Below are 143,860 nucleotides of genomic sequence, written 5' to 3'. Positions count from 1 at the left end.
CTCTCCCCCAAAAGGCTGTGGATGCTGAGGGTTCATTGAAGATTTCAAGACTGAGATCAATAGATTTTTGTTGGCTAAGGGTATCGAGGGATATGGAGCAAAGGTGGGTAAATGGAGTTAAGGTACAGATCAGCCATGATCTAACTGAATGGTGGAACAGGCTCGAGGGGCTGAATGGCCTCCTCCTGTTCCTATATTCCCACACATGCAGGTTATCACTGCAATGTGATGTTTGGGAGTTAGGTGATTACTTTTGGCTGAAATTTAAATTCAATAAACACTATATATTTCAAAAATCAAATGACTTAGCACAACAAAAATAATTATTCTTTCCTTCTCCCTCCAGCCATTGACTCTGTTGAGGGTATCCGCACCCCTCCTGCACTGGATAGTAATCGGGAGTGGGAGCCTGAGCTGATTTCATTTCTTGCTCGAACCCTGAGGCCTCGACATAACAATAATATTCTGGAATTCAGATCACGTTGGAGGGGGGTCTTCATTATCTCTGTTTCCTTTTTTTTACTCCAGCCAAGTAGAGCTGAGCGGTCCCATCAGCGGAACAGCGAGGGGCATCCAACGAGAGCAACTTAAAAATAATCATTTCCACCGGAGGAAATAGTTTCTACCCCATCAAATCCCTTTTATCATTTCAAACACCTTGTTTAGATCACACCTCAATCTTCTAAACTCAAAGGAATTACATAGAATTACCTGGAATGTACGGCACAGAAACAGGCCATTCAGCCCAACAGGTCTATGCCAGTGTTTATGCTCCACACGAGCCTCCTCCCTCCCTACTTCATCTCACCCTAACAGTATATCCTTCTATTCCTTTCTCCCTCATGTGTTTATCTAGCTTCCTCTTAAATGCATCCATACTATTCACCTCAACTATTCCTTGTGGTAGCGAGTTCCACATTCCAACCACTCTCTGGGTAAAGAAGTTTCTCCTGAATTCCTTGTTGGATTTATGACCACTAGGTTTGGATTCCCCTACAAGTGGAAACACCTTCTCTACGTCTACCCTATCAAACCCCTTTCATAATTTTAAAGACCTCTATCAGGTCACCCCTCAGCCTTCTCTTTTAGAAACATAGAGGAATAGCAGGAGTAGGCCATTCGGCCCTTCGAGCCTGCTCCGCCCTTCAATATGATCATGGCTGATCCTCTATCTCAATACCATATTTTTGCTCTCTCCCCATACCCCTTGATGCCTTTTGTGTCTAGAAATCTATCCAGCTCCTTCTTAAATATATTCAGTGACTTGACCTCCACTGCCTTCTGTGGTAGAGAATTCCACAGGTTCACCACCCTCTGAGTGAAGAAATTTCTCCTCATCTCAGTCCTAAATGTCCTACCCTGTATCCTGAGACTGTGACCCCCTCGTTCTGGACCCTCCCCCCCACCCAGCCAGGGGAAACATCCTCCCTGCATCCAGTCTGTCTAGCCCTGTCAGAATTTTATATGTTTCAATCAGATCCCCTCTCATTCTTCTAAACTCGAGTGAATACAGGCCGAGTCCACCCAATCTCTCCTCATACGACAGTCCTGCCATCCCAGGAATCAGTCTGGTGAACCTTCGCTGCACTCCCTCTATGGCAAGTATATCCTTTCTTAGGTAAGGAGACCAAAACTGCACACAATACTCCAGGTGTGGTCTCACTGAGGCCCTGTATAACTGCAGTAAGACATCCCTGCTCCTGTACTCAAATCCTCTTGCAATGAAGGCCAACATACCATTTGCCTTCCTAACTGCTTACTGCACCTACATGTTTGCTCTCAGTGACTGGTGTACAAGGACACCCAGGTCCCTTTGTACATCAACATTTCCCAATCTATCACCATTTAAATAATACTCTGCCTTTCTGTTTTTCCTTCCTTCACATTTATCCACATTATACTGCACCTGCCAGGTATTTGCCCACTCACTCAACTTGTCTAAATCGCCTTGAAGCTTCTTTGCATCCTCCTCATAACTCACAATCCCACCTAGTTTGGTGACGTCAACACACTTGGAAATATTACATTTGGTTCCCTCATCAAAATCATTGATATATATTGTGACTAGCTGGAGCCCAAGCACTGATCCCTGCGGTACCCCACTAGTCACTGCCTGCCACCCCAAAAAAGACCCATTTATTCCTACTCTCTGTTTCCTGTCTGTTAACCAATTTTCAATCCATGCCAGTATATTCCCCCCAATCCCATGTGCTTTAATTTTGCACACTAACCTCTCATGTGGGACTTTATCAAAGGCCTTCTGAAAATCCAAATAAACCACATCCACTGGTTCTCCCTTATCTATTCTACCAGTTACATCCTCAAAAAACTCCAGTAGGTTTGTCAAACATGATTTCCCTTTCATAAATCCATGTTGACTTTGTCTAATTCCGTTGATATTGTCTAAGTGTCCTGTTATCACATCCTTTATAATAGACTCCAGCATTTTCCCTACTACTGATGTTAGGCTAACCAGTCTGCAGTTCCCCTGTTTTCTCTCTCCCTCCTTTTTTAAATAATGGGGTTACATTTGCTACCCTCCAATCTGTTCCATAATCAAGAGAATTTTGGAAGATGACAACGAATGCATCCACTATTTCCATGGCTACCTCTTTTAGTACTCTGGGATGCAGATTATCAGGTCCTGGGGATTTATCGGCTTTCAGTCCCATTAATTTCTCCAGCACTATTTTTTTACTAATACTAATTTCCTTGAATTCCTCCTTCTCACTAGTCCCTTGGTTCCCTAGCATTTCTGGGAAGTTATTTGTGTCCTCTTCCGTGAAGACAGAAGCAAAGTATTTGTTTAATTGCTCTGCCATTTCCCTGTTCCGCTTTATAAATTCTTCCATTTCTGACTGTAAGGGACCTACATTTGTCTTCACTAATCTTTTTCTTTTTACATACTTGTAGAAGCTTTTACTGTCCACTTTTATGTTCCTTGCAAGTTTACACTCATACTCTATTTTTCTCCTTTTAATCAATCTCTTGGTCCTTTTTTGCTGAATTCTAAACTGCTCCCAATCCTCAGGCTTGCTACTTTTTCTGGCAACTTTATATGACTCCTCTTTGGATCTAATACTATCCTTAATTTCTTTTGTTTGCCATGGTTGGGCCGCTTTTCCTTTTGTGTTTTTGCGCCAGAAAGGAATGTATAAATGTTGCAATTCATGCATTCGTTCTTTAAATGTTAGCCATTGCCTATCCATGCCTTTTAATGAAGCTTCCCAATCTATCATAGCCAACTCACTCCTTATACCTTCGTAGTTTCCTTTGGGAACCTAGTTTCGGATTGGACTACTTCACTTTCCATCTTAATGAAGAATTCTATCATGTTATGGTCACTCTTCCCTAAAGGACCCCGCACAACAAGATTATTAATTAACCCCTTCTCATTGCACTATACCCAATCTAGTACACACTCCAGGAATTCATCCTCCACAGTATTATTGCTAATTTGGTTTGGCCAGTCTATATGCAGATTAAAGTAACCCATGATTACTGTAGTACCCTTGTTACATGCATCTCTAATTTCCTGTTTGATCCCATCCCCTACATTACCACGATTGTTTGGTCTGGAGAAAACAGCCCCAGCCTGTTCAATCTTTCCTGATATGTATAACACCTCAATTCTGGTATCATCCTCTTAAATCTTTTTTCCACCTTCTCCAGTGCCTCTATATCCTTTTCAAAATATGGAGACCAGAACTGTTCACAGTATTCCAAGTGTGGAATAAAAACTTATGCAGGCTGTCCTCATAAATTACAGCTTCAGTGTTTAAAAAAATACTATTTTTGGAATTCTTTAAAAAAAGTATTAAAATAATGATATTGGGATGAAGATGGAACCTCAAAAATGGAGCAATACACCCACCTCCTCCTCTCCCCTCTCTTCCCCCACCCCACCGAGGTCACGCAGAGCTCCAGGGTTAATTCAAAGGCAGCCATGAGATTCCCAGCAACACTGAGTAAACTGGCTTTGGATAATCACACTCCTCTTTCTGCTGGAATGAGGGACCCTGCCCAAATTTAGATGAGGTTTTGTCATATGTGCTTGTTCTGTGGCTCACTGGGCCAGCATAGGAACATAGGGAACCAGAGGAGGCCATTCAGCCCCTCCAGCCTGTTCCACCATTCAATTACATCATGGCTGATCTGATCTTAACTCCATCTACCCGTTTTGGTTCCATATCCCTTAATATCACTACCTACAAAAATCTGTCGATCTCAATCTTGAAATTTTCAATTTACCCCCAGCCTCAACAGCTTTTTTGGGGGAGAGAGTTCCAGATTTCCACTCCCCTTTGTTTGAAGGGAGCAGGTTACCAACAGATTTCAAGAGTGCTTATTTGTATGAAATTCCTTTCTCCCCTATTTTGACAGAAGCGTAAACCAGATTGAAATAAATTTGATAAGATGTCGGACGCGTTGAGTTTTCGAGCAATGGCATCTGCACGGTGAAATTTCACGGCCGACGACTGCTCCCGCCAGCAAAGGTCAATGGGGTCAACTTTGACCTTTGACCGGTCGCCCGTTCCGGAGGCAAGGAGGTTACCGCCAGCATTAGGCCCCTATGAAAGTCCCAACGGGACGATTGTCTGGGGTTAACGGGACGGTAAGGCTGCCAACCCCATTTTTCAGGCTCTTACCCCCCTCCGTTAACCCCCAATTTTTCCCCAAGTGAAAATTGACCCCAACTAGTCAAAATTAGCTTTTAAAAAACTGCTAACAATTACATCTTATTGGGCAGAATCAATTTTTAAAATTTATTCAACTAAATTTAATCATGAAAGAAACATCACCAATCCATGTCTATAGGGCCAGTGACAAAGAGTTTCCATGGAGTTTGTTGGGTCTAAACAAATTATAAGAACACTCTGAATGATGTTTTTCTCTAACGCGAAACACACAACACATTCCCCATCAATATAACTTGATAAATGTCTGCATTCATGGGCTGGGTCAAACAGTCTATGACCATCGCTTGTGCATTATCTGCTCAGTCTCCCTCATCACTGCTGACCATGAACCAGAGGCATCTCTGTCTCCTGGACAGGTATCCTTCATAACCAAATGGGAATGGAAGCTTCCAGATGCTTCATAACTTCTGCAAGGCAACAACATTTGTATTGAAGGGGAAGCTAGATAAGTACATGAGGGAGAAAGGAATAGAAGGATATGCTGATAGGGTGAGATGAAGTAGGGAGGGAGGAGGCTCGTTTTGAGCTTATACACCGGCATAGACCCGTTGGGCTGAATGGCCTGTTTCTCTGTTGCCAATTCTATGCAATTCTATGTAACACAACCCCAAATCACCCTATGAGCCTTGCACAGTGGTGAAAGAACAGAACTAGTAACTAGTCTGATACCCACTAGGTGTTATCCTCCTCACACTGAGATTTAAAGCAAACAAAGCATAGTCTTACCGCAGGTCCAATCTTCCCTGGTCCCTGTGAATCAAGGAAGAAAAACACAACAATGAGCAGCATTGCGATGATCCAGCGATCGGAATTATTCCCAACTCTCGGCAAATATTCCAGACCCAGCCAGTTCCAAGTCGGTGAAAATGGGCGGTAGCAGATTGGCCCTCTGTTTTACACCCTATTGGCCCTCTGTTTTACACCCTTTCCTCGAAAGCCACATCTGGCGGGGTGTATAACGGAGGGCCAATCTGCTATCACCAGCTTTCTGCTCAAATCTGAAAGCTTTGCACCGGGTGCAGTTCTGCTTATTCCCCACAATGTTCTCCCCACCTTTCCAGGAGGCACTGGCTCCTTCTGGGGGACAGTCCCACGGGACAGCAGCCTTCTGTGCCTCACCTTATCCTTCGTGCGCGAGCCTAGACGGTGAGTGTTGGCAATACGGTCAGCTGTGATGGGCTTCACAGCCAAGTCACATTTCCACATGTGACTTTCCAGCAAGGATCAGCAGAGAGAGATCGGGAGCAGGAGCCCTGGCTAAATTTTCTCCTCCGTAGGCCAGGGATCCTAAGGCCGGTTGTATCTCCCTTATTATCAACCAGATCATCACACACCAGGAATCGAATCTAGGACCCTTTCGATCTGATTGGCTCAGCATCACCCCACATTTAGTACCTGTGCCATCAAGAAGCTCTTCCAACGGTGTCAACCCTGGCTCAGTGGGTATTACGCTTACCTACTAAGTCAGGAGGTCATGGGTTCAAATCCCACTCCAGAGACTTGAGCACAAAATCTAGGCTGGCATTCCCAGTGTCGTACCGAGGGAGTGTTGTGCTGTCAGAGGTGCTGTTGTTTGGACAAGATGTTAAACTGAGGCTCCATCTGCCCTCTCGGGTAGATGGAAAAGATTCTGTGACACTGTTTTGAAAAAGAGCAGGGGAGATCTCCCCGGTTTCCTGGCCAATATTTATCCCTCAACCAACATCGCAAAAATAGATTAACTGGTCATTGCTGTTTGTGGGATCTTGCTGTGCATAAATTGGCTGCCGCATTTCCTACGTTACAACAGTGACTACACTTCAAAAGTACTTCATTGGCTGTGAAGTGTTTTGGGACGTCCTGAGGTTGTGAAAGGCGATGTATAAATAGAACTTTTTCTTTCCTGTAACCATATCGTTTTCAGCATTAGTTCTCAGACTTAGAGCCCCAGGCTGGTTATTCGGCCTAGTTTTTATGGTACAGGCAGATACTGGAGATGTTATACAGCCCGTGCACACCACTGCCGAGAGGGGAAAGATACAGCTTCATGCGGACGTAACTAGAGTATGTGTATGACCGATCGCCAGCCTCCGACAGCTGTGACCTTCCTAATGACAGACATGAGGAGACGAGATAGTGGGGTATTGTTAGAAGTTGAAAGGTCATGCACGAGGTTGTTTCGATTAAACTTCAAGTTTCAAAATCCAACTGCAGTGTTGTTCGTTCAGATGGGCTCAACACTGATACCCAACTCCCAACTTAGGCAAACGCAAGTCATTTTAAACTCTCTGACATGGAGTTTACACGCTGCAACAATGTCACAACACACTGGTACCAAATACGCAGTATAACTTGCTTCTTAATAATATGTGTACTCACAGTTAGGCTGGACACCCCGGGTGGACCAGGTAGTCCTGGTGGCCCTGGGTCTCCCTGCGAAGAAAATGAAATATCTTTACCATCTTATAGTCAACAACACTACATTACAACGTGACTGCACTTCAAGAAGTACGTAATTGGCTGTAAAACGCTTTGGGTCACGAAAGGCGATATATAAATGCAAGTGTTTTAACACAACTCAGTTGTCTGACAGAGAGTCTGTTGCTCCATCAAGCGTCACCTTGCTCAGGTGGTCGCACTCTCACCTGAGTCAGAGATCATTGGGTTAAGCCTCACACCAGAGACTTGAGCACATAATCTAGGCGGATACTCCCAGTGCAATAAATACTGAGGGAAGTTCTTTCTTTCTGATGAGACGTTAAACTGAGGCCCCAGGTGGATATAAAAGATCCATTAGTACTATTCGAAGAGCAAGGGAGCTATCCTAGTGTCTCACCCAACATTTAACCCTAACTCAAAAACCTCCAGAAACAGATTAGCTGCTCATTATCACATTGCTGTTTGTGGGATCTTGCTGTGCGCAAATCGGCTGCCGTGTTTCTTACATTACAACAGTGACTACACTTCAAAAAGTGCTTATTTGGCTGTGAAGCACTTTGGGACATCCTGGGGATGTGAAAAGTGCTACATAAATGCAAGTCCTTGCTTTCAAATATACTCATCCCAGTAAATCAGCATCATTTTACACCGAGCAGCAAAGTAATGAAGAGATGATTGCTATAAGACCCCCAACTTGTGAAGTTGGAAGTAGGAAAGGCCATTTAGCCCATCAAACAAACTCCTTCCACAGGCCATGTACATTCATGGACATCTTAACCATTTAATCATTCGTGGCGTCAGCCTTGGCTCAGTGGGCGGCATTCTTGACTCTGAGTCAGAAGGTTGTGAGTTCATAATCCCACTCCAGAGACTTGAGCACATAATCCAAACTGACACTTCAGTGCCAGTACAGAGGGAGTGCTGCACTGTTGGAAGTTACCGTCTTTCAGATGAGATATTAAGCCAAGGCCCAATCTGCCCTCTCAGGTAGATGTAAAAGATCCAATGGCACTATTTGAAGGAGAGCTGGGGAGTTCTTCCCTGACTGTTATTTATCCCTCAACCAACATCACTAAAACAAATTATCCAGTCATTATCTCGTTGCTGTTTGTGGGACCTTGCTCTGTGCAAATTGGCTGCCATGTTGCCTACATTACAATGATGACTGCACTTCACAATTAGCTGTAAAGCATTTTGGGACGTCCTGAGGTTGTGAATGGCTCTGTAGAAACGCAAGTATTTTCTTTTCTTTTTTAATCACCCGAGTGAAAGTTCTGTATAGAATCTCCCTGATCCTCAAAGGATTATCATGTGGGACTCCAGAATATTTGTCCATTCTGATATTCACCATTGGTCAACCCCCGGCCAGTTGCTTTCTGTAAGTAATGTTTCCATAGCTCCTTCAGCACAGGAACCGATTGGATTTCCAGAATCTTCCAACTTCATTTAAAGGCTTGCCTGAAGATTGAAGCAGCAATAATGTGTCCACCAGATTGTCCTCCGGCCATTGTCCGATTTTCAAGTGAGAAACAGCCAGCTGACAGTTAAAAATCCTCCACGTTTCTTTCCATTTCATCCTTAGTTATTTCAGCATCATTCATGGAAAACGTGAGTTCCCCATTGTTCCTTCCAATGGGCAGCACTTTACATTTCATTGTTCTATCCACTTCCATACTTTGTCAAACTCATTCTGTAATCTCTAAACTTTCTCCTCTGACTTCAAAGCCTCTCTTAGTTTGGCATCATCTGCAAATGTGTTGAACCCCAATAGTGCAGTAATAGTGCTGTGTATCAAACCCCAATAGTGCAGTAATAGTGCTGTGTATCAAACCCCAATAGTGCAGCAATAGGGCTGTGTATCAAACCCCAATAGTGCAGTAATAGGGCTGTGCATCAAACCCCAATAGTGCAGCAATAGGGCTGTGCATCAAACCCCAATAGTGCAGCAATAGGGCTGTGCATCAAACCCCAATAGTGCAGCAATAGGGCTGTGCATCAAACCCCAATAGTGCAGCAATAGGGCTGTGCATCAAACCCCAATAGTGCAGCAATAGGGCTGTGCATCAAACCCCAATAGTGCAGCAATAGGGCTGTGCATCAAACCCCAATAGTGCAGCAATAGGGCTGTGCATCAAACCCCAATAGTGCAGCAATAGGGCTGTGTATCAAACCCCAATAGTGCAGCAATAGGGCTGTGTATCAAACCCCAATAGTGCAGCAATAGGGCTGTGCATCAAACCCCAATAGTGCAATATTACTGCCATGTTTTGAACCCCATCAGGAGAAGTAGGCGGAATTGGTGATAGAGCGGATATGGGGTCGGAAGGTCACCTCAGGGTAAAATAGAACGCCAAGATTGTGAACGGTCGGGTTCAGCCTCAGACAGTGATTGTGAACGGTCTGGTTCAGCGTCAGACAGTGATTGTGAACAGTCTGGTTCAGTGTCAGACAGTGATTGTGAACGGTCTGGTTCAGTGTCAGACAGTGATTGTGAACGGTCGGGTTCAGCGTCAGACAGTGATTGTGAACGGTCTGGTTCAGCGTCAGACAGTGATTGTGAATGGTCGGGTTCAGCCTCAGACAGTGATTGTGAACGGTCTGGTTCAGCCTCAGACAGTGATTGTGAACGGTCGGGTTCAGCATCAGACAGTGATTGTGAACGGTCTGGTTCAGCCTCAGACAGTGATTGTGAACGGTCTGGTTCAGCCTCAGACAGTGATTGTGAACGGTCGGGTTCAGCCTCAGACAGTGATTGTGAACGGTCGGGTTCAGCGTCAGACAGTGATTGTGAACGGTCTGGTTCAGCCTCAGACAGTGATTGTGAACGGTCTGGTTCAGCCTCAGACAGTGATTGTGAACGGTCTGGTTCAGTGTCAGACAGTGATTGTGAACGGTCGGGTTCAGCATCAGACAGTGATTGTGAACGGTCTGGTTCAGTGTCAGACAGTGATTGTGAACGGTCTGGTTCAGCGTCATACAGTGATTGTGAACGGTCTGGTTCAGCCTCAGACAGTGATTGTGAACGGTCTGGTTCAGTGTCAGACAGTGATTGTGAACGGTCTGGTTCAGTGTCAGACAGTGATTGTGAACGGTCTGGTTCAGCCTCAGACAGTGATTGTGAACAGTCGGGTTCAGCCTCAGACAGTGATTGTGAACGGTCTGGTTCAGTGTCAGACAGTGATTGTGAACGGTCTGGTTCAGTGTCAGACAGTGATTGTGAACGGTCTGGTTCAGTGTCAGACAGTGATTGTGAACGGTCGGGTTCAGCCTCAGACAGTGATTGTGAACGGTCTGGTTCAGTGTCAGACAGTGATTGTGAACGGTCTGGTTCAGTGTCAGACAGTGATTGTGAACGGTCTGGTTCAGCCTCAGACAGTGATTGTGAACGGTCTGGTTCAGCCTCAGACAGTGATTGTGAACGGTCTGGTTCAGTGTCAGACAGTGATTGTGAACGGTCGGGTTCAGCATCAGACAGTGATTGTGAACGGTCTGGTTCAGTGTCAGACAGTGATTGTGAACGGTCTGGTTCAGCGTCATACAGTGATTGTGAACGGTGTGGTTCAGCCTCAGACAGTGATTGTGAACGGTCTGGTTCAGTGTCAGACAGTGATTGTGAACGGTCTGGTTCAGTGTCAGACAGTGATTGTGAACGGTCTGGTTCAGCCTCAGACAGTGATTGTGAACAGTCGGGTTCAGCCTCAGACAGTGATTGTGAACGGTCTGGTTCAGTGTCAGACAGTGATTGTGAACGGTCTGGTTCAGTGTCAGACAGTGATTGTGAACGGTCTGGTTCAGCCTCAGACAGTGATTGTGAATGGTCGGGTTCAGTGTCAGACAGTGATTGTGAACGGTCTGGTTCAGTGTCAGACAGTGATTGTGAACGGTCTGGTTCAGCCTCAGACACTGGCCAGCGGGAGGGATGGAGTCAGTGGCTAGGGAATTAAGTTTGTTGCGGGGACCAAAGACAATGGCTTCCTAATATTTAGTTGGAGGAACTATCTGCCCATCCAGTACTGGACGTCGGACAAGCAGCGTGACAAATCAGAGACAGTGGAGGGGTCGAGAGAGGTGGTGGTAAGGTAGAGCTGGATGTCGTCAGCGTACATGTGAACCCCAATAATGCAGTAATAAGGCTGAGTATCGAACCCCAATAATACAGTAATAGGGCCGTGCATCGGACCCCAATAATGCAGTAATAGGGCGGAATATCAAACCGCAATAATGCAGTAATAGGGTGGAATATCAAACCCCAATAATGCAGTAATAGGGTGGAATATCAAACCCCAATAATGCAGTAATAGGGCGGAATATCGAACCCCAATAATGCAGTAATAGGGTGGAATATCAAACCCCAATAATGCAGTAATAGGGCTGAATATCAAACCCCAATAATGCAGTAATAGGGCTGAATATCAAACCCCAATAATGCAGTAATAGGGCTGAATATCGAACCCCAATAATGCAGTAATAGGGCCATGTGTTGAACCCCAATAATGCAGTAATAGGGCAGAGTATCGAACCCCAATAATGCAGTAATAACGCCATGCATCGAACTCCAATAATGCAGTAATAGGGCATTGCATCGAACCCCAATAATGCAGTAATAGGGCTGAATATCAAACCCCAATAATGCAGTAATAGGGCTGAATATCGAACCCCAATAATGCAGTAATAGGGCCATGTGTTGAACCCCAATAATGCAGTAATAGGGCAGAGTATCGAACCCCAATAATGCAGTAATAACGCCATGCATCGAACTCCAATAATGCAGTAATAGGGCATTGCATCGAACCCCAATAATGCAGTAATAGGGCCGTGCATCAAATCCTAATAATGCAGTAATCGGGCCATGAGTTGAACCCCAATAATGCAGTAATAGAGCCGTGTGTTGAACCCCAATAATGCAGTAATAGGGCCATGCATCGAACCCCAATAATGTAGTAATAGGGCCATGTGTTGAACCCCAATAATGCAGTAATAGGGCGGAATATCAAACCCCAATAATGCAGTAATTGGGCGGAATATCGATCCCCAATAATGCAGTAATAGGGCTGAATATCGATCCCCAATAATGCAGTAATAGGGCTGAATATCGATCCCCAATAATGCAGTAATAGGGCGGAATATCAAACCCCAATAATGCAGTAATAGGGCTGAATATCAAACCCCAATAATGCAGTAATAGGGCTGAATATCGATCCCCAATAATGCAGTAATAGGGCTGAATATCGATCCCCAATAATGCAGTAATAGGGCTGAATATCGATCCCCAATAATGCAGTAATAGGGCTGAATATCGATCCCCAATAATGCAGTAATAGGGCGGAATATCGATCCCCAATAATGCAGTAATAGGGCTGAATATCGATCCCCAATAATGCAGTAATAGGGCGGAATATCGATCCCCAATAATGCAGTAATAGGGCTGAATATCGATCCCCAATAATGCAGTAATAGGGCTGAATATCGATCCCCAATAATGCAGTAATAGGGCCATGTGCTGAACCCCAATAATGCAGTAATAGGGAAAAGTATCGAACCCCAATAATGCAGTAATAACGCCATGCATCGAACTCCAATAATGCAGTAATAGGGCAAAGTATCGAACCCCAATAATGCAGTAATAGGGCTGAATATCGATCCCCAATAATGCAGTAATAGGGCGGAATATCGATCCCCAATAATGCAGTAATAGGGCGGAATATCGATCCCCAATAATGCAGTAATAGGGCTGAATATCGATCCCCAATAATGCAGTAATAGGGCGGAATATCGATCCCCAATAATGCAGTAATAGGGCTGAATATCGATCCCCAATAATGCAGTAATAGGGCTGAATATCGATCCCCAATAATGCAGTAATAGGGCTGAATATCGATCCCCAATAATGCAGTAATAGGGCTGAATATCGATCCCCAATAATGCAGTAATAGGGCTGAATATCGATCCCCAATAATGCAGTAATAGGGCGGAATATCGATCCCCAATAATGCAGTAATAGGGCTGAATATCGATCCCCAATAATGCAGTAATAGGGCTGAATATCGATCCCCAATAATGCAGTAATAGGGCTGAATATCGATCCCCAATAATGCAGTAATAGGGCGGAATATCGATCCCCAATAATGCAGTAAAAGGGTGGAATATCGAACCCCAATAATGCAGTAATAGGGCCATGTGCTGAACCCCAATAATGCAGTAATAGGGCAAAGTATCGAACCCCAATAATGCAGTAATAACTCCATGCATCGAACTCCAATAATGCCATAATAGGGCATTGCATCGAACCCCAATAATGCAGTAATAGGGCATTGCATCGAACCCCAATAATGCAGTAATAGGGCCGTGCATCAAACCCTAATAATGCAGTAATCGGGCCATGAGTTGAACCCCAATAATGCAGTAATAGAGCCGTGTGTTGAACCCCAATAATGCAGTAATAGGGCTGAGTATCGAACCCCAATAGTGCAGTAATAGGGCCATGCATTGAACCCCAATAATGCAGTAATAGGGCCATGTGTTGAACCCCAATAATGCAGCATTGGGCTGAGTATCGAACCCCAATAGTGCAGTAATGGGGCCATATGTTGAACCCCAATAATGCAGTAATAGAGCAGTGTGTTGAACCCCAATAATGCAGTAATAGAGCCGTGTGTTGAACCCCAATAATGCAGCATTGGGCTGAGTATCGAACCCCAATAGTGCAGTAATGGGGCCATATGTTGAACCCCAATAATGCAGTAATAGAGCAGTGTGTTGAACCCCAATAATGCAGTAATAGAGCCGTGTGTTGAACCCCAATAATGCAGCATTGGGCTGAGTATCGAACCCCAATAGTGCAGTAATAGGGTCGTGCATCAAACCACAATAATGCATTAAAAAGGCCATGTGTTGAACCCCAATAATGCAGTATTAGGGCCATGTGTTGAATCCTGGTAGCGCAGTGCAACGGATGGGATGCTTAGTTACATTTCGAATTGTAAGGAAGTCTCTATAGACTTTTAATATCTATATTTGAGACGTGGCTGGTTACTCCCAGTGTGTTTCCCTGCAGGCTGAGCCACTATAGGGAACCAACTATTTAATAAACAGTGCTGAACTAGGCTGAAAGAAGTGCGGGAGTAATAAGATTCTGCAAATGTCCAGTCATAGCAGAGCAGCAATTAACAATGCAAGCAGAATGCTGAGCTAGATTGCCAAATTAGTAGAGTTTAAGGTTGAGGCTGCAGTGCTGCAGCCATACAGGCCTCCGGTCAGGATTGGCGTTTCGTTCTGGTCTCCCAGACATCGGAGAAACAATCAAACTCTGGGAGTGACTCACTGTGAGTAGTGAGAACTGACAGTGAGGAAAGAACACTGTGGGCAATTTACTTTTGACGAGAGCTGAGTGAGACTTTAGTGAAAATCACCATCTCATATTCTGCAGGGACACTAAATGAAAAAAAAATTCTCATCCGTGTGTTCAAATCCCTCCATGGCCTCGCCCCTCCCTTTCTCTGTAACCTCCTCTACCCTACAATCCTCCGAGAGCTCTGCACTCCTCCAATTCTGGCCTCTTGCATAGCCCCGATTTTAATCACTACACCATTGGCGGCCGTGCCTTTAGCAGTCTAGGCCCTAAGCCCTGGAATTCCCTCCCTAGACCTCTCCTCCTCTCTCTCCTCCTTTAAGACGCTCCTTAAAATCTACCACTTTGACCAAACTTTTGGTCACCTGTCCTAATATCTCCTTATGTGGCTCGGTGTCAAATTTTGTTTGCTGACGCTCCCGTGAAGCGCCTTGGGACATTTTACCACATTGAAGGCGCTGTATAAATGCAAGTTGGTGTTGTCGCATCAGATAATTAGAGTTGGTTAATTTCCATGTAAAAGCTAAAACAAGAAAACGTGGAGGGCAGAAATTGCTTTAGGGCCATTTTCAGGCCTGAAATGGACGCCGGCCACAGAGTGCGAGGCCCGAGGCCTAAAACTGTTTTTTGCAATTTGGGGAATGGAATCTTTCTCTTGGTAACAATTACCCCACCCCCTCCCTCCCACTTACACCCCCTCCCACTTACCCCCCCACTTCCTCCTCCCTCCCACTTACCCCCTCCCACTTCCCCCTCCCTCCCACTTACCCCCCCACTTCCCCCCCTCCCATTTACCCCCTCCCACTTCCCCCTCCCTCCCATTTACCCCCCCACTTCCTCCCCTCCCTCCCACTTACCCCCCCACTTCCTCCCCTCCCATTTACTCCCCTCCCACTTCCCCCTCCCCCCACTTCCCCCTCCCCTCGCACTTACCCCCCTCCCACTTACCCCCTCCCACATACCCCCTCCCTCCCACTTACCCCCCCTTTCCCCTCCCTCCCACTTACCCCCCCCCACTTACCCCCCCTCCCTCCCACTTACCCCCCCCACTTCCCCCTCCCTCCCAATTCCCCCTCCCCTCCCACTTAACCCCCACTTCCCCCCTCCCACTTACCCCCCTTTCCCCTCCCTCCCACTTACCCCCTCCCTCCCACTTACCCCCCCAATTCCCCCTCCCCTCCCACTTACCCCCCCACATCCCCCCCTCCCATTTACCCCCCCACTTCCTCCCCTCCCATTTACCCCCTCCCACTTACCCCTCCCCCCACTTCCCCCTCCCCCCTCACTTACCCCCCTCCCTCCCACTTCCCCCTCCCCTCCCCTCCCCTCCCACTTACCCTCCCCCCACTTACCCCCCTCCCACATCCCCCCCTCACTTACCCCCCTCCCACATCCCCCCTCCCACTTACCCCCCCCCCACTTACCCCCCTCCCACATCCCCCCTCTCCCACTTACCCCCCCCCACTTACCCCCCCCCACCACTTGCCCCCCCCCTCCCACTTACCCCCCCCCCATATCTCCTGCTGGTAATGAGACGGAGTTTAAAGTCCGATGAGGATTACACAAGTCATTCTCATTGAGCCTCTCACTGTAAACATTAGATTAAAACAAAACTCCATCTCGTTCATTAAAATCCCTCCTGCTAAGTCACATCTCAGCGACAAATGGCTCTTGACACAAATAATCAAAGGAGGATTTGCCTTGGAAATTCCACAAACAACCCAGACAGAAGGAAGAGGAGGGGGTGGAATATAGTTCAAACAATCTCACAAAACGAATTATCCCAGCAGCGGTTTGTGTTAACATTTTAATCAGAGCGGGGGGTGAGCACTTCCCAAATAAAACTAAGACAATCTCAAACTCTCCCTCACCCCACTCTCACTCAGTGTGGTGAACTTGGTTCAAGAACAGTAAGTGATTTCATCAAATATAGAACACGCTGATAGACTCGGTAATCTCGAGTTGAACTCACCCTTTCACCTGGTGATCCATCAGCACCAGCAGCACCATCGGGTCCTGGTAAACCCTGTCGAGATAAAGCAAGCCATTAACTGAGCTCAACTTGGCATCCTCTACCTAGCTACATAGGAACAGGAGGAGGCCATTCAGCCCCTCGAGCTTGTTCTGCCATTCAATTATATCATGGCTGATCTGTATCTTAACTCCATCTACCCGCCATGATTCCGTAACCTTTAATAACCTGACCTAACAAAAATCTACCAATCTCTGCTTTGAAATTTTCAATTGACCCCCCAGCCTCAACAACTTTTTCTGGGGGGGAGAGTTCCAGATTTCCACTCCCCTTTGTGTGTAGAAGTGCTTCCCGACATCACTCCTGAACGGTCCAGCTCTCATTTTAAGGTCATGCCTCCTTGTTCTGGAATCCCTCCACCAGGATAATATATAATAGTACATCTGATCATACATCTGGATTTATCTCATGGTCTCTCCTGCTCTTCTCACCCTTGGGTGGTGTCCTGCACTATGGGCCTTGGCACTTCACCTTGGTTTCTCAATTTAATAAAAAGTGAGTTAGAAATTTTACAAACGTTTGGATCAACGGCTTCAGAACCAACACTGGAACTCGTGCAAAAGAAGAAAGAAAGATTCAAAGTTGGACAATGATCAGACTGGACTCTAATTCATTCCATTATTGCCAGCAGCCCCCCCACCCCACCACACATTCCCAGTACTTTGACCAAAGAATCATCTCTCATTTGTCAGAATGGAGAGTGATTATTAGGCTATTTGACTGTGTATGGCTTCACAGCCAACCCAGTCCTCATTTGGTGCGTGTCGATGTCCTTGGATTGTAAAATAGCCTCAAACAGGGGTCCTTGGATTGTAAAACCTCCTGACACTCACTCCCTGGACTTAATGGCCTCAGGTGAAGTATCCCAGGGCTGTCAGTGCCTGGGGAATCTCAGCCCTGCAAGCAGTCAGTGCTTTGAAAGTGTGAAATCTCCTTTCACAACTGGTTTGAATGCACTCTGTGCTTCATGTAGCCAAACCAGGAGAATTTACCATCAAACTTTATAGATTTGCTGGGCAGGGATTCAAAACTGTTTATTAACAGGATACTATACTGGGGAAACAGTAAAGGAGGACAGAAAGAGGCTGCTGAAATAACAGAGTAAAGAAATCCTCTGTGTGCCCCGTCCTTGATCTTGCTGATGGAGTTTGCCAGATCGATGCTCTGTAAACTCTTCACTGCAATTTAAGATTTACCACTAGGCCGCGAAACCCATTAGCTGCTGCACTATAAAAGTTAGAAAGTGCTAGAAACAAACGGGCCAGTCTGCATCTGTGGAGCGAACAGACAAGTTAACAATTCCAGGGAGGAACCTTCCTCAGTTTTGTCCGTTCTCTCTCTGCAGATGTTGGCTGATCTGCTGAGTGATTCCAGAGGTTCCTGTTTTTGTTTCAGGTTTGCTGTATTTTACTTTTTACTCTTTGTAAAAGTCATGGGATCAAGCCCCCACTCCAGAGACTTGAGTACATAACCTAGGCTGACACTTCCAGTGCAGTACTGAGGGAGTGCTACGCTGTCGGAGATGCCGACTCTCGAATGAGACATTAAACCGAGGCCCCGTCTGTCTTCTCAGGTGGACGTAAAAGATCCCATGGCACTATTTGAAGAAGAGCAGGGGAGTTCTCCTCAGTGTCCTGGCCAATATTTAACCTTCAACCAATCTCCAAAAAAACAGATTATCTGGTCATTTATCACATTGTTGTTTGTGGGATCTTGCTGTGTGGAAATTGGCTGCCTCGTTTCCTACATTACAACAGTGACTACACTTCAAAAGTAGTTAACTGACTGTAAAGCGTTTTGGGACATCCTGAGGTTGTGAATGGCGCTTTATAAATGAAAGTCCTTTCTTTCTTTCTTGATATCGGTACATATCTTTACTTCTAGCTGCTGTCCTCCCCTCTGCCCATCGTATCACCATTTGATGCAGGACTTCCACCTAAAATGTTAACTTTTCTTTCCCGGAGATGCTGTTCATTTCCAGTATTTTCTGTTTTCACACTTTCCCTGCCAAGTAAAGTTGAAATTAGAGTTTGTTGCTTTGGACCAATTTCCACTGTAAGCTGGATAAGAAATGTCTGCACTCATTTCATTAATGACCCTTCACGGTCACCAACAGTCAGCGGTATCAGTCATTAATTAACACACAGTCACTGAACAGTGTACGCACAGACCTGGAGTAACAAGTTCCTTAATCGCACTGTCTGATCATATGATCTGAAAGTTTGAAAAGGCTTTCCCATTATATTTAATGAACTCTGTTTCCAACAATTATTTTCATTTTAATGTTTTCGGTAACTTTGCAAATTTCTTGTCAGGGTGCAACGTGGAGATACTGTTTGCAGTAACCTGCCACATCCAACTAAAGGTTTTAATTCATGGTGTGCATTAACTCCAGATAAAGAAAGAAAGGACTTGCATTTATATTGCGCCTTTTATGACCTCAGGATGTCCTAAAACGCTTCACAGCCAATGAGGTACTTTTGAAGTGCAGTCACAGTTGTAATGTAGGAAACGTGGCAGCAAATTTGCGCACAGCGAGATCCCACAAACAGCAATGTGATAAATGACCAGATAATCTGTTTTAGTGATGTTGGTTGAGGGATAAATATTGGCCAGGACACCGGGGAGAACTCCCCTGCTCTTGGGATCTTTTAGGTCCATCTGAGAGGGCAGACGGGGGCCTGGGTTTAATGTCTCATCCGAAAAATGGCACCTCTGACAGTGCAGCACCCTCTCAGTACTGCACTGGGAGTGTCGGCATGGATTTTGTGCTCAAGTTTCTGGAGCGAGAACATAGTCCTCCACCTGCTCCCAGCTCTTCATTAATTAATCTTAATTAAGACACTCCAGGGTCCGAGTTTAGTTTCCGCCAAAGATTTCTACGTTGGGACTGGATTTAAATTCTGCTTTCAGGCAGAACTTTTTTCTTTCTTGTACCTTTCCTGACAGCCTTGGACCTTTCCCTAGGTTTCTCAATTTACAAAAAGGGCAGAGATGTCTTTGCAACTGCAGAGAATGTGCTGTTAGCCTCGATATAGTGGGGAGAAGTCCTCAGTCTTCACTTACGATTAGGTTCGCCCCAATTATTCGCTCTAATTTGAAGGAATGTGCATCTAACTTCTTGCAAATTTGTGCACAAGTTGTTCTTCCAATATCACCCGACTTCTTTTCGTTCCGTCCATATATTTGCATTCTGTTCACTCAATCTTGCTGTACGTATTTTACACTGCACGCTAGAGCCTTACAGCACAGAAGGAGGCCATTCGGCCCATCGTGCCTGTCACAGCTCTTTGAAAGAGCTATCCAATTAGTCCCATTCCCTTGCTCTTTCCCCATAGCCCTGCAAATGATTCCCCTTTAACTATATATTTAATTCCCTTTTGAAAATTACTATTGAACCTGCTTCCACCGCCCTTTCAATCAGTGCGCTCCAGATCATAACAACGCGCAGCGTCAAAATAAAATTCTCCTCATCTCCCCACTGGTGCTTTTGCTAATTATCTTAAGTAGCCAAATTAACAAACAGGGGGGCAAAGTAAAGTTAGAGAACTCTACGATTGCTTTAATTCCTACATGTCAGGTGGGGCACCATTTAAATTAGTAACCGCATTGACTACCTGATCAAAATCTGAATGTAGACCACTTTACTTCCTCTACAAGTGATCAAAAAGAATTTTTTTATTGGAATCTTGGCCAAGATCCATGAGGCTTATAAAGGGAGAAATTGGAGGTTTCAGATTTGGACTCCTGTACAACCATCACTCGCTGACACTGGCGTTGTGAATGGCCCTTTACATAAATGTGTTATTACCAGGAGTGTTTGTACACAGTCAGCAGTTCAGTTTAATGCCAACTCGGTCACTGGAGATACTTCCTAACAGTGCATGGCTAGAGACAACACACGGTGCACATTGAGAAGCTTGGAAATGTACTTTTAACAGGATTCGCAACCAGAACATTTACGTGTAATAATGTAAAGCCGTGTCCCAGTGGGTAGCACTCTTACCTCTGAGTCAGAAGATCATGGGTTCAAATCCCACTCCAGACATTTGAGCACATAATCTAGGCTGACACTGCAGTGCTGCACTGTTGGAGGTGCCGTCTTACTGATGAGACGTTAAACCGAGGCCTTATCTGCCCTCTCGGGTGGATGTAAAAGATCCCATGGCACTATTCGAAGAAGAGCAGGGGAGTTCTCCCCGGTGTCCTGGCCAATATTTATGCCTCAACCAACTTCACTAAAACAGATTATCTGGCGATTTATCTCATTGCTGTTTGTGGGATCTTGCTGTGTGCAAATTGGCTGCTACATTTCCCCACACTTCAAAAGTACTTCATTGGCTGTAAAGTGCTTTGGGACATCCTGAGGTTGTGAAAGATGCTATATAAATGCAAGTTCTTGCTTTCTTTCTTTAATGGCCTCCCTAGGAGTGAGCCTTGGCTCAGTGGTAGCATTCCCACCTCTAAGTGGGAAAGTTATGGGTTTGAGACCATTCGCATCACAGCCCTGGCCAGTGGAGACAAGTGCTGCGGCCTCTGAATACTGGGTTGACATCCAGCGAGATACTCATGCCCGATGGGAGTGGTGTGGAGATCTCCGCCCCTCCAATGGCATCTAGCCGGTCTTCCTGATAGCAGGGGTTGTGAGTAAGGCTAATGATCTGTCCACATAAAAATCGTCTTCGTTACAGAAAGACCCAGAGCGTGATGTGCTGGATGTAAAGCAGTGGAAGAAATGGGTTGTTTTGTGCTGCTATAAGAACATAAGAAATAGGAGCAGGAGTAGGCAATCCGGCCCCTCGAGCCTGCTCCACCATTCAACAAGATCATGGCTGATCTTCTACCTCAACGCCATTTTCCTGCACTATCCCCATATCCTTTGATGCCTTTAATATCTAGAAATCTATCGATCTCTGTTTTGAATGTACTCAATGACTGAGCCTCCACAGCCCTCTGGGGTAGAGAATTCCAAAGGTTCACCACTCTCTGAGTGAAGAAATTTCTCCTCATCTCAGTCCTAAATGGCCTACCCCTTATTCTGAGACTGTGACCCCTGGTTCTAAACCCCCCAGCCAGGGGAAACATCCTCCTTGCATCGACCCTGTCGAGCCCTTTAAGAATTTAGTATGTTTCAATGAGATCAACTCTCATTCTTCTAAACACTAGGGAATACAGGCCTAGTCTACTCAATCTCTCCTCATACGACAATCCCGTCATCCCAGGAATCAGTCTGGTGAACCTTCGTTGCACTCCCTCTATGGCAATTATATCCTTTCTTAGGAGACCAGGATTGTACACAATACTCCAGGTGCGGTCTCACCAAAGCCCTATACAATTGCAGTAAGACATCTTTACTCCAGTACTCGAATCCTCTTGTAATAAAGGCCAACATACCATTTGACTTCCTAGTTGATTGCTGCACCTGCATGTTAGCTTTCAGTGACTCATGTACAAGGACACCCAGGTCCCTTTGAACATCAACATTTCCCAATCTTACAATTTAAAAAATACTCTGCATTTCTGTTTTTCCTACCAAAGTGGATAACTTCACATTTTTCCACATTATATTCCATCTACCATGTTCTTGCCCACTCACTTAGCCTGTTTATATCCCCTTGAAGCCTCTTTGCATCCTCCTCACTACTCACATTCCCACCTAATTTTGTGTCATCAGCAAACTTGGAAATATTACATTTGGTCCCCTCATCCAAATCATTGATATATATTGTGAATAGCTGGGGCCCAAGCACTGATCCCTGTGGTACCCCACTAGTCACTGCCTGCCACCCTGAAAAAGACCCTTTTATTCCTACTCTCTGTTTTCTGTCTGTTAACCAATTCTCAATCCATTCCAGTATATTCCCCCCAATTCCATGTGCTCTAACTTTGTTCAGCAATCTCCTGTGTGGGACCTTATCGAAAGCCTTCTGAAAATCCAAATACACCACATCCACTGGTTCCCCCTTATTTATTCTACCAGTTACATCCTCAAAGAACTCCAATAGGTTTGTCAAACATGATTTCCCTTTCATAAATCCACGTTCACTCTGCCAAATCCTGTTATTATTTTCTAAGTGTCCTGTTATCACATCCTTTATAATAGACTCTAGCATTTTCCCTACAACTGATGTCAGGCTAACAGGTCTGTAGTTCTCTGTTTTCTCTCTCCCTCCTTTTTTAAATAGTGGGGTTACATTTGCTACCCTCCAATCTGCAGGAATCATTCCAGAATTTATAGAATTTTGGAAGATGACAACCAATGCATCCACTATCTCTATAGCCACCTCTTTCAAAACCCTGGGATGTAGATCATCAGGTCCTTGGGATTTATCGGCTTTCAGTCCCATTAATTTCTTTAGTACTATTTTTTAACTAATACTAATTTCTTTCAGTTCCTCATTCTCGCCAGACCCTTGGTTCTCTGTTATGCATGGAAGAATCACAGAATCATGGAATGAAACAGCACAGAAAGAGACCATTCGGCCCATCGTGCCTGTGCCGGCTCTTTGAAAGAGCTATCCAATTAGTCCCATTCCCCTGCTCTTTCCCCTTAGCCCTGCAAATGTTTCCACTTCAAGTATTTATCCAATTCCCTTTTGAAAGTTATTATTGAATCTGCTTCCACCGCCCTTTCAGGCAGCGCATTCCAGATCATAACAACTCGCTGTGTAAAAATATTTCTCCTGATCTCCCCTCTGGTTCTTTTGCCAATGACCTTAAACCTGTGTCCTCTGGTTACCGACCCTTCTGCCAGTGGAAACAGTTTCTCCTTATATATTCTATCAAAACCCTTCATGATTTTGAACACCTCTATCAAATCTCCCCTTAACCTTCTCTGCTGTAAGGAGAACAACCCCAGCTTCTCCAGTCTCTCCACATAACTGAAGTCCCTCATCCCTGATACCATTCTAGTAAATCTCCTCTGCATCCTTTCCAAGGCCTTGACATCCTTCCTCAGAGAGAAGACGACTGTCCTCTTCTTTACCAAGTTCACCTTTCATTTTATTGTCTTGCATTAACATTTGAGACAAGTACAACTGTTAGTGGATATGCCCAATGTCACAATATGGATTCCAGACATCTGTAAAATGCCTTTTATTCTCATTTTAATTTCAGACACTCAAATTAAAGAAGTCCCACCTTCACCAGAAAATGCTTTGGGCAGCAAGAGGCTTGTATTTTTGTTTTGTCACCATGACATCAAACCAAGTGACGTGATACAGAATCAGAGAAATTAGAATAATAGAGGCCATTTGGCCCATCGCTCTGCGCCATTGCCGGCCCTACAACTGGAGCTGTCTACACTTCTCCCAATTCCCTGCCCTTTCCCCGCATCCTTTTATATTCTTCCTTTTCAAATACTTACTTAATTCCTTTTAAATGATGTCAATGGCCACTTGTGTTAAGGCAGTTCCGGTAACTGTGTGAAAAATATTTTTTCTAATTTCTCCTCCAATCTTCCAGCGATGATCCTCAATCTACGGCTACTTGCTTCTGATTCATCAATGAGTGGAAATAACCTTTCACTATTTGCCCTTTCAAAATCTTTCAGAATTTCAGAAACTTCTTATTCTCTGTTCCAGGAAAAAAAAAGCTGGAATTTTTCAAGCCTTTCTCTGTGACGATAATTAATTCCTGGTATCACCCCGGTGACTCTTTATTGCATCCTTTCTCTAATAGCCTTCCAATAATTTGGATTCTCAGAACTGCACACGATATACCAACTGTGGTCTTCCCAAAGCTTTGTACCAACTCAGCCTTGTTTTATATTCAATGCCCCATATAGAAAACTCAGAATCCCATTTGGGGTTCATAGCCTTTTTTACCTCCACTCCCACTAAAGATTTGTGCATTACCACCCCATGATCTCTCTGTTTCTCCACTCTGATTCTCATCCTTTCACTGTTATGTTACCCAAAATGTACTTCCCATTTCTTTTCATTGAACTGCATTTGCCACCTGTCTGCCCACTCTACTGACTTGTCCAACAATCTCCTGCACATTTCCTCACAGACTGCTCTTCCCTAGTTGCCCTGAGAAGGTGTCGGTGGGCCTTCTTGTTGCAGTGTAGCGATTAGATGCAACTGAGGGGTTTGCTAGCCCACTTCAGAGGGCAGCTAAGAGTCAACCACGTTGGTGTGGGACTGGAGTCACATATAGGCCCAGACCGGGTAAGGACGGCAGGTTTCCTTCCCTAAAGGACATGAGTGAACCAGTCGGCTTTTTACGACAATCCGACACAAGGTCATGGGACCAAGCCCTGCTCCAGAGACTTGAGCACGTAATCTAGGCTGACACTTCAGTGCAGTACTGAGGGAGTGTTCATTCGTAATTTGAAATGGGTTTTAGAAATCAAGAAAATGGTGGAAGTTGAGTCTTGTAAACTTCACTCACATCTACTCCTGGAAGTCCTGCGAGTCCTGGGGCTCCGGGAACGCCCGGGTCTCCTGATTCACCTGGAATACCCTGAATAAAAGAAAAAATCACACCAGACGCTGCCGTGAAACGGTGAACATCAGCAGTGTGTGCATCTCAATAGAACATTTCTCCGAATTTTAGTAATGAATGTGGTGAACTTACTGCTGATCCTGGCAAACCAGGTGGACCGAGATCACCCTGTTAATAATAAAGGAGACAGTTAGAAGTTGAAATATTTAATTACATCCTACAATGAGGGTGCACAGATAATGAATACCAAGGGCAATTTAAGAACATAAGAACATAAGAAATAGGAGCAGGAGTAGGCCATACGGCCCCTCGAGCCTGCTCCGCCATTCAAAATGATCATAGCTGATCTTCAACCTCAACTCTACTTTCCCGCCCGGTCCCCATATCCCTTGATTTCCTTAGAGTTTAAAAATCTATTGATCTCAGTCTTGAATATACTCAACGACTGAGCATCAACAGCCCTCTGGGGTAGGGAATTCCAAAGATTCACAACCCTCTGAGTGAAGAAATTCCTCCTCATCTCAGTCCTACATGTCCAACCCCTTATTTTATTTTATTTTTTTTATTCGTTCACGGGATGTGGGCGTCGCTGGCAAGGCCGGCATTTATTGCCCATCCCTAGCGAGATTTTTACAACTGAGTGGCTTGCTAGGCCATTTCAGAGGGCAATTAAGAATCAACCACATTGCTGTGGGTCTGGAGACTATGCCTCCCCGCCTTAGTTCTAGACTCTCCAGCCAGGGGAAACATCCTCTCAGCATCTACCCTATCAAGCCCTCTTAGAATCTTATAAGTTTTCATGAGATCACCTTTCATTCTTCTAAACTCCAGAGAGAAGAGGCCCATTTTACTCAATCTTTCCTCATAGGATAAACCTCTCATCCCAGGAATCAATCTAGTGAACCTTTGTTGTACCGCCTTCAAGGCAAGTATATCCTTCCTTAGGTAAGGAGACCAAAACTGTACATAATACTCCAGGTGAGGTCTCACCAAAGTCCTGTACAATTGCAGCAAGACTTCCTCACTCTTGTACTCCAAACCCCTTGCAATAAAGGCCAACATACCATTTACCTTCCTAATTGCTTGCTGTACCTGCATGTTAACTTTCTGTGTTTCGTGTACAAGGACACCCAAATCCCTCTGAATACCAACGTTTAATAGTTTCTCACCATTTAAGAAATATTCTGTTTTTCTATTCTTCCTACCAAAGTGAATAACCTCACATTTCCCCACATTATACTCCATCTGCCACCTTCTTGCCCACTCACTTAACCTGTCTATATCCCTTTCCAGATTCTTTGCAGCCTCCTCACTGCTTACTTTCCCACCTAGCTTTGCATCGTCAGCAAACTTGGATACATTACACTCGGTCCCTTCATCCAAGTCATTTATATAGATTGTAAATAGCTGAGGCCCAATTTGGTGAAATAGATTTTTGTTGTCTAAGGGTGTCAAGGGATATGGAGTTGAGGTGCAGATCAACCATGACCCATTTGAATGGCGAAACAGGCTCGAGGGGCTGAATGGCCTCCTCCTGTTCCTATGTTTCTAGGCCACACTGATTAGCTCATGTAGCTCAAACATTGCTTAAATATAATGCAACAACAGCCTAGGTTTTTTGTTGAGGGAGGGGAGGGGCTCTCGGCTCGGGCAGGACCTCCATCCTCCACGGAGCTCCCTCTGACCCAAGCCGACTTCTCGCTCTTGGGATCATTTTGCATGCTGGAGGCAGGCTTCCTGCCCTCCACTGGGGGAGTCATGCCGAGCGGGCACTGGCCTCATCTTGCAGCGGACCTCAGGGGGAAAGGCAGCCTCTTTTACCTCCTTCGTGCTGTCTTTCGGATGACACGTTAAACCGAGGCCCCGTCTGCCCTCTCAGGTGGACGTAAAAGATCCCACGCCTCTTTTTCGAAGAAGATCAGGGGAGTTTTCCCTGGTGTCCTGGGGCCAATATTTATCCCTCAACCAACATCACTAAAAAAACAGATTATCTGGTCATTATCACTTTGCTGTTTGTGGGATCTTGCTGTGCGCAAATTGGCTGCCGTGTTTCCTACTTTACAACAGTGACTACACTTCATTGGTTGTAAAGAGTTTTGGGATGTCCTGGGGTCGTGAAAGACGCTATATAAATGCAAGTCCTTCCTTTTCTTTCTTTTATCATTGGAGGGGAACGTCAGGATGTCACATCAAAAGGAGCTTCAAACAACATCTCAGGCCTTCTCTAACCAGCAAATCCAAAGCACAAAGCATGGGAATGAAGGGCAACTGAGACCCCCCCCCCCCCAGGAATGTCTGTACCTATATATGTGTCACTGTATTGTCTCTATACTACTGTAAACCACAGAAAGAAGGTCATTCGGCCCATCATGCCTGTGCTAGCTCTTTGACAGTGTAATCCAATACTAATCCCACTGCCCTGCGCTCTCTCCATATCCGTCATCATCAGTCATTCTGCAGGACCAAGAAATGACCTTTCTGGGCCAAATGGTCTTTCCCTATTCTTGAAAATTCTTCCATTTCCCGCCGTTTCCTTCCCTGAATTTGTGGGAAATCAGCTGGCGGAAATTGAGTGAGGCCCAGGAGTTAAAGTACCCCGGTGAGGTACTGGAAAGTGACTGGAGGCATGAGTTAGCGCCTTCGGAGAGGAGAGGAGGACAATATAATTTGACGTGGAAGATGAACATATCCAGGGTGGAGCAGCATGTTGGAGCTCTCCTAGACAGTAGGGTACGGTAGCATAGTGGTTATGTTACTGGGCTAGTAATCCAGAATCATGAATTCAAATCCCACCACGTGTAGCTAGGGAATTTAAAATTCAATTAATTAAATAAAGTCTGGAATTTAAAAAAAACTAGTATCAGTAATGGTGAATGAATCTACTGGATTGTTATAAAAACCCATCTGGTTCACTAATGCCCTCTTAGGGAAGGAAACCTGCCGTCCTTACCTGGTCTAGCTTCTATGTGACTCCAGACCTATGGCAATGTGGTTGATTCTTAATTGCCCTCTGAAATAGCCTAGCAAGAAGGCAGCTCACCACCACCTTCTCAAGGGCAATTAGGGATGGGCAATAAATGCCGGCCTTGCCAGCAACACCCACATCCCATGAACAAATATAAAAAAATACCCTGCTGGGGATGGTTGGACCCAGACTTTAGTCCTCAACTCCTTACGCAGTTCCTCAAGTTCACGGCATTGGGGGAAGCTCAAAGCAGACCAGACACACCCTCAAATAAAGCAAAGTTGTGGGGGTGGAGGGAGAGATAAATCCTACTGGCCATTATGCAGCATGGCAATTTACAGCCAATGGAGTACTTTTTGAAGTGTAGCCACTGTTGTAACGTAGGAAACGCAGCAGCCTGTTTGCACATAGCAAGATCCCACAAACAGCAATTAAGGGGAACGGATAGGGTGGATAGAGAGAAACTATTTCCGCTGGTTGGGGATTCTAGGACTAGGAGGCACAGTCTGAAAAATAGAGCCAGACCTTTCAGGAGTGAGATTAGAAAACACTTCTACATACAAAGGGTGGTAGAAGTTTGGAACTCTCTTCTGCAAATGGCAATTGATACTAGCTCAATTGCTAATTTTAAATCTGAGATAGATAGCTTTTTGCCAACCAAAGGTATTAAGGGATATGGGCCAAAGGCAGGTATATGGAGTTAGATCACAGATCAGCCATGATCTTATCAAATGGCGGAGCGGGCACGAGGGGCTGAATGGCCTACTCCTGTTCCTATGTTCCTATGCTCTTCTTCGAATAGTGGAAGTGGGATCTTCAACGTCCACCTGAGAGGGCAGACAGGGCCTCGGTTTAACATCTCATTCAAAAGACACAACCTCCAACAGTGCAGCACTCCAGCAATATGCCACCAGAGTGTCATGCTAGATTTTGCGCTCAAGTCTCTAGAGTGGGACTACGAGCCCACATCCTTCTGACTCAGTAGGTAAGAGCGCTGCCCACTGAGCCATACTGACACCAGGCAGCTGGCATTTAGTATGCGTTCATTTCACTGTGACTGTAAGTAGACTGCGCTCCCAAGTAGATGTGTGCCACAGGGCGACAGAATACTGTGCCAGGCGTTACTCTGAACTGGTAGGGTGTGAGCTAGGCCCCGGTTGCGCTGCTGTAGCAAAGCAATGAGCAGAAACCTTTATCCAATCGCAAGCTGCGCTCTCGGCTGCCAATTACAGCCCCTGCAGTGGCGGGTTCTGGGAATAAGAACGTTTTCCCCCGGGACTACACGGAGATGCAAACAAGAGAGAAAATAACTCAATTCTGAAAGTCGGCATCTTAAGCTCAGCAAAAAAATAAACAAACTGAAGAGAGGGATGGATATCAGGAATCATTAGATTTCCCCACAAGGTGGCACGGTGTTATTTCTCATTAATTGGGCATTCTCTGCAGCAGAAACCAATATTTGCAAATTTAACTGCTGCCATCAGCAATGCTGCTAACGGTTATATTAACGGTTTCATATTTCAGTACTAAGTGTCAGCCTTGGCTCAGTGGGTAGCACTCTCGCCTCTGAGTCAGAATAGTTGTGGGTTCAAGTCCCACTCCAGAGACTTAAGCACATAACCCAAGCTGATACTCCATGAGATGTTAAACAGAGGCCCTATCTGCCCTCTCAGGCTGGATGCAAAAAATCCTATGGCACTATTTGAAGAAGAGCAGGGGAGTTCTCCCTGGGGTCCTGGCCAATATTTATTTCTCAACCGACATCACTAAATGTAAGGAATCTTACAACACCAGGTTATAGTCCAACTGTTTTATTTGAAAATCATAAGCTTTCGGAGGCTTTCTCCTTCGTCAGGTGAGTGTGAGATGCAAACAAGAGAGAAAATAACTCAATTCTGAAAGTCGGCATCTTAAGCTCAGCAAAAAAATAAACAAACTGAAGAGAGGGATGGACATCAGTAATCATTAGATCTTGTCCCACACTCACCTGACGAAAGAGAAAGCCTCCGAAAGCTTGTGATTTTCAAATAAAACAGTTGGACTATAACCTGGTGTTGTAAGATTCCTTACATTTGTCAACCCCAGTCCATCACCGGCATCTCCACATCACAACATCACTAAAAACAGATTATCTGGTTATGATCTCATTGTGGGAGCTTGCTATGCACAAATTGGCAGCTATGTTTTCCTGCATCACAACAGTACTTCATTGGCTGTAAAGCGCTGTGGGACGTCCTGAGGTTGTGAAAGGTGCTAAAGAAATGCAAGTCTTTCTTTCTTCTTCTGGAGTTGGGAGCCAGATACGTGAGACGGATGAGAGACCGAAAAATACAACCCCACTCCCATACACAAAAACTCCAAACCTCCAATACACAAAGAGTCAAACCCCCTCTACAAATATAGTCTAAATTTGCCTAGAGCACAATTTTGCTTTTTGCCATTCACTTCCTGGCCTGGCCTGTTCTGTCACTGTCCTCTTCCAGTGCCTGGTCTGGTCTGGTTCACTCTTCTTCCCCCAGGTCTGGTTCACTGCCCCACTCCATTGCTCGCTCCCCATTGTGATCTCCAATGCTGCCCCCCACCTATCTCTCTTTAAACTTCCGGGGCCTGGAGCAGTTTAAAGGGATGAGGCTGAACAGAAGCAAAGCGTCAGCATTGCACACAAACACACAAAGGGAAAGAAAAGAGTCGGCAGAGACTGGGTAGAAGGAGCTTGTGGGCCAGATTCAGCTGGGCACCCCTGCTCTACCTTCCAAAAGTCAATCTCCGCCAAGCAGAGGAAAACAGTGCTATCACTGAAGAGTACGGTTTTTATTAGCAATTGGCAACAGAGAAAAAACATGCTACAGAGTCAACAAACACGGTAAAGTACAGAAAAAAATATAGAATACAGAATTAGCAACAGTCTGTGCGTGCAGGATGTGGTATACCCAGTCCCAGACAAACAGAAATCTGTTCACCTCAGGGACTGCCTGGGCTCCGTTCATGGACTCCCCCTCACCCCAAATTCCAGGCCCGTGGACCCCCTGTTTGTAAATCTATGTTCTATAGGGCATTAAGAGTACAGCCATTATCCACTGGTACAAAATGGGACCAGCCAGCTGGAAGGGGCGAGTGTTCTCTCAGAGCTATAGCTACACTAAAGGGGTCTGCAAGTACCAGTGGAATCAGCACACCTTCTTTCTGAAACTGGGAACGTGATCTCAGAGCTCGACCCTCAGAAAAAAAAGAATCCCCCGCGGTCACTTAACAACAATGACAACGTGCATTTATATAGCGCCTTTAACGCAGTAAAACGTCCCAAGGTGCTTCAGCGACTATCAAACGAAATTTGACACTGAGCCACATAAGGAGATATTAGGACAGGTGACCAAAAGCTTGGTCAAAGAGATAGGTTTTAAAGAGCGTCTTAAAGGAGGAAAGGTAGAGAGGCGGAGAGGTTTAGGGAGGGAATTCCAGAGCTTAGGGCCTAGACAGCTGAAGGCTTAAGCTTGAGGTTTATGGAGTGATTAAACATAAACTTAGTTGCTGACAACTGCAGGGCTAAATGTTTGTGAAGTCAACCCTTAATGTAAACCATCATGGGCTGAAACATACCCTAGTGAAAAAATAGGAGCATGTCTAGTTAACGACCGGCTAACTAACCTCTGGGAACATGGTTTTGTTATCAGACCAAAGGTTGCTCCTTTTTTCCCTGGAAGCGGAATTATAGTGCGTTAGAGCTAAATTATCAAAATTATTAAAGGTAATTTCATTTAAAGGAATAGCTCACTGTATTTAAAGTGCTTTGTGACATGCAAACGATGTGCTGAGGCATTATATAAATGCCAAATCTTTCCTGCATCACATACACAAATCACTAAAAGTAGAGACACAAGTTAACAAGGCCATAAAAATGCAAGCCAAGCACTGGGGTTCATTTCTAGAGGAATAGAATTAAAAAGCAGAGGAGTTATATTAAACTTGTATAGAACCTTGGTTAGACCACACTTGGAGTATTGTGAACAGTTCTGGTCTCCATATTACAAAAAGGATATAGAGGCACTGGAGAAGATGCAAAAAAGATTTACAAGGATAAAACCAGAAGTGAGTGGTTATAACTATCTGGAAAGACTGAACAGACTGGGCTTCTTTTCTCTAGAAAAGAGAAGGCTGAGGGGTGACCTGATAGAGGTCTTTAAAATTAGGAAGGGATTTGTTAGATTAGATGTAGAGAAGATGTTTCCACTTGTGGGGGAGTCCAAATCTAGGGGCCATAAATATAAGATAGTCACTAATAAATCCAATAGGGAAGTCAGAAGAAACTTCTTTACCCAGAGAGTGGTTGGAATGTGGAACTCGCTCCCACAAGGAGTAGTTGAGGTGAATAGTATAGATGCATTTAAGGAGAATCTAGATGAGTACATGAGGGAGAAAGGAATAGAAGGATATGCTGATAGGGTGAGATGAATAAGAGGGGGGAGGGTTCAGTTAAGGGTAATTTTATGAATCTAAACAGAAAAGTCAAGGTTGTAGAGCAGAGTAGCGATTTGGGTAAAAACAAGCAGAGTGTGTCAGGAAGGGACAAAGAGTTTCACAAAGATAATAGGGCATTGGTGACTACGGTCACATCAGGGAAAAATAGCAAAAAGTTAAAATTATAGGCGCTTTATCTGAATGCACGAAGTATTCATAACAAGACAGATGAATTAATGGCACAAATAGAGATAAATGGGTTTGATCTAGTCGCCATTACTGAGATGTGGTTGCAGGGTGACCAAGGTTGGAGCTAAATATTCCAGGGTTCTTGACTTTTAGAAAAGATAGGCAAAATGGAAAAGGAGGGGTGGGGGGAGGGGTAGCCCTGATAATAAAGGATGAGATAAAGGCAGTGGTGAGAAAGGGTCTTAGCTCAGAGAATCAGGATGTAGAATCAGTCTGGGTGGAGCTAAGAAATAACCAGGGGCAGAAAACACTGGTGGGAGTAGTTTACAGGCCCCCTAACAGTAGTTAATGTGGACAGAGTATAAATCAGGAAATTAGAGGAGCATGTAACAAGGGTAATGCAATAATCATGGGGGACTTTAATCTTCATATAGACTGGGCAAATCAAATTGGCAAAAGTAGTTTGGAGGACAAGTTCATGGAATGCATCCGAGACAGTTTTATAGAACAATATGTCCTGGAACCAACTAGGGAACAGGCTATTTTAGATCTAGTAATGTGTAATGAGACAGGATTAATTATTGATCTTATAACAAAGGATCCTCTGGGGAAGAGTGGTCATAATATGATAGAATTTCATATTGAGTTTGAGAGTGATGTAGTTAAGTCCGAAACTAGGGTCTTAAATTTAAACAAGGCCAATTATGTAGGTACGAGGGGCGAGTTGGCTAAGTTAGATTGGGAAATTAGATTAAAAGATATGATGGTAGATAAGCAATGGTGAACATTTAAAGAAATCATTCATAATTCCTAATGAACTTATATACCCTGAGGAATAAAATCTCCACGGGAAAGGTGATCTTACCGTGGCTAACTAGAGAAGTTAAGGATAGTATTAGATTAAAAGAAGAGGCTTACAATGTTGCCAAAAAAAGTACTAAGCCTGAGGATTGGGAGGGTTTTAGAAATCAGCAAAGGATGACCAAGAAATTGATAAATCAGGACAAAATTTAACATGAGATTAAATTAGTAAGAAATATAAAAACAGATGGTAATAGCTTCTACAAGTATATAAAAAGAGATTAGCGAAAGTAAACGTGGGTCCCTTAGAGGCAGAGACAGGAGAAATTATAATGGGGGATAAGGAAATGGCAGAGATGTTAAGCAAATATTTTGTATCTGTCTTCACAGCAGAAGACACAAAAAAATATTGGAAACCGTGGGGAACGAAGGGTCTAATGAGAGGGAGGATCATAAAGTAATTAAGATTAGTAAAGAAAAAGTATTAGAAAGTTTAAAGGGACTAACAGCCGACAAATCCCCTAGGCCTGATGGCCTACATCCTAGGGTTTTAAAAGAGGTGGCTGCAGAGATAGTGGATGCATTGGTTTTGATCTTCCAGAGTTCCCTAGATTCTAGAACGGTCCCTGCAGATAGGAAGGTAGCAAATGTAACCCCACTATTCAAGAAAGGAGAGAGAGAGAGAGAAAGCAGGAAACTACAGGCCAGTTAGCCTGACATCAGTCGTCAGGAAAATGCTAGAATCTATTATTAAGGAAGTGGTAACAGGGCACTTAGAAAATCATAATATGATTAGGCAGAGTCAACATGGTTTTATGAAAGGGAAATCATGTTTGCCAAATCTATTAGAATTTCTTGAGGATGTGACTAGCAGGGTAGACAAAGGGGAACCAGTGGATGTAGTATATTTGGATTTTCAAAAGGCATTCGATAAGGTGCCACATAAAAGGTTGTTACACAAGATTAGGGCTCATGGGGTTGGGGGTAATATATTAGCATGGATTGAGGATTGATTAACGGACAGAAAGCAGAGAGTAGGGATAAACGGGTCATTCTCAGGTTGGCAGGCTGTAACTAGTGGAGTGCCGTGAAGGTGGAGAATGTGAGGTTATTCACTTTGGTAGGAAAAATAGAAAAACAGAATATTTTTTAAATAGTGAGAAACTATTAAATGTTGGTGGTCGGAAGGATTTGGGTGTCCTTGTACACGGAACACAGAAAGTTAACATGCAGGTACAGCAAGTAATTAGGAAGGCAAATGGTATATTGGCCTTTATTGCAAGGGGGTTGGAGTACAAGAGTAAGGAAGTCTTGCTGCAATTGTGCAGGGCTTTGGTGAGACCACACCTGGAGTAGTGTGTACAGTTTTGGTCTCCTTACCTAAGGAAGGATATGCTTGCCTTAGAGGCAGTGCAATGAAGGTTCACTAGATTGATTCCTGGGATGAGAGGGTTGTCCTATGAGGAGACACTGAGTAGAATGGGCCTATACTCTCTGGAGTTTAGAAGAATAAGAGGTGATCTCATTGAAACATATAAGGTTCTAAGGTGGCTTGACACGTTAGCTGCTGAGAGGATGATTCCCCTGGCTGGAAAGTCTAGATGTAGGGGGCATAATTTCCGGATAAGCAGTCGGACATTTAGGACTGAGATGAGAAGAAATTTCTTCCTTCAGAGGGTGGTGAACCTTTGGAATTCTCAACCCCAGAGTGCTGTGGATGCTCAGTCGTTGAGTATATTCAAGACTGAGATCGAAAGATTTTTGGACTCAAGGGACATGGGGATCGGACGGGAAAGTAGAGTCGAGGTCGAAGATCAGCCATGAAGTTACTGAATGGCGGAGCAGGCTCGAGGGGCCGGATGTCCTACTCCTGCTCCTATTTCTTATGTTCTTATGAAGCAAGGTGGGAGGAGTCTCATGTGGAGCATAAACACAGGCATTGACCAGTTGGGCCGAATGGCCTCTTTCTGTGCTGTAATTTCTGTGTAATTCAATGTAAAGCTGCATAATGAATTACATAAGATTATTCTAACTAAATTATATGAAAAGTCCTGAAATATTCTAGTGAGAAATACTGTGAACAGAAATAATTCTGGTGTTTTTTCAAGTGTGTGCAAGTGATAGTCATGGTTTTCTAGTGTGTGATAGGTGTGAGTTCCTAATATGTAATAATATTCAGAATCCATAATGCAGCCTGGGTGTTGCTGTTTTCAAAATTTGCTGATATTGAATTATTATGGGTTCAAGTCCCACCCCAGAGATTTGACCACATAATCCAGGCTGACAATGATGAGACGTTAAACTGAGGCCCCGTCTGCCTTCTCAGGTGGATGTAAAAGATCCCATGGCACTATTCAAGGAAGAGCAGGGGAGTTCGCCCCTGTGTCCTGGGGCCAATATTAATCCCTCCGCCAACATCACTAAAACAGATTATCTGGTCATTATCACATTGCTGTTTGTGGGATCTTGCTGTGCTCAAATTGGCTGCCCCGTTTCCGACATTACAACAGTGACCACACTTCAAAAGTACTTAATTGGCTGAAAAGCGGTTTGGGACGTCCTGAGGTCGTGGAAGGCACTATATAAATGCAAGTCTTTCTTTTCTTTCTTATAGGTACTAATGGCAGTTTTACTGGGAATCATGGAGAGGATGAAATGGGGAAGGGACAGTTTTACGAGGAATCCTCATCACAGTGAACATGAAAAGGAATAAGGAGAATCTCACAGCTCCATGCAGTTAACAAAGACAGGCTTCAATCCTACCTTCCTAACAAGACATTTAGATCAAACTTAACTACATTATATTAAAGGCATAGAATTACATAGAACTACATAGAATTTTACAGCACAGAATCATGAACGGTTTTGATAAAGTAAATAAGGAGAAACTGTTTCCAGTGGCAGAAGGGTCGGTAACCAGAGGACACAGAGTTAAGGTAATTGGCAAAAGAACCAGAGGCAACATGAGGAAACATTTTTATATGCAGCGAATTGTTATGATCTGGAATGCGCTGCCTGAAAGGGCGGTGGAAGCAGATTCAATAGTAACTTTCAAAAGGGAATTGGATAAATACTTGAAGGGAAAAAAATTATTGGGCTATGGGGAAAGAGTTGGGGAATGGGACTAATTGGATAGCTCTTTCAAGGAGCCGGCACAGGCACGATGGGCCAAATGGCCTCCTCCTGTGCTATGATACTATGATAGAAACTGGCCATTCGTCCCACCAGGTCTATGGCGGCGTTTATGCTCCAATGAGTCTCCTCCCACCTTACTTCATCTAACCCTATCTGCACAACCTTCAATTCCTATCTCCCTCATGTAGTTATCTAGTTTCCCCTTAAATGCATCTATGCTATTCGCCTCAACAACTCCAAGTTCCACATTCTAACCACTCTCTGGGTAAAGAAGCTTCTCCTGAATTCCCCATTGGATTTATTGGTGACTATCTTATATTTATGGCCACTAGATTTGAACTCCCCAACACGAGGAAACATTTTCTCTACGTCTACCCTATCGAAACCCGTCATAATTTTAAAAACCCCTATCAGGTCACCTCTCAGCCTTAGAGAAAAGAGCCCCAGCCTGTTCAATCTTTCCTGAACCTCTCAGTTCTGGTATCATCCTTGTAAAAGGCAGATCATTCATAACTCTCCCCTGGGCATAGCTGTGGAGTAGGTAAATTCCCAGCTTCTTACTGCATGGTCAGTTGCATTTTGCATTCTTGTTTGACTGCAGACTTCACTTTGCCTCGGTTTCACATATTAAAGCACACTCCTCCTACCGATGGTACAGGCAGTATTTCTTTCGGTGGGGTGGGGTGGGAGGTACAGGGGGTGGATGTGGGGCGTTTTGATATACGCTTGAAAGAACAAACAAAACTACTTCAAAAAGGTCTGTTTTACAAATCGGAATTTCACAGTAAGATTCAAATAGAAACTTTATCACTTCCATTACTCTAACAATACAAATAAAGCAAAATGAAAAGGGAAAACAAAGTCTCATTGGATAAAAACACTAAAGCATGAAGTCAAGTGCTGGTTATGTGTCACCAGTCTATCAATAACTTGGCCGTTATTCGCTGCAATAACCGGGTGAACATTTAGAAGCAAGCCTAACTAATCGGCTTTCACTGGTTGAATTGCAGAACTGACCAGCTCTGCGTTCTATCAGGTGATCTGAGGCACATTATTCTGAAAGAAGCAATGGTCCAATAAAAAAAATTATAGAAATTTCGGAGGGTGTCTGAACACCCTGAACAACACCCTCTCCCCCCATCCCCCTCCCTATGGCCCTGGCTCCTGTGTAACATTCTATTCATAATGTGGAGATGCCGGTGATGGACTGGGGTTGACAATTGTAAACAATTTTACAACACCAAGTTATAGTCCAGCAATTTTATTTTAAATTCACAAGCTTTCGGAGACTTCCTCCTTCCTCAGGTAAATGTTTCAGGAGCTCCTGAAACATTTACCTGAGGAAGGAGGAAGTCTCCGAAAGCTTGTGAATTTAAAATAAAATTGCTGGACTATAACTTGGTGTTGTAAAATTGTTTACAATTCTATTCATACACAGGGTCGTAGGTTAACGAACGTTAAGAGCCTCATTTTCTGTTGATGTCTGTACTTTTGAGCACGGGAGCAAGTTGGGCTGATGCCAGTGTGACACCAGCCTGCAGAGTGGGCAACCCTTAGAGTTCAGACATGTTAAAGTTTGAACTGGGAGCATTGCTTGTTTACCTCAAAACTGCAGGCAAGGTTTAACCCTTGCACTGCCGCCAGGTCGAGGGGAAACTTCCAACTTCTTGGCCCCACCAATGTTGTTTGCTTCCAGCTCAGGCGCTGAAACAAACGCCAATAAAACGACCCAGGCACCAAGAGCAGATTTATTAGCAGAGTGTTAACCAGGAACTATGACAAGCACTAAAATATAATTAGAAAATTAAATACTTTTATCGCACTCTACCTTTTCCCCGATTCTCTCCATTCTCTTTTTATTTGAACTTTAATTTCACTCTTTTACTAATTGATATATTCTATTATAACTATTTTTTCACTTTAAAAATCCTCCCTGCTCCCTTTGTTGAAATGGGATGCAAGTTCTTTCTAGAACAGGGTTTTCAGTGGGTGCAGCCACCCCTTAACATCCAATGCAAGACCCAAGATCGATACCCAGAATCACACGTGGAATCAGATCAATCTAATATAAAACTCATAATTCAAACTCCTCGACAGTGGTCTCCGCAATCCATAAGCCCAGGTAAATCGACCTGGTGGTAGTGCTCTAAGGATTTAAAGTCTTTTGGATCAGATGTTAAACCCAGGCCCAGTCTGCCCTCTCATGTGAACATAAAAGATCCCATGGCACTGTTTTAAAGAAGAGCAGGGGAATCCTCTCTGGTGACCTGGGCCAATATTTATTCCTCAAGCTAAAAAAACAGATTATCCGGTCATTATCACATTGCTGTTTGTGGGATCTTGCTGTGCTCAAATTGGCTGCCGCGTTTCCTACATTACAACAGTGACTACATTTCAAAAGTACATCATTGGTCGTAAAGCGCTTTGGGACGTCCTGAGGTTGTGAAAGGCGCTATATAAATGCAAGTCTTTTTCTTTTTACTTGCAGGAGAGGGATCTCATTATAAGTAACAGGATTAGTGTTGTGAAGGGGATTTAGTGTTTATTTGGATTATATGCAATCAAGTCTGAAGGTGCAACCTATCTTGGGGTTTGAAGACTCGTAGGGCCTGAAGATGATGATTGGATTTTGACCATGGGACCCTTTAGATATTCTGTCTTGTTCATATTGGGGGAAGGGTCACCAATAGGTTAGAGATTCTGAATTAGGATTAAGGCGTTTAAATATGAAAGACGTCAGCTTCACTGGAATCAGGAAAACTTTTAGCAAGGAGGGGCCAAATTTGGTTCAGTTCCCTTCCAGTCCACTTTACTAATTTCAGTTGTCAGTTTTATTAATTTTATTTTTTAAACTAGGGAAGGACATTCACGCGTTTGCACTATCTTGTAATATTCCCAAGGTTAACCTCTGCTCGGTTGCTGGGATCACCCCTGATGACTGGTCAGTGGGACAGTTCCTCAGGTCTTGGGGCAACTTTCGAGGTGGTTTCTGCTCGCCCCCTGTGACGTCATCGGGGGTAACATCTGGCCAGTGGGCGGGCCAGCGCCTCCTGCAGGTGTCCCGCTGTAATAACACCCTCCATTCAATTAAACTTTAAAATATCCTCCCAGAAAAAGGGTGAACTGACCTCCGCCCGGGGCTCGCAGGATAGAGTGTGAAATTAAATCAATGTTCCTTTTCTCATGGACAGTGATGGGGTTCTCAGAGGTCGGTTCTATTTTAATTGTTTTTTTAAATTTTAATTTAAGGAGATTAAATGCTGATCATGTGAGACAGGTCTGGTCGGCTGTTGCTAAGTTCTGTGTCTCTCTTAATGTACTCACATCGACCCCGTCCTTGCCCGGGGGTCCCGGAGGTCCACTTGGACCGAGAGGCCCTGAAGGGACCTGCACCTGGAAAGATGAGAAGGGAAAAGAAAGTAAAGGAGACAATAAATAAATCATTAAAAAGCTCAGATCTAAACCCAGCCATCACATTAAATGCAGAGAAAGATCCCACGGCCCCGGGGACAAGGGCAGAGACCCTCACCCCGAATCAACGATCTCAGCCCCGGGGGGAAGGGATACGGTTTATCCGGGAAATAGGGGGAGCAGCCGGTCGGGGGGTCCGGGCTGGGTATCGGGGGGTCCGGGCTGGGTATCGGGGGGGTTCCCGAGCTGGGTATCGGGGGGTCCGGGCTGGGTATCGGGGCGTCCGGACTGGGTATCGGGGGTCCGGGTTCGGTATCGGGGGGGTTCCCGAGCTGGGTATCGGGGGTCCGGACTACGTATCGGGGGGTCCGGGCTGGTTATTGGGGGGTCCAGATTGGGTATGGTGGGGGGGGGGGGGGGTTCTGGGTTGGGTATCGGGGGGTCCCGGGCTGGGTATCGGAGGAGGGGGGTCCCGGACGGGGTATCGGGGGGTCCGGGCTGGTTACTGAGGGTGTATCGGGGCTGGTTATCGGGGGGTCCCGGGCCGGGTATCGGGGGGTCCCGGGCCGGGTATCGGGGGTTCCCGGCCCGGGTATCGGGGGGTCCCGGACGGGGTATCGGGGGGTCCGGGCTGGTTACTGAGGGTGTATCGGGGCTGGTTATCGGGGGGTCCCGGGCCGGGTATCGGGGGGTCCCGGCCCGGGTATCGGGGGGTCCCGGACGGGGTATCGGGGGGTCCCGGACGGGGTATCGGGGGGTGTATCGGGGCTGGTTATCGGGGGGTCCCGGGCCGGGTATCGGGGGGTCCCGGGCCGGGTATCGGGGGTTCCCGGCCCGGGTATCGGGGGGTCCCGGACGGGGTATCGGGGGGTCCGGGCTGGTTACTGAGGGTGTATCGGGGCTGGTTATCGGGGGGTCCCGGGCCGGGTATCGGGGGGTCCCGGCCCGGGTATCGGGGGGTCCCGGACGGGGTATCGGGGGGTCCCGGACGGGGTATCGGGGGGTGTATCGGGGCTGGTTATCGGGGGGTCCCGGGCCGGGTATCGGGGGGTCCCGGGCCGGGTAGCGGGGGGTCCCGGGCTGGTTACTGAGGGTGTATCGGGGCTGAGTATCGGGGGGGTTGAGGCTGGTTTGGCACCGCGCGGGTGGTGGGATTTGGGGTCTGTGAAGATCCGTATTCAACATTAAATGAGAAAACACCTGGAATTAAATAAAGTCCGACTCCAATTGTTACTGAAGGTTTAGAGCCGTCGATCGGTCGCCAAACGCGGTGACAAATCACAAATATAAGAAGCAGCGCTCCCGGAGGTGGGCACGGGTCCCGGTCCCGGGCATTCATTGATTATCGGTGGGACCCAGACCTGCCGCGGTCTCTCCCTTTTCCCCATTCCACGAGAACCTGCTGTAGATGGAGAGTAATTCCCTGTATCCGGCCCTCCTCGGTCACACAAGGCTTCTATTGTAAATAATCAGGGGTTTGAAGAAAAGAACTTGCATTGAAACCAGTCCCCCGGACTCCCCAAAGCCTGGCCGCCAATGCAATAGTTCAGGAATACAGCCACTTAAACACAATAGCGATTGGATGGAAGAGTTTTTACATTGAGATGCCTGACAGGGCGGTGGAAGCAGATTCGATAGTAACTTTCAAAAGGGGGATTGGATAAATACTTGAAAGGGAAAAATTTGCACGGCTATGGGGAAAGAGCAGTGGGACTAAACCAAGAGTTCTTTCAAAGAGCCAACATAGGCACGATGGGCCGAATGGCCTCCTCCTGTACTGTACGATTCCATCCCCTGATGTTAGTGAGGACCGGTTCAGGACTTACTCTGAGAGCATGGACAGTCCACCCAGGCCAAGCCTGGATGGGATCTCATCTATGAAATAACCCGGGTCTGGTCCTAGTCCCGGGATTGCAGACCCCTCTAGGCTGAGCCTGGGCTAGCGCTCTCTCTCTCTCTCTCTCTGGTTTGCCCAGGTTGGCTGTTCCAGTGATGTGCGGTGAGACTGAATTATTCACATTCCGACATTCAGAGGGAGAGGGACGGATTTGAGGCCCCGGGAACAAAGGTGTCATTGTGGGAGGTGGGAGCGAAGCGGCACTGGCAGCCGAAAGAACATTCCTAAAACTGGGAGAAACTGGAGATTCCGCCACCGGCGCAGGATAAAACTACCCCCCTCCCCCCTCCCCGGCTAAAAAATAAACCTTTTTAAAAATCCCTACAGAAAGGAAATCAGAACGATGGCGAAACTCTTCAAAACAAACCCAACAAGAGAGAAACAGCGCAGACCTCCCAATATAATGGGTCCTGGGCTAGTTCAGGGATTAGATCTGAATCCCTCAGTCACTGAGACTTTCACACCGACACATCCCGGATTAATATTTAATCCCAAAAGAAAACCCCAACTGTCTGGTTTGTCCACTCCTTCGCCGCAATACAGCCCGTGAACCAACTCATCCTCTTAACACAAAGAAACACCAACTGGATACCTTCATAGTTTCAGATGCAAGCGGTCAGATACCGGTCCCTTAGTGATGGAGGTTTCTTTTTGTATCGGCTGAAACGGTCATTGCGCCAGCCAGGAGTCCACAGGTACCAAAGACTATTCAATGCATCGCCTAAAGAGTGAGTTCGCAGCTCAAATCCTCTCCCGTGGAATTGAGAGCCTTCTGTCTGCTCCCACTTATCCCTTTCCAGCCGCCGCTCACTGGGTCCGCTCCCCAAACCAACATTTGGTACAAGGTTAATCTCCAGCGAATGCAGGAGCTGCTCTCCCTTACCTGGGCTCTGGAGTTTGCGAGTAGATGGGACACTATGAGCAGCCCCAGTGCCGAAATCGCGGCCATGGTCCCCTCCTCGTCCTTTCTCTCAGCTCCTGGTTAATGGGTTGCAGTCTGGATCCAGATAAACCCGAGGCTCCAGGAGCAGAGAGCAGCCTGTCTCACTCTGATTGACAGCTCCTTAGGAGAGTGCAACGGCTGTCGGCAGACGAGGGGCGGAGTGTTTGGCTAAAAGGACAAGTCAATAGCGGCTGGTTTATACAATCATCCAATCTTAAAGCACAGAAGGAGGCCATTCGGCCTATCGTGCCTGTGCCTGCTCTTTGTAAAGAGCTGTCCACTTATTCCCTCACCCTTGCTCTTTCCTCATAGCCCTTTGAAAGTTACTATTGAATCTGCTTCCACCACCTTTTCAGGCAGAGTTTCAGATCATAACAACTTGCTGTGTAAATAAAATCTCCTCATCTCCCCCCACCTCTGGATCTTTTAAGGAAGTTAGCGGTGACTGAAGGGAGGAGGAGGGGCTGGACAAACACAGTCTGTAAAGATAGACAGGTCAGAGAGCCCAGGAGTTTGACAAAGACTTGCATTTATATAATGCCTTTCCCAACCTCAAGACCGCCCAAAGCGTTTTACAGTCAATGAAGTACTTTTGAAGTGTAGTCACTGTTGTAATGTAGGAAATGCAGCAGCCAATTTGCGCACAGCAAGATCCCACAAACAGCACTGATATAAATGGCCAGACTATCTGTTGTACTGATGTTGGTTGAGGGCTAAATATTGACCAGGAGACTGGGGTAGAACTCCCCTGCTCTTCTTCAAAATAGTGACCAAGGGATCTTTTACATCCACCTGAGAGGGCAGACAGGCCCTTGATTTAATGTCTCATCCAAAAAACGGCATGGATTTTGTGCTCAAGTTTCTGGAGTGGGGACTTGAACCCCCAAACGTCTGAGCCAGAGGTGAGAGCGTAACCATGGATTTAGGATTTTGGTAAAATGACAGACTGTCCCTGAGAAGGAAGAACATTTTAAAGGGGTGGATACAGATGGAAGAGCAGATCTGGACTGTGCTTCAATCGATGGACACCACCACTGACCTAACTCGATCACAGTAAGAGGGGGCGAAGCTGCTTGAAGTCGGGGAGTAGGAGGGGAGGGGGAGAGGGAAGAACAGAATGCCATCAGTTTAATAAGGCAAGAGCTTTCCAAACTTGTCAAAGACCAGTCTGGACAGTGAAAGTCAGTAAGAAGGGAGCTTTGGTGGGGCAGGGGGAAGCTCTGGGCAGAGGCTTGGCTGGTTAACACAAAGTGATGTGATGTGTAGCCATTCACACATAAAACATTCACCCCCAAAGATATACGGCAGTAAATCTTTACTCCCGTTCACAGGTGGCCTTCAAAAGGGATCATCTGTTGGTTTTATGAGACAAAGATCATTTAAGAAACAGTGAAAAGGCTCCTCCGCCAAAGAGTGAGAACAGGGTCTCTGACCATTCATTCTCTTTTTATTCTATTTGGTTATTTTCAGGGCTACAGGGAATGAGCCGGGAAGTGGGGGGGGGGGGGGGTGGCGTGGGGCTAATTGGATTGCTCTTTCAGAGAGCCAGCATAGAAACAATGGGCTGAATAGCCTCCTTCTGTGGACTATGACGTTATGACACCAGTCTGCCAGTCCTGTACCAGATGATGACTGAAGTTGTACTTCAAGAGTCAGCAGACACGATTATGTCAGATAGACTGGAGCTGGCCAATCTCGTTCAGGCAGAGTCACCACCTGGACACATCCTGTTGTCTATATAATACACTCGGACCAAAAATAAAAAAGATAAGCACCAATTCCTCCTCATTAGGTGAGAGAATTTTTCGACTCCCATTTGACATGAGGGCGTGCGAGAAATGCATCATCAAGCCGAGGGGGTTAATGTGTGTAACTGCAGCCCTTAGAGACAGAGGGGTGGATAGTATCATTGCCAGTCTGTCTTTCTTAAAGTTATTGAGCAAGGGACAAATCTTACTAGAGTGGGGCCTCTCGCGATGAACGCGTTAGATAGGCTTTTCCCCGCACTCTTCAGCTCAATGTTTTTGCACCGTAACTTGCTGGAAGTGTGAGCTGATAACAGGGCAGCGAGGGGCAATGGGGCAGCTGGGACCAGAGTGATTGGCGGGAGCAACACTATCTCCTTAACCAATGAGATTTAAGGATTGGGAAAAACAGGAACAATGGAGAAGGAAATAGAGTGAATCAGAATCAAACCAGGTACAGGAGAGAGAAATAAAGAGAGGGAAAGAAAGAGTGAACTAAGAGAGAGAGAGAAAAGAGACAGAAAGGAAAAATTTTAAATCTCTAAGAAGAATTCACTACATGCAGGAATGAACTGAATGGTTTATAGTTTTCCCTTTCTGGGCCAAAGACATTGATTGGCATTACATAAACAATTATCATGTTGTTAAAGGGTACTTATGCTATTCGTTATGGGCCCTATCTTTCTGTGGTGAGTTTAAGGGACAAACGGGGAGGTTGAGGCGCGATGCCGTTTGTGCGAAACAAGTTGTGCAGCGGCGTAAATCGACAAGTTCTGGACAGTCCCAACTCAGGGCGTATCTCTTCATCCCCTGAACTTGCCGGCCGATTTGTGCATTAATAACAGAGGGCATCATTAACACACTGTTATCTTTCCGGAAAGATATGGCCCAATGACTTGTCCTTCTCAGCACTGAGGGTAACGGCAGGGGGCGGGTAACGATGAAGTGGATCAGGCTCTCTATTATCAGGCAAGGAGGCCTCAGGTCCACAATGCAGGCACGGCCTCCAGCGAGCGTAACGGGGGCTGTGTGCCTACACAGTAACTGTGGGCAAGGTTTTCATTCTAATTAGACGGCTAATGCAGCTGGAGCACCAGTGCAGCACCGCAACAATAGACTCTATTCCAAACACATTTATATATGGAACAGGCAGCCCAGCCCTGTATCAGCCAGGGTTCCTGCTCCCCGACTGCTATCCAGAAAGACTTCTGCTGGAAGTGCGTGGATTTAGGGGTAGAGGGCTTAGTCTGCAGTTGGATGGCCTCCTGACACTCAGTGTTAAGGCTCGCTCGTGGATAATGGCTGCTTGAACAAAGGTCGTGGAGATTGCCTGGTATCCGGCTCCCCTGACTACACCCCACTCCTACCCCCAGAACTGGACCTCAGCACGGAGTCAATGCCTTCAGGAGAGATGGGAGAGAAGGAAAGGGAAATAACAAGGTTGCTATCAGTCCACCATCTTACATACACTCCCATTACACAGGTCGTTGAAGATGGCAGGTCAAGTTGAGAAAGTGGTTAAAAAGCATATGGGATTCTGGGCTTTATAAATAAGAGGCATAGAGTACAAACGCAAGGAAGTTATGTTGAACCTTTATAAAAACACTGGTTCGGCCACAACTGGATATTGTACCCAATTCTGGGCACCGCACTTTAGGAAGGATGTGAAGGCCTTGGAGACGGGGCACAAAAGATTTACTAGAATGGTTCCAGGGAGGAAGGACTTCAGTTATGTGGATAGACTGGAGAAGACTCCATTCGCAACCCCTCAGATAATGAAACAGTCCATGCCCGCATGCAGCAAGACCTGGACAACATCCAGGCTTTAGCTGATAAGTGGCAAGTAACATTCGCGCCAGACAAGTGCCAGGCAATGACCACCTCCCCTTGACATTCAACGACATTACCATCCCCAAATCCCCCACCATCAACATCCTGGGGGTCACCATTGACCAGAAATTTAACTGGACCAGCCATATAAATACTGTGGCTACAAGAGCAGGTCAGAGGCTGGGTATTCTGCAGCGAGTGACTCACCTCCTGACTCCCCAAAGCCTTTCCACCATCTACAAGGCAAAAGTCAGGAGTGTGATGGAATACTCTCCACTTGCCTGGATGAGTGCAGCTCCAACAACACTCAAGAAGCTAGACACCATTCAGGACAAAGCAGCCTGCTTGATTGGCACCCCATCCACCACCCTAAACATTCACTCCCTTCACCACGGGCGCACTGTGGCTGCAGTGTGTACCATCCACAAGATGCACTGCAGCAACTCGCCAAGGCTTCTTCGACAGCACCTCCCAAACCCGCGACCTCTACTACCTAGAAGGACAAGGGCAGCAGGCACATGGGAACATCACCACTTGCACGTTCCCCTCCAAGTCACATACCATCCCGACTTGGAAATATATCGCCATTCCTTCATCGTCGCTAGGTCAAAATCCTGGAACTCCCCACTTATCAGCTCTGTGAGAGAACCTTCACCACACGGACTGCAGCGGTTCAAGAAGGCGGCTCACCACCACCTTCTCAAGGGCAATTAGGGATGAGCAATAAATGCTGGCCTTGCCAGTGACACCCACATCCCATGAATGAATAAAAAAAAGCTGGGGTTCTTCTCCTTAGAGGAGAGAAGGTTGAGAGGAGATTTGATAGAAGTGTACAAAATCATGAGGGATCTAGACAGAGTAGATAGAGAGAAACTGTTCCCATTGGTGGGAAGGGTCGAGAACCAGAGGACATAGATTTAAGGTGATTGGCAAAAGAACCAAAAGCAACATGAGGAAAAACTTTTTTTTTAAAAACGGAGCGAGTAGTTATGATCTGGAATGCGCTGCCTGAAAGGATGGTGGAAGCAGATTCAATCGTGGCTTTCAAAAGGAAATTGGATAAATACTTGAAGGGAAAATATTTGCAGGGATACGGGGAAATGGGACTAACTGGATTGTTCTTGCAGACAGCCGGCACAGCCGAAAGGCCTCCTTCAGTGCTTAAGAACATAAGAACATAAGAAATAGGAGCAGGAGTAGGCCAATCGGCCCCTCGAGCCTGCTCCGCCATTCAATAAGATCATGGCTGATCTGATCCTAACCTCAAATCTAAAGAACACAAGTAGGAGCAGGACCTGACCAATCAGCCCCTGGGCCCACTCCGCCACCCACAGGGCCTTGACCAATCCGAACTCAGTTTCATGTACAATTTCCTGCCCGCTCCCCGTAACCCCTAATTCCCTTTACTTCTAGGAAACTGTCTATTTCTGTTTTAAATTTATTTAATGATGTAGCTTCCACAGCTTCCTGGGGCAGCAAATTCCACAGACCTACTACCCTCTGAGTGAAGAAGTTTCTCCTCATCTCAGTTTTGAAAGAGCAGCCCCTTATTCTAAGATAATGCCCCCTAGTTCTAGTTTCACCCATCCTTGGGAACATCCTTACCGCATCCACCCGATCAAGCCCCTTCACAATCTTACATGTTTCAATAAGATCGCCTCTCATTCTTCTGAACTCCAATGAGCAGAGTCCCAATCTACTCAACCTCTCCTCATATGTCCACCCCCTCATCCCCAGGATTTACCGAGTGAACCTTCTTTGTACTGCCTCGAGAGCAAGTATGTCTTTTCTTAAGTATGGACACCAAAACTGTATGCAGTATTCCAGGTGCGGTCTCACCAATACCTTATATAACTGCAGCAATACCTCCCTGTTTTTATATTCTATCCCCCGAGCAATAAAAGCCAACATTCCGTTGGCCTTCTTGATCACCTGCTGCACCTGCATACTAACTTTTTGATTTTCTTGCACTAGGACCCCCAGATCCCTTTGTACTGCAGTACTTTCCAGTTTCTCGCCATTAAGATAATAACTTGCTCTCCGATTTTTCCTGCCAAAGTGCATAACCTCACATTTTCCAATATTGTATTGCATCTGCCAAATCTCCGCCCACTCACCCAGCCTGTCTATATCCCCTTGTAGGTTTTTTATGTCCTCCTCACTCTCTACTTTCCCTCCCATCTTTGTATCATCTGCAAACTTTGATATGTTACACTCGGTCCCCTCCTCCAAATCGTTAATATAGATTGTAAAGAGTTGGGGACCCAGCACCGACCCCTGAGGAACACCACTGGCTACTGGTTGCCAGTCCGAAAATGAACCATTTATCCCAACTCTCTGCTTCCTGTTAGATAACCAATCCTCCACCCATGCCAGAATATTACCCCCAATCCAGTGATTCTTTATCTTGAGCAATAATCTTTTATGTGGCACCTTGTCAAATGCCTTCTGGAAGTCCAAATACACTACGTCCACTGGTTCCCCTTTATCCACCCTGTACGTTATGTCCTCAAAGAACTCAAGCAAATTTGTCAGACATGACTTCCCCTTCATAAAGCCATGCTGACTTTGTCCTATTAAATTATGTTTATCCAAATGTTCCGTTACTGTCTCCTTAATAATAGACTCCAAAATTTTACCCACCACAGATGTTAGGCTAACTGGTCTATAATTTCCAGCCTTCTGCCTACTACCCTTTTTAAATAAGGGTGTTACATTAGCAGTTTTCCAATCTGCCGGGACCTTTGCTGAGTCCAGAGAATTTTGGAAAATTATTACCAAAGCATCCACAATCCCTACTGCCATTTCCCTCAAGACCCTGGGATGTAAGCCATCAGGTCCAGGGGATTTATCCGCCTTGAGTCCCATTATTTTACTGAGTACCAATTCCTTAGTGATTTTAATCGTATTTAGCTCCTCCCCCCCAGCGGGCCCCTGTTTGTCCAGTGTTGGGATATTCTTAGTGTCCTCTACCGTAAAGACTGAAACAAAATATTTATTCAGCATTTTTGCCATCTCCATGTTTCCCACCATTAATTTCCCGGTCTCATCCTCTAAAGGACCTACGTTTGCCTTAGCCACCCTTTTTCTTTTTATATAACTATAGAAACTCTTGCTCTCTGTTTTTATATTTTTTGCTAATTTATTTTCATAATCTATCTTCCCTTTCTTAATCAATCCTTTAGTTACTTTTTGCTGTCTTTTGAAGACTTCCCAATCTTCTATCCTCCCACTAAGTTTGGCTACCTTATATGTCCTTGTTTTTAGTCGGATACTATCCTTAATTTCTTTACTTAGCCACGGATGGCTGTCAGTTCTATAATTCTAGGATTACAACAGAGAGGAAAACTGGGGTTACAATGTGGTACAAAATACATTTATTATTATTTAAACTTACTCTACTATCAGAATTATATATAAAAAATCATGGATTATATCTATACATGTATATATATCAACCTCTAAATGCCATTCAGTATCTGGCATTAGAAAGTCCATGGGAGTCACGAGGTAATTCACCCTCCCAACCCTATGGAGTAGCAAAGCATATTTGTTTAGTGCCCTGCATTTGATGACATGAGGACACACTCCTAACACTCTACGGCACAGGAAAATAGTGACCCAATGTGCTGCCACACTACCAACATTTAGATGTTTACTGAGCATCTTGCATTTCCACATCATCTTCCTCTGTTCCCGTGCCTTTCTCACCAGGACATTTAACATCTTCTATCTCCATTTCCACATTTTTCTCACCAGGACATTTAGCATCTTCCACAGCAGATGCCAGACTTGCTTCTTGCGTTTCCATTTCTTCCACGCACTCACTTTCATCTGCAGTGGAACTCTGAATCTTCCTTTCAGAAACAGATTTATTTTGTCCTTCATGAATTTCTAATTCAGTTAACACATTCTTCCGTCCCCCTATTACTGTATTCCTGATTTTATCTTCTTCTGTTGCGTCATCTTCAATGGTCACTAGTTCTGGCTTAGCTATCTCATCTGGCTCTCTTGTTGCTTCATCCCCAATTTTACTGCCTACTGTTACAGGCTTATCCTCTTCAATGGTTACTGGTTCTGGCTTAGCTATTTCATCTGGCTCTCTTGTTGCTTCATCCCCAATTTTACTGCCTACTGTTACAGGCTTATCCTCTTCAATGGTTACTGGTTCTGGCTTAGCTATCTCATCTGGCTCTCTTGTTGCTTCATCCCCAATTTTACTTCCTACTGTTGCAGGCTTATCCTCTTCACTGGTCACTAGTTCTGGTTCTCCTGAAGGCAGAAACTTCTCCTTTGATTCCTTTTCTTTTCGATAGGTAGCTTCACTAGTCACTACTCCTGGTTGAATTTCAAACATTTCTGGGTTGTCTTCAGTTTTCTCCTTGTGCTTGGTTTCGCAGTTCTTCAGTACTTCATTGCCTTGCACCAATTCCTTGGTGTTAGTTTTACGGCCTTCCTCGACAGCGTCTTCATCACATTCGGTTTGTTTTTTAACATTTCCATTTTGGTGAGACTTATTTTCTGAGACTGGAGATTTCCCATCACCGTTACTCTTTTCTTCACCACTACAATCTTCCTGACTTGTGGCTGCATCAAGAGTTCTAGTCTCTTTACAATATTCAGATCTTTCCTCAGCGTCCTTCGCATGGTTTGTACTCTTTTCCCTTGAATCTGAAGACTTTCTCTTCATTAGACGTCCCTGTTTCTGATTTCGTCTTTTGACTGCCTCCGATGACACACAACTCAATTCTTCATCTTCATCTGACACTTCCTCGCTAACCATTTCCTGTTCTTGAACCTCTTCCTTCCTCAGTTCTTCGAGGATATGGCTGAACCGGTGTTCTGTTCCCTTGGGAGGCCCCCAGACAAAGTCCTCAAGAGGCCGATAGTGCTGCTGCGCATAAAGTATCAGTTTCCTTCTCTCAGATTTACTTCGGACGGTGTAAATAAAGTAGTCCAGGACACTCTCTTTAACCCTGGGTAACTGCTCATTGATCAGTGTTTCAGTCAGGAAGAACTTCACCAGTGGCGACTGATAGTGTCCGAAGCCCATCTCTCCGAGGCACTTCAGTATCCGAGTGATTCGGAGATTATTGTGTGTGCGTCTGAAATGGGAAAGAAAGAAAAAAAATAATCAGCATCAAAATCTGCAAAACAACAATAACTGGTAGCAGCAGAGTCCTGTAACACCAGTATTTCCCCCATGAGTAGCACTGTGTCATAGTCCACTGGTGCTCCAAGAAGTGAGGGGACAACTCCCCCCACCAAAGCACAAGGTAGAGGACATTTTTAAAAAGTTCAGCTTTGATGTCGGCCATGGCTCAGATTCAGAAGACTGTGGGGTTCGAGCCCCACTCCAGAGACTTGAGTAAATAATCCATGCTGACACTCAGTGCAGTACTGAGGGAATGCTGCACTGTTGGAGGTACTGTCTTTTGGATGAGATGCTAAACCCAAACCTCGTCTGCCCTCTCAGGTGGACGTAAAAGATCCCATGGCAATATTCCAAAAGAAGAGCAGAGGAGTTCTCCCCAATATTTATCCCTCAACCACTGTCTGGTCATTATCTCATTGTTGTCTGTGGGATCTTGCTGTGTGCAAATTGGTTGGAATGTTTCCTACATTACAACAGTGACTAACTATACTTCAAAAAGTACTTCACTGGCTGGGATTGTGAAAGGTGCTGTATAAATGCATGTCTTTCTTTGATTACACTCACAGGTTCAGGTTGTTGAATCTCTGTCTCCAGTGATGGGTACGCCTCACCTCTCCAGTTTCCCGATTCACCAGTTGAATGCCATAAAAATCCAGCATGATCTCGTATGCTTTAATGAGCCTCTTCTTCGCAATCTCAGATTCTTTGAATAACTGTAGATAGTGAAATAGTTAATGCAAGTGCATAAAAACGTAGTCAATTAATAAAAGAAATTCCAGGATTGCGGCATTTAATTCAACACCGGAAATAACAGGTGAGACACATCAAACATATCTGCCTTGTCTTAACTCCTCACATTCTTTTCATTGGCTGTAAATGGCCATCATCATAACTCTAGGCAATGACCAATGGCTCAGTGGGTAAATGCATGGCCCACTGTAGAAATGAGCCAAACAAACCAGTAATATCGGTGCAGAGTTAGCAATCTCATCCAGGGTGCTGGTAGGGATGTTAAAACTGACCAGGGTTCAATTCCCTGAAGGGGAGAATGAAACATCTTAGATGTCGGCCGTGGCTCAGCGGGTAGCACTCTCGCCTCTGAGGCAGAAGGTCGTGGGTTCAAGTCCCACTCCAGACACTTGAGCCCATAATCCAGGCGGATACTCCAGTGCAGTACTGAGGGAGTGCTGCACTGTCGGAGGTGCCGTCCTTCGGATGAGACGTTAAACTGAGGTCTCGTCTACCTTCTCAGGTGGATGCAAGAGATCCCATGGCACTATTTCGAAGAAGAGCAGGGGGGTTCTCCCGTGTGTCCTGGCCAATATTTATCACTAAAAACAGATTATCTGGTCATTATCGCATTGCCGTTTGTGGGATCTTGCTGTGCACAAATTGGCTGCTGCATTTTCCTACATTAGAACAGAGACACTTCAAAAAGTACCTTAATTGACTGTAAAGCACTTTGGGATATCCTGAGGTCATGAAAGGCAAAACATGTAAAAAAAACACACCATTTTAAAAACCTGCCTCAAATTTGACCCCATGAAACAAGAGGTCTTCGAAATTGAGAAAGCTGAAAACTTTTAAGCCAGAGAGAATGGCTTCTTTACAAAAAGAATTCTGTTCAGATCCTATATCCATCCAATCTACCATGGCCAGTGAATTTTAATTTTTTGTTCCAAATATGCCTCCTTGTACCTCCTCCTCGGTTCATCCTCACTGCTCTTGAAATCAAAATTCACAGCAGTGTCACCTACCTCATTCCTTTAGAAACTCAAAATTGTGAAACCCCTCACCTCCCTCGGTCCTCCCTTCCTCTTACAATTGATAGAGTTTCAAAACCAAAAGGTTGTCATCTACTCATTGATTTATACCATCTCTGCTGTTATTTTCAACCTTGGTGGGCTCTTGCAATAGAGGCCTTGGTCTTTCAGCTTGGTTTCACAATAATTTTTTTAAAAAATGCCATAATCTCCGACAGACAACGTTACTCTACACTGATTTGGCGACATTCTGCCACTCTGCTTGGTACCTCACTCTGGACAGTGTGACAAAGATGGGAAATGCTGATGGAAACCCAATTTGGTCCATCGTAACATAGGACACCACAACAAAGCAACGTGACTCCACTCATTGTCTTGGGAAGCTAAGAAACATTGGCAAGAGTTTGAGTGTGTACGGTCATGATCCACATGCAGTTACTCTGGAGATGCAGAGCAGCTCGAGGTAAGCCTCACACTAACATTACCTTCCTTCTCACTGAGAAACATCTGCTTTTTAATTTCCGTAGTACAAATTTTTACACTCAATTCAAAATTTCCAGAGAACATATCAGCAAAGGATTCCATCACTTCAAATTCTACCTAACTTTAGGAACCTGTAACCTTTTCAGTTTTGTACACGCAAGCACGTTACAGAGTAAACAAAGGATTCACAAAAGAACCAGGGGGGAGATGAGGAGAATTTTTTTATGCAACCAGTTATGATCTAGAATGCGCTGCCTGAAAGGGCGGTGGAAGCAGATTCAATAATAACTTTCAAAAGGGAACTGGATAAATACTTGAAGGGGAAAAAATTTGCAGGACTATGGGAAACGAGTGGGGCGGGGTGGAGGGGGTGGGGAGTGGGAGTAATTGGATTGCTCTTTCAAAGAGTTGGCACAGGCACGATGGGCCGAGTAGCCTCCTTCTGTGCTGCAAGATTCTATGATCAAACACGTCTTTTGGATTAACAGGAATATTTAGTGCTTGAAGGGTCAAGTGGGGAGCAACACATTGAACAATTCTGCTCCTTGTTACACACCTTGATTTCTTGTCTTGTGAGTTCCTTGGCATGCCAATTCATTCCAGGTTCTCGCAATGGAAACAGCCTAAAAACGCAACCCAAACCGTTAGAAACGAGGACAGTTTCAGAAGGTGCAGGCAAACGTACAGAAACGCCTTCCAACCCAGAAGTGAAGACCGTAGTTATTTAAATATTCATGATAATTAATTAGCACACTCGCACAACACATTGAAGCATCAATGCCCAACATCGAGGCAATGGTCCCCTGCAGGTTCGATGGCCCGCTCCGTTGGCTATCCGATAGTCCTGGTTGGAGTGGGGGACGCGGACTATAGTCATGAGATTCATCCCAGGCCACCCTAGCGCAACCTTCCCACAATATGGGGTTGAGAGGCATCTGTGGGTGTCAAGGCAGATCACCTGCCCCATCAACTGTACTGCGTGTTCCTCAAAAAGAAATTTTTAAAAATACGGAGTTTACCATCTAATTGAAAAAATAAATCCCTGCAATTAAACACCACACCCAACATGGAGAAGAAAAAGACAGTATTACCACTGGATGTATGAATGGTTCCTCTCCAATAGTTCATATTCCCCCTTCCAATTAGTAATCGCCTCTTCTATTGTCCACTCTAGAAGACAAAAGAAATTAAGAGAGTCAATCCTCCACTGGTGTTTGGGAGTTAAAAAGAAACCAAAGTAGCAACAAAGTGTCTGAAATGTTTAACTTGTTGAACGTGGGCTCAGGCGGAGAACCAAACTCTGTTGGACTGGGTGTGGCAGTGAGGGGGAGTGGGGAAATGCAGTCCCTTCCACACCGCACACCGCTGGGATGCAAATAAAAATTTGGCCCATGCTGATGGGTTGGGAACTTCCTACATCCCCAGCTGCAAAGCTCTAAACGAGATTAGTTCGACCACTTACATCCACTGGGAACAAAGTTCAAAGTCTACAGATGGCCAACAGTTTGGTTCGAGATGGAAAGGGCCTCTTTGAGGAGTCAGCCGTGGCTCAGTGGGTAGCACTCTCGCCTCTGAATTAGAAGGTCATGTGCTCAAGGCCCACTCTAGAGACTTGAGCACAAAATCTAAGTTGACGTAGTTCAGTGCAGTGCTGAGGGAGCGCTGCGCTATTGGAGGTGTTGTCTTTTGAATGAGACGTTAAACCAAGGCCCTGTCTGCCCTCTCAGGTGGACGTAGAAGATCCCATGGCACTATTTCAAAGAAGAGTAGGGGAGTTCTGCCCGGTGTCCTGGCCAATATTTATCCCTCAACCAACATCACTAAAACAGATTATCTGGTCATTATCACATTGCTGTTTGTGGGAGCTTGCTGTGCACGAATTGGCTGCCGTGTTTACTACATTACAACAGTAACGACACTTCAAAAGTACTTCATTGGCTGTAAAGTGCTTTGGGACGTCCTGAGGTTGTGAAAACATAATATATAGATGCAAGTCTTTCTTTCTTTTCTATAGGAGGCTGGTGTGGAAATTGGAAAAAAGTTTATCTGGAGGTAGTAATGTGTATTTTTCTTAAGTTGGAACTGAGACACCTTGTTGGAGAAGCATAGGGGAAGCTTTACTCTGATTTTCCACGTTGTTGCTTGCGATAACTCCCGGGATATGCTCTCGCTTACGTGTATCTTGACATCTTCATGTTGCTGTTTCTTTCCCCCCTACCAGGTGGCCACCGTCGCTCTCCTCTTCTCAGCTTCTCCCTCTAATTAAACGTCCTTGAAGTCAAGTGCACACAGTGTGCTTTGTAACAACTTAACCCAGCAGGAAGTGCCTGGATAACTTGTCCTCTCAGCCAGGTTTAGATCCACTGGTAAAAAAAACCCCCAAAATTACAACGACTGATTGAAGCCACAGCCTGCTTCATCCTGTGGACTGATGAGGTCAAGGCTTCGCACTTGAATTTGCACGGGTAGGTTCGGGGGAGCTGACCCATTTACTCTGGTCAGAGGCCGCACTGGACATATACTGTGAGGTTCCTTCATCGTCGCTGGGTCAAAATCCTGGAACTCCCTTCCTAACAGCACTGTGGGAGAACCTTCACCACACGGACTGCAGCGGTTCAAGAAGGCGGCTCACCACCACCTTCTCAAGAGCAATTAGGGATGGCAATAAATGCCGGCCTCGCCAGTGACGCCCACATCCCGAGAGTTATATTTTTAAAAACAAAAATTTAGCTGGCAAGCACTTACCATCTGGCTGAGAGGGCATTTTGTTCATGTAGAATTTAAAGTTGATGTTGCTATTATCCTTTACTTTATCATCTAGATCCTGTTGGGAACAAAAGCAGGATCAATATGGGAAAACTGATGGCATTTAATTCCAGTAGGGAATGCAGGAAAAACTCTTTACCCATGGTTAGAATGTGGAACTCACTACCACAAGGAGTAGCTGAGGCAAATAGCATAGATGCATTTAAGGGGAAGCTAGATAAACACATGAGGGAGAAAGGAATAGAAGGGTTTCTGATAGCGTTAGATGAAGTAAAGAGGGAGGAGGCTCGTGTGGAGCATAAACACCGGCATAGACTAGATGGGCCGAATGGCCTGTTTCTGTGCTGTACATTCTATGTAAAAACATTTAAAATTTTTGCAAAAGAGAACCAGCTTTTAAATTAGTTTTGTTTTAGTAAATACATGTGTAAAGGACTTTAACATCCATCTGAACTATCAGAGTAGGCAGATGGGACTGCATCTCTGACCATGTAGTGCACCCTCAGCACTGCACCCTCAGCACTGCACCCTCAGCACTGCACCCTCAGCACTGCACCCTCAGCACTGCACCCTCAGCACTGCACCCTCAGCACTGCACCCTCAGCACTGCACCCTCAGCACTGCACCCTCAGCACTGCACCCTCAGCACTGCACCCTCAGCACTGCACCCTCAGCACTGCACCCTCAGCACTGCACCCTCAGCACTGCACCCTCAGCACTGCACCCTCAGCACTGCACCCTCAGCACTGCACCCTCAGCACTGCACCCTCAGCACTGCACCCTCAGCACTGCACCCTCAGCACTGCACCCTCAGCACTGCACCCTCAGCACTGCACCCTCAGCACTGCACCCTCAGCACTGCACCCTCAGCACTGCACCCTCAGCACTGCACCCTCAGCACTGCACCCTCAGCACTGCACCCTCAGCACTGCACCCTCAGCACTGCACCCTCAGCACTGCACCCTCAGCACTGCACCCTCAGCACTGCACGGAGATGTCAACCAGGATATCTGCTCTAGTCCTGGAGTGGGGCTCGAACCCACAACCTGCTGACTCAGAGACAAGAGTGATGTCTCAATAGAGACCAGGGGATGGCATCCTGAAATCAACCTGGTTGGAACCATTCACTCCATTGAATTTCAGGGAAAAGTCACTAAACCATCTTGCTACACGTCACAGAAAGCAACAAAAGCTAGATCAGTTCTAGAAATGCCCTTTAAGGTGCATTTTCTTGAGAGGTTCCATTCCTTTGACCTTTAGTCTAGTAGTTCCATGTTAAACACACCGCAAACATCACAATCATAGGGATGTGGGTGTCGTTGGTAAGGCCGGCATTTATTGCCCATCCCTAGTTGCCCTGAAAGTGGTGGTGGGCCTTCTTGATACAACTAGGTGGCTTCCTAGGTCACTTCAGAGGTCAGTTAAGAGTCAATCACCGGGACTGGAGTCACGTATAAGCCCAGACCGGGTAAAGTCGGCAGGTTTCCTTCCCTAAAGGGACATTAGTGAACCAGTTGGGATTTTACAAAAATCCGACAGCTTCACGGTGACTTTTACTGGTACTAACCTTTTATTTCAAATTCTCAAACTGCCATAGTGGGATTTGAACTCGTGATCTCTGGGTTATTCGTCTAGCACTCTGGATTACTAGCCCAGTAACATAACCACTACACTACTGTAAAACAGAAAAACAAAAGAGAGTAACAGAGGTACCCCGCTTAATTTTGGGGGTTTGTCTGCACTGGCCCAGAAAATGTGGGTTGGGGGGTGGGGGTGATAATGGGAGTTTGAAATTGCAGAAAAGGCCTTAAAAATCATCACTAAGAACTGAAAAATGGATTGGGAAAGATGGCCATTGGTTGGCACAGAGCTTTGAATCTCAATTTTCATTTTCAGATTTCCCACATATAAATGGATATTTGGTGACTGGGAATGGCTTTTCCCACTCTGCCAAAACCATCTCCTAGTTTGGTTCTGCTTCTGATGTTCCCTCTCTCCTTCTCCTTCGGGTTGTTCAACACGACACACCCTCTTGCACCCACGAGGTTTCAGATATCGAGCTATGGAATCTGCCAGGACTACGCCAGTGCTCCACCATTTGGGCCTACACCATTGCAGGGACTGCCTCGGAGGAAAGGTCATTCATACTGGACAAGTTGCCAAAAGGACAACTTATTTTTACAACCCTCCCAGAAATGGGAGCAACTCCCAAAACCCAAACACCTGCCCTTAGAGTGACAGTAGCTAAACACAAAGGAGCTAAAGAAGAGAAGAAACTCATCAAACCAGGGGCAGGCTTGAGAAGGGACAGAGAGCTCTGGGACTAATTTAGGGGGTAATTTTAACCTAACTCACCGGGCAGGAAACCCATGGGATCGAGTGGTTTTACACCGGGCCCAGTATTGCTCTTCACTGACTTCAATGGAGAGTAAAATCAGGCAGAGTGTAAAACCAGCGTTGCACCCAATCCCGTCAGTTTCCCGATGGGCGGGTTAGGTTAAAATTGTACCCCTAAGTCTTGCCATTTCTGGTTAGGAGTCAAGTGCTCAACTACCCAAGGGACCAGACCAATCCAGGATGTTTTTAACCTACTTTTTCTAAATAAATGGAAATGTTTTTCCTCTTCTTCCCTCCCCCCCTTCTCCTTCCCTCCCCCCCCTTCTCCTCTCCGGAAGGGATTAACACTCGGCTGAGGGCTTGTTCCAAAAGCGGACAACCATGGCTCAGTGGATCGCACTCTCGTCTCGGAGTCACAAGGTCATGGGTTCAAGCCACACTCCAGAGACTCGAGCACAAAATCTAGGCTGACACTCCCACTGGAGTGCTGCACTGTCGGAGGTGCCGTCTTTTGGATGAGATGTTAAATCAAGGCCCTGTCTACCCTCCCAGGTGGACGTAAAAGATCCCTCGGCACTATTCAAAGTAGAGCAAGGAAGTGCTCCCTGGTATCCTGGTCAACATTTATCCCTCAACCAAAGCATTTATTTAATTGCTGTTTGTGGGATCTTGCTGTGCGCATATTGGCTGCCACATTTCCTGTATTACAACAGTGACTATACTTCAAAAGTACTTCATCAACTGAGAAGCACTTTGGGACGTCCTGAGGTCTTGAAGGGTGCTATATAAATGCAAGTTCTTTCTTTATCAGTGCAGGGCGACCTTTCATTGATCATCCAGGAAGACATTGTCTTTGCCTGAGTGTAGACAGTGAGTGTCAGTGGGCTGTTCGACCATGGTTGTAATCACAGCCAAGCCCAATCCTGACCTCAGCTGATGTCCACATACAAGAGAAGTCATTGGATGGCGATGGGAACAGGAACTCTACCCTGGATAATTTTCTTCTCTCCAACCAATTGCAGAGCTCACACTGCTGCCCTGCTGATGTATGGAAATGAATGATGAACTGTTTTTTTGTAAGTCTTATTTTTTTTTCTCTTTTTCTTCAGAAAGGTCTCAAGGTATTTTACCCACAATGAATTACTTTGAAGTACAGAGAAACCATCTCTTCTTTTGAAGAGCACTATGGGATCTTTAACATCTACTTGAAGCATCAGACTAAGCCTTTGGCCTGTCGCGTGTGTAGGACGGAGTCTCAGACAGCGCAGCACTCCCTCAACAATGCACTGGAGAGTCGGCCAAGCTAATCAGCTCAAACTTAGAATCACAGAATGGTTACAGCACAGAAGGAGGCCATTCGGCCCGTGTCAGCTCTTTGTAAGAACATTCCAGTTGGTCCCATTCCCCTGCTCTTTCCCCGTAGCCCTGCAAATTTTTTCCCTTCAAGTATTTATCCAATTCCTTTTTGAAAGCCACGATTGAATCTGCCTCCACCGCCCTTTCAGGCAGCACATTCCACATGATAACCACTCAATGCGTAAAAAGGTTTTTCCTCGAGGCCTTTGGTTCTTTTGCCAATCACCTTAAATCCGTGTCCTCTGGTTCTCGACCCTTCCACCAATGGGAACAGTTTCTCTTTATTTACTGTATCTAAACCCTTCATGATTTTGAACACTTCTATCAAATCTCCTCACAACCGTCTCCGCTCTAAACAGAAAAATCCCAGCTTCTCCACTCTATCCACGTAACTGAAGTCCCTCATCCCTGGAACATTTCTGGTAAATCTTTTCTGCACCCTCTCTAAGGTCTTCACATCCTTCCTAAAGTGCGGTGCCCAGAATTGGACACAATATCCAGTTGTGGTTGAACCAGTGTTTTATAAAGGTTCAACATAACTTCCTTGCTTTTGTACTCTATGTCTCTATTTATAAAGCCCAGGATCCCATATGCTTTTTTAACCGCTTTCTCAACCTGTCCTGCTACCTTCAATGATTTGTGCACATAAACCCCCAGATATCTCTGTTCCTGTACCCCTTTAGAATTGTACCATTTAGTTTATATTGCCTCTCCTTGTTCTTCCTGCCAAAATGTATCACTATGCACTTCTCTGTTAAATTTCATCTGCCATGTGTCCGCCCATTCCAACAGCCTGTCTATGTCCTCTTGAAGTCTATCACTATCCTCCTCACTGTTTACTACACTTCCAAGTTTTGTGTCATCTGCAAATTTTGAAATTGTGCCCTGTACACCCAAGCCCAAGTCATTAATATATATCAAGAAAAGCAGTGGTCCCAGCACTGACCCCTGGGGAACACCACTGTACACCTCCCTCCAGTCCGAAAAACAACCGTTCACCACTGCTCTCTGTTTCCTGTCACTGAGCCAATTTCATATCCGTGCTGCCACTGCCCCTTGAACCCATAAATCTCTGACTCAGAGATGTTTAACATTACACCACGAGGTGCATATACAATCGATAAGAGAAACTCCCTGATACAATTCTCTGCTGCTGTAGCTCTCGCACACACGACTCACAGGGTAACCATGCCGATATCGCTGAAGGTCCTTTGCTGCTCTCCTGTTACGCCATCGATATGGCTCACTCTGAAAAACAAACATTCAATATTTACAATCGAGGCCACGCTTTTGATGCTGAGGTAGGAGGTTTAGTGATAGGAGTTCTGGGGTTTAACAGCAGCCAAGGGACAGGCGACCTTCATTTTGAAACTAGGCATCAAGGAAGTACCCTGAATAAAATTTTCTGCATCTAAATTTCTCTTCCCTTTTATATTTTTCTGTTTCCTTGAAACCCAAATATCTAACACAGACACACGTGCACACAGACGCACCTGATAATATTTCCTCTTCTCAGTAGGTCTTTGCAAAGTCTCCTGATGGTCCTCCTGAAAAATAATGCACACACCTTTCAGTCCAGCGTCGTCCAACGGAAATCCCTCAGTAGCCTCAGGTGAAGCTACGAAGACAATGTTTTAGCCACATACGGGTAAACGTACCTCACTGTACATCTACTTAATGAACATCTCCCACCATTCAGTGCAAAACTTTCCAGTATTTCTCTTTCACCAAAGTTTGGAATTCTGCCGTGAGTTTATCAGATGCGGCACATCTTAGTGCAGCAGTTGTGAGCGGTACTTGGGCTTCATCAGTGATTGCTGAGAACGTTGATGCTTACAACAAGACTCATCAGTCCCACCCCCGCTCTCCACCCAGACCCACCCCCCGCTCTCCACCCAGGCCCCCCCCCCGCTTTCCACCCAGACCCCCCCCAGCTCTCCACCCAGACCCCCCCCCCCCCCGCTCTCCACCCAGACCCCCACCCCAGCTCTCCACCCAGACCCCCCCCCCGCTCTCCACCCAGACCCCCACCCAGACCCCCCCCCCCCCGCTCTCCACCCAGACCCCCACCCCAGCTCTCCACCCAGACGCCCCCCCCGCTCTCCACCCAGACGCCCCCCCCCCGCCCCCGCCGCTCTCCACCCAGAGATTAAAAATGTAATTAGCCACATCGAACCTATACCTGCCCTGGGAGTGTTTGATGGGACAGTTTAGAGGGAGCTTTACTCTGTATCTAACCCGTGCTGTACCTGCCCTGGGAGTGTTTGATGGGACAGTGTAGAGGGAGCTTTACTCTGTATCTAACCCGTGCTGTACCTGCCCTGGGAGTGTTTGATGGGACAGTGTAGAGGGAGCTTTACTCTGTATCTAACCCGTGCTGTACCTGCCCTGGGAGTGTTTGATGGGACAGTGTAGAGGGAGCTTTACTCTGTATCTAACCCGTGCTGTACCTGCCCTGGGAGTGTTTGATGGGACAGTGTAGAGGGAGCTTTACTCTGTATCTAACCCGTGCTGTACCTGCCCTGGGAGTGTTTGATGGGACAGTGTAGAGGGAGCTTTACTCTGTATCTAACCCGTGCTGTACCTGCCCTGGGAGTGTTTGATACTGACATGATGCAGAATAAATGTTCCACTCCTTAGCACAGAAATCCCTCATCTGGATTCATTCAAAAATTCACTGAGTGAAAGCATGAGATTTGAAAACAAATATTTGAAATCCAATAATCTTGCCAGAGATCTTTCTGAAATTAATAAACCTGTGTTACTATAACTAGAAGAATAAAACAGAGGTGAACTTGAAAACTCTCGAATGCGGATAGATTTAATAATTAATGTACCGTTACCAGTGCTTCTGTGAATTTTCTTCTAAACTAAGGACCAACATCAAACCACCTTTAAGTAAATTGGCAGTGGTCTGCAGAATGGTCATTGGCAGATCAGGGCAGAGCCATTATCTCTCGTTCTATGTCACCTTGTATTACCTACATGCCATTGGTTACCTGAGAGAACTCTTTTCCACATTATTATAATGCGCTGCCTCCATCTCTCTCTTTGCCTCAAGCAGGAATCGAGGGAGACACTAGGGTCATGCCCAATACAGGTGAAGCAGTGACATGTTGGAGCAACACTGAATCATTGGTCTGCCCCTCCCCCCGTCTCTCCTGAAGGTGCCAACTCTTGTTGGGTTAGATTACATGGCACTAGCAGATCTCTGGTACCTCGTTCAACTAGCTGAGCCTAGACAGCGAGGCCCGTCAAGTGATTCTATTCAGGTGTCAGCTGTGGCTTATTGAAACATACAAGATTCTGAGGGGACTCGATAGGGTAGATGCTGAGAGGATGTTACCCCTCATGGGGGAATCTAAAACTAGGGGGCATGGTCTCAGAATAAGAGGTCGCCCGTTTAAGATGGAAATGAGGAAGAATTTCTTCTCCCAGAGGGTCATGAATCTTTGGAATTCTTTTCCCCAAAAAGCTGTGGAGGCTGAGTCATTGAATACATTCAAGGCTGAGTTAGACAAATTTTTGATCAACAAGGGAGTCAAAGGATACGGGGAAAGGGCAGGAAAGTGGAGTTGAGGTAAAAATCAGATCAGCCACGATCTCATTAAATGGCGGAGCAGGCTCGAGGGGCCGAATGGCCTACTCCTGCTCCTATCTCTTATGGCTCAGTGGGTAGCACTCTCGCCTCTGAGTCAGAAGGTCGTGGGTTCAAGTCCCACTCCAGAGACTTGAACACAAAATCTAGGCAGACATTCCAGTGCAATACTGAGGGAGTGCTGCACTGTCTTTCGGATGAGACGTTAAACCGAGGCCCCGTCTGCCCTCTCAGGTGGAGGTAAAAAAAAAAATCCCACGGCCACTATTTCAAAGAGCAGGAGAGTTCTCCCCGGTGTCCTGGTCAAGATTTATCCCTCAACCAACATCGTTAAAATAGATGATCTGGTCATTATCTCATTGCTGTTTGTGGGAGCTTGCTGTGTGCAAATTGGCTGCTGCATTTTCTAAATTACAACAGTGACTATACTTGAAAAAGGTACTAAATTGATTGAAGCACTATGGAACATCCTGAGGTTGTGAAAGGCGCTATATAAATGCAAGTCTTTCTTTATTCAACTCATACTTGATATCCACAGTTGCAGAGAGCGACCAAGTGTTGTGCACTTTAAATGGCTGCTTTCAAGTATGGAGTTTGTCGTTCAGAGACGGTGAAAGAAAAAAAATCTCACCTGGGTCCGATTCGAAAAAATGGAGAGGATTAGAGCCCACAGCCACTGAAGAAAATAAATCTGAGGGACAGTAAATGGAGAGACGGTAAGAGGGGAGCCTTCTCACCCATTAGCATTGAACAGAAGTACAAGTTTAGTGCCAAAGATTTTTGTCCGTGTTTCGTCCATGTTCACACGGAGAAAACCGCTGCGAGGAAGTGCAAGCAGCAAAGACAAGTAACAGCACAATGACATTTGGGCTTCTTCAGAGCTGTCTCCAGGAAGTTCCCTTACACCACTTCCTGCTGTGGGACTAAGTTGGACAAATGGTGGATGCAATAGAAACTTTATACTTTCTTTTAAAAAAAATGTTGATTGTCAAACATGTACTTAAATAAATATCTAGGGAAAAATCAAATACAACACAGCTCGCGATGCCTAGGACGCTCCTGGAAATCAGGGTGAATTTCCTCAAGGCTTCTCCTGCTCCACCATCGTAACTTCGATGGAAACTTGGTTAAACCCCAAGGAAATTCACCTCCATTGTTTTGAAGCAGGTTTGACTAAAAAAAAAACATTACTACAGGGTACTTTATTCCTATTCTCTTCTATTCGGTATTCCCCACTCCACTCCTGAACTGTAACTCAGTGGGCAGCACTCGCCTCCGAGTCAGAAGGTTGTGGGTTCAAGCCCCACTCTCGAGACTCGAGCACAAAAATCTAGGCTGACACTCCCAATGCCAACACTGGGGGAGTGCTGCACTGTCAGAGGTGTCGTCTTTAGGATGAGATGTTAAAGTGAGGGCCCCATCTACCCTCTCGGGTGGATGTAAAAGATTCCATGGCACTGTTTCAGAGAGCAAGGGAGTTCTCCCCGGTGTCCTGGGCCAATATTTATCCCTCAACCAACATCACAAAGAAACAGATTATCTGGTCATTATCACGTTGCTGTTTGTGGGATCTTGCTGTGCGCAAATTGGCTGCCGCGGTTCCTACATTACAACAGCGACTACACTTCAAAAAGTACTTCATTGGCTGTAAAGCGCTTTGGGACGTCCTGAGGTTGTGAAAGGCTCTGTATAAATGCAAGTTCCATCTTTCTTTCTTTTTCTTTGACGGTGCTGACTCTGACCGAGACAGTTCAACAAGTGCCAATTTCCCTCTGGTGCCTCAAATCGAGTGGCCATTCTTCATGTGGAAGCCTGACCAGCGAATGCCTGCAGACTATTTGCCCAGGAGTCAAATCGTATCCCCGTGTGTGTGTATTTTCCAGCAAAACTCACTGGAATAGCAACTGGCTCATTTTGGCCTTCCCTAAGTGAGGGGCACCAAGACCAACTGCAATGCTCCTGCCACCATCCCGGCTGACACCGAGTAGCTCAGTACCCATTGCAGAATATAAGCAGCACAAGGGCTTCCTGTAAGGCTCTGTATAGATCGGGCAGTGCACTCATCAGCGGAGCTATCAGGGCAGTTTGTACGCAGTGGCTACAACGCGAGAAATGGTGGGCAATTGGATACAATGTAAATGCCGAGCAATGCTTGCCTTACGTAACAAGCCCGAGGGGCTGAACGGCCTCCTCCTGCCCCCGTGCGACAGGCCCGAGGGGCTGAACGGCCTCCTCCTGCCCCCGTGCGACAGGCCCGAGGGGCTGAACGGCCTCCTCCTGCCCCCGTGCGACAGGCCCGAGGGGCTGAACGGCCTCCTCCTGCCCCCGTGCGACAGGCCCGAGGGGCTGAACGGCCTCCTCCTGCCCCCGTGCGACAGGCCCGAGGGGCTGAACGGCCTCCTCCTGCCCCCGTGCGACAGGCCCGAGGGGCTGAACGGCCTCCTCCTGCCCCCGTGCGACAGGCCCGAGGGGCTGAACGGCCTCCTCCTGCCCCCGTGCGACAGGCCCGAGGGGCTGAACGGCCTCCTCCTGCCCCCGTGCGACAGGCCCGAGGGGCTGAACGGCCTCCTCCTGCCCCCGTGCGACAGGCCCGAGGGGCTGAACGGCCTCCTCCTGCCCCCGTGCGACAGGCCCGAGGGGCTGAACGGCCTCCTCCTGCCCCCGTGCGACAGGCCCGAGGGGCTGAACGGCCTCCTCCTGCCCCCGTGCGACAGGCCCGAGGGGCTGAATATGCCCAAATGTAAAATGGGAGGAAATCAGCAGAAAGAATCGGGGCCCAAGGAAAGCACTGAATTCACACCTTATATTCCTTCTTTAAGTATGAAATTTAAAGGTTCAACTATTTAACCATCATTCATGTACAACAGGCAAACGTGTTTAGGCCTTTTTGTTGGCTCAATCTGTAGGGGTGACACAGAGGTGCCCTGGTGTCCCCTGGCAGAGACATAACAAATTATGACAAGTGCCCTCGGGCACCACCTATATAATAAATAAATAACAACAGCTTGCATTTATATAGCGCCTTTAACGCAGTAAAACAGCCCAAGGCGCTTCACAGGAGCGATAATCAAACAAAATGTGATACCGAGCCATATAAGGAGATATTCTACAGGTGACCAAAAGCTTGGTCAAAGATTTCTCCCCCAGTTTTCCACTGTTTAAGTCCCCCCGGCTCTAACAGTGCCTGTATTTTAGCTCCAACTACAAGTTCAAACAATAATAACCAATCTTAATACCGCAAAAGCACACAAATGACAATTAGATGACAATGTTGTTGTGACTATCAATAAGACACTCTATACCCTGCGGTGCCCACCGGTTGCAGAAGGAAACCCCTACAGCACCTGGTATTCCGGTGCGGTCTCCCAGCCAAGCCTAACTCTGCACAGCTTCCGAGGTCAGACAGGAGCGATCGCTGGAGGTCGGCACAACATACTTAAGAACCAGCAATCGGGGAGCGGGGAGGTGGGGGGGGGCGGAAGCAGCTTTTAAATGATGTGACTTATACTGATGCCATAAAAATCCATTTAAAGGAACTGAAAAAATCCAGAGCAGGCCTCAGCGAGGATCAAATAAAATAAAAACGCTCAGACGTTTTTCAAACAAACACCAGAAAATGAATTTGCTGCGCCTGAAAAATCTGGTCACAATTTGAAGAGAGTCTCCGAGCAAGTGCAATTGCAGGAAAGTCGCCCGTGAGGCTCTGTAACTTGGTGGGGAGGGGCATTATTCTGGCGGAGATGCATTCTGGCAGAGGGATCAATAAGACAGTTGAGGAGAAATTCTACAGGTGACCAAAAGCTTGGTCAAAGAGGTTGGTTTTTCAGGAGCGTCTTAAAAGGAGGAGAGAGAGAGAGAGAGAGAGAGGTAACGAGGTTCAGGGAGGGAATTCCAGAGCTTAGGACCCAGGCAGCTGAAGGCACGGCCGCCAACGGTGGAGTGATGAAAATCGGGGATGCGCAAGAGGCCAGAATTGGAGGAGCGCAGAGATCTCGTGTGAGGCTCTGTAACTTGGGTGGGGCAGTATTCTGGGAGAAGATGCGTTTCAGCAGAGGTCAATAAGACAATAGAGGAGATTTGGGCGTATTATACTTATGAACGTAACTCACTTATCATACTATAAATGGTATGGTACAGCACAGGAGCAGGCCATTCGGCCCATCGTGCCTGTGCTGGCTCTTTGAAAGAGCTAACCAACTAGTCCCACTCCCCCCTGCTCTTTCCCTATAGCCCTGTAAAAAAATTTTCACAAGTATTTATCCAATTCCCTTTTGAAAGTTATTATTGAATCTGCTTCCACCGCCCTTTCAGGCAGCGCATTCCAGATCAGAACAACTCGTTTGCACACCCCCCAAAAAAAACTCTGCGATCTTTTAAGCCGCGTCCCGGCACAAACACACAGGGAATTCCGCTCCTTCGATTTTAAGACACATGTGTTGCAGTGGAACAGGCGGGGAGCTCCCTCTCCTGGGTGCAAGGAATGAGATTCAGCTGGGCAGGAATCAACAGCAATGGCTCCTACTGCCTGAAATCCTCAAACTGCAGCCAAAGACACAAGACAAGGCCTCGAAGGATTTAGTTACTAAACTTAAAAGAGATCATTTGGCGAGAGTCGGTGTTTTTGCATTTGCACCAATATCGTGGTACCAAGGCATTCCTGGTCAAACTCAAAGAAAAAAAAAAGAAGAGTCTGAATTTCGCCCTGGGTGTGCCTGTTTTTGGCCAAAAGTGCAGGCAGCTGTCAGTCAGGCTTTGAGTGCAACCAATTCCGACAGAAACCTGCTCTCTTTCTGTGTCCCCCCCCGGTCCTCTTACCGCACTCCACCGCTGCGATCGCCTCTTGTCCATGGGTTTGGGGGATTCTGCTGGCGGTTCCGCTTCTCCCTCGCTCTCCGCCCAAGTCGAATCGTATCCCGCCTCTTCCAACATCGCGACCAGTTTGCGGATGAGCAGCAGGGCAAAAAAACCACACACACACACAGGCTGATCGGGATGCTGCTTTCAGGGGTGGGGAGAGGAAATTGGAATAATGGAAACTTAGCAGCCAAGGAAGCGAGAGGAGGAGTCTCGGTGTAAAGAAGCAGGAAGCGAAATACAAAGCTAACTTCTTTCTCTTTCGCTTTTGCTTTAGTTCAAAGTCTCCTTTTAAAATGTCCTCCGGTTGGGGGGAGAGAATTGGTCCTGTTGTAAATATTAAAGCTTAGGGAGTTGTTTGAATTGCAGTTAGATTTTGGAGCGAAATTCTACCCAAGCGAGAAATTGCATTTATAAAGCACCCGTTCACCTCTTGCACGCCTCCCCCAAAAAACGTTTCACAGCCAAATGAATTATTTTTTTTTAAAGTGTAGTCACTTGTTGCTGGAGGGGAATATGGCAGCCAGTCTCTGCACAAACAGGTTCCACAAACAACCAGATAAATAACCAGCTGGCCTATTTTAATTAAAGGGGGAGGGAAGTGTTGGCCAGGATATCAGAATTTCCTGGTCCTCTTCTTTGAATTAAAAAAAAATTATGCATTCATGGGATGTGGGCGTCGCTGGCAAGACCGGCATTTATTGCCCATCCCTAATTGCCCCTTGAGAAGGTGGTGGTGAGCCGCCTTCTTGAACCGCTGCAGTCCGTGTGGTGAAGGTTCTCCCACAGTGCTGTTAGGAAGGGAGTTCCAGGATTTTGACCCAGCGACGATGAAGGAACAGCGATATATTTCCAAGTCGGGATGGTGTGTGACTTGGAGGGAATAGTGCAGTGGGATCTTTAACAGTACCGCCCCTCCGGCAGTGCGTCTCCCCCCTCGGTACCGCCCCTCCGGGAGTGCGTCTCCCCCCTCGGTACCGCCCCTCCGGCAGTGCGTCTCCCCCCTCGGTACCGCCCCTCCGGCAGTGCGTCTCCCCCCTCGGTACCGCCCCTCCGGCAGTGCGTCTCCCCCCTCGGTACCGCCCCTCCGGCAGTGCGTCTCCCCCCTCGGTACCGCCCCTCCGGCAGTGCGTCTCCCCCCTCGGTACCGCCCCTCCGGCAGTGCGTCTCCCCCCTCGGTACCGCCCCTCCGGCAGTGCGTCTCCCCCCTCGGTACCGCCCCTCCCTGTATTGACCCACTCTCGGTACCGCCCCTCCCTGTATTGACCCACTCTCGGTACCGCTCCTCCCTCTGTATTGCACTGAAGAGGCCGCCTAGATTCCTTACAACAACAACAACTTGCATTTATATAGCGCTTTTAACGTAGTAAAACGTCCCAAGGCTCTTCACAGGAGCGATTATCAAACGAAATTTGACATCGAGTCACGTAAGGAGATATTAGGACAGGTGACCAAAAGCTTGGTCAAAGAGGTAGGTTTTAAGGAGCGTCTTAAAGGAGGAGAGAAAGGTAGAGGGGTTTAGGGAGGGAATTCCAGAGCTTAGGGCCCAGGCAGCTGAAGGCACGGCCGCCAATGGTGGAGCGATGGAAATCAGAGTTCCGCAAGAGGCCAGAATTGGAGGAGTGCAGAGACCTCGGAGGGTTGTAGGGCTGGAGGAGGTTACAGAGATAGGGAGGGGCGAGGCCATGGAGGGATTTGAAAACAAGGATGAGAATTTTAAAATCGAGGCGTTCCCAGACCGGGAGTTAGTATAGATCAGCGAGCACAGGGGGGTGATGGGTGAACGGGACTTGGTGCGAGTTAGGATATGGGCAGCAGAGTTTTGGATGAGCTCAAGTTTATGGAAGGTGGAAGATGGGAGGCCGGCCAGGAGAGCACTGGAATAGCCCAAGGGACACACTGGGCTTCTTCTCACTCCAGTGCATTTACCTCACCACATGTGAAAGTTTCACATCTTGTAAACTGCCTTTTAAACCCAGTTTACAAAACTTTACTTTCAAATGTATATTGTGATTAATCCAGGTGAGGGATGTCAGTGCCTAAAAAAACAAATTCTTTCAAATCAAACACTCCCGGGCCAGGTTAGATGCGGAGTAAAGCTGCCTCTAATCTACCTTAACAAAATGCTTTAACTCCCAATCTCAGAAGAGAACATCCTACAGCAGGGTTTTGACAGAGTAAATAAGGAGAAACTGTTTCCACTGGCAGGAAGGTTGGTAACCAGAGGACACAGATTTGAGGTAATTGGCAAAAGAACCAGAGGGGAGATGAGGAGAATTTTTATTACGCAGTGAGTTGTTCTGATCTGGAATGCGCTGCCTGAAAGGGCGGTGGAAGCAGATTCAATAATAACTTTCAAAAGGGAATTGGATAAATACTTGAAAAGGAAAAATGTGCTATGGGGAAAGAGCAGGGGAGTGGGACTAATTGGATAGCTCTTTCAAAGGGCATTGGTGAGGCCACACTTGGAGTACTGTGTACAGTTCTGGTCACCCTATTATAGAAAGGATATTATTAAACTAGAAAGAGTGCAGAAAAGATTTACTAGGATGCTACCGGGACTTGATGGTTTGACTTACAGGGAGAGGTTAGACAGACTGGGACTTTATTCCCTGGAGAGTAGGAGGTTAAGGGGTGATCTTATAGAAGTCTATAAAATAATGAGGGGCATAGATAAGGTCGATAGTCAAAATCTTTTCCCAAAGGTAGGGGAGTCTATAACGAGGGGGCACAGATTTAAGGTGAGAGGGGAGAGATACAAAAGGATCCAGAGGGGCAATTTTTTCACTCAAAGGGTGGTGAGTGTCTGGAACGAGCTGCCAGAGGCAGTAGTAGAGGCGGGTACAATTTTGTCTTTTAAAAAGCATTTGGACAGTTACATGGGGAAGATGGGTATCGAGGGATATGGGCCAAGTGCAGGCAATTGGGACTAGCTTAGTGGTATAAACTGGGCGACATGGACATGTTGGGCCGAAGGGCCTGTTTCCATGTTGTAACTTCTATGATTCTATGATTCTATGATCTATGACACAGGCAAGATGGGCCGAATGGCCTCCTCCTGTGCTCTATGATTTTACCTCAATTTCCCACAACAGATCTCTTTATCTCTGAGTGAGACCGCGATGTTAGGGCCAAATTAAGGGTAGATTTGCGCTAACCATTTGAAAATGATAAACTCAAGACCCACTGGCACATCAGTGAGTTGCTTTGTGCACCCACCTTACTCATGATTTTACTTGATTTTCACATCGTTCACCTGACGAAGGAGGTAGCCTCCGAAAGCTTGTGAATTTAAAATAAAATTGCTGGACTATAACTTGGTGTTGTAAAATTGTTTACAATGATTTTACTTCTAATTTGTAACAAGTAACTTGTTTTAATCGACTGGGGATTTATTATCTTGTACTTCATCCTTAGATTCTATACCTCTGTTTTATTGAAAAGGTGTATGGCTCCTGAAAGTGTTAATGACTTTACCCCAGAACTTACAGGAAACTGAAACTGAACCTGTCTCCGTTTCACGAATATGTTTGTTTCAAAAGTAAAGAGTTAGGTTTCAGTTTCCGAATGAGGGATTTTGCAAGTTACACTTTTTTTATACACATAGTTTGTGGGAATGAAGAAGCAGCACTTCTGTCTGCTTGCACCAACTCAGTGACACTGCAGATATGTTAGGACAATAAGATCCAGGATAATGAGAGATTTACAACACCAAAGCAACAACAACATGCATTTATATAATGCCCTAACGAAAACAACCCAAAGTGTTTCACAGGACCGTAGTCAGACAAAAACTCACACCGAGCCAAGGAAGTAGATAATAGGAGGGGCAACTAAAAGCTTGGTCAAAGTGCTAAGTTTTAAGGAGGGTCTTACATCGAGTTACATCAAAACTACAGCACAAAAACAGACCATTCTGCCCAACTGGTCTATGCTGGCGTTTATGCTCCATGTAAGAGATGCGATTTCTAGACCAAACCATAAACATGTATCCCATCCAGCAAAGCTTCAGGCGCTTGGCTAAAAAGTGAGGCTGTGGGCAGACCTTGTGTCTGTGAGAATACAAAGGGATCCAACATTCCACAGGGAATCTGACATCAGGCAAAGTGATTGGGAATATTGCAGAGACAACAGAAGTGTGAAACAGACACATCGAAGACCAATCGTCAGGAACAGATGACAAGACGTCCCAAAGACTCAGGACCTGGACACAGACTAATCCTGTGATGTTAATTGCAGGAGCTTTGTGCAGATAATTAGGCAACCTTCGTGATTGGAATATACAGGATGAGACATCTTAAATGTCTGCATCTGAACAATCCAAATACACAGAAAGATAAGGGCTCGTCCCTCCCCATTAACTAGCTCGGATTGACAATAGTTAACACCGTAGAATGGATATCGGAAAGATGTCTGGAACAACGGGCATCCTGAGGGGAAGCTGTCTGGGACAGATGACATCATGGGACTAATGTCGTTAAGCTACTAGAAGCAACTACGCTTCAGAAAGATATATAAACCAGGACACTGTCCCACTAAAAGGCAGAAGTAGTTTCTTGGGACTTGGCGGAGGCCCACTCACCCTATGAACCAGGCCTGATCATCCTGAAACTTCCTAGGGACAGGTTGTACCATCCTTGTTTATTTGATATAACTGTATTAGAATATTGTTGTATAAATACTTGTTGAATGGTATAACTGCATTACAACATTGTTCTTATAAAAAGCTCACGTGTTCGGTCACACTCGGGCCCGAATCATTGTGGAAGTTATTATTAAGAAGGATAATAGCATATTTCCAACACTCCCCTCTAGCCTCCTCCCTCCCGACTTCGTCAATCCCGATCAGGTTACCCTTTCATTCCTTTTCTCCCTCATATGCTTACCTAGCTTCTTAAGAGAGGACAGAGAGTCGGATAGGTTTGTGGGTGGGGGGCAGGATAGATTTCCAGAGCTCAGAGCCTAGACAATTGAAGGCACAGCTGGGGTGAACTGAACAGGGGATGTGTAAGAGGTCAGAGTTGGAGGAGTGCAAACAGATTAAAACACAACCATTGGTACAGTGTCAGGATTGGACGCCATAATTTCTGTTATAATAAGGAGAAACTGTTTCCAGTGGCAGAAGGGTCGGTAACCAGAGGACACAGATTTAAGGTAAAAGAGCCAGAGGCGACATGAGGAAACATTTTTTTACGCAGCGAGTTGTTATGATCTGGAATTCGCTGCCTGAAAGGGCGGTGGAAGCAAATTCAATAATAACTTTCAAAAGGGAATTGGATAAATACTTGAAGGGAAAACATTTACAGGGCTCTGGGGAAAGAGCATGGGAATGGGACTAATTGGATCGCTCTTTCAAAGAGCTGGCACAGGCCTCCTCCTGTGCTGTACCTACTATGATATGATCCAACAGCCTAATGCTTCCATCACCCCTACTTGGACTCCAGTTTTAAACACGTACCCAGCATCTGTTTCTGTTCCTGTGGCAGTGCTGCAGCCAGCATAGAGGCCGTGAGTGGCATCTGACGGTGGACATGGAGAGTGGCCTCAGACACCTGCAATATTGCCGCAAAAAACAAAACCTAATATCATTGGCCCAGTACATCTCAACTGGAACCAATCCTAGAATAGTGGCACAGTCCGGCAATTGGGTTTTAAGTCCTTTTGTTTTTGAGATCTGGGATCAACTCCAGCTCAGAATTTTTTTTTAAACTTCATTCTCGGGATGTGGGCATCGATACCTGACAAGGCCGCCATTTATTGCCCATCCCATGTTGCCCTGGTAGTGAGCTGCCTTCTTTAACCAAGAGAGGCTCGCTGGGCCACTTCAGAGGGCGGTTCAGAGTCAACTATGTGGGTGTGGGAGAGTCACATATAGGCCCAGACTAAGGGTAAGAATGGCAGGTTACTCTCCCTACGTGCCCTGGTCCATTTATCACCCGCCCTCCCAACAACAACGACAACTTGCATTTATATAGCGCCTTTAACACAGTAAAATGTTCCAAGGTGCTTCACAGGAGCGATTATCAAACAAAATTTGACACTGAGCCACATAAGGAGATATTAGGACAGGTTGGTCAAAGAGGTAGGTTTTAAGGAGCATCTTAAAGGAGGAGAGAGAGGTGGAGAGGTTTAGGGAGGGAATTCCAGAGCTTAGGGCCAAGACAGCTGAAAGCATGGCCGCCAATGGTGGGGCAATTAAAATCGGGGATACCCACCCGCTTCATCTAAATGCTACACTTGCTGTTGACTCCCCATGTTCCTGCCAGAGGAGATCGGCGAGTATATTATTATTTATACTTAAATAGCAAAATGTATGGAATTTTGGAAGCAGAAAATTAAGTGTGGCTCAGTTGGTAGCACTCTCCTGAGTCAAAAGGTTGTGGATTCAAGTCCCACTCAAGAGATTTTAGCACATAATCAAGGCTGGTACACTCATTGCAGTACTGAGGGAGTGCTGCACTGCCGGAGGTGCCGTCTTTCGGTATGAGACATTAATCCTCTCAGGTGGACCCATAAAAGATCCCATGGCACTATTTGAAGACGAGCAGGGGAGTTCATCCCCGGTGTCCTGGGCCAATATTTATCCCTCGACCAACATCACTAAAAACTGATTAAGTGCTCATTATCACATTGCTGTTTGTGGGATCTTGCTGTGCGCAAACTGGCTGCCGTGTTTCCCTACATTACAGCGGTGACCACACTTCAGAAAGTACTTCATTGGCCGTGAAGCGTTTTGGGACATCCTGAGGTCAGGAAAGGTCCGCCGGTACGCTTGAGGCTTTCCGCGACCGGTGGGCGCCGCAGGGACTGGAGTGCATCCTTGATCAATGTAATAAAATTATTATTTGACTTTATTATTTGATTTTGATTTGTTTTTTTTTGGGAAGGACGCTATATAAAAGGCAAGTCCTTTCTTTACAGTGGCAATCCAGGAGCTAGGGCGCCCCCACTGGTGAGAGGTTGCAGTCGCAACGTGACATGTTTACATAAGAAATTCCCATTATAAATGGGAAGACAGTTGATGGGGAGTGAGTGAGTGCGGGCGGGGGTTGTAATATTCATATAATGAGATAAATATATTTCCAGATCTTCTTACCCCAGTGTGGGGTTTGCTGATATTATTAATAATTGCAATAGAAATTAGCCCGAGTCCCCTTTAATTAATTAATTATTCCGTAACTGGCCCCGCCCCGCCCCGCCCCGCCGGCCCCGCGTCACTCGCGCTTTGCCGCAGCGTGAGACACAGGCCGGTCCCCCTCTGCCCGGCGATAGTCCGACACCCGGCTCCCCCTCCGCCCTCCGCCCCCCGTCCCCAGTCTCTGCGGCCCCGGGTCTCCAGGCGCTCGATGTCGGGCCACAGTCGGGGCTCGGCCCCTCAGGCTGCCGCCGCCGCCGCCGTGCTAAAGTTGAGAAGCGCCGGCAACGATTTCTTCAGGCACGGGCAGTTCGGACAGGCCTCGGCCCGGTACTCGGATGCCATCGGCAAGCTGCGGGACTCAGGTAACCCGGGGGGGGAGGGAGGGAGGAAGGAGGCCCGGGGTGGTGGGGATGTGGGGGCTGGAGCTGGCGAGAGGGGGCGAGGGCCGGGGGGGGGGGGGGGGGAGGGGATAGAGCCGCCCTGCCCCCCCTCCCCTCCCCCCCCCCCCCCTCCCCCCCTCCCCTCCCCCTCCTGTGCTGCATCATTTCTATGATTTTATAACTATAAAAAGTGCAGTCACTGTTGTAATGTGGGAAACGCAGCAGCCAATTTGTGCACAGCAAGATCCCACTAACAGCAATGTGATAAATGACCTGATGATCTGTTTTTTTAGTGACGTTGGTTGAGGGATGAATATCGGCCCCAGGACACCCTGGGGAATCTCCCCCTGCTCTCCTTGGAATAGTGGCCGTGGGATCTGTCGCGTTCTCCCCCACCGAGAGGGCAGACGGGGCCTCGTTTTAACGTCTCGGCCGAAAGACGGCACCTCCGACGATGCAGCACTCCCTCGGTACTGCACTGGGAGTGTCGGCCTGGATTATGTGCTCAAATCCACGGATAGCAATCAGGATCAAGGGATATGGGGAAAGAGCGGGAACAGGGTACTGAGTTAGACCATCAGCCATGATCATTTTGAATGGGGGAGCAGGTCCGAAGGAGCAAGAGTAGGCCATTCGGCCCTATTTTCTATGAGTAAGGTATTGTGCCAACATTTCCCCTTCTTAGCTCTGGGGTGGCACTGTGTAGCTGGGTGGCCCGGGATCAGCTAGCTCAACACAGAGCGGGGGTTGAACCCTGGAACTCCCTGCTCTGCGTGGTTCAGTATTGCACTTGGGAGGTGTATTTACCCATTCGTCTGATGAGGGCCAACATTTCCTCAATTTTGTCCTTGAATTTTTTTTTCCCCTCGGACCCTCTTTGGTCAGACTGTGTGCGCCACACAGCGACACTGTCTCATAAGGGCAGGCTCCCTGCTCCCAGTCTCCCTCCCACTCTGTTCTCCCAAATATGATAACTGGAATTTACGTGAGGAAAGCCGAGATGACTTGAGAGGGTGGTTGGTTTTTGAATTATTTACCGCAGGAGGGGCAAGTAGCATCAAGGTCAAATTGGATCAATATCTTGAAGAGAATCACATCATCAGATGCGACTGGTACAACAGCAGCAGGTTGGATTAGTTGGGCCTATGGCCGCTTCCAGCCATGAAAATTTCTATATTTGATCCTTCAAACTCCATATCTACCAAAGAACCTCCTCGGCTCCCCTCACCGGTGATATAAGGAACTCACACGTTTAAGGGGCTCACACGTGAGTCTATGTCTTAGAACTCTGGTGCCCACAGTCAGTGTTTTATTTCTGGCATTTGTGCAGCTGTGGTCAAGGGAGGGATAGTATTTTATCATTGATGTAAAATCATTAATTAGCACAAATTTACTGCTGATTACACCCCTAGGTTTTGCTGATGTAGTCTGGTGCCACTCTCGAACAATGTGCTGCTACTGTTTCAGTGTCAGAAATGCCAATAAGCTATGCCCAGCTGGTTGGTCGAAACCAAGGATAATAGACAGGGGTCACTGAATTGCAAACGGGTCATTCAGTCTGGAGATGCTGAATGTTGTCCTAAATTACAAGAGCAAAGATTTACTTTTTTTTCCCCCCCTCCCAATTTTATCTCCTGGGGTTGAGTTCCACAGGGATTCCAGTACCAAGTTGTCCTTGATGACTGCATTGCCCCACCCAAAGGTCATCACATTGTCCACATACGTATGTGGTCAATGAGGTGACCACACATTCCATCTCCGCTCTGAAAGGACCAGGGCTTTCCTGGACAGTGCTCAATATGCCAGGATGCCAAATGGGACTTCCAGTTGTATTTTAAGCCCAGTTATTTTCCCCTGTATTTCTTCCTCCTCCCCTGAAGGTGCTGACTCATGCTGAGGTGCAGCTTTAGACGTGCAGGCAATCTTCTGCTGCCCTCTCTTGGTCACCTGGGATGGGTGTGTGCGTGTGTTTTGCTATTTGCATAGCTGGTCCTTGGCTCACTGGAAAGCACTCTCACTTCTGAGTCAGAAGATTGTGGGTTCAAGTCACACTCCAGGGTCTTGAGTACATAATCTAGGCTGACACTCCCAGTGCAGTACTGAGGAAGTGCTGCACTGTCAGTGGTGCCTTCTTTTGGATGAGACGTTATACCGAGGCCCCGTCTGCCCTCAGGTTGACGTGAATGATCTCACTGCACTATTTGAAGAAGAGCAGGGGAGTTCTCCCCGGTGTTGTAGCCAATATTTATCCCTCAGCCAACATCACTAAAACAGATTAACTGGTCGTTATCTCATTGGTGTTTGTGGGATTTACATCGAAACTACAGCACAGAAATAGGCCATTCGGCCCAACTGGTCTATGCCAACGTTTATGCTCCACACGAGCCTCCTCCCTTCCTACCTCATCTGACCCTATCAGCATATCCTTCTATTCCTTTCTCCCTCATGTGTTTATCTAGCTTCCCCTTAAATGCATCGATGCTATTCACCTCAACTACTCCTTGTGGTAGCGAGTTCCACATTCTTACCACTCTCTGGGTAAAGAAGTTTCTCCTGAATTCCCTATTGGATTTCTTAGCGACTATTTTATATTTACGAATCTAGTTTTGGACTCCCGCACAAATGGAAACATTTTCTCTATGTCGACCCTATCAAACCATTTCATTTTAAAGACCTCTATCAGGTCACCCCTCAGCCTTCCCTTCTCTAGAAAAGAGCCCCAGCCTGTTCATCCTTTCCTGATAAGGATATCTTCTCAGTTCTGGTATCATCCTTGTGAATCTTTTTTGCACCCTCTCCAGTGCCTCTACATCCTTTTTATAATATGGAGACCAGAACTCTGCACAATACTCCAAGTGTGGTCTAACCAAGGTTCTATACAAGTTTAATATAACTTCTTTGCTTTTCAATTCTGTCCCTCTAGAAATGAACCCCAGTGCTTGATTTGCCTTTTTTATGGCCTTATCGCTACTTTTAGTGATTTGTGTATCTGTACCCCTAGATCCCTTTGCTCCTCTATCCTGTTTAAAGTCTTATTATCCAAGCATTATGTGGCCTCCTTATTTTTCCTACTAAAATGTACCACCTCACACTTATCTATATTGAAATTCATTTACCAATTACATGCCCATTCTGCAAGTTTATTAATCTCCTCTTGCATTTTGACGCACTCTTCCTTTCCTATTAGCTACATCCCCCAATTTGGTGTCGTCCACAAATTTTGAAATTGTACTTCTTGATTCTCAAATCCAAATTGTTAATGTAAATTGTGACCATCAATGGTCCCAGCACCGAGCCCTGTGGAACAACACTTCCCACCTTTTGCCAGCCTGAGTAGCTTCCCTTAACCCCTACTCTCTGTTTTCTGTTTTGTAGCCAGCTTGCTATCCATTCTGCTACCCATCCCCTGACTCCACATGCTCTGACCTTAGTCATGCCTTACTATGCCTATCGAAGGCTTTTTGAAAATCCAAATATATTACATCTACTGCATTACCCTTGTCTACCCTTTCTGTTACTTCAAAGCATTCAATAAGGTTGGTCAAGCATGACTTTCCCTTCTGAAATCCGTGCTGACTGTTATTTTTGTTCTCTAGATGTCTTTCTGTTATATCTTTGAGTAAAGATTCTGTTACCTTTCCTACCACTGACGTTAAGCTAACTGGTCTATAGGTCCTTGCCCTTTTTAAACATAGGAATAACATTAGCTGTGCACAAATTGGATCTTGCTGTGTGCAAACTGGCCACCGCATTTCCTACATTACAACATTGACTACACTTCAAAAAAAGTACTTCACTGGCTGAAAAGTACTTTGAGACGTCCTGAGATCATGAAAGGAGCTCTAGAAATGCAAGTTTGTACTTACATTATTTCTGCAAATACCCAGATATAAGTTGGGTGAGAAACAGCTAGTCTATGAATACCCCACTCACAAAGCAATCCTCTCCGTTTGCACAGCTCAGTGATTCTTTGGTTTAGTGAGGTGCTCTGACTGCATGTGTACTGTGTATTGATTGTAGGTATCTCTGCTTTTTCTGCTCTGTTTCTCCAGGTGTGAAATCCCCAGAGGACTTGAGTGTGCTGTATTCGAATCGAGCCGCTTGTTATCTGAAGATTGGAAGCTGCAGCGAATGTATAAAGGATTGCACTGCGTATGTATCTGGGCCAACGCCTTCACACGCACAAGAGAAATCTTTTTACGATAAATACAAAGGTCTGCGATCTAGGGATCAGTGGTAGCAGAAGTCCTGCAATTGGTTTCAGCGACCCAGGGCTAGGGAGTGGGGAAAAAAAATCAGGACGCGTTCCTGCCATCCAGAGACTCGTGCACGGGTGAGGTGAAGGTTAAAATTCAGTTGTGATGGCTCGCATAGCCAAATAGTCTGGTGACATTCATTAATTAGGCATGTGACAAATGGTCATATGGGCCAGGTACCAGAGGGTGTCCCATTCCTATGATAACGTACCCCAGCCCATCAGGAGAAGAGGCGTAAAAATTGGGGAGGAAACGGAATACAAGATAGTTCCTGAGAGTGAAGTCAAAGTTCTATTGTAGAATCATAGAAATTTACGACACAGAAGGAGGCCATTCGGCCCATCGTGTCTGTGCTGGCCAAAAAAGAGCTATCCAGCCTGATCCCACTTTCCAGCTCTTGGTCCGTAGCCCTGTAGCTTACGGCACTTCAAGTGCATATCCAAGTACTTTTTAAATGAGTTGAGGATTTCTGCCTCTACCACCTTTTCAGGCAGTGAGTTCCAGACCCCCACCACCCTCTGGGTGAAAAAATTTCTCCTCAGCTTCCCCTCTAATCCTTCTACTAATTACTTTAATTCTATACCCCCTGGTTATTGACCTCTCTGCTAAGGGAAATAGCTCCCCCCTGTCCACTCTATCGAGAACCCTCACAATTTTATACACCTCAATTAAATCTCCCCTCAGCCTCCTCTGTTCCAAAGAAAACAACCCCAGCCTATCCAATCTTTCCTCATAGTTAAAATTCTTCAGTCCTGGCAATATCCTCGTAAATCTCCTCTGTACCCTCTCTAGTGCAATCATAGTGGCTTAACTCCCTGCTCTTATATTCTGTGCCTCAGGTACGGGTAGCATAGTGGTTATGTTACTGGACTAGTAATCCGGAGTCATGAGTTCAAATCCCGCCACGGCAGCTGGGGAATTTAAATTCAATTAATTAAATAAAATCTGGAATTAAAAAAAACTAATATCAGTAACGGTGGCCATGAAACTACCGGATCGTCGGAAAAACCCATCTTGTTCACTTTAGGGAAGGAAACCTGCCGTCCTTACCCGGTCTGGCCTATATGTGACTCCAGACCCACAGCAATGTGGTTGATTCTTAATTGCCCTCTGAAATGGCCGAGCAAGCCACTCAGTTGTACAATCTCACTTTTAAAAATAACAGTCATAAGAATAAAACCGGACGGACCACCCGGCATCGGACCACTAGGCACCGGACACGACAAAGGCAAACCAAGCCCGGTTGACCCTGCAAAGTCCTCCTCACTAACATCTGGTGACTTGTGCTAAAAGTGGGAGAGCTGTCCCACAGACTAGTCAAGCAACAGCCTGACATAGCTATACTCACAGAATCATACCTTTCAGCCAACATCCCAGACTCTTCCATCACCATTCCTGGGTAGGTCATGTCCCACCAGCAGGACAGACCGACCAGAGAGAGTGGCCCTGGGAGTCCTCAACATTGACTCCGGACCCCATGAAATCTCACGGCATCAGGTCAAACATGGGCAAGCAAACCTCCTGCTGATTACCACCTACCGCCCTCCCTCAGCTGATGAATCAGTCCTCCTCCATGTTGAGCACCACTTGGAGGAAGCACTAAGGGTAGCAAGGGCACAGAATGTACTCTGGGTGGGGGACTTCAATATCCATTACCACGAGTGGCTCGGTAGCACCACTACTGACCGAGCTGGCCGAGTCCTGAAGGACATAGCTGCCAGACTGGGCCTGCAGCAGGTGGTGAGAGAACCAACACGAGGGAGAAACCTACTTGACCTCGTCCTCACCAATCTACCTGTCGCAGATGCATCTGTCCATGACCATGTTGGTAGAAGTGACCACCGCACAGTCCTCGTGGAGACGAAGTCATGTCTTCACACTGAGAACACCATCCAACGTGTTGTGTGGCACTATCACCGAGCTAAATGGGATAGATTCAGAACAGATCTAGCAGCTCAAAACTGGGCATCCATGAGGCGCTGTGGGCCATCAGCAGCAGCAGAATTGTATTCCAGCACAATCTGTAACCTCATGGCCCGGCATATTCCTCACTCTACCATTACCAACAAGCCAGGGGATCAAACCTGGTTCAATGAGGAGTGTAGAAGAGCATGCCAGGAGCAGCACCAGGCGTACCTAAAAATGTGGTGCCAACCTGGTGAAGCTACAACTCAGGACTGCATGCATGCTAAACAGCGAAACAACATGCTATAGACACAGCTACGTGATTCCACAACCAACGGATCAGATCAAAGCTCTGCAGTCTTGCCACATCCAGTCGTGAATGGTGGTGGACAATTAAACCTTCCCTCCATCATAAGGTCAGAAATGGGGATGTTCGCTGATGACTGCACAGTGTTCAGTTCCATTCGCAACCCCTCAGATAATGAAGCAGTCCGAGCCTGCATGCAGCAAGACCTGGACAACATCCAGGCTTGGGCTAATAAGTGGCAAGTAACATTCGCGCCAGATAAGTGCCAGGCAATGACCATCTCCAACAAGAGAGAGTCTAACCACCTCCCCTTGACATTCAACGGTATTACCATCGCCGAATCCCCCACCATCAACATCCTGGGGGTCACCATTGACCAGAAACTTAACTGGACCAGCCATATAAATACGGTGGCTACGAGAGCAGGTCAGAGGCTGGGTATTCTGCGGCGAGTGACTCACCTCCTGACTCCCCAAAGCCTTTCCACCATCTACAAGGCACAAGTCAGGAGTGTGATGGAATACTCTCCACTTGCCTGGATGAGTGCAGCTCCAACAACACTCAAGAAACTCGACACCATCCAAGATAAAGCAGCCCGCTTGATTGGCACCCCATCTACCACCCTAAACATTCACTCCCTTCACCACTGGCGCACTGTGGCTGCAGTGTGCACCATCCACAGGATGCACTGCAGCAACTCGCCAAGGCTTCTTCGACAGCACCTCCCAAACCCGCGACCTCTACCACCTAGAAGGACAAGGGCAGCAAGCACATGGGAACAACACCACCTGCACGTTCCCCTCCAAGTCACACACCATCCCGACTTGGAAATATATCGCCGTTCCTTCATTGTCGCTGGGTCAAAATCCTGGAACTCCCTTCCTAACAGCACTGTGGGAGAACCGTCACCACACGGACTGCAGCGGTTCAAGAAGGCGGCTCACCACCACCTTCTCGAGGGCAATTAGGGATGGGCAATAAATGCCGGCCTTGCCAGCGACGCCCACATCCCGTGAACGAATTTTTAAAAAAAATTAAAAAAAACATCTAACTGGAGGAGGAGGCTTTGTAAACATCCCCATCCTCAATGATGGCGGAGTCCAGCACATGAGTGCAAAAGACAAGGCTGAAGCGTTTGCAACCATCTTCAGCCAGAAGTGCTGAGTGGACGATCCATCTCAGCCTCCTCCCGATATTCCCACCATCACAGAAGCCAGTCTTCAGCCAATTCGATTCACTCCATGTGATATCAAGAAACGGCTGAGTGCACTGGATACAGCAACGGCTATGGGCCCCGACAACATCCCAGCTGTAGTGCTGAAGCCTTGTGCTCCAGAACTACTTGTGCCTCTAGCCAAACTGTTCCAGTAAAGCTACAACACTGGCATCTACCCGACAATGTGGAAAATTGCCCAGGTATGTCCTGGCCACAAAAAACAGGACAAATCCAATCCAGCCAATTACCACCCTGTCAGTCTACTCTCAATCATCAGCAAAGTGATGGAAGGTGTCGTCCACAGTGCTATCAAGCGGCACTTACTCACCAATAACCTGCTCACCGATGCTCAGTTTGGGTTCCGCCAAGACCACTCGGCTCCAGACCTCATTACGGCCTTGGTCCAAACATGGACAAAAGAGCTGAATTCCAGAGGTGAGGTGAGAGTGACTGCCTTTGACATCAAGGCAGCATTTGACCGAGTGTGGCACCAAGGCGCCCGAGTAAAATTGAAGTCAGTGGGAATCGGGGAAAACTTTCCAGTGGCTGGAGTCATACCTAGCACAAAGGAAGATGATAGTGGTTGTTGGAGGCCAATCATCTCAGCCCCAGGACATCACTGCAGCAGTTCCTCAGGGCAGTGTCCTTGGCCCAACCATCTTCAGCTGCTTCATCAATGACCTTCCCTCCATCATAAGGTCAGAAATGGGGATGTTCGCTGATGATTGTACAGTGTTCAGTTCCATTCGCAACCCCTCAGATAATGAAGCAGTCCGTGCCCACGTGCAGCAAGACCTGGACAACATCCAGGCTTGGGCTCATAAGTGGCAAGTAACATTCGTGCCAGACAAGTGCCAGGCAATGACCATCTCCAACAAGAGAGTCTAACCGCCACCTCTTGACATTCAACGGTATTATCATCGCCGAATCCCCCACCATCAACATCCTGGGGGTCACCATTGACCAGAAACTTAACTGGACCAGCCACATAAATACTGTGGCTACAAGAGCAGGTCAGAGGCTGGGTATTCTGCGGCGAGAGATTCACCTCCTGACTCCCCAAAGCCTTTCCACTATCTACAAGGCACAAGTCAGGAGTGTGATGGAATACTCTCCACTTGCCTGGATGAGTGCAGCTCCAACAACACACAAGAAGCTCGACACCATCCAGGACAAAGCAGCCCGCTTGATTGGCACCCCATCCACCACCCTAAACATTCACTCCCTTCACCACCAGCGCACTGTGGCTGCAGCGTGTACCATCCACAGGATGCACTGCAGCAACTCGCCAAGGCTTCTTCGACAGCACCTCCCAAACCCGTGACCTCTACCACCTAGAAGGACAAGGGCAGCAGGTACATGGGAACAACACCACCTACACTTTCCCCTCCAAGCCACACACCATCCCGACTTGGAAATATATCGCCGTTCCTTCATCGTCGCTGGGTCAAAATCCTGGAACTCCCTTCCTAACAGCACTGAGGGAGAACCTTCACCACACGGACTGCAGCGGTTCAAGAAGGCGGCTCACCACCACCTTCTGAAGGGCAATTAGGGATGGGCAATAAATGCCGGTCTTGCCATCGACGTCCACCTTCCATGAACGAATTTTTAAAAAAACACCTTATCCACCTGTTCTGCTACCTTCACGGATCTGTGGACATGCACTCCAAGGTCCCTCTGTTCCTCTACACTTCTAGTATCCTACCATTTATTGTGTACTCCCTTGCCTTGTTTACCCTCTCCAAATGCATTACCTCACGCTTCTCTGGATTGACTTCCATTTGCCACATTTCTGCCCACCTGACCAGCCCATTGATATCTTCCTGCAGACTACAGCTTTCCTCCTATCAACCACACGGCCAGTTTTTGTATCATCTGCAAACTTCTTATTCATGCCCCCCTACATTTAAATCTAAAACATTGATATATACCACAAAAAGCAAGTGACCTAGTACTGAGCCCAGCGGAACTCCACTGGAAACAGCCTTCCAGTCACAAAAACACCTGTCGACCATTACCCTTTGCTTCCTGTCACTGAACCAATTTTGGATCCAACTAGCCACTTTCTCTGGGATCCCATGGGATCTTACTTTTTTGACCAGTCTGCCACATGGGACCTTTTCAAGAGCCTTGCTTGTAGACTACATCAAACGTGCTACCCTCATCGACACTCCTTGGTACCACCTCAAAAAATTCAATCAAGGTAATCAGACACGACCTTCCCTTAACAATCCACGCTGACTGACCTTGATTAACCCGTGCCTTTCTAAATGTCGATTCTAACTGAAATTTTCCTCCCAACCAACTCAAGCTGATTGGTTCCCTTTTTTCGAATAAATCAGAAGTTTAGTGGCCAAAGCTAAACTGCAGTAAAAATACTTGTTGTTACTACAGTAAATATAAAAATGTGCCTTTTATGTTAAGTAATCAACACATGAATGCTTTAATCGTTACTTCCCACCCTGCTTCATCCTGGATGGGGATTGGGGGTTGGAGTCGATGACTGAGCAAAGAATAGGCTCGATGTTCTTTTTTCTTTTGTTCCAAGTTTTTAAAAATGTTTTTACGTAGCTTAAGTTCTGCCAGACTTCCTTTCTTGCTCCTAACTTGTGTCCCTTGGTATTGAACCCTTTACCAAATTGAACAATTCCCCACATCACCTTTGTGAATCATAAGTTTGAACACTTCAGTTTAAGTTCTCAGGAAAGTTTAATGAAATTGAGTTTGTTTTCTTTGACGTCTCCTCTATTTTAAAGTGACTGTAAGTTCCTGAACGCTCCCCCTCTCCTCTCCCCACCCCCGTCCACCTCGTTGACTCACTATGCCATTATTCCGATTTTTAAACGAGTGTTTAATGTACTTGGCTTTCTGCGCTGTTATTGACGATCGATCTGATATCCCTGCCATGTGTTTCTCTCTCTAGGGCTTTAGAGCTTGTTCCGTTCGCGTTGAAGCCCCTGCTACGCCGTGCTGCTGCTTACGAGGTGTTGGAGCGATACCGGCTGGCCTACGTGGACTACAGAACCACCATACAGGTGGACAGCAGTGTTCAGGCTGCGCAGGATGGTATGAACAGGTATGAAGAGCCCAGGTGTTCACAGGTTTGCCTCAATGCATGGTGTTGGGGGGTGGCGGTGCAAAGAGGGGGAGGAATTTTTGATGTGTGTTCAGGAGAACTTTCTTGACCAGTATGTTTCCGGCCCAATGAGGAAGGAGGCATTGCTGGATCTGGTTCTGGGGAATGAGGCGGGCCAAGTGGAGCAAGTGTCAGTGGGAGAACATTTAGGGAACAACAATCATAGTATCATAAGGTTTAGAATAGCTATGGAAAAGGACATGGACCACTCTAAAGTAAAAATACTCAATTGGAGAAGGGCCGATTTCAGTGGGTTGAGAACTGATCTGGCCCGGGTAAATCGGAATCAAAGATTGGCAGGCAAAACTGTAATCGAACACTCGGCGGCCTTTAAAGAGGAGATGGTTCGGGTACAGTCCAGGTATATTCCCACAAGGGAGAAAGGTAGGGCAACTAAAGCCAGAGCTCCCTGGATGACAAAAGAGATAGAGAGTAAGATGAAGCAGGAAAAATAGGGTTATGACAGATGTCAGGTTGATAATACAAGTGAGAACCAGGCTGAATATAGAAAGTACAGAGAAAAAGGAAATAAGAGGTGCAAAGAGAGAGTATGAGAATAGACCAACATAAAAGGTAATCCAAAAGTCTTCTATAGGCATGTAAACGGGTGGGACCAAAAAAGATGAGGCAGAGGGAATGGCTGAGGTACTAAATGAATACTTTGCATCTGTCTTAACCAAGGCCAAAGTCACAGTAGAAGAGGAGGTAGTTGGGATACTGGATGGGCTAAAAATCGATAGAGGTTCTAGAAAGGCTGGCTGTACTTAAAGTAGATAAGTTAGCCAGTCCAGATGGGATGCAGCCTAGGTTGCTGAGGGAAGTAAGGGTGGAAATTGCGGAGGTACTGGCCATAATCTTCCAAACATCCTTAGATACGGGGGTGGTGCCAGAGGACTGGAGAATTGCAAATGTTACACCCTTGTTCAAAAAAGAGTGTAAGGATAAACCCAGCAACTACAGGCCAGTCAGTTTAACCTCGGTGGCGGGGAAACTTTTAGAAATGATAATCCGAGACAGAATTAATAGCCACTTGGACAATTGTGGATTAATTAAGGAAAGCCAGCACGGATTTAACAGAGAGGGTCGATGAGGACAATGCGGTTGATGTGGTGTATATGGACTTTCAAAAGTCGGTTGATAAAGTGCCGCATAATAGGCTTGTCATCAGAGTTGAAACGCATGGATAAGAAATTGGCTAAGTGACAGGAAACGGAGAGTAGTGGTGAACGGTTGTTTTTCGGACTGGAGGGAGGTGTACAGTGGTGTTCCCCAGGGGTTGGTACTAGGACCACTGCTTTTTTTGATATATATTAATGACTTGGGCTTGGGTGTACAGGGCACAATTTCAAAATTTGCAGATGACACAAAACTTGGAAGGGTAGTAAACAGTGAGGAGGATAGTGATAGACTTCAAGAGGACATAGACAGGCTGATGGAATGGGCGGACATGTGGCAGATGAAATTTAACCTAGAGAAGTGCAAAGTGATACGTTTTGGTAGGAAGAGCGAGGAGAGGCAATATGAACTAAAGGATACAATTCTAATAGGGGTGCAGGAACAGCGAGATCTGGGGGTATACGCGCACAAATTGTTGACAGTGGCAGGGCAGATTGAGAAAGCGGTTAAGAAAGCATGCGGGATCCTGGGCTTTATAAATACAGGCATGGAGTACAAAAGCAAGGAAGTTATGATGAATCTTTGTAAAACACTGGTTCGGCCACAACTGGAGTATTGTGACCATTTCTGGGCACTGCACTTTAGGAAGGATGTGAAGGCCTTAGAGAGGATGCAGAACAGATTTACTGGAATGATTCCAGGGATGAGGGACTTCAGTTATGTGGATAGACTGGAGAAGCTGGGGTTGTTCTCCTTAGAGCAGAGAAGGTTGCGAGGAGATTTGATAGAGGTGTTCAAAATTATGAAGGGTCTAGACAGAGTAAACAGAGAGAAACTGTTCCCATTGGCGGAGGGGTCAAGAAACAGAGGACATAGATTTAAGGTGATTGGCAAAAGAACCAAAGGTGGCATGAGAAATAAAAATTACACAGCGAGTGGTTGTGATCTGGAATGCACACTGCCTGAGGGGGTGGTGGAGGCAGATTCAATCATGGCTTCCAAAAAGGAATTGGATAAGTACTTGAAAGGAAAAAATTTGCAGGGCTGCGGGGAAAGAGCAGAGATGTGGGACTAGCTTGATTGCTCTTGCAGAGAGCAGGCATGGTCTCGATGGGCTGAATGGCCTCCTTCCTTGCTGTAACCTTTCTATGATTCTATGCATGTTCATAAGGTGCAGGAGGTGTGGAAACAAATGACACTATTACTTGCTGCTTTATTCATCAGTCCTCTTGATTCTTTATTTTTCCTTGGTTGCTGTTTTTGTACCCTGGCTCTTCTGAGGGTGCTGACTTACATACGAACATACAAAATCGAGCCTGCCCCACACATGATGGCTGGAGCATTGTGACTGGACACGTCCTCCCCTCCCCTCCCCTCCATTTCTCCCACAGCCATGTAATCTCCTGGGACAGGCAAAAAAACAGGGCCAATAAGGGAACAAAAACTCTGGAAAATTCCTCTCCGAGCCCCTCAGGCGATTGAAACCAGTCCAGGAGATCACACAGACCGAGTGTTACCAATAAAGACACTTCCCCTCTATATGATGCGATCTCTGCCCCAGCTCCCTCTCGAAGGCAGAGAGTCAGCTCCCACCACACCAGCCGGCAACTCGTTCCAGAGGCTCACTGCTCTCTGGGTATAGAAGAATCGCCCAACATCCAGTCTGTTCCTAATCTTACTCCAGCACAAGTTGTTTAAACTGTGTATGATTCCACAGGCACAGGCTGCCCTCTGGTACCTCACTCACCGTGCCCAACAGCCATGTCATTGAATGGCGACAGACTGTCCAACTACAAGCGGCATCACAGCCGATCCCGTCCTCGGCCGATATCCCGGCTGGAGTCACTGGACCCGGGTTTCTTGTTCTTTCTACTTGTATTTTTGGACAACAATATTTGAGCTTTTTTTTAACGCAGCGAGCTGTTTTGATCTGGGATGCACTGCCTGAAAGGGCGGTGGATGTAGATTCATTATGATCTCCCCTCTGGTTCTTTTGCCAATTACCTTAAATCTGTTGTCCTCTGGTTACCGACCCTCCTGCCACTGGAAACAGTTTCTCCTGATTTACTCTGTCAAAATGCTTAAATGATTTTAAACGCCTCTATTAAATCTCTCCCTTAGCCTTCTCTGCTCTAAGGAGAACAATCCCAGCTTCTCCAGTCTCTCCACATAACTGAGGTCCCTCATCCCTGGCACCATTCTAGTAAATCTCCTCTGCACCCTCTCCAAGATCTTAACATCCTTCCTAAAGCGTGGTGCCCAGAGAGAGAAGACTGTCCTTTTTTTTTACCGAGTTCACCTTTCATTTTATTGTCTTGCATTAACATTTGAGACAAGTACAACTGTTAGTGGATATGCCCAATGTCACGATATGGATTCCAGACAGCTGTAAAATGCCTTTTATTCTCATTTTAATTTCAGACACTCAAATTAAAGAAGTCCCACCTTCACCAGAAAATGCTTTGGGCAGCAAGAGGCTTGTATTTTTGTTTTGTCACCATGACATCAAACCAAGTGACGTGATACAGAATCAGAGAAATTAGAATAATAGAGGCCATTTGGCCCATCGCTCTGCGCCATTGCCGGCCCTACAACTGGAGCTGTCTACACTTCTCCCAATTCCCTGCCCTTTCCCCGCATCCTTTTATATTCTTCCTTTTCAAATACTTACTTAATTCCTTTTAAGTGATGTCAATGGCCACTTGTGTTAATTGTAAACAATTTTACAACACCAAGTTATAGTCCAGCAATTTTATTTTAAATTCACAAGCTTTCGGAGATTTTCTCCTTCCTCAGGCAAATGTTCTCCTTCCTCAGGCACTTGTGTTAAGGCAGTTCCGGTAACTGTGAAAAATATTTTTTCTAATTTCTGCACCAATGCCAACTCCCCGCCCTAATTTTGAACACTCCATTAAGTCTCCCCTTAACTTCTCTGCTCTAAGGAGAACAATCTGGTTCAGCAGATTGGGACGTCCTGAGGTCGTGAAAGGCGCTATATAAATGTAAGTCTTTCTTCCTTCTTGAGGAATAGACCGGCTGGTGGGTATGGGCACTGCCCAGTGAGTAGCTGACCTGTACAGACCAGGAGGGTGCCAATTCAGGCGATAGAAAGGACTTGCATTTATATAGCGCCTTTCACAATCTCGGGACGCCCTGCAGTGTTTTTGAAGTGAAGTCGCTGTTGTAATGTAGGGAAATGTAACTATCTCAGTGGTGGCGGGGGAGTGGTGCTGTGATTGGCATCAGTGCCCTGGTAAAGGGAGTAGGGAGAAGAAATCTGGCAGTAATTTTTGTTGTATAAGGAAGGTAAGCACCTTGAAAGCTTTCAACGGGTTCATTCATAATTTTTCCCAAATAAAACACGGCGACCTAGCCCCGGGATTTGTTGCTGGTTGGTGCAGCACTGAAAGGGTTAATGAGACGCAGGTAGTGATTCCTCTGGACCAGTAAATTCAGCGTATTGAACATTTGTTCTGATTTACGTGTCAGTTTGTTTTTTTCTTCCCTCCCTGTCGCAGAATGAGGAAGGTTTTGATCGAGATGGAAGGTGATGGTTGGCGCCAGAATCTCCCTCGGATGCCGTCGGTGCCCCTCGAGGTTCAGCGGAGATGGGAACCCAGCGCCTCCGTGAACGGGAACACAACCGCACAGCCGAGGGGCCTGCAGCAGAATGGAGGAGACACAGGTGAGAGGATCAGGGCCTGTTTCCCCCCCCCACCCAAATTCTCAGTGGTTGAACTGCCCACTGTCACAGCTGGACGAAGGGGTGGCAAATAACACTGTTACCCGTCCCAACTATCAGTTAAAACATCTGTAGCCAGAATTCCGTAACTAAATGCAGTCACACATACAAAATTCACCATCTGGTAAACTAGCGAACGAGTGGTGACTGGTTGGCTCGGGGAGTTAGGGACTGACCTTTCACCTCTGGGACCTGAGCCTTAAGTCTCCGAGGTTTCACTGGTGGAGCAGACCCTCGCTGCAAAATGAGGCCCCTGACCTCTTGCACCTGATTCCCGGCACGTTCGGTTCACTGAGCTGCGATTCTGATGTGAGCAAGGCCTGTGCCTGTTTAAGTTAAAAGGACTGTGTGCGATGATGCACGGGATCTAAGGAGGGTGTGGGAGGGTTAACGGGGCCTAAGGAGGGTGTGGGAGGGTTAACGGGGTCTCGAGGGTGTGGGAGGGTTAACGGGGTCTAAGGAGGGTGTGGGAGGGTTAACGGGGTCTAAGGAGAAATTTCAGGCACCTAGAGCATTCCAGGTCTGGTTTGTAACACTTGGATGCGGAGTGAAGCTCCTTCTACCCTATCGGGAGTACGAGCAATCTGAAAACTCCTGATGTAGAACAGCAAGCTTAAAATAAGGTACTGGGAGGACAACTTTTCATTTCAGTGCCCTACATATCTGCATTGTGTTGTCAGCTTCCATCAGCCACATCCTCGAGCGAGCCAAGTCTCTGAAGGAAGAAGGGAACGAGTTGGTGAAAAAAGGAGAGCACAGGAAAGCAGTGGAGAAATATAGTGCGAGTCTGAAGCTGAATAACAAGGAGTGTACCACCTATACCAACAGGTACACAAGCAGCATGGTCTGTATCTCTCAGTGATTATACCGTACACACGCGGGTGAGAAGTGTCGTGCACACTTACATGAGTGTGCAGCGCCTTGATTACGGGTCAGTTTGGGACAATGAATCCTAGAAAGGTTACAGCACGGAAGGAGGCCATTCGGCCCATCGAGTCCGTGCCGGCTTTATGCAAGAGCAATCCAGCTAGTCCCACTCCCCTGCTCTATCCCCTTAGCCCTGATTCCTAGGTGATTCGTGAGTGCAAGTGTGACTAGGCAAGAAACATAGATATTTGTAATGTAGCAATACCCAGTATCTTAAAATCCACACTCTCCGGAACTCAGTTCTTTGAGATAAAGTAACGCTGAAAATAAAAACGGAAAGTGTTGAAAATAAATAGCAGGTCAGTCAGTATCTGAAAAGAAAGAAAGAAAGAAAGACTTGCATTTCTGTAGCACCTTTCACAAGCTCAGGACGTCCCAAAGCACTTTACAGCCAATGAAGTACTTTTGAAGTGTAGTCACCGTTATAATGTAGGAAACACGGCAGCAAATTTGCGCACAGCAAGATCCCGCAAACAGCAATGTGATAATGACCAGGTAATCTGTTTTAGTGAAAAGCAAAATACTGCGGATGCTGGAAAAACTCAGCAGGTCAGGCAGCATCTGTGGAGAAAGAAACATGATGTGGAGATGCCGGTGATGGACTGGGGTTGACAATTGTAAACAATTTTACAACACCAAGTTATAGTCCAGCAATTTTATTTTAAATTCACAAGAAAGAAACAGAGTTAAACGTTTCAGGTCGATGGCCTTGTGTCAGAACTGGAACAAGTTGAAGATTAAACAGTTTTTAAACAAGTACAGAGCCAGGGAAAGAGGTGGAAAGAACAAAAAGGTCTGTGATAGGGTGGAGGGCAGGAATGATAATCATAGAATGGTTACAGCACAGAAGGAGTTCATTTGGCCCATCGAGCCTGTGCCAGCTCTTTGTAAGAACATTCCAGTTAGTCCCATTCTCCTGCTCTTTCCCCACAGCCCTGCAAATTTTCCTTTTCAAGTATTTATCCAATTCTCTTTTGAAAGTTACTATTGAATCTGCTTCCTCCACCCTTTCAGGCAGCGCATTCCAGATCATAACCACTCACTGCGTAAAATTTTCTCCTCATGTCGCCTTTGATTCTTTTGCCAATCGCCTTAAATCTGTGTCCTCTGGTTCTCGACCCTTTCACCAGTGAGAACAGTTTCTCTTTATTTACTTTATCTAAACCCTTCATGATTTTGAACACTTCTGTCAAATCTTCTCTCAACCTTCTCTGCTTTAAGGAGAACAACCCTAGTTTCTCCAGTCTCTCCACATAACTGAAGTCCCTCATCCCTGGAACCATTCTAGTAAATCTTTTCTGCACCCTCTCTAAGGCCTTCACATTGTTCCTAAAGCACAGTGCCAGAATTGGACACAATACTCCAGTTGTGGCTGAACCAGTGTTTTATAAAGGTTCAACATAACTTCCTTGCTTTTGTACTCTATGCCTCTTTTTATAAAGCGCAGAATCCCATATGCTCTTTAGAATTGTGCCCTCTAGTTCATATTGCCTCTCCTCATTCTTCCTGCCAGAATGTATCACTTTGCACTTCTCTGTGTTAAATTTCATCTGCCATGTGCCCACCCATTCCACCAGCCTGTCCGTGTCCTCTTGAAGTCTATCACTACCCTCCTCGCTGTTTACTACACTTCCAAGTTTTGTGTCATCTGCAAATTTGGAAATTGTGCCCTGTACACCCAAATCCAAGTCATTAATATATATCAAGAAAAGCAGTGGTCCTTGTACCAACCCCTGGGGAACACCACTGTACACCTCCCTCCTGTCTGAAAAACAACCGTTCACCACTACTCCCTGTTTCCTGTCACTTAGACAATTTTGTATCCATGCTGCCACTATTCCATGGGCTTCAATTTTGCTGACAAACCTATTATGTGGCACTTTATCAAATTAAATGACAAAAGGGATGATGGTGCAAGGCAAGGAGGAGGGTGGGAATGGGTCAAGTAAAGAAAGAAAAGATGGGTCTAGAGGAGCTGCAACAGCAGAACCAATTGCATCTGTCCGAAAAAGTGGGAGCAGTGGTTATGGTCTGAAGTTATTGAAAACAGTGTTGAGACCAGAAGGTTGTAAAGTGCCACATAAAAGATGAGGTGCTGTTCCTCGAGCCAGGCCATTCAGGGGAGAAATTAGGAAACACTTCTTCGCGCAAAGGGTGGTAGAAGTGTGGAACTCTGTCCCACAGGAAGCAGTAGATGCTAGCTCAATTAATCATTTCAAATCTGAGATCGATAGATTTTTGCTAGCCAAGGGATATGGAGCCAAGACAGGTAAATGGAGTTGGGATACAGATCAGCCATGATCTCATTGAATGGCGGAACAGGCTCGAGGGGCTGAATGGCCTCCTCCGGTTCCTATGACTGTGTGAGCTTCCCTTCTTACAAAAGCCCAAATACAAATGAGGATTGGAACTTCAGTTCCATCCACCTGTGGTTCTGTGTTTTTACCACCACCTGTGCCTTCTTAGTTAACCCAGTCTGTGTTGTGTCTTCTCCCTTCTCTCTCGGCAGAGCCCTGTGCCACCTGTTCCTGAAGCAGTACCATGAAGCGATACAGGACTGTACGGCCGCATTAGGTCTGGATCCCAAAAATTTGAAGGCTTTTTACCGGCGTGGGCAAGCTCGGAAGGAGGTGAAGGTAAGAAAAGTACAGCAATCAAACGAGGGTTTATAACGTTATTAAAACGCGAGTAAATTTCCCATGGCATTGGCCGCGATCAGTTGATGAATAGGAAGTTTTTCTTTTAGCCATATAAGATGGTGATGGAGTGGGAGAGAGACTTCAGAAACTACTGCACTTTGCCACTGTTGGCAGGGGTTGAAACTGTTGATATAGAAATTACAGCATAGAAACGGGCCATTCGGCCCAACCGGTCTATGCCGGTGATTATGCTCCACACGAACCTCCTCCCTCCCTACTTCATAGAATGATCTCACCCTATCAGCATGTTCTTCTATTCCTTTCTCCCTCAAGTATTTATCCAGCTTCCCTTTAAATGTATCTCTGCTATTCGCCTCAACTACTCCTTGTGATAGTGAGTTCCACATTCTGACCAAAGAAGTTTCTCCTGAATTCCTTGTTGGGACTCTAAATATTTCCGTAGGTAGTTTCAATGTTAAATGTTGACAAGTGTGAGTAGAAATTGTGACTACAGGAAATTGGACAGGAAGTGTGTGCACACAAGAATTTTTAATATACACTTGTGGTGTTGCATACAGTAAGTTGGAGTGTATGGTTCCCCTGTTACCCATCTCCGTTGTCTCTGTGTTGCTATTTCTCTCTCTCTTTCTGCTCTAGTTCATTTTCTCTCTCTTCTGATTCCTTCTCCTTAACTCTTCCTTTTGCTTCTCTCCTTTACTTTGCGTGGGAGATGGTGGATGATGTCATGGGGCAAGGACTGACCAACGGATGTAGCTGCATTTGGGGGTTGCAGGGAAAATGTAACTCTGTGGTTGCCTTCCCTTCCCGAACACTCGTGCTTGTCCCAACCCCCTCACACCCGTCATGTCCCCTAACCCTACATCTTCTCACTACCCATTGCCCGTCCTACCACATCCTCACACCCATCACTATCTCTACCTCTTCCCCTTTGAACTACAACATAAAACCCCTTTATCCACCCCTCTTCATTGCTCCACTGTCACTTACCCATAACCATACATCCACTCTTCCTCACCCCAAGGGCAGGTGAGATGGGGAGGGGCCAGAGGCCTGCTTTACCCTCAACCAGTTTCCCTCCTGCACTCCCTTCCAATCTGTTTCCCTCAAAGAGGCTTCATTTGCTTTCAAAGTTCAACTTGTTTTTTTTATAAAAGAAATCAAATTAGCATGAGGAAAGAAACTGGATGTCTCCCTTTCTCGCTATTTGTGTCTTTCTCTGCTCTCTCATGGGTATTAGAATCTTCTCACAGGTATAATCCATTAGCATTGACCTTTCCTAAAAATAGGTGAAGTAATTAATTGGCTTTAAAGTTCAACTTTTTTCTTTTGAAAATTAAAGTAACATGACACGAAGAAAGACACACTCTTCACTCACTGCATTTCCTTCAACCACATACACTCCTCCCTCCAGCCCCGATCTGTCTCTCCGCAGGCCCTTGCCTGTGTCTCTTTCACTTTCTAAAGTTTATAGAACACAAAACATAGTCTACAACATGTGTGTAATCAGAAGTCACTTTTCTCTCTCTCGTGCGCACACAAAGCCACTTTTTAAAAAAAACTCTGAATTTTACCTCAGTAAAGCTTTTGAAGTTTGTCCATCAAACAATTTTGAAAAACTTTTCAGCCGACACTAAGAGTAGCTAAGGGAAAAAATATTCCTCGGTATAGCTGACTGAACGCTACTGGTGTATTCTGGGAAATTAGGTATACTGCACATGCACTGAATAATCCAAATGCAGCTCACAGCTTCACAGTTACGGGCAAAAATATCGACTCCAAGTCCAGGCTGAGGCCTTTAAGTGAAAGCTTTAATGAAGGTGTTAAACATGTTGTAAAATATGTAATTTTTTTTCATTTGTCTTTATTTTTGGTTAAACCCTTATTTTGGACACGAGAAATTTCAGTTACTGAGGAAAAAATTGGTGCCTGAAAAAAATTTCAGAAAACATTTTTGAGAACAGAGAGAGCCTCGTGGCCGGATTGTGGAGTCAGAGTGGAAAGTTTACATGGGCCATCTCCATTATAAATGTGGACATCAGAATTTATAATCAAAAAAAGTTGGCTCAAAAAGTGTGACGAAAACGTCACTGCACAAAGTCAAGTGATGCAGAGGGAAAGTGCTTGCAGACGTGAGATTTTGAATATTTTATTGGCAGATCTAGATGGGAACAGTCTGGATTGGATGCATCTTAGGTTGCTGAGGGAAGTAAGAGTGGAAATTGCGGAGGTACTGGCCATAATCTTCCAAACATCCTTAGATACGGGGGTGGTGCCAGAGGACTGGAGAATTGCAAATGTTACACCCTTGTTCAAAAAAAGGTGCAAGGACAAACCCAGCAACTACAGGCCAGTCAGTTTAATCTCAGTGGTGGGGAAACTTTTAGAAACAATAATCCAGGACGTAATTAGCAGTCACTTGAACAAGTGTGGATTAATTAGGGAAAGCCAGCATGGATTTGTTAAAGGCAAATCGTGTTTAACTAACTTGGTAGAGTTTTTTGACGAGGTAACAGAGGGGGTCAACAAGGGCCATGCGGTTGATGTTGTGTATATGGGCTTTCAAAAGGCATTTGATAAAGTGCCACATAATAGGCTTGTCATCAAAACTGAAGCCCATGGAATAAAGGGGGCAGTAGCAACATGGATACAAAATTGGCTAAGTAACAGGAAGCAGAGAGTAGTGGTGAATGGTTGTTTTTCTGACTGGAGGGAGGTGTACAGTGGTGTTCCCCAGGGGTCAATGCTGGGACCACTGCTTTTCTTGATATATATTAATGACTTGGACTTGGGTGTGTAGGTCACAATTTCCAAATTTGCAGATGACACAAAACTAGGAAGTGAAGTGAACAGTGAGGAGGGGCGGTGACAGAGTTCAGGAGGGGCGGTGACAGAGTTCAGGAGGGGCGGTGACAGAGTTCAGGAGGGGCGGTGACAGAGTTCAGGAGGGGCGGTGACAGAGTTCAGGAGGGGCGGTGACAGAGTTCAGGAGGGGCGGTGACAGAGTTCAGGAGGGGCGGTGACAGAGTTCAGGAGGGGCGGTGACAGAGTTCAGGAGGGGCGGTGACAGAGTTCAGGAGGGGCGGTGACAGAGTTCAGGAGGGGCGGTGACAGAGTTCAGGAGGGGCGGTGACAGAGTTCAGGAGGGGCGGTGACAGAGTTCAGGAGGGGCGGTGACAGAGTTCAGGAGGGGCGGTGACAGAGTTCAGGAGGGGCGGTGACAGAGTTCAGGAGGGGCGGTGACAGAGTTCAGGAGGGGCGGTGACAGAGTTCAGGAGGGGCGGTGACAGAGTTCAGGAGGGGCGGTGACAGAGTTCAGGAGGGGCGGTGACAGAGTTCAGGAGGGGCGGTGACAGAGTTCAGGAGGGGCGGTGACAGAGTTCAGGAGGGGCGGTGACAGAGTTCAGGAGGGGCGGTGACAGAGTTCAGGAGGGGCGGTGACAGAGTTCAGGAGGGGCGGTGACAGAGTTCAGGAGGGGCGGTGACAGAGTTCAGGAGGGGCGGTGACAGAGTTCAGGAGGGGCGGTGACAGAGTTCAGGAGGGGCGGTGACAGAGTTCAGGAGGGGCGGTGACAGAGTTCAGGAGGGGCGGTGACAGAGTTCAGGAGGGGCGGTGACAGAGTTCAGGAGGGGCGGTGACAGAGTTCAGGAGGGGCGGTGACAGAGTTCAGGAGGGGCGGTGACAGAGTTCAGGAGGGGCGGTGACAGAGTTCAGGAGGGGCGGTGACAGAGTTCAGGAGGGGCGGTGACAGAGTTCAGGAGGGGCGGTGACAGAGTTCAGGAGGGGCGGTGACAGAGTTCAGGAGGGGCGGTGACAGAGTTCAGGAGGGGCGGTGACAGAGTTCAGGAGGGGCGGTGACAGAGTTCAGGAGGGGCGGTGACAGAGTTCAGGAGGGGCGGTGACAGAGTTCAGGAGGGGCGGTGACAGAGTTCAGGAGGGGCGGTGACAGAGTTCAGGAGGGGCGGTGACAGAGTTCAGGAGGGGCGGTGACAGAGTTCAGGAGGGGCGGTGACAGAGTTCAGGAGGGGCGGTGACCGAGTTCAGGAGGGGCGGTGACCGAGTTCAGGAGGGGCGGTGACCGAGTTCAGGAGGGGCGGTGACCGAGTTCAGGAGGGGCGGTGACCGAGTTCAGGAGGGGCGGTGACCGAGTTCAGGAGGGGCGGTGACCGAGTTCAGGAGGGGCGGTGACCGAGTTCAGGAGGGGCGGTGACCGAGTTCAGGAGGGGCGGTGACCGAGTTCAGGAGGGGCGGTGACCGAGTTCAGGAGGGGCGGTGACCGAGTTCAGGAGGGGCGGTGACCGAGTTCAGGAGGGGCGGTGACCGAGTTCAGGAGGGGCGGTGACCGAGTTCAGGAGGGGCGGTGACCGAGTTCAGGAGGGGCGGTGACCGAGTTCAGGAGGGGCGGTGACCGAGTTCAGGAGGGGCGGTGACCGAGTTCAGGAGGGGCGGTGACCGAGTTCAGGAGGGGCGGTGACCGAGTTCAGGAGGGGCGGTGACCGAGTTCAGGAGGGGCGGTGACCGAGTTCAGGAGGGGCGGTGACCGAGTTCAGGAGGGGCGGTGACCGAGTTCAGGAGGGGCGGTGACCGAGTTCAGGAGGGGCGGTGACCGAGTTCAGGAGGGGCGGTGACCGAGTTCAGGAGGGGCGGTGACCGAGTTCAGGAGGGGCGGTGACCGAGTTCAGGAGGGGCGGTGACCGAGTTCAGGAGGGGCGGTGACCGAGTTCAGGAGGGGCGGTGACCGAGTTCAGGAGGGGCGGTGACCGAGTTCAGGAGGGGCGGTGACCGAGTTCAGGAGGGGCGGTGACCGAGTTCAGGAGGGGCGGTGACCGAGTTCAGGAGGGGCGGTGACCGAGTTCAGGAGGGGCGGTGACCGAGTTCAGGAGGGGCGGTGACCGAGTTCAGGAGGGGCGGTGACCGAGTTCAGGAGGGGCGGTGACCGAGTTCAGGAGGGGCGGTGACCGAGTTCAGGAGGGGCGGTGACCGAGTTCAGGAGGGGCGGTGACCGAGTTCAGGAGGGGCGGTGACCGAGTTCAGGAGGGGCGGTGACCGAGTTCAGGAGGGGCGGTGACCGAGTTCAGGAGGGGCGGTGACCGAGTTCAGGAGGGGCGGTGACCGAGTTCAGGAGGGGCGGTGACCGAGTTCAGGAGGGGCGGTGACCGAGTTCAGGAGGGGCGGTGACCGAGTTCAGGAGGGGCGGTGACCGAGTTCAGGAGGGGCGGTGACCGAGTTCAGGAGGGGCGGTGACCGAGTTCAGGAGGGGCGGTGACCGAGTTCAGGAGGGGCGGGTGACCGAGTTCAGGAGGGGCGGTGACCGAGTTCAGGAGGGGCGGTGACCGAGTTCAGGAGGGGCGGTGACCGAGTTCAGGAGGGGCGGTGACCGAGTTCAGGAGGGGGCGGTGACCGAGTTCAGGAGGGGCGGTGACCGAGTTCAGGAGGGGCGGTGACCGAGTTCAGGAGGGGCGGTGACCGAGTTCAGGAGGGGCGGTGACCGAGTTCAGGAGGGGCGGTGACCGAGTTCAGGAGGGGCGGTGACCGAGTTCAGGAGGGGCGGTGACCGAGTTCAGGAGGGGCGGTGACCGAGTTCAGGAGGGGCGGTGACCGAGTTCAGGAGGGGCGGTGACCGAGTTCAGGAGGGGCGGTGACCGAGTTCAGGAGGGGCGGTGACCGAGTTCAGGAGGGGCGGTGACCGAGTTCAGGAGGGGCGGTGACCGAGTTCAGGAGGGGCGGTGACCGAGTTCAGGAGGGGGCGGTGACCGAGTTCAGGAGGGGCGGTGACCGAGTTCAGGAGGGGGCGGTGACCGAGTTCAGGAGGGGCGGTGACCGAGTTCAGGAGGGGCGGTGACCGAGTTCAGGAGGGGCGGTGACCGAGTTCAGGAGGGGCGGTGACCGAGTTCAGGAGGGGCGGTGACCGAGTTCAGGAGGGGCGGTGACCGAGTTCAGGAGGGGCGGTGACCGAGTTCAGGAGGGGCGGTGACCGAGTTCAGGAGGGGCGGTGACCGAGTTCAGGAGGGGCGGTGACCGAGTTCAGGAGGGGCGGTGACCGAGTTCAGGAGGGGCGGTGACCGAGTTCAGGAGGGGCGGTGACCGAGTTCAGGAGGGGCGGTGACCGAGTTCAGGAGGGGCGGGTGGACCGAGTTCAGGAGGGGCGGTGACCGAGTTCAGGAGGGGCGGTGACCGAGTTCAGGAGGGGGCGGTGACCGAGTTCAGGAGGGGCGGTGACCGAGTTCAGGAGGGGCGGTGACCGAGTTCAGGAGGGGCGGTGACCGAGTTCAGGAGGGCGGTGACCGAGTTCAGGAGGGCGGTGACCGAGTTCAGGAGGGGCGGTGACCGAGTTCAGGAGGGGCGGGTGACCGAGTTCAGGAGGGGCGGTGACCGAGTTCAGGAGGGGCGGTGACCGAGTTCAGGAGGGGCGGGTGACCGAGTTCAGGAGGGGCGGTGACCGAGTTCAGGAGGGGCGGTGACCGAGTTCAGGAGGGGCGGTGACCGAGTTCAGGAGGGGCGGTGACCGAGTTCAGGAGGGGCGGTGACCGAGTTCAGGAGGGGCGGTGACCGAGTTCAGGAGGGGCGGTGACCGAGTTCAGGAGGGGGCGGTGACCGAGTTCAGGAGGGGCGGTGACCGAGTTCAGGAGGGGCGGTGACGACGTTCAGGAGGGGCGGTGACCGAGTTCAGGAGGGGCGGTGACCGAGTTCAGGAGGGGCGGTGACCGAGTTCAGGAGGGGCGGTGAGCCGAGTTCAGGAGGGGCGGTGACCGAGTTCAGGAGGGGCGGTGACCGAGTTCAGGAGGGGCGGTGACCGAGTTCAGGAGGGGCGGTGACCGAGTTCAGGAGGGGCGGTGACCGAGTTCAGGAGGGGCGGTGACCGAGTTCAGGAGGGGCGGGTGACCGAGTTCAGGAGGGGCGGTGACCGAGTTCAGGAGGGGCGGTGACCGAGTTCAGGAGGGCGGTGACCGAGTTCAGGAGGGGCGGTGACCGAGTTCAGGAGGGGCGGTGACCGAGTTCAGGAGGGGCGGTGACCGAGTTCAGGAGGGGCGGTGACCGAGTTCAGGAGGGGCGGTGACCGAGTTCAGGAGGGGCGGTGACCGAGTTCAGGAGGGGCGGTGACCGAGTTCAGGAGGGGCGGGTGACCGAGTTCAGGAGGGGCGGTGACCGAGTTCAGGGAGGGGCGGTGACCGAGTTCAGGAGGGGCGGTGACCGAGTTCAGGAGGGGCGGTGACCGAGTTCAGGAGGGGCGGTGACCGGAGTTCAGGAGGGGCGGTGACCGAGTTCAGGAGGGGCGGTGACCGAGTTCAGGAGGGGCGGTGACCGAGTTCAGGAGGGGCGGTGACCGAGTTCAGGAGGGGCGGTGACCGAGTTCAGGAGGGGCGGTGACCGAGTTCAGGAGGGGCGGTGACCGAGTTCAGGAGGGGCGGTGACCGAGTTCAGGAGGGGCGGTGACCGAGTTCAGGTAGGGGCGGTGACCGAGTTCAGGAGGGGCGGTGACCGAGTCAGGAGGCGGTGACCGAGTTCAGGAGGGGCGGTGACCGAGTTCAGGAGGGGCGGTGACCGAGTTCAGGAGGGGCGGTGACCGAGTTCAGGAGGGGCGGTGACCGAGTTCAGGAGGGGCGGTGAGCCGAGTTCAGGAGGGGCGGTGACCGAGTTCAGGAGGGGCGGTGACCGAGTTCAGGAGGGGCGGTGACCGAGTTCAGGAGGGGCGGTGACCGAGTTCAGGAGGGGCGGTGACCGAGTTCAGGAGGGGCGGTGACCGAGTTCAGGAGGGGCGGTGACCGAGTTCAGGAGGGGCGGTGACCGAGTTCAGGAGGGGCGGTGACGAGTTCAGGAGGGGCGGTGACCGAGTTCAGGAGGGGCGGTGACCGAGTTCAGGAGGGGCGGTGACCGAGTTCAGGAGGGGCGGTGACCGAGTTCAGGAGGGGCGGTGACCGAGTTCAGGAGGGGCGGTGACCGAGTTCAGGAGGGGCGGTGACCGAGTTCAGGAGGGGCGGTGACCGAGTTCAGGAGGGGCGGTGACCGAGTTCAGGAGGGGCGGTGACCGAGTTCAGAGGGGCGGTGACCGAGTTCAGGAGGGGCGGTGACCGAGTTCAGGAGGGGCGGTGACCGAGTTCAGGAGGGGCGGTGACCGAGTTCAGGAGGGGGGCGGGTGGACATGTTGCAGATGAAACTTAATGCAGAAAAATGCGAAGTGATACATTTTGGTAGGAAGAACGAGGAGAGGCAATACAAAATAGAGGGGGCACAATTCTAAAAGGGGTACAGGAACAGAGTGATCTGGGAGTATATGTGCACAAATCATTGAAAGTGGCAAGGCAGGTTGAGAAAGCGGTTAAAAAAGCATTATGGGATCCTGGACTTTATAAATAGAGGCATAGAGTACATAAGCAAGGAAGTCACGATGAACCTTTATAAAACACTGGTTCGACCATAACTGGAGTATTGTGTCCAGTTCTGGGCACCGCACTTTAGGAAGGATGTGAAGGCCTTAGCAAGGGTGCAGAAAAGATTTACTAGAATGATTCCAGGGATGAGGGACTTTAGTTACGTGGATAGACTGGAGAAGCTGGGGTTGTTCTCCTTGGAACAGAGAAGGTTGAGAGGAGATTTGATAGAGGTGTACAAGATCATGAGGGGTCTAGACAGAGTAGATAGAGAGAAACTGTTCCCATTGGCGGAAGGGTCAAGAACCAGAGGACATAGATTTAAGGTGATTGGCAAAAGAACCAAAGGTGACATGAGAAAAAGCTTTTTTACACAGCGAGTGGTTAGGATCTGGAATGCACTGCCCGAGGGGGTGGTGGAGGCAGATTCAATCATAGCCTTCAAAAGGGAACTGGATAAGTACTTGAAAGGAAAAAAATTGCAGGGCTACGGGGAAAGGGCAGGGGAGCGGGACTAATTGGAATGCTCTTGCATAGAGCCGGCATGGACTCGGTGGGCCGAATGGCCTCCTTCCATGCTGTGATGGTTCTATGATTCAGTGTCCTGCTCGTTGTATTATCTAAAAGTTTATCCGACTGATTCGTTCTGCATTCCTTGTGACAGGTTGCTGGATCGTGTCCCACTTTCCTCCTTCCCCCCCGCCCCCCAACCCATCCCTAGAAAGCAGCCGCAGGTGCCCCCCTCACCCCCCCCCCCCCCCCCTCGATAAAATATTACCGCATGTCTCCGAGAGTCCCGGTCTGGGCCCCCGCAGGTTGGCCCCGCCTCCACCACAGAAGCAGCGGTTATGCCCGCGGTTTTTCCCGGTGTACTGGCCACCGGCGATCAGCATGGCGAGTGAGAGGCTGGGGACGCAGAAACTCCGCCTTGGTCTTGGGGGGGGGGGGGGTCCCAGCCCCCTCTGGTGACACTGGGTCTTATTTTGGAGGCTCTGTACCAAACAAGACCTTGCGCAGTTCCTAATCACGGCCAGACCCCGGCGGATCTGGGTCCCAGATTAATTTGCGGCCCTTCCACTGCATTCCCAGCCGGAGTGATGGTGGGGCGAGTGGGGGACCCACAGATTTTCAGCACCCCCCCCCCCCCACCCTTAATTTTCCTGTTATTTTGAACCCTCCCCATGGTGAAAAGTTTGCCTGGTTCAACTTTGCCAATTTCTTATAACCGTGAGCTTGGGTCGCGTCACTTCAAAGCAATCAGTCCAATTCTCCGAATTTTTCTTCATAACTTAAACCCTTGACGTCTAGAATCGTCTTATTGTCCCTCCATCTCGAGGGTATTAATGTCTTTCCTCTGATTAGGTGACTGGAACTATGCCCGGGAATCTGACTATACTGCAGTAGTACACACTCTAGATTTGTACTTTGACCCTCTGTCAATGAGACCCACCAGCTTATTGGACCTTCTCCACGCTCAATTTTATTGGAAAGAAAGACTTGCATTTATATAGCGACTTCAGGACGTCCCAAAGCACTTTATAGCCAATGAAGTACTTTTGAAGTGCAGCCAATTGTGCACAGCAAGGTCCCACAAACAGTAATGTGATAGTGACCAGATAATCTGTTCTATTGATGTTGGTTGAGGGATAAATATTGACCAGGACACCACAGAGAACTCCTCTGCTCTTTGAAATGGTGGCCGTGGGATCTTTTACATCCACCTGAGGGGGCAGACGGGGCCTCGGTTTAACATCTCATCCGAAAGACGGCACCTCCGACAATGCAGCACTCCCTCGGTACTGCACTGAAGTGTCGGCCTAGATTATGTGCTCAAATCCTGGAGTGGGACTTGAACCCACGACCTTCTGACTCAGAGGTGAGAGTGCTGCTCACTGAGCCACGGCCGACACCTACGAAGTGTAACCGTAGACAATTTGTTAGAATCCAGTTCACCGAAGGTATTGGATTTTTAGTACAATATTTCAGATTTGAAATTGTACGTTAGGAACAGGAGGAGGCCATTCATCCCCTCGAATCTGTTCCACCCATTCATTGAGACCATGGCTGATCTGTATCCTAATTTCATTTACCCGCTTTGGCTCCATATCCCTTAATACCCTTGGCTAGCAAAAATCTGTCGATCTCAGATTTAAAATTATTGATTGAACTAGCACCTACTGTTTTTTGTGGGAGAGAGTTCCACACACTCTCCCTTGTCCTAGACTTCCCCCACCAGCGGAAAATGTTTCTCTCTGTCGACCCTATCGATTCCCTTCAAAACCTGCAAACCTCCATCAAATCACCTCTTAACCTTCTATATTCCAGGGAATACAGGCCTAGTTTATGGAATCTCTCCTCATAATCTAACCCTTGGAGCTCTGGTAACATTCTGGTGAATCTGCGCTCCACTCCTTCCAAGGCCAGTATGTCCTTTCTAAGGTGCAGTGCCCAGAACTGAGATCATCTGAAATTAAGTGGATCAGTAGCTTAGAACATGCAGTGTTTGAAGGAGCATGTTCAGCGATACTTAAGAGTTGATTTTCATATTGATTTTATAGTAGTTTTAAAGAAAATATTTTTTTGAACAGTGAAGGACGGGTGGAAATAACATGCTAAGTAATGTTTGATTTCTTCAGGATTACAAGGGCAGTGTTGCTGATCTTCGGGAGATGCTTAATCTGGATCCAAACAACTCAGCTGGTCAACGTTTGTTGCAGGAAGTCAAGAAGCTCATTAAATAAAAGCTTGCTGCTGTTGTGTGGACTCGAACTTCTGAAACTAGTGGGAAATGTTTCCAGCTCTGAATACCTGTACATCAGAAGGGGAGGCTTGGGGCACGTTTCAAACCCCTATATATATATATATATCTGTCTGTATGTTTTTTGCTTTTCAAGGGATTTACGGGTTGGTAGGTCTGTCACCAAAGAGTTGCTGTGGTAGAATATTTGGAATTAAACTGCCTAAAAGATGTAGTGATTGCGACTCGTTCCGCTCGACGCTTATTCCTGCGCAATTAGAACAACATTTGAAAATAGAAACAGCTCCGACACAGCGAGAAACCTGTACTGACCTTGGCAGCAGAGTGTCACCACCTGAATTAAACTCTGTAGATTGCACAGCTATAGCCTGCTTCCAAATGAAGTGTCGCGCGGACTTTGATGTGTAATGTGACGTTTTAATTTTTTCCCCACAGTGTGTAGTTGATTTTTGTCTGGCTGTATTTGCAGGAGTGCACTTTAACCCTTTGGGTTGCATTTTCTTCCCCCTTCCCTTACCCCCACCCCCTTTTCCTGAGGGTGTTGACTCTTTGCTGGAGTACAGTTCCAAGGGAGCACGTGCCCCATTCCAGTATCTGTTAGTGTGGACGGTGAGAGTTGACTGGCCTCACGGCCGAACCTGATTAAGTCCTCACTCCACACACACACTTTCAGATAAGGTTAGTTGTAACCTCCCTCCTGTCTCCTCAGCTGAGGTCCATTAACTCGGCACAAACCAGGCATCGAAACCTGTGTTGGTATTTTTTTTGTAGGATGAAGGTGGTTTGTGTGGGGAGAGGAGGGACGAGCATCAGTGGCCCTTCCTACCTCTGTTCAAGGTTGGTCTCTCTCTCTTTCTCCCCCCCTCCCCCCCACGGCCCAGTGCTCCCCCTTATCTTCATTAACCCCTTCATCTAGACGCTTTGCTTAGTTTCTGACTGCACTGTTGGTTTGGCTCTCCTGAGTGTTCCTGGCTGGGGAACAATACTTAGAATTTAATTGGAACGTGTGTTTTAAAAAAAAAATGTCAACATCTTCACAGAAATAAGGTGGTGGAAGTAAAAATCCATATAATGCAACAAACAGTTTGTATACAGAGGAAGAAAAAATAAATAAATCTGACCACATATCCCATGGAGTAGCAGCAAAACCCTAACAGTGCCGTCACAAACCCTGAAAATATTGCGTTTACTGGGATGTAAGTCACCAATCCCCTGGCATGGAAATCTAGAGTAATCCAAGGGTTTTGCTCTCGGTCAGTGTTACCCAGAGTAACACCGGACCATTGGAATAGTTTTGAGATTCAGATTATTTTGACCCATTGGCCTCCGTTTACTGATGGACAGGAGGAAAGACTGATGCAAGAAAGGTAATACGTCCCCCAAAGACCCCGTACAAATTGTACATTCGATCTCCCGCATGACATGTCTGCACACAGCTAGTAGTACAATGAATTTGGGAGTAAATTGGCAAAATACATTTTTGCTACTGAAGTATTTTTTTTAAAAATTATATATTTCTTTGGTGTTACTAACTCTCTGTTGCTCCAGATTTTGATTGTTGACTTAGAGGAATCATCCATCATAGTTTTAATTTTAAAAAAATTTGTCAAGTTCTACCAACCACTGGTAGCAACTTTTTGGAGTTCAAGAGAAACAGACTTTTCTGCTAATGAAAGTCCAATTCAGTATTTTGAGCAGGAAATCTTTTTTGCACAACTGTTTGGGTGTGTCAGTGATTGCTGCTGCTGATTTGGGGGGTGGGGTTGATATTAAGTGCTGTAGCTCAGGCAAACCTAGAATATTACTTGAGATTAAACTAGAAAAAGTATATTTAAAACATGTAGGGAAGAATATCTTTCCTTGGTGATAACTTTCTGGAATAACCAGGGCAGTAGAGGCAGAAACATTAGTGGGATTTCCTGTAGGGCTTAGATTCGGCTATTCTGAGGGAGAATCTTTTCTCAAAATGGTCAACCGTGTTTAACCTATTCCAGGAGCTCCAATACTGTGCTTCTGTCTAGTGTGGCAGCTAGGGGCCAGGATCTGAGTGTTATGTTGTGCGTTAAGACGCCCAGAACTTTGGCTGGAATTTCTTTTTGTCAGTTACTTTGGACGGCAGTGGTCTTAGTGACAAGTGGTACTTGTCGTCATGCCACTGTCTTGAATGAACTTCAGCCTCAAACTGGAAAAGGCAATTATCAGGAACACTTACACCATCTCAACAGATCAATTTATTAGTTACTGTCAGCCAGCTCGTTTCACACCTACACACTCCCTCCACCCACGGGTAATCAGTGGTGATTGTCTGACGTTAACACATTTTTGCAGGTGTGTAAAGATAGTTCTGTGTGTAATCAACTTATTTAATTAAAAAACACTTTTCAAAAGCTTTTGGAAGTTAGCAAAGGACAAGCATGTTTTAATTATTTATCTTCAGGCTTTAACCAGCCCCTTCACATGGTTTTCATATGCCTGCACTGTTAATGACTTCCTGTCTTTGTGTCTAGTTCCAGAGGGCCTGATGTTTAATTCCAGATATCTCAGGCTGTGTGCTTTTGGTTTAGTTTGAATGTTGTATTGCACTGTAAACCTCTTGGACTCAGGTATTAAACTATTACAGTAATGACAACAGGCAGTGTTTTTATTTTAGTAGAGTGGGGGTGTTACCAGGGTCTAACCCTTGGCTCTCAGGATGGAGATGAAACAAACGGCCACAATTTGAGATTGCTCATATACGTTGAAAAAAACCTGAACCAATTGTCCCTTATTGCCAGCTGCGCCTCAGTGGACGGCACTCTTGCCTCTGAGTTAGAAGGTTGAGAGTTCAAGTCCCACTCCAGAGACTTGAGCACATAAGCCAGACTCCCAATGCAGTACTAAGGGAGTGCTGCACTATCAGCATTGCTGTCTTTCAGATAGGACGTTAAACCAAGGCCCCTGACTGCCCTCTCAGGTGGATGTAAAAATCCCAGATTATTTCAAAGAGCAGGGGAGTTCTCCCTGGTGTCCTGGCCAGTATTTATCAATCAACACCACTAAAAAAAACCAAATTATCTGGTAATTATCAGATTGCTGTTTGTGGGATCTTGCTGTGCACAAAAATCAGCATTTTCTACATTAGAACAGCAACTACACTTCAAAAGTACTTCATTGGCTGTAAAGCACTTTGGGACACCCTGAGAGCATAACAGGCACTATATAAATGCAAGCTCTTTCTTACTACTCCTTACTTGCAGTGGCAAGGCTCAAGCCAAAAATTTGGCTGCCATCTGAGGCTGTGTTGCCTAAACTTATGCCCTTCAATCAAGCTGAATTCAAACGGGTAAATGGCCAGGAATGAGAGACAGGAGATCTACATACCTAAATGCATAAACTGACTTCCTCCCTTTCCTGCACTTTCAGAGCATCAATTTATCTAAATATCACTCCCAGCTCAGTTAAGGGTAATTGGTATTTACCCAAGTGATGAAACCTTCAGATTTGGTGACATTTGCCCATCAAAGATGTATCGGCCAGGACATTGGAACTCCCCTGCTCCTCTTCGACTAGTGCCATGGGATCTTTTGTGTCCACGGGAGAGGGTAGACGGGGCCTCTGTTTAAAAGGTCTTATCCCAAAGATTGTGCTTTCTTTTGAGGCACATTGTAGCCGGAGACTGTGGCAGTAGTACAAACTCTGGAATGCAGCTAATGGGTTTCTGTATTTCACTAAACCAGTGAACTAATAGTTATGCAAAAATCAAGTGTATCTCAGACGGAGCTAAAAGTAGGCCAGAATGATTGTTACATTTGCTCCTTACCTGACGCTAAATGGATTTCAACCACCATCTTCTCAGGGTAATTAAGGATGGGTAATAAACATGGGCATTGCTGGCCAGACTGACATCACGAGAATGAAACACAGAGGGTGAATTCCCCAGGACTTCTCCAGCTCCACCACCATAGCTTTGGCAAAGACTCCACACTCGTGAATGGAGTTTCTGAAGCAGTGGTAGAAGCCCTGAGAAAATTCACCTCAAGACACACACCAGCCTGGTCTGGCATTGAGTCAAAAAAAAATCTTGGAACTTCCCACCCATCACCATTGTGGGAGCACCAGGATTGCAAGTAGAAGGTTCACCATCACCTGAGGGCAATTAGGGATGGGCAATAAAGATGCCAGCACTGCCCATAATCCCAAGAAAAAAAATGTTATGGCCTATGATCTTCAGGGTTCAATGCAAAAAATAGCATTATTTAGCTTTTGAAGTAAAAGACTCAACTTTTTTTTTAAAAACCCAGCCCAACATCCCCCACCCAGTACCCCGACTCACCCAGCCCAACGTTCCCCACCCCCAGTACCCCGACTCTCCCAGCCCAACATCCCCCCCCCCCCCAGTACCCCGACTCTCCCAGCCCAACATCCCCCACCCAGTACCCCGACTCTCCCAGCCCAACGTCCCCCACCAAGTACCCCGACTCTCCCACCCTCACCTCCTCTTCCAGTACCTCAGCCTGATCTAAGTTCGTCTCCTTCTGGACCTGTTAGCATCACCTTTTAAAATCACGAGTCAACCAGAGTGTCATAAATCATTAGCGCCAGCCCTACTGCGAGCAACTCCTCCCCAAGATCGTACCGTGGACGGCGATAAATTATATCAGAGTAAACGAAGTACTCTTCTCCATATGTGCAGGTCTGGCCAATCCTCGAGAGGATGAAACACAGACACCTTAGTGAGAGGAAGAGGAGGAATTAATTGTGGAGCATCATTAGTACAAAATTCCACAACTTCAAAATGCTACCCAGTGTGAAAGGGTGCATGTGTGTTGCTAAAAAATCAAATTCAGTCACCATTTTCCAGTTTGTGTACTTTAATAAAGGCTAAGGCAAAGAACCACACACAGGACAGGACAGGCTAGAAGACAACAGTGCACAGGTCAGTCTTGACACACGACTGACCTGTGGTATCAGCAGAACCTGTTTTCCCACCTCACATCATATCCTTGTTCAGTTTCCTTCCCCAGCTAAACTTTAATCATGTGACCAATTAATTTTAATTTTTCCCCTTTTTTTTGGATGATCTTTTCTTCGTGAAGCAGTTGTTTTCTGGTAGTCACCCCGTCTCTCCTGCAAGAAATGGGAAACGCATCAACGGGCCGCACCAGTCCTACTGTACCAAACCACCTCCCTCAAGGACAGAAGCCGAACCAGTAACCTGCTCTCCCCTCCCTCCCTCCCTCCCTCACCCACCCACACGCACCTTGCGCTAGTTATATTTGTTCTCGGGATGTGGACGACGCTGGCGAGGCCGGTATTTATTGCCCAACCCTAGTCGCCTTGAGGGCAGCGAGAGTCAACCATGTAACGTGACACTGGATTCACGAGCAAACCCAGACCGGGGTAAAGGCAGCGGGCAGACTCTTCCCTGAAAGACACTTTTGAACCAGTTGGGTTTTTAAAACGACAATCAGCAGCTTTCACGGTTATTTCCTGGTCTGGTCTCCACGTTACAGAAAAAGGATATCAAGGCATTGGAGAAGGTGCAAAAAAGATTTACAAGGATGACACGAGAACTGAGAGGTTATAACTATCAGGAAGACTAACCAGGCTGGGGCTCTTGTCTCTAAAGAAAAGGTTGAGGAGTGACCTGCTAGAGGTCTTTCATACGGTAGACGTAGAGAAGATGTTTCCACTGGTGGGGTGAATCCAAAACTAGCGGTCCATAAATATAAAATAGTCACTGATAAATTCAATAAGGAATTCAGGAGAAACATCTTTTCTCAGAGTGGTGAGAATGTGGAACTTGCTACCACAAGGAGTAGTTGAGGTGAATAGTATAGATGCATTTAAGGGGAAGCTCGATAAACACATGAGGGAGAAAGGAATAGAAGGATATACTGATAGGCAAGAGGAAGAAGGGAGGGAGGAGGCTCGTGTGGAGCATAAACGACGGCATAGACCAGTTGGGCCGAATGGCCTGTTCTTGTGCTGTACATTCTATGTATTGTTATCTGGTGCCTTTGTTGAATTTTAGAGGGCAAGTTGCACGAGCTGGAAAACATCCAGCTTCAGTCCTATTTGAAAAAAAGAGCACAAGCAAAAAAAACTCATACCTGCCCATCGTGCCACTAAACTGTAGACACGGTCTTACCTGCTCAAGCTACTGTACTTCCTTTTTTCGGTACAGTATCTTTAGCTTGGTGAGCCTGAAGCACAGCAACGGCTTCTTCTACCTGGAAGAGGCCAAACACACCAGGATTCTTCAAGCTGCAACTGACCGGACGACAAGATACTCACCCAACAATTTTCACAAGTCCACCAGGGTTCCTGCTTCTCATCACTACCCAGTGACCCCGCTGGAAAAGTGTGTGATAACAACATGGCGAAGTGTGTGATAACAACATACCAAACCAGGTTCAGGCAATCATGTCCCACCATGGTTGAATAAAAAAAAGAACTTGTATTTATATAGCGCCTTTCACAACCTCAGGACATCCCAAAGCACTTTACAGCCAATGAAGTGCCTTTGAAGTATAGTCACTGTTGTAATGTAGCAGCCAATTTGTGCACAGCAAGATCCCACAAACAGCAATGAGATAAATGACCAGATAATCTGTTATTTTTTCTCGTGATGTTGGTTGAGGGATAAATATTGGCCCAGGACACCGGGGAGAACTCCCCTGCTCTTCTTTGAAGAGAGCAGTGGGATCTTTTACATCCACAAGAGAGAGAGGTCAGTTTAACGTCTCATCCGAAAGACAGCACCTCCGACAGGGCAGCATTCACTCAGTACTGAACCGGGAGCATCAGCCTAGATTATGGGCTTAAGTCCCTGGAGTAGGATTTGAACCTGTGACCAGGAGGAGAGAAGGCTGCCCACTGAGCCACTGCTGACGCCGCTATTCTGAGGAGCGACACATTCAGGATGAACACTGGGGCCTTGGATACCATTTTTAACACAATGGGCACTCACTCCTGTTATCAGTGGACATTTGACTGGAGTTTTATTGTTCTCAAATTTCCTTCTACATCTTGTAACTTAAGACAAGGCAAGTTATCAACTAGGCTCAGTGAACACTATACATTGAAGAGTCTGACAGTCACATCCAACAAAATAAAAAGGAACCCACATAAATTTTCAGTAATCATAGACCTTCATTTGAATGTTAATTTACATCTACAAATATCCCCATTAACTGTGCGTCGTGCATTGTGTTCTCCTCTGGATGTCCCAACTCCTCACCGTTAGAGCAGGACATCATCCCACAACCTCTGCCACCAAATCAAGGTCTCCACTGGCTGGTTACACGATTTCAGCCACTAGCTTCTGGACCAGTCAAGTCGCACGGACCAGCTGGTAGTCACAGTTCTCATGTGTGAAGCCTAATGCTTTATTTCACTCCCGGTATTCAGAAAGTCATTGCTGACTTGCTGTATCGGGTTTGTATGAACCCATCTGGAGAACTAGAGCAACAATTTTGCACCAAAAGAACAACTTAATTGACAATGTGCAATTGAACAGTTAAGTTCTATATTTTTTAAACCCAGTTCTACTTTAATCCAAAATGCCACATTTGGTCCTGGGACAGGATTTTGACACAACGCAGCCGCCCTGAACCTCAAGCCTTGTCCATCAAAGTTAATGTTCAGCCTCTCCCAATCTTTGATGGGATCCACTTCAACAAATCTGGGAGAGGCACTGAAAATTCTACCTCCTAGTACTGGGAGGGGGGTGGGGGGGTAGAAGTCCAGTGTAGTTCTTGAAGGGGCCAGTGTCTCTGCAAGATGGTGCCAGGTGGCCAAACTTTTAAACTTTCACTGTTGGCCAGATCACTGGGGAGAACTCCCCTGTTCTTAGAATCTTACAGCACAGAAAGAGGCCATTCGGCCCATCGTGTCTGTGCCGGCTCTTTGAAAGAGCTGTCCAATTTAGTCCCACACCCCAGCTTTTTCCCCATAACCTTGCAAATTAGTCCTCTTCGATACATGTCCAATTCCCTTTTGAAAGTTCCTATGGAATCTGCTTCCACCGCTCTCTCAGGTAGTGTGTTCCAGATCTTAACAGCACTCAAAACAAATTCTCATTTCCCCTCCAGTTCTTTTGCCAATTATTTTAAACTATGACCCCTGGTCACCGTCCCACTTGCCGGAGGACACAGTTTCTCCCTATTTGCTCTATCAAAACCCCTCAATTTTGAATAACTCTATTCGGTCTCCCCTTAACCTTCTCTGCTCCAAGGAGAACAAGCCCGACTTCTCCAGTCTCCCCACATAACTGAAGTCCCTCATCCCTGGTATCACTCCTCAGTACCCTCTCCAAGGCCTAAAGCATGGAGCCCAGAATTATGCACGAAAATCCAGCCGAGACCTAACCAGTTATTTGTAAAGGTTATTTGAAACAAAGCCATGGGGATCTTTTACATCCAACTGAAAGGGCAGATGGGGCCTCGGTTTAATGTCTCCTCTGAAAGACAGCTCCTCCCGACAGTGCAGCGCTGGAGTGTCAGTCTAGGTTGTGTGTTCAAGTCTCTGGGGTGAGACTTCTGACTCGAGGAGAGAGTGCTGCCCACGGCTGGCACCCAACATATTAGCGTACACTGGCAGGGAGAGGCGCCCATAGCAATTCTGTTGAGAACTTAAAACCAAACTCACCAAAAACTAATTTAGAGCTCAGATTAAAATGGAACAATTTATACAAGGTGCCTTCGAAAGTTCCTGAGCTCCTAGCAGCACTTGGAAATCTGCCTGAAGTTCTACCAGCAGAAAGTGAGAAAGAAGCAGCAGTCGAGCTGGTCTTAATAACTAGGAAGAGGAATTCATCTGTAAAAGCGAAGACTATTTTTGCACCCTCGTCCACCCCGATCGTCGCATCCGACATCTGTTTTCCTGACTGCAACTCAGCAATGGCCAATGACAATTTCTCAGAAGGAACGGAATCATTACAGCGCAGGAGGCGGCCACTCGGCCCATCGAGCCTGTGCCGGCTCTTTGAATGCTACTGGAGTTGTGGGCAAAACCTGAAGACATCCGTCACTGAGTGCTTGGGTATGGATTATAGAATCCTCCCAACACACGTCATGGGACACAAACTGTTCAGCTACACCAGGGTGGGGGTGGGGGGGGGGAATAAAGGAGAGGGGCAAGAACTGAGCACTAGGGTGACTGTATCTACCCCATGCTGTCTTCCCAAACACCCGGTGTGACCTCCAGCTCCCGATTCCAGTCACCAGCAGGTAACAAAAAAAAAACCAAAAATCCTACCTTGGAGTGAAGGGATTCTTGCGATTCCAAGATGTGGAGCAGTTCCAAGTTATCAATCTCCAGCAGCATTCCTGTAATTTTTCCGGCCAGTGCTGGCTGCATGCCATGGATCAGTGGGTACAGACGCTCACCTGTATAAAACACAAGAGCTCTGAAACTTCCCCAGATAATGACAGGCGTTGCTGTTTTAAACACTGCTTTCTTTAAAAAGGCCAACATTTAGAAATTTACGCAGGAATTTTTTTTTTTTTTGCAGAAGCCAGACTTAAACCAATGACGGCAAACTCAAAGCTGTACCAAGAAGGAAGCCCAGTATTAGGGACGGATATTGGAAGGTTGGAGCCTCTGACCAGTAGATAAGTACAGATGCTCCAGTTGTGCCTGAAGACTTGGAGCTTCCTGAGGCGGACAGGACAATGCCTGCACAAGTGAACAGCGGTTAATATTTACCAAGAGAAAAAAAAGACAACACAGAGGGGAGTGATCTCATCACACTGGGCGGCCACAGCGATGGGGGAAAAACAGTCGGCTGAAACTCCCAGGTGAAGAATTAATCACTCGGGAGGAGATACCAAAAGGGCGGCTAGATTCCACAAAACTGTATCTCAGCAAATCGCTGCCTTGGGAGGGTGGAGAAAGAGAGAAAGGAGAAGACTAGATTTTAAATGTTGTTTGGTTTCACTCGTCAAATTCTGATGCCAATGTGCATCCATACACCACCTTTAACATAGTAAAAGGTCTCAAGGCGAGTCACAGGAGTGTAATCAGATTTTTAAAAATTGACACCGAGCCAAAGGAGAGGGAGGTGGAGAAGTTCAGTGGGGGGTAATGCCTGAGCTTAGGACCTAGACAATTGAAGGCACGGCTGGGATGAACTGAACATGGGATGTGTAAGAGGTCAGAGTTGGAGGAGTGCAGACAGATTAAAGCACAACCATTGGTACAGTGTCAGGATTGGGTGCCATAATTGCTCTTACAACAGCCTAATGCTTCCTTCACCCCTACACGGTCTCCTGTTTTAAACACGTACCCAGCATCTGTTTCTGTTCCTGTGGCAGTGCTGCAGCCAGCATAGAGGCCGTGAGTGGCATCTGACGGTGGACATGGAGAGTGGCCTCAGACACCTGCAATATTGCCGCAAAAAACAAAACAACAATCCCCATTACAGACAGACCAACTTCAAAACCTGCCTCAAAATAGAAAGTTAACTTCTCGTAACAATCGAGTAGGAACAGGACGAGGCCATTCAGCCCTTCGAGCCTGTTCCACCATTCAATTAGATCATGGCTGATCTGTACCTCAAAACTTCATTTACCCGCCTTTGCTCCATATCCCTCGATACCCTCACCCAACAAAAATCTATCGATCTCAGTTTGGAAAGCTCCAATTGTCCCCGAGCATTCACAGCCTTTTGGGGGAAGAGAGTTCCAGATTTCCACTCCCCTTTGTGTGAAAAAGTGCTTCCTGATTTCACTCCTAACTGGCCGAGCTTTAACTTTAAGATTGTGCCCCCTTGTTCTGGATTCCCCCACCGGAGGAAATAGTTTCTCCGTATCTACCCTGTCGAATCCTTTTAACACTTTAAGCACCTCAATCAGATCACCCCTCAATCTCCTATACTCAAGGGAATACAAACCAAGTTCATGCAACCTGTCCTCACAATTTAACCCTTTATCATTCTGGTGAAACTGCGCTGCACCTCCAAGGCCAACATATCACTCCCGAGCAGACAATGCAACAGGCAGACTGTAGGATCCTAGCACACCTCCAGAGAGAAATCTAGTTGCATCGCATAAAAGACTCTCGATACTTTGAAACGTGCGAGGCGACGAAAGGCATTCAGCTAACTTGCTTGGTGAAGGGAGAAGACCTGTGGGTCACTTGCCACACTCGTGCCTCACAACAGCTAAAAGAATTAAACAGTTGTCCATACAGCGATACACTCAAAGCCACGGGTCGTCGGGATAAATGCTCAGACTTCACTGAATTTACTTGCGAACCAAATTTACAAGAGTCACGGGTGAATCGAGAACACTGGAATAAAACCCCCCCCCTTTGAGATATTGCCACCTGCTGGTCTGGATTCTCTGCCGATTGTTACCATAGCTTCCGAACACTTCACACACAAGTTAGGCCAGAGCATCTCCGGTCAGTACCTGCAGTGCGCTGGAAGAGTGTTGGGTGTTGCAGACTCCAGATGTGTACTTATACTGTGGGAGTACTCGCACCATGGGTCCAGAAAGGGCAGTGCGCGGCCCGGCTGTCTGAGTTCCTATAGTGGCTGCAGGGTGTGAGCAGAGGATTAAAAAAAAGGGATTAACATTTACACAGATTGTTAACTTATTTCCGGCTCCTTTGCTCTGCATTGGGTCCCAAAACTAATTTGAGTTTCCATTAACCAGAAATAACAGAACAAAGCACAAGATGGTAGTGTAGTGGTTATATTACTGGACTAGCAATCCATTGGAGGAGTTCAAATCCCACCATGATAGTTTGAGAACTTAGTCAGTTTTTTAATTTAAAAAAATCTAGTAATAAAATGATGGTATGAGTGACTGTAACAGCATAACAACCCAACTGGTTCACTAATGTCCTTTAGGGAAGGAAACCTGCCGTCCTGACCCGATCCTATACAAACGTGGTTGACTCTTAACTGCCCTCTGAAGTGTGGCCAACATCGCAGGACAACTAGGTAATGGGCAATAAATGTCAGCTTTGCCACATCCCAAGAATTAATATTTCTTAAAAAAAACCCCACTAGGCTCAATTGCTTCAAATTTTATTTCTAAAAAATAAAAGTAGGAGCATTTGTTAGATGACAAATAACTATTTTAAGGCAGTTTTTTGATTTTTTAAAAAAAACTTTTAAGAAGTAAATTCTCCGTGATACTGAATGTTCCCAGAAGGTTGCAGCGTGGGGCGGCAGGTACTGTGAGCTCATCGATTATAATAAATCGCCCTGTGAGGAGACGTCACACAAATCAAGCTGGAAAGGTTTTCAAAACAGTCCCGTGTAGGTTTGCTCGCCTGCGGTGACCAGGAGTTGCAGACTGACTCTGGAAGGTACTTACCCACTCTCTGTGTGTTGGACGGGACCTGAGGGACCTGTGTGGATGCCTGCCTCACCGTGCTGATGGCTGTGGTTATTCTTCTGGGTGCTGCCCCCCTCACTGGGGGTGGGATGTGGTGGTAAGGGGCTGGAAGCAAAAAAATTTTTTAAAAAAAATACCCACTCAAATCTGAGTTTAGGGACAGATCTGTTTCACCTTCCAAAGCACAGCTTACCAATGTCACGACCACCTGACAAACCTGCAACCCACCCCTGTCCACCCCACTTGCCTCAGCCCCAGAACGCACAGGTGAGGGGTGAAGGTTCCTGTGGGGAACGATTGCTTCCCACCTGATAACAAGGCTGAGCCCGGGAGGGGGAACTGCAGACCTGATTCCTGGAACTTGCTACGTTACGGGACTGAGAGACGCCGTCTGAGCTACTTCGATGAGTTCATCAACTCATCCCTGGTCCTCGCTGGGGGGGGGGGGGGGGGGGGGGGGAAGGAAGAGTCCCTGGCTGAGGTAGGAGTGAGCTGAATGGCCGCTTCTCATTCCTCCTTCAGAGCCATTCTATCAAATCAAAAGATCAATTACACAGGAACCGTTCGAGGATCCCAGGTTCACCTCCTCCCATCCTGGGAGTCACATGATACGGTGATAATGGAGTTGTTGACTAATCAGAGCAATCAATCTCCGTCAATTAGTCTCCAACAGACCCAGACATAAGGTGAGGAAAACCCCCAGTGGTGGAGAGCTTTGGGAACCTCAGGTCTAAAGTCACCTGTTCGTTCCTCCCTCCCCTCCCGCTGGTGTTGAATTCCTCAGTATTGGTTAGACGGACATAGTGTAAGATGCTCAGTGAAATCATTTAAATATTCACTGATGATACCAATTTATTTGAGTTCAATGGCATTGCAGTCAGGAATTTTTTTATTTAAAAAATATACAAGCACATTTTATGTCCTAGTAATTACAAAACAGTAATTAGAGCCGTGACTCAGTGTTTGCAAACCCCCCCTCCGAGTCAGGTGGTTACGGGTTCGGGCCTCACTCCCAGACAGCCGCGGGTTGACATCCAGTGGGGGTACTCGTGTCCGATGGGAGTGGACTGATAACCCCCTGCCCCCCCCATTGGATCTAGTTAGTTCTCCCGGTTTGTGGGGAGGGGGTTTTAACGAGTCAGGGTAACGACCTGCTCGCACGAAAAGGGTCTTTGTTACGATGCAACCCAGAGCACGATAGGCTGGATGTAAAAGCAGTGGGTCGTCTCATGACTCGACACAGAAGATAAAGAAAGAATTACAAAAACAATTCAACTAAAACCCAAAGAAATCCTCATTCAATCCAGATGTTAAGTTAGGGAGATCAGGACAAGCCAAGCAGTGGAATTTATGGTGGAGCCTGCCCTCTGCTGGCCAGCTTATGATTAACTCAAAGGCTGGACAAGACCAACGCCCCTGAACGAGCTCCTGACAGTGGCCACGTGATCCACACGGATGTTTGAGCAACAGGGGGTGGGGGTGCTGTTTGTTTCCCCAATGACTCACGGCAGGGGGTGGGAGGGGAGGGGGCTGAGACTTTACCAAATGGCTCCCTCTTCCTGGTAAATACTTGCATTGCATCAAACCCCGACTTACTTGGAGGTCTGATGGGCTGTCCTGTCCAGCGTTGAGTTGGACGGATTGGGGTCACTGGAGTGGTGGTATAGTACGTGGAACGATTTTGAACCTGTGAAGACCAAAGCATTTTTTTTTAAAATAATTTTTTTTAAAAAAAGATAAACACGCAACTATCTGAAGCCCAAGCACACCAAAGAAAACATTAGCTCACTTTCATTCATTAAAAAAACATGTCCAAGACACACAAAATAGTTCAGTCACCCTCTGCTTTACATGGAATCATAAAAATGAAATTCTAAAAGATCGGAAAAAATCCTGGTGTCCCCTGCAATAAAAATAGAACTTCACTTATGAACAGTACTTAGGAGCACTGTCCAGGGTAACAACCACCAATATTTAAATAGTGCCTTTAATGTACAGAAACGACCCAGGGTGCTTCAGAGGGACAGAAGGAGAAACTGACACCAAGCCAACAAGGAAGGAAGGAAAGATTAGGAGAGGTGATTAAGAGGCTGGAATCAGAGGAACAGTATTTGGGGGGGGGGGATGTAGCACTGGAGGAAACTAGAGAGAGAGACAGGGAGAGGAAAGGCCATGAAGGGATTTAAACAGGATAAGAACTTTAAATCTGAATCATTGACGGGACAGGAGCCAATGTAGGTCAGCGAGGACCGGGGTGATGGGGGAGTGGGACTTGGTGCAGGTTAGGAAACTGGCAGCAGAGTTTTGGATGAGCTGAAGCCGGTCAGGAGAGCATTGGAATAGTTGAAATAAAAACAGAAAATGCTGGAAATACTCAGGTCAAGCAGCATCTGTGAAGCAAGAAACGTTTCAGGTCAATGACCTTTCATCAGAACTGGAACTTACAGTGGATTACAGGTCCAGTGACATTAACAACTTGCATTTATATAGCACCTTTAACCGTAGTAAAACGTCCCAAGACGCTTCACAGGAGCGATTATCAAACAAAATTTGACACCAAGCCACTTAAGGAGCTATTAGGACAGGTGACCAAAAGCTTGGTCAAAGAGGTAGGTTTTAAGGAGCGTCTTAAAGGGGGGGGGAAAGAGAAGTTTAGGGAGGGAATTCCAGAGCTTAGGACCTAGGTAACTGAAGGCACGGCCGCCAATGGTGGAGCGTTTGAAATTGGGGATGCACAAGAGGCTTGAATTGGAGGAGCGCAGAGATCCCGGAGGGTTGTAGGGCTGGAGGAGGTTACAGAGATAGGGAGGGGCGAGGCCATGGAGGGATTTGAAAACAAGGATGAGAATTTTTTTTTTTAAAAAGATATGGTTGGACCATTACACCACCAGACCCGGTATCCCATTATTTCAGAATAATGGGAATGTTGGCATAAGGAACAAGCCAGTACATATTCCTCGCTCTTTTACCTGTGGTACAGCTGGCATGAAGTAGCCAGAGTGCGCCAGGTGCTGATACGAGCCGAGCAAGGTGCTGGGTATGGCTCTCATGTTCGCCAGTCTCTGCATGTACTGGTTAGTCAGATGGGCTTTGCGTTCCTCCTTGCGCTGAGCCAGTGCCACGTACAGCGGCTTCGTGCTCACGATCCGCCCGTTCATCTCGGTGACAGCTTTTGTAGCTTCTTCTGGCGAGGAGAAGCAGACAAACCCGAAGCCTTTGCTGTGGCCTCCCTCGGTCATCACCTGCAACACACCCCAAAAAAAAAAAATACAAACGCAAGTAGGAATTGCCGAGAGTCGGAGAGGAGCAGGTGCCACGTGCAGCACCGGGAATAGGCTGGATTCTCGCCTCCATACTGGCCCAGAATTAGCAGGAAGAAAAGTGCCGCCTGAACGACACTCACCGTTATTAACGTGCGAATCCGCCAGCAACTTGTGGCAAGGAAGAAATATCCCATGGACTAAGAACCGTCACAAGTTGTTGGACGATTTGCGCCGCTCTGCCGTTAACCCATCTCTCGTCGCCCTGCAGCAATTGTTCAACAACTCAAAGGCGTTCAACGGCACCAAGAATCGACACGTAGTGAGGGGCTGGAGTCACGTGTCGGCCAAACCAGGGAGGTTCCCTTCCCCGTCGGACATTCACGAACCAGCTGGTGTGTGTTTATTTTTAAAAAATGACAATCCAGCAGATTTCATGGCCATTTTTCTGGTGCCAGCTCACAAGTTACCAGATTTATTGAATTCAATTTCATAACTTTCCAATATAGGATTTGAACTCATGCCCTCTGGGTTACGAGTCCAGTACCAGAACCACTATGCGACCGTACCCTGCTATAACCAGAAATAAACCACCACACTCCCCACAGCATTTCATTTCACAAAGTCTGGTATTTCACTCCCCGCCCCCCCGCACCATCTCCCCACCACCCCCCAAACCTCCCCTCCCTCACCCACGTTGCCACCAAATCCAAAGCTGCTGCCTTCTCTCGGAGTGGGGAATTTGTGTCTCGTACCTTCGCGCTGGTGATTGTCCCGTACGGAGCGAACTCCTTCCTCAAACGCTCATCGTCAATCCCATCGTCCAGATTCTTCACATACAGGTTCACGCCCTAAAACCCAACAGCAGGTAGAACTTTTAAAACCCGGGGGAATGAGATGTACAAACCATTACATATCCAAAAATTGCTCCACGCTCCTGGAAACCACTAGGATCAAACTGATTGAGTTCGTTCACCCTCCCCTTCTGGGCTACATCCTGTGCCAGCCAGCTACAAGACGGAACGCTTCAGAGATGATAATACGATCAAGGCATCTCAATTGGCAAGTCAACTACATAGTATTGCAATTGGCTACAAAATAGCTTCATCTTCTCAATGCTGCACCCACAGGGACTACAGAAAGTAGTTTGTTGGATCAGGCGGGAAAGTGGAGTTGAGGTTGAAGGTCAGCCATGATCTGACTCAATGGCGGAGCAGGCTCGAGAGGCCCGTATGGCCTAATCCTGCTCCTATTTCTTATGTTCTGTGTAGTGCCCTCAAGATGATTTGGGGGTTCACATACAACAATCCTTGTAGGCAAGAGCAAGTTGAGAAGGCTGTTAAATAAGCATATGGAATCCTGAGCTTTATAAACAGAGGCATAGAGTGCAAAAGCAAGGAAGTCATGCTAAACCTTTATAAAACTCTGGTTAGGCTTCAGCTGGAGTATTGTGCTCAATTCTGGGCACCACACTTTAGGAAGGATGTCAAGGCCTTGGAGAGGGTGCAGAAGAGATTTACTAGAATGGTACCAGGGATGAGGAACTTCAGTTATGTGGAGAGACTGGAGAAGCTGGGGTTGTTCTCCTTAGAGCAGAGAAGGTTAAGGGGAGATATAATAGAGGTGTTCAAAATCATGAAGGGTTTTGATAGAGTAAATAAAGAGAAACTGTTTCCAGTGGCAGGAGGGTCAGTAACCAGAGGACACAGATTTAAGATAATTGGCAAAAAATCCAGGGGAGGGAAATGAGGAGAATTTGTTTTATGCAGCGAGTTGTGATGATCTGGAATGCTCTGCCTGAAAGGGCGGTGGAAGCAGTTTCAATAGTAACTTTCAAAAGGGAATTGGAGGGAGAGAAAATTGAAGGACTGTGTGGAAAGAGCAGGGGGAGTGGGATTAATTGGATAGCTCGTTCAAAGAGCCTGCACAGACACGATGGGCCGAACGGCCACCTTTTGCGCTCTGTAATTCTATTCGATGAACACGGACTATAGTTACAGTGAAGCGCAGTCAATGCCTCATGGATATATGAATTTTACCACAATTCCCGAGCCGGTGAACTGCTGACCTGGTATCGACTGATTCGCTCTTGTTTCATCATCTCGAACCTGCGTTTCAGCTCATTCTGCCGTTCCATCTTCTTCTGAGCACGGCCTACATAAACAGCACGGCTGTTAATCTCTTTCCCATTCATCTCAGACACTGCCTAAACACAAAAAAATATATAAAACAGGAGGGATTTTGGAAACCTTCTACGCCTAGCGTTCCCGTACGGAAAGCACCGTTCACTATGAGAAGCCCAAGTCTTCAGGCTCAGGTCTGTCAACTGGTGGTTTCAGATCAGCGCGAGACATGGGCCAGTGCCCAACTCCTCCCACATAACGAGTCATCGATGGACAAGTCGGATTCAGGACAGTGGCCGGTCACACTTGGTCAATAGGAACTATTACACGGGTAGAAGAGGTAATGAGTAACCAGAGGGGAGATGAGAATTTGTTTTACGCAGCGAGTTGTTATGATCTGGAATGCGCTGCCTGAAAGGGCGGTGGAAGCAGATTCAATAGTAACTTTCAAAAGGGAATTGGAGGGCTGTGCGGAAAGAGCAGGGGAGTGGGATTAATTGGATAGCTCTTTCAAAGAGCCGACACAGGCACGATGGGCCGAATGGCCTCTTTCTGTGCTGTGTGATTTTATGAACTCAATGAAGAATGTGAAACCCGACTACCGAAGAAAGCCATTTACAATGCAACTTCTTCGCAGGTCTTCAGGTTTGGTAGTTGAGGATTTTATATACAAACGGTCACAATACACCCTCAATTATTTCCTCTAATCGCTCCTGGGCCTCGGTTACGATGTTTATGTGAGGCTCAGATTACCAGTTATGAAGGGCCACGACCTTTAGAAATGCTCCATCCCTGGAGCTCACCCTTCGGAAAAACTGACTCAAATTCTCACCTTTCGAGCTTCTTCGTGCTTTTCAAAGTTGACAAACCCAAAGCCCCGGGAGCGACCTCTCTCATCAGTCATTACCCGAACACTCAGCGTCTTTCCTTGAAAGAGGAAATGGAACCTTAAGATTGGCTGACGATCTGGACCGTAGAATGAGAGTACACTACTGTAAACAGGCTCACCCTGACACAACTAAAGACTGAAGGGACCAACACAGTTACCCCTTGCTGAAAGTGACCATTAAGTGAAACAGGACCAGGCTTGCCATCTTCCACCCTCCATAAACTTGAGCGCATCAAAAACTCTGCTGTCCGCATCCTAACTCGCACCAAGTCCCGTTCACCCATCACCCCCCGTGCTCGCTGACCTACATTGGCTCCCGGTTCGGCAAGGCCTCGATTTTAAAATTCTCATCCTTGTTTTCAAATCCCTCTATGGCCTCACCCCCTCCCTATCTCTGTAACCTCCTCCAGCCCTACAACCCTCCGAGATCTCTGCCCTCCTCCAATTCTGGCCTCTTGCGCATCCCCGATTTTAATCGCTCCACCATTGGCGGCCGTGCCTTCAGCTGCCTGGGCCCCAAGCTCTGGAATTCCCTCCCTAAACCTCTCCGCCTCTCTCTCCTCCTTTAAGACACTCCTTAAAACTTACATGTTTGACCAAGTATTTGGTCACCTGTCCTAATATCTCTATGCAGCTCGTGTCAAATTTTGTTTGCCTTGGGACGTTTTACTACGTTAAAGGCGCTATATAAATGCAAGTTGCTATCGGTTGTGAAATCCCTGCTCCTCCACGATTTGTGTAGGAGGTGGAGTGGGATTACTGATACACACTGTCTAGGACCACACAAGAACTGCCTTTTGGATGAAGTACTTTACCCCAATACCTTGTGGAGAGGCTTTCTTTAAAAATGGAGGATTTAGGGGGGAGGGGAAGAAGAGAGAAAGAGAAGTGAAATGAGAAACCAAAAGCGAGATCATTAAATGCAAGAAGCCTACAGCAACTAACGACAGCGTTCCTCACAAAAAGAACAAGTGACCAGATCAAGCAGACACCCTGTAGAGTATCACGAGCTCACTGAGTGCAGTGGCTGGCGGATATAGGCTGGGTGTGGTTTTATTGAAGTGCTCTGGTCTTCAAAAGAACCCAAACTCACCAAATGCGTTGAAGATCTCCCTCAGTCTGGTGCTGCTCATGTCTTCTCCAAAATTCTTGATGTAGATGTTGGTGTATTCTAGAGCTTTGCTTCCAAATTCAGCCTCTCGCTCTTTATGGGACTTGAAGTGACCCACAAATCTTTTACAAACACAAACCCCAAATTAATCAATCATTCACAAACAGGGGGAAATCTGATCAAACATAAATCAAGTTATTAACAGCAAACTCTTCACATGCCGTCAATCAATGGCTCCCCGATTAAAATAACTGCTCATAGGTAGAGCGATTGAAATTTTAGTACTTTAATTAGATTCTCACATTATTTGACCCTGTAATGTACCTCTGCTGTCTCCACCCAGAATTCCATCAGCATCAAGTCAGGGACTCTCCTCGGAACAAGTCCCAGCAGGAGACACAAACGGGGGTCCCATGTCGACAGGATGATCCTCCATCCCAACACACGCAATTCCGCCCAATATCAAAGACCTCAGCCAGAGGGCTTCTTGGGATTCATCAAAAGATGACCGGAGTTCAGCTCGGAAGAGACTTTACCTCCATTGAGGTAGATCAGCCGATCCTCAAGTGATCGCAACCTCTGATGGACGAGGTGCTGGGCTGGAACACTATTGACTGGATCACTCACCAATTCTGGACAATGAGCAGCCCAGAAGGCAGCGGAGTTGGGATAAAAGCAGCTCAAGTTCCTCATGGATCCGATGCACAATGGGACAATTGGTCACACAATGTTCCACCAATCACCGGCAGGAAGCCACAAGGGAGTTCTCCCCGGTGACCTGGGCTAATATTTATCCCTCAACCAACACCACTAAAAAAAAAATTATCTGGTCATTTATTTTATTACTGTTTGTGGGACCTTGCTGTGCACAGATTAACTGTCACGTTTCCAACATTACAACAACGGCCACACTTCAAAAAATACTTAATTGGCTGTAAAGCACTTTGGGGTGTCCTGAGCTTGTGAAAGGAACTACAGAAATGCAATTTTTTTTCTCTCTTTTAAATACAAAAACATCACAGACAGGAAAAGGCCAGCTGGTACATCTAACCTGCCCCATACAGATGTGATGACTTACACATCAGGGCAAGAGACACCCACTCCCTTAGGTGCCATGTAGTTTACCCAAGAGGCAAAAAACCAGATCAAAAATCCATGGCCAATCCATCTCAGGCCCAGCTCTCAAAAGGTACAGAGTGAATCAGCACTCACCCAACAAGCCAGTTGCCTGTTCTCTGGGACGCCTAACATCTACCCTATTATACACATGGCCCCATGTCCTCCCCAACCTACTGGGATTTAAATAAACTGTCAGCATGCACATAATGCAGTCCGAGTTGTCACACCAGCCAATCTCAAGGTGTCCCAGATCCGCCAAAGAGCACATTGCCCAGGCAGCAGGAAGCAGGTGTCAATTTAGCCGGAGCTATATCCAGAGGTGCTCGAGAATATTGGACCTAGTTGGGTAAATGTAGCTCTGTAGGGACTGAGATTGAAGTGGGAACCATGATTAAATCTTTGGCACTGAGGTTTTGTAAATCGATACAGCAGGTTCTTTCACAAATCATTTTATTAACCATCACGCTGACTCTTCTCCGGTTTGTTGACAATTGAATAACGGTTAAGGTTTGGTGGGGGGGGGATCAGGGATAGCAGGGCAAATCTCAAAGTGGAAAGGCAACTCACCTGGCTGGAGTTTCCTCAAGTGCTAACCGCCTACTGATGCATCACCCAGCACCACGTGTACCTGGAGACGGGACGCGGCCCACCCAGGACCAGGGAGCAGGACATGGCGCCCACCCAGGACCAGGGAACACCTGGAGACAGAGGATGGGGGCACCCAGGACTGGGTGTACATACTGAACGGGACAACTTCAACTTAAAACAATGAGACACTTTGTTTAAAAAGCTCTTTGGCCTTAGGTTAACAAAGACACTTGACCCAACGACTATTTTGCTTACAACACAGCCACGGTCAAGAGTAACGAGCAAAAAAAAAAAAAAACTGCCAATGCTGGAAATTTGAAACAAAAAGTCACCCAGTCCAGATGGGATACATCCTCGGTTACTGAAGGAAGCAAGGGTGGAAATTGCAGAGGCTCTGGCCACAATTTTCCAATCCTCCTTAGATATAGGGATGGAGCCGGAGGACTGGAGGACTGCAAATGTTACACCCCTGTTCAAAAAAGGGGGGAGGGATAAACCTGGCAATTACAGGTCAGTCAGCCTAACGTCGGTGATGGGGAAACTTAGACAATAATCCAGGACAAAATAAATTGGCATTTAGAAAAGCGTGGGCTAATAAATGAAAGTCAGCATGGATTTGTTAAAGGAATATCCTGTGAGTAACTTGCTTGAGTTCTTTGATCAAGTAACGGAGGGGGTTGACGAGGGTAATGTGTGTTGTGTATACAGCTGCATTTGTTTACAATCCATTTGTACAGGCTCATTCTGAACATCTCCAAGGACTGCGTGAATTGCACAGTGATAAAATCACTCAGGCCTCTCAAGGGATCGGTTACATCTCTCTCTCTCTCCCCCACCCTCCCCTTTGCCCGTCTCTCCACCCACCACCGTCTCCTCCTCTGTATCGTACTTTCCCCGAGTTCACAGACCGTGCTTACACTTTACGATCGTTAAGCAGCATTCCATTCATCGTATCAATTGCACGGTTTGCAGCTTCCTGCGTTTCGAAATGCACAAAACCGTAGCCTTTTGAACCGCTCTCGTCACTGACCACCTGCAACAGAGGGAAATTTCAAAAGAGGTTTTTTTTTCCCTCCTCTCTTACCCGCTGGAAACCATAAAAGCGCAGATTCACCAGAATGATACCGGGGCAAACAGGGTTAAATAATGAGGACAGGTTGCATAGACAAGACTTGTAGTCTCCTGAGTATAGAAGATTAAGGGGTGATCTAATTGAAGTGTTTAAGATGATTAAAGGAGTTGATAGTTTCTCTCTATCTACCCTATTTCCTCTGGTGGGGGGAGTCCAGAACAAGGGGGCATAACCTTAAAATTAGAGCCAGGCCGTTCAGGGGTGATATCAGGAAGCACTTCTTCACACAAAGGGGAGTGGAAATTTGGAACTCTCTCCCCCAAAAAGCTGTTGAGGCTGGGGGTCAATTGAAAATTTGAAAACTGAGATCGATAGATTCTATGTTTCTAACAAAAATCTTAGACAATAGGAGCAAGAGTAGGCCATTCGGCCCTTCAGGCCTGCTCCGCCATTCAAAATGATCACGGCTGATCGTCTAACTCAGTAGCCTGTTCCCGCTTTCCCCCCCCCCTATCCCTTGATCCCTTTAGCATTAGGCAAAGGTATTAAGGGTTACGAAACCAAGGCGAGTAGATGGAGTTAAGATACAGGTCAGCCGTGATCTAACTGAAAGGTGGAACAGGCTTGAGGGGCTGAATGGCCTCCTCCTGTTCCTATGCATCCTTTTGCTGGACCATCTCCTCTCTCTCCAGCATCACATCAGATTGTCTCCTGAACCCATTCATACCTTCCTCAATGCCCTTATTCCACAATTCTATCACCCTCTGGGTGGAAAAATAAAAATTCGTCAGACTTCTCTCCCTAATTTCAAGCTCCCCTATTTCATTCTTCCCCCCCCCCCCCCCCACCCAGATATGACCCCCACCCTCGGTATCTGAACCCTTTACCAGTGAACAATTTGCCTGGATCGATCTTTTCCCTTCATAATCTTGGGAGGTTTGAGCTGCAGTTGCAAGAGTCTTGGGCTTATAGACATCCATAGGGTGAAAGTTTGATTCTTTTCTCCTTGCCCTATTGACCTGTCGCAGTGAGTGACTCCGCCTAGTTGCCCACCTGAACCCCGCTTCATCAAGCCAGCCCAAAATCTACATCAGTCTTGTCCCAGCCACATGTGGCTAACTGGGAATCCAGATGTTGCCAATTGCATTTCTGGATAATAAATAAAAAATGAGTAACAGACACCATCGTTGGTCATGTGATCTCAATACTCAAGTTTGCACTGTGTGTGCATGCGAACTTTAACCTTTGTGCGTTTGTTGGTAAAATGGAGAGACAAAAAGCAGAGAGTATGAGAGTGTGTCTCTTGATCACTGTGGCTGCTTTACTCCCTTGGTCACTTGTTAAGTAAATATGCACGTGAAGTACATTTACCTGGATTGTGCGTAAGGCGTTTTCCACTAAAATTAATGCTCGCGGCTAAAACAGTCTCACCACAGCCACACCTGTGGCTAGTCAGTGATTTCTATTGGACAGCACTGATCCGCACGGTGTCGGCCGAGGCGCAGTGGGCAGCACTCTTGCCCGAGTCAGACGGTCGTGGGTTCAAGTCCCACTCCAGAGCCTCGAGCACGTAATCCAGGCTGACACTTCAGTGCAGTACTGAGGGAGTGCTACACTGTCGGAGGTGCCGTCTTGCGGATGAGATGCTAAACCGAGGCCCCTCCAGCCCCCTCAGGTGGATGTAAAAGATCCCATGGCATTATTTCAATGAAGTGCAGGGGAGTTCTCCCCAGTGTCCTGGGCCAATATTTATCCCTCAACCAACATCACTAAAAAAACAGATTATCTGGTCATTATCACATTGCTGTTTGTGGGATCTTGCTGTGCACAAATTGGCTGCTGCATTTCCGACATTACAACAGTGACTACACTTCAAAAGTACTTCATTGACTGTAAAGCGCTTTGGGACATCCTGAGGTTGTGAAAGGCGCTATATAAATGCAAGTTCTTTCTTTCTTTACATATCAAAGTAAGATTCATCTTCAAGCTTTCTGGTTGGGAGCCCAAACAACAACTTGCATTTATATAGCACCTTTAACGTAGTAAAACATCCCAAGACGCTTCACAGGAACGATCAAACAAAATTTGACACTGAGCCACATAAGGAGATATTAGGACAGGTGACTAAAAGCTTGGTCAAAGAGGTAGGTTTTAAGGAATCTTAAAAAGGGGGAGAGAGAGGCAGAGAAGTTTAGGGAGGGAATCCTAGAGCTTAGGGCACAGGCAGCTGAAGGCACGGCCTTCTGGAGTGATTCAAATTGGGGACACGCAAGAGGCCAGAATTGGAGGAGCGCGGAGATCCCGGAGGGCTGTAGGGCTGGAGGAGGTTACAGAGATAGGGAGGGGCGAGGCCACGGAGGGATTTGAAAACAAGGATGAGGATTTTAAAATCGTGACATTCCCGGACTGGGAGCCGATGTAGGTCAGCGAGCACAGGGGGTGATGGGAGAACGGGACTTGGTGCAGGTTAGGATACGGGCAGCAGAGTTTTGAATGAGCTCAAGTTTACGGAGGGTGGAAGACGGGAGGCCGGCCAGGAGAGCATTGGAATAGTCAAATCCAAAAGTAACAAAAGGCATGGATGAGGGTTTGAGCAGATGAGCTGAGGCAGGGGCGGAGACGAGCGATGTTACGGAGGTGGAAGTAGGCGGTCTTGGTGATGGAGCGGATATTTGGTCGGAAGCTCATCTCGGGGTCAAATAGGACGCCAAGGTCGCAAACGGTCTGGTTCAGCCTCAGACAGTGACCAGGGAGAGGGATGGAGTTGGTGGCTAGGGAACAGAGTTTGTGGCAGGGCCCAAAGACAATGGCTGGAAGGTACAGGACACCTTGTTAAACCCCCCCCACCTCCCAACCGAGGGTCTTACCTTGCAGGACAGAATGTTTCCAAAAGCAGAGAACGTATCGTACAAAGCCTTGTTATCAATGGATTCGTCCAGGTTTTTTATGAAGATGTTTCCCACTCCGGACTTGCGCAGGGAAGGGTCACGCTGGGACCACATAATACGGACCGGCCTGCCTTTAATTACCTCGAAATTCATAGTGTCGAGAGCACGTTCCGCTGGAGAGAGAAGGAAGGAAGATAAAAATCACTGCTCGCATGATGCAGCTCAGCTAGTTCTTCAACGTGACTAGTGACTTAACACTGGGCGATACTTGAGCTGATGCCAAACCATAGAATTTAACAGTAGAGATCATTCGGCCCATCGTGTCTATGCTGGCTCTTTGCTAAAGCAATCCAAAAATAATCCCAATGCACCCTGCTCTCCCCATACCTACCTCTACTTCAAATATTTATCCACTTTTCACTTAAAAAGGCACAAGGGTCCTGTTTCAACCACACCCTGTGGCAAAACATTTCATACGCCAACAAACCTCTGCAAAAAATATTATCTCCAAACCTCTCTCCTCACTCGCAGTGACTCTTACATTGATGAGCCTTCCTCATTGATTCTCTAACCAGGAAAAATAGTCTTCCCCTGTTTACTCTATCAAAACCCTTCATAAATCTTAAAAACCTCTTCGCCTTCACCCCTTCAATAGAAATAGTTCCAAGTCTCTTTTCATAACTATAGTATTCGATCCCTCACATTGCCTGGTTGAATCTACACTGAATGGCTTTCATGTCCTTTCTATAATAGAGCAACCAAATCTTCACAGTGCTCTAATTGTGGCCTAACCATTGTCTTGTACAAGTTCATTATTACTTCTTTACTCTTGTAAAAATATGCTCCCATTTATAGCCAAAATGCAATTTTTTTTTTAATGGTTTGTCTACCTGTCCTCTCACTTTCAAGGAATTATATGGTTGAACCCCAAAGTCTCTCTGTTCATCCACACCCCAGCAGCACCTTTCTGTTGATTGGCAGGAAAAACGAGAATTGGGGTTTACAAAAAAAAAAAATCAATGAGCTCACACTTAGTCCACATTAAATTGCATCTACCACCTGTCTGCCCATTCCCTCTAGAAAACTATTGCAATCCTCCTGTTTTCCTTTGTGCCATCAGTAAACATCACATTCAGGCTCCCTGTCCCCAAGTCCAAATCACCAATACACACACAGACCAAAATTGGACCCAGCACCGACCCCTTGGGTGCTTCAAGCAACACCCATTAACCCCACGAAAGGTCATCAACCTGAAATGTGTTTCTCTCTCTCTCTCTCTCTCTCTCTCCAGATGCTGCCTGACCTGTTGAATGTTTTCCAGCATTTTCTGTTTTTATTTCAGATTTCCAGCATCTGCAGTATTTTGCTTTTGTTTTACTGATTAACCCCAGTTGAAATAGGCAGGAGGACCCTATGTCCACCAATAAGAGAGGGAATCCTGTATGAATTTCCCCAATTATGTATATGTTGGGGCCTGGGTGTTGTAACTTACTTTCACTCCCAAGTACTGGGATAAAGTTCTCCTTTTTGCTGAGTGCAAGAATCCCACATGAAATGAGTCTGTTTAGTCAATTATCAACCCCCCCACCCCAAAATCATAATTTTCCTGTGTCTATATTTATAATGGAAACTGTCTATGTAAACTGGTCACGCTGTAATTGTACCTCCCTACCAGTGGTGGTGCTACAGCACTGCAGATTTGAATCTCCCGACGACTCAGCCTGTGCTCAAGAGAAACGCCTCTGCTCAAACCAATGCTACTTCTCGGTTTCCCAAATCACCACACGTTCAAATAATATAAAAATCAAACACTGTTTAAAAGTAAGGACAGAACACGTAGCTTTAAAATGTAGATTGATTTATGTCTGTGCGCCTCAAACCCTGCTTCACCCGAAGGCTGCACTCAGTCTTGATTCCCCGCTAGACTAACAGTTTGTCAGCCATGGCTCAGTTGGTAGCACTCTCGCCTCTGAGTCAGAAGGACCCACTCCAGAGACTTGAGCACATAATCCAGGCTGACACTCCAGTGCAGTACTGAGGGAGTGCCGTCTTTCAGATGAGATGTTAAACCGAGGCCCCATCTGCCCTCACGTGGAAGCAAAAGATCCCCTGGCACTACTTCGAGGAGGAGCAGGGACGTTCTCCCCGGTGCCCTGGTCAATATTTACCCTTCAACCAACATCAGTAAAACAGATTATCTGATCATTATCACTTTGCTGTTTGTAGGACTTTGCTGTGCGCAAATTGGCTGCCACGTTTCCTACTTTACAACAGTGACTACACTTCAAAAGTACTTTCACTGGCTATGGGGACATCCTGAAGTTGTGGAAGGCACTATATAAATGCAAGTTCGTTCTTTCGATTTGGGCCAATACTTGTGCGAGAGCAGTTCATACTTAAGGGACACTAAACGGGCGTTATCTGGTGTACAAGTTATTGAAGATTCACCCTACAGGTAACTGGGAAATAACTTTGGAAGCTTCATCACTCCTTCGTGGCATGAACAAGCCCTCCGAGCATGACCTGTATGACGAATCCCTTAGACCGCCACTCACCATCAGCGGGTTGCTGGAAGTTGATGTAGGCATACCCGAGCGATCGGCGTGTGACCATATCCCTGCACACTCGGATGGACATGATCGCTCCAGCAGGGGAGAACTTTTCATACAGCATTGCTTCAGTGACATCATGGTGCAGGTCCCCGACGTACAGTGAGGAAATCGGGTAGCCCGGGCCACTCGCATTCATTCTTGGCGGCAGCTCAATTCTACAAGACATTTCAATAGAAGTTATCTTTGGGAAACAGGCAGATGCAATCAGAAGACATGCTGAAGTTTTCTCAGTGCACTGCAGGTACTGGGCTGTTCGATGCTTTGTCTCATAACATTCCACTTTTCATCTCAGACTTGGTTTCAAAGCCCATCACGGGGTTTCTTTTGGTGGGGGGGCGGGGGCGACGGAGGAGATGGAGTGACCAGGTTCTCAGTTGGCTGGGTATCGCCCCAAGTCAAAACCAAAGGCTCCCCCTGATCACTATCCAGAGACGCCCTGCTGGAAAGTGTTCATCAGGCAAGAACAAGGTCAGGCTCAGCCGTGATGCCCCCACAGTTCAACAGTTGCCAAACACTGACTATTTAGGCTCACGTGAATGAGTGGCTAGCAACTGTGGTCCTGTAGCCCAGCAAAGAGTCAACAGTTACTGGAGATTAAAGGAAATTGGAGGGAGGAAAATACCCATGAAACACACAACGAGGTGATCGATATTAACATGGTTCAGTCTGCACTGTTCATCAACCAAGGAAGAGAGAACCTATCATTCAAAATTAAAGGTCAAACTCATTCACATTAAAAATAATAGCTTCAATTTACTTTGCCCACTGATTGTTACTTTTTGTACGAGACCCTGTGAACACCCAGATGTTTAAATTTTTTGACACGTACAGGTGAACATTGATACCATTCATTTAAAAAAAACAGAACATCACTGAAAATTAAGCCAAGGGAGCAAGAAGGGGCAGACCAGTGGTGGCTGCATTCACAGGCAATCGAAATAACTCATCCCTCCGAAACTCAGCATAGAAACGCTGTGACCAATGAACAACCTCTGGCCACTGCAGCACCTCAGGCCCACTCTGGGTGCATCTGCTGTTATAAAAAGGACACATGTAGTTAGACTGCAATAAGTCCTAGAAAAAGACTGAAAGGAGCAAGATATTCTCAATCGTTATCAGGACAGAGGGGAGATTCACTCATTCCTCCAGGCCAGTCTCTCTTCTCCCTCCCTCCCTCCTCCACTCCACCCCCTCCCCAAACATCCATTGTTCAAAGAAAACAACTAGGAAAAAGGGGGCTGAATGATGCAGTAGTTAACACACTATCCTTTCACCACTGGGAATTTTTGCTCAAATCCAGCCCCGATACATAGGATTAAGGACTCCAATGAAAGGAGTTAGACCAAAACCCTGGGCCCAAATCCACCCATAATGAAGGACTAATCAAAGAGATACAAAGATGGGCGGTGGATGAACAATTGTTCTTTTTTGACAGTTCAAGGTAGTGTAGAGAGAGCTTCACTGTGTTGTGAATATGAAGTACAAAAAAAAAATCTATCTTGCAGTAGACACGATTCACTTGAACAAGTCCCCTTCCCCTCCCCAAACGTACTGGAGTGAACTCATTCAATAACGTTTGCTTAAGTCTCAACGCATTTCTCGGTGAACCGAGCCCTTATTACAAAGACGGTCCATGAAAAACCTCGTCAATGAGCCAATGAGCCACCCAGTCTCAGGTCCCTTCCCGCGATCCACTCTCCACACCAAGATATCCGGTCACTCAACTAATCCCTGGTGCGGGCTGCTTATTTGTTTATATAAAAAAAGAAGAAAAACAGATGTGAAGGAATTTCAAACGGACCTTCCCAGAAGACCAGTCAGAGGTCCTCGGTCTTAAGGTAATGGAACTCAACTCAACTCAACTCAAGGCCAATGTGATCCATGTTGGGAAACAGGAAGCCAATGGGACCCATGGAGAGAAACATTTCCCAAAACTTCCCATTTTCTCTCTCTCTCTCTCTCTGGATTGACTTGGAACCAAACCCAACTCCACTTTTAGTTCCTTTCTACAGAATCTTCTCATTGCAACATTTAAAAAAAAATCTTGAGAAATAAAACTCTCACTAACCGCTGTTACCAGACGCCGTCCTGTTGATGCTTCACTTTAAAGACACCTTTTTTTCCCTTTTCCCCCCTTTTTTTTATTTTTATATTTTATTAGAGCTCTATTTGGCCGACACAAATCCCGCCAGCTCTTTATATCTCCACCATGGAGACCGCAGCACTACTTCCTGGAGTAAATAGTACCGGGCACGGAGTCCCAGTGAGTAGGAAGAAGATTAGAGATTGGGGAGGTGGGTAAACAGTTCAATAAGGAGGCTCAGGGTGCTGATTAAAGCTTTAGTTACCTTTTATCATTGTAATTTGAGACCAGGACAAATCGGTTCCTTCCTAATTAAACTGCATTTGGAATTATTGTGCACATTTATTTACAAGTACCAATATATTTGAATATGATCTTCTGCTAACACACACAGTTTTCCCAGCTCCCTGGTATAGTCTCCATGTGGCTGTTCTTTATTTATAAACTGGATGGTGTGTCTGGGCAGCCTGTTCCACCACAGAGAGCAATACTGCCATGCACCTATCGTTTAATAAAATCACCTCATCAGGTATTTTTTGTTGTGTTTGATTTTCCTCGTGACAGAATTTCAATTCCAATAATCTGCCTTCACTTCCTGTCTGGTGCCACGTAATTGTTTAAAGATCTTCAATTAATCCAAACTAATAATGCAAATTAACATACAAGATGTGTGAATGGCTATCAATGATTGGCCTTGCCAATAGGAATCAGTGGTCACTAATCCCTTCTCTGTTCTTTTTCTAATATGACTGTCATTTTCTTCTCACCCTCATATTTTGGGTGGTTATTAATTTTTTGTTGTCTAGTTCCCCCCCCCCCCCCCACTTCCTGAAGGTACTGACTCATACTGGGGTAGAATTGTGGCCATTCCTTACAGGTGAGACTAGCCAGTGTCCAGTGACTAACTGCAGATCCATTAGATGCCTGAATGTGACCCCATCAATTATGTTTATGCATTGCTGGGGTAGGTAGTGCATTGGTTATGTTACTGGGCTAGTAACAATCCAGAGACCATGAGTTCAAATCCCACTTATGGCAATGTAAACCAAAAATCTGGAAAAATAAAATCTGTTATCAGTAAAAGTGACCATAAAGTTGTTGGAATGTCATGAAAACCCAACTGGTTCACTGATGCCCTTTAGTGGAAGGAAACCTGCTGTCCTTACCTGGCCTGGCTTATAGGGAACAACAGTCTCATGCCAAAGTAGTAGACTCTGAAGTGACCAGGTAAATCACTCAGCTGTATCAAAACAGGGGCAACTAGTAGATGGACAGTAAATGCTGGCCTTGCCACACCCTGAGAATTAATAATTTTTTTAAAATGTAGACAAATCCCTTAGATTGTTTGTTGTAGATATCGAGGCAAAATGTTTGCTTCATTTAACGAGCATCAAAACAACCCAAAAAATGAATTTTTATTTGTTATTTAAAAAAAAAACTTAACCCCTGCCCCCCTACTGTCCTATTCAGCAGAGGCTGGAGTGACTGCAGGAAAGTGGGTGGGTCCCCAATTAAACCCAAACTGTACAGGGCTGGACAGAAGTGCTGAACTCCCGGTGGGTGAACTCTGATTAAAAACACAAATAGAGATTGGGTACGGGGTTGGTTTACATTTCAGAGATTTCTACACAGTCCAAACTAGAAGCCAGATTGATTCAGAAACAGGTGGGTGGCAATGCTGGAGAAGGGAGTTGGGGAATGGGAAGGTTGGTTATCCAACAAGACAGCGGGTTAATGTAAACCTGTCTTTAGATTTGTTACCCTTCAACCCTGGAAAATAAAAGAAGGATTCTGCATTTTTACAGTGCCCTTCACGTCCTCTGTCAGTATTGCTGTGCATTGTACATCTCAGTGACATCCTTCAAAATCTGTCTTGTTTTTAATGGTTGGCAAAAAATGGATATTGGAGCATTCTTCGTGAACCAAAAAGGTGCTTAGAGGAAGGCCCCTCAATATTTTGTACAGGAGATGCATTCTTCTACTGCCTGTGTTACTGGAAATGTTCAACTCTACAGTACAGTCAATAACTAGTCCAACTAGTAACCCTTCCCAAGGAGATTAGGGATGCTCTCTTGTGTGGGTCTTGGCTCATCTCCAACATTAACTCAGATTCATGAATCCTTGCCAAAGTATTCATGGCCAGGTTAGTTTCCATTCTCCCTCGTGGGCCAGTTGAGCTCGCTGAGAGCTAGTTATTATGTAATGGTTATGGACCCATTACTGGCATGCCTAAAGCCAGTGATCTCATCAGCTGTGGTCTCCCTTGATGCATGCTGAGATTAATGGCGGTTCCTTTGGGATTATTCCCCTTCCTCCCAGATCCAGAGAGGTTTTTATTTGAGATGTCTCAACTTTCTTCCCAACTTTGTACGTTCTCTGGGGGCACTGAAAGAACATAGAAAGAATTAACAGATTTGCATCATGCGGCTCCATAGCTAGCATATTTCGGGAGCTGGATGATCTTATTTTGTAATTCTTGAGAGAAGACATTAACTAACAGAAAAGTTTGCAATATTATCAAGCTCTAAAATTAACCAGATTACCAATGCCACCACTTTATTAAGGGCTTGGTCTCCCACCGCTATGGATTGTCTCCACTGGGCAAGCTGTGTACAGATGCAACAGATGTTTAATCCTTTTCCTTCCCAAGTGAAAAGTTATGACATTGACTATTAACCTATTGCTAATAAAAGTAGGCACACGGAAGTAAGGGATCTTTTCATCTCGTACAGTAGTGAACAGACATTTAAAATGCAGAATTCAGAATAAGAACATAAGAACATAAGAAATAGGAGCAGGAGTAGGCCAATCGAGCCTGCTCCGCCATTCAATAAGATCATGGCTGATCTGATCCTAACCTCAAATCTAAATTCATGTCCAATTTCCTGCCCACTCCCCATAACCCCTAATTCTCTTTACTTCTAGGAAACTGTCTATTTCTGTTTTAAATTTATTTAATGATGTAGCTTCCACAGCTTCCTGGGGCAGCAAATTCGACAGACCTACTACCCTCTGAGTGAAGAAGTTTCTCCTCATCTCAGTTTTGAAAGAGTAGCCCCTTATTCTAAGATTATGCCCCCTAGTTCTAGTTTCACCCATCCTTGGGAACATCCTTACCGCATCCACCCGATCAAGCCCCTTCACAATCTTATATGTTTCAATAAGATTGCCTCTCATTCTTCTGAACTCCAATGAGTAGAGTCCCAATCTACTCAACCTCTCCTCATATGTCCACCCCCTCATCCCCGGGATTAACCGAGTGAACCTTCTTTGTACTGCCTCGAGAGCAAGTATGTCTTTTCTTAAGTATGGAGACCAAAACTGTATGCAGTATTCCAGGTGCGGTCTCACCAATACCTTATATAACTGCAGCAATACCTCCCTGTTTTTATATTCTATCCCCCTAGCAATAAAAGCCAACATTCCGTTGGCCTTCTTGATCACCTGCTGCACCTGCAAATTAACTTTTTGATTTTCTTGCACGAGGACCCCCAGATCCCTTTGTATTGCAGTACTTTCCAGTTTCTCGCCATTAAGATAATAACTTGCTCTCCGATTTTTCCTGCCAAAGTGCATAACCTCACATTTTCCAATATTGTATTGCATCTGCCAAATCTCCGTCCACTCACCCAGCCTGTCTATATCCCCTTGTAGGTTTTTTATGTCCTCCTCACTCTCTACTTTCCCTCCCATCTTTGTATCATCTGCAAACTTTGATATGTTACACTCGGTCCCCTCCTCCAAATCGTTAATATAGATTGTAAAGAGTTGGGGACCCAGCACCGACCCCTGCGGAACACCACTGGCTACAGGTTGCCAGTCCGAGAATGTACCATTTATCCCAACTCTCTGCTTCCTGTTAGATAACCAATCCTCCACCCATGCCAGAATATTACCCCCAATCCAGTGATTCTTTATCTTGAGCAATAATCTTTTATGTGGCACCTTGTTGAATGCCTTCTGGAAGTCTAAATACACTACGTCCACTGGTTCCCCTTTATCCACCCTGTACGTTATGTCCTCAAAGAACTCAAGCAAATTTGTCAGACATGACTTCCCCTTCGTAAAGCCATGCTGACTTTGTCCTATTAAATTATGTTTATCCAAATGTTCCGCTACTGTCTCCTTAATAATAGACTCCAAAATTTTACCCACCACAGATGTTAGGCTAACTGGTCTATAATTTCCAGCCTTCTGCCTACTACCCTTTTTAAATAAGGGTGTTACATTAGCAGTTTTCCAATCTGCCGGGACCTTTGCTGAGTCCAGAGAATTTTGGAAAATTATTACCAAAGCATCCACAATCCCTACTGCCACTTCATAGAGTCATAGAGTTATAGAGTCATAGAGTCATAGAGTTATACAGCACGGATAGAGGCCCTTCGGCCCATCGTGTCCGCGCCGGCCATCAGCCCTGTCTACTCTAATCCCATATTCCAGCATTTGGTCCGTAGCCTTGTATGCTATGGCATTTCAAGTGCTCATCCAAATGCTTCTTGAATGTTGTGAGGGTTCCTGCCTCCACAATCCTTTCAGGCAGTGAGTTCCAGACTCCAACCACCCTCTGGGTGAAAAAGTTCTTTCTCAAATCCCCTCTAAACCTCCCGCCTTTTACCTTGAATCTATGTCCCCTTGTTATAGAACCCTCAACGAAGGGAAAAAGCTCCTTAGTATCCATCCTATCTGTGCCCCTCATAATTTTGTACACCTCAATCATGTCCCCCCTCAGCCTCCTCTGCTCCAAGGAAAACAAACCCAATCTTCCCAGTCTCTCTTCATAGCTGAAGCGCTCCAGCCCTGGTAACATCCTGGTGAATCTCCTCTGCACCCTCTCCAAAGCGATCACATCCTTCCTGTAGTGTGGCGACCAGAACTGCACACAGTACTCCAGCTGTGGCCTAACCAGTGTTTTATACAGCTCCATCATAACCTCCTTGCTCTTATATTCTATGCCTCGGCTAATAAAGGCAAGTATCCCATATGCCTTCTTTACCACCTTATCTACCTGTTCCGCCGCCTTCAGGGATCTGTGAACTTGCACACCAAGATCCCTCTGACCCTCTGTCTTGCCTAGGGTCCTCCCATTCATTGTGTATTCCCTTGCCTTGTTAGTCCCTCCAAAGTGCATCACCTCGCACTTTTCCGGGTTAAATTCCATTTGCCACTGTTCCGCCCATCTGACCAACCCATCTATATCGTCCTGCAGACTGAGGCTATCCTCCTCGCTATTTACCACCCTACCAATTTTTGTATCATCAGCGAACTTACTGATCATACCTTTTACATTCATATCCAAGTCATTAATGTAGACCCTCAAGACCCTAGGATGTAAGCCATCAGGTCCAGGGGATTTATCCGCCTTGAGTCCCATTAATTTACTGAGTACCAATTCCTTAGTGATTTTAATCGTATTTAGCTCCTCCCCCCCTAGAGCCCCCTGTTTGTCCAGTGTTGGGATATTCTTAGTGTCCTCTACCGTAAAGACTGAAACAAAATATTTGTTCAGCATTTTTGCCATCTCCATGTTTCCCACCATTAATTTCCCGGTCTCATCCTCTAAAGGACCTATGTTTGCCTTAGCCACCCTTTTTCTTTTCATATAAGTGTAGAAACTCTTGCTATCTGTTTTTATATTTTTTGCTAATTTATTTTCATAATCCATCTTCCCTTTCTTAATCAATCCTTTCGTTACTTTTTGCTGTCTTTTGAAGACTTCCCAATCTTCTATCCTCCCACTAAGTTTGGCTACCTTATATGTCCTTGTTTTTAGTCGGATACTATCCTTAATTTCTTTACTTGAATGATACCGGGGCTTAGAGGGTTAAATTATGAGGACAGGTTGCATTGACTTGGCTTGTATTCCCTTGAGTGGAGAAGGTTGAGGGGTGATCTGATCGAGGTGCTTAAAATGACAAAAGGATCGATAGGGTAGATACAGAGAAACTATTTCCTCTGGTGGGGGGAATCATAGACAAGGGGGCACAATCTTAAAATTAGAGCCGGGCCGTTCAGGAGTGAAATCAGGAAGCACTTTTTCACACAAAGGGAAGTGGAAATTTGGAATTCTCTCCCCCCAAAATGCTGTGGATGCTGGGGGGTCAATTGAAGACTGAGATTGATAGATTTTTGTTAGTTAAGGGTATCAAGGGGTACGGAGCAAAGGCAGGTAGATGGAATTGAGGTGCAGATCAGCCATGATCTGATTGGATGGGCCGAGGGGCAGATTGGCCTTCTCCTGTTCCTATGAGATAATGTCTGTGGGGTTGAAGGTCGCCCTGCGAGTGTGCCAGAATAGAGACAATCCAGAGAATAAATAAAAATAACTTGTTTGAAGTGTCTTTTATACGGAATGAAGGCACAGAGTATGACCTTATTGGGTGGATTTGGGCTAATACAAGGTTTTCCTTCTGGATTTGCCAGTTAAAGCCAACGGCACCTCGCCTGTTCCCTCTAAATGTTGGATTGGACCGCTGGGTCACCCCCTATCAAAGGAGGAGCTGATGGGGGCGCCGTTCTTCCATACATTGAGTTGGGAGAATTATGGGTAAGGACATCCGTACATTTCTCATTTTTATCTAGTTTCCTTAACCACAGAGACAAGTTGTGCCAGAGAAGAGGAATGTTTTTTTTAGTTATCTGCAACTGTATGTATAAAAACTTAGGTCAGGAGTTCCAATCTCCAGCCTAGAAGTACTTAGAATCATAGACTGATACAGCACAGACGGAGGCCATTCGGCCAATCATGCCTGTACTAGCTCTTTGAAAGAGCTATTCAATTAGCCCCACTCCCCACAGCCCTGCAAATTTTTCCCCTTCAAGTATTTATCCAATTCCCTTTTGAAAGTTATTATTGAATCTGCTTCCACCGCCCTTTCAGGCAGTGTATTCCAGATCATAACAACTCGCTGCGTAAAAATAAATTCTCCTCATCTCGCCTCTGGTTCTTTTGCCAATTACCGTAAATCTGTGTCCTCTGACTATTGACCCATCTGCCACTGGAAACAGATTCTCTTTATTTACTCCATCAAAACCCTTCATGATTTTGAACACCTCTATCAAATCTCCCCTTAACCTTCTCTGTTCTAAGGAGAGCAACCCCAGCTTCTCCAGTCTCTCCACATAACTGAAGTCCCTCATCCCTGGTACCATTCTAGTAAATCTCCTCTGCACCCTCTCTAAGGCCTTGACATCCTTCCTAAAGTGCGGTGCCCAGAATTGGACACAATTCTCCAGCTGGGGCCTA

General features: G+C 46.8%; 3 protein-coding genes across 6 annotated transcripts; 1 reads left to right on the top strand and 2 right to left on the bottom strand.

Moving 5' to 3' along the window:
• Window positions 1-49,677: 49,677 nt before the first annotated feature.
• On the bottom strand, window positions 49,678-68,921 carry LOC137335090 (opioid growth factor receptor-like protein 1). Of its 2 annotated transcripts, XM_068000198.1 has the most exons (9): window positions 68,591-68,921; window positions 64,407-64,466; window positions 61,671-61,724; window positions 61,357-61,425; window positions 56,464-56,542; window positions 54,810-54,888; window positions 54,275-54,341; window positions 52,037-52,185; window positions 49,678-51,422 (listed from the first exon to the last, which is right to left on the bottom strand). In XM_068000198.1, the coding sequence occupies exons 1-9, from the start codon at window positions 68,702-68,704 to the stop codon at window positions 49,973-49,975; spliced, it is 2,121 nt and encodes a 706-aa protein (XP_067856299.1). In that variant the 5' UTR covers window positions 68,705-68,921; the 3' UTR covers window positions 49,678-49,972. The 2 variants fall into 2 exon arrangements, with proteins under 2 accessions (XP_067856299.1, XP_067856300.1); XM_068000199.1 differs by lacking the exon at window positions 64,407-64,466 and having other exon boundaries at window positions 68,591-68,920.
• A 6,931-nt stretch (window positions 68,922-75,852) lies between these two features.
• Window positions 75,853-118,106, top strand: tomm34 (translocase of outer mitochondrial membrane 34). 2 transcript variants are annotated; one of them, XM_068000197.1, is made up of 7 exons: window positions 75,853-76,129; window positions 80,200-80,299; window positions 86,758-86,910; window positions 91,605-91,771; window positions 92,509-92,656; window positions 95,265-95,391; window positions 116,037-118,106. In XM_068000197.1, exons 1-7 carry the CDS (start codon window positions 75,976-75,978, stop codon window positions 116,055-116,057), a joined length of 870 nt encoding a protein of 289 aa, XP_067856298.1. In that variant the 5' UTR covers window positions 75,853-75,975; the 3' UTR covers window positions 116,058-118,106. The 2 variants fall into 2 exon arrangements, with proteins under 2 accessions (XP_067856298.1, XP_067856297.1); XM_068000196.1 differs by lacking the exon at window positions 116,037-118,106 and adding an exon at window positions 106,419-109,169.
• On the bottom strand, window positions 111,373-136,719 carry LOC137335088 (embryonic polyadenylate-binding protein-like). Of its 2 annotated transcripts, XM_068000194.1 has the most exons (16): window positions 136,603-136,718; window positions 134,478-134,689; window positions 131,902-132,095; window positions 128,880-128,995; window positions 126,238-126,377; window positions 125,088-125,182; window positions 124,201-124,338; window positions 122,888-122,983; window positions 121,842-122,114; window positions 120,469-120,559; window positions 118,852-118,977; window positions 117,937-118,061; window positions 116,811-116,904; window positions 115,781-115,911; window positions 112,671-112,752; window positions 111,558-111,646 (listed from the first exon to the last, which is right to left on the bottom strand). In XM_068000194.1, exons 2-15 carry the CDS (start codon window positions 134,668-134,670, stop codon window positions 112,675-112,677), a joined length of 1,890 nt encoding a protein of 629 aa, XP_067856295.1. In that variant the 5' UTR covers window positions 134,671-134,689; window positions 136,603-136,718; the 3' UTR covers window positions 111,558-111,646; window positions 112,671-112,674. The 2 variants fall into 2 exon arrangements, with proteins under 2 accessions (XP_067856294.1, XP_067856295.1); XM_068000193.1 differs by lacking the exon at window positions 112,671-112,752 and having other exon boundaries at window positions 111,373-111,646; window positions 136,603-136,719.
• Between the last annotated feature and the right edge of the window lie 7,141 nt (window positions 136,720-143,860).

This window comes from Heptranchias perlo, chromosome 19 (assembly GCF_035084215.1).
Source record: "Heptranchias perlo isolate sHepPer1 chromosome 19, sHepPer1.hap1, whole genome shotgun sequence".
Classification (NCBI taxonomy): domain Eukaryota; kingdom Metazoa; phylum Chordata; class Chondrichthyes; order Hexanchiformes; family Hexanchidae; genus Heptranchias; species Heptranchias perlo.
The sequence above is the reverse complement of the archived record's forward strand: the minus strand, read 5'-3'. Positions and strand labels throughout refer to the sequence as shown.

Excerpts from the sequence above, each read along its gene's own strand:
- LOC137335090 (XM_068000198.1), bottom strand. The coding sequence starts at position 68,704 with ATGTTGGAAGAGGCGGGATACGATTCGACTTGGGCGGAGAGCGAGGGA. Across the intron at positions 54,889-56,463 it reads AATGCCCTCTCAGCCAGATG|AGTGGACAATAGAAGAGGCG; the intron begins GTAAGTGCTTGC and ends TTTGTCTTCTAG. Across the intron at positions 51,423-52,036 it reads AGATTCAACAACCTGAACCT|ACGCACACACAATAATCTCC; the intron begins GTGAGTGTAATC and ends TTCCCATTTCAG.
- tomm34 (XM_068000196.1), top strand. The coding sequence starts at position 75,976 with ATGTCGGGCCACAGTCGGGGCTCGGCCCCTCAGGCTGCCGCCGCCGCC. Across the intron at positions 76,130-80,199 it reads CGGCAAGCTGCGGGACTCAG|GTGTGAAATCCCCAGAGGAC; the intron begins GTAACCCGGGGG and ends CTGTTTCTCCAG. Across the intron at positions 95,392-106,418 it reads AAGCTCGGAAGGAGGTGAAG|GATTACAAGGGCAGTGTTGC; the intron begins GTAAGAAAAGTA and ends TGATTTCTTCAG.
- LOC137335088 (XM_068000193.1), bottom strand. The coding sequence starts at position 134,670 with ATGAATGCGAGTGGCCCGGGCTACCCGATTTCCTCACTGTACGTCGGG. Across the intron at positions 125,183-126,237 it reads GGAGATCTTCAACGCATTTG|GAAAGACGCTGAGTGTTCGG; the intron begins GTGAGTTTGGGT and ends TCCTCTTTCAAG. Across the intron at positions 118,062-118,851 it reads GTCCAACACACAGAGAGTGG|CCACTATAGGAACTCAGACA; the intron begins GTAAGTACCTTC and ends CACACCCTGCAG.